This window comes from Phodopus roborovskii, unplaced genomic scaffold (assembly GCF_943737965.1).
Source record: "Phodopus roborovskii unplaced genomic scaffold, PHOROB, whole genome shotgun sequence".
Classification (NCBI taxonomy): domain Eukaryota; kingdom Metazoa; phylum Chordata; class Mammalia; order Rodentia; family Cricetidae; genus Phodopus; species Phodopus roborovskii.
Window position 1 is genome coordinate 509838 of NW_026125851.1, and position 144179 is coordinate 654016.

A 144179-nucleotide genomic window follows, 5' to 3' on the forward strand; every position below is an offset into this window, starting at 1 on the left:
CCACATACTAGGTGACATAACAAGCCTCAACAGATACAAGAGAATAGGAATAGTCTCCTGTATCTTATTGGACCACCATGCTTTAAAATTGGAATTCAACAACAACACAAATAGCAGAAAACCTGCAAACTCATGGAAACTGAACAATGTGCAATTGCACCACTCCTGGGTCAAAGAAGAAATAAAGAAAGAAATTAAGGACTTTATAATATTCAACGAGAATGAGGACACAACATAACCAAACTTATGGGACACCTTGAAAGCAGTGCTACGAGGGAAGTTCATTGCACTAAGTGTCCATATGAAGAAAACAGAGGATTGCTGGGTCCTGTGATAAACTAATTCTCATTTTCTTGAGGAACTGCCATACTGATCTCCAAAATGGCTGTATGAGTTTGCACTCCCACCAGCAGTGGAGGAGTGTTCTACTTTCTCCACATCCTCTCCAGCATAAGTTGTCATTGGTGTTTCTAATTTTAGCCATTCTGGCAGGAGTAAGATGGTATCTCAAAGTTGTTTTGATTTGCAGTTCTTTGGTAGCTAAGGATGTTGAACACTTTCTTAAGTGTCTTTTAGCCTTTTTGATTTCCTCTATTGAGAATTATTTCTTCAGTTCTGTAACCTCTAAGGAGTAGGGTTTTTCTGCCCGCCGCTAGTCTTGTCCCGCAGCCGCGCTAGCCCCAAATAATACACTGAGACTCTGTATTTGATATAATGCTGTTGGTCAGTTACTTGTTTCTTATCGGCTAGCTCTGTCTTAAGTATTAATCCATTTCTATTTATTTCCATGTGGTTTCACTTACCGGGGAGTGGGCAGGCACCTGGTCTCCCTGATCTCTCCATCTTGATTCCTCTTCCTACTTCCTCTCTCCTCCTTGTCTCCTAGTCCCTCCTATCTTCCTTTCCTATTGGCCAACAGTGCTTTATTCATTAACCAGTATGAGAAACATATATACAGAATGACATCTCCCATCATCTCCTCTTTTCTGTCTAAATAAAAAGAAGGGTTTTAACCTTAGCATAGCAAAATATATCACACAACAGTTATCAAATAAGAATCACAGTTAACAATATTTAGTCCATTAACATTTAGCAAGATTTAAGAAAATATTCCATCATCTATCCTATCTTTGTGTGTCTAAAGTCTATGTAACTTATCTTTAATCCTAACTAAGGAAAACTATACCATAACTATTTGTCTTCAACTCCCTCAAAGACCACAGAAGGATAATATATAAAGTCTAGAAATGACAGAGACATCTTGCCTTGTCAGTCACCTGAAGTTCTTCTGTAATCTTCCATCTTCAGCTCATAGGCCATAGTGTGTCTAGCAGGCTCTTCAGCAAAGTAGGAAACTTTAAACTGTTTTCTTGTATTGGCAGTTTGTCAGTCACTTTTCTCTGTGTCCTGCAGACTGTCTGGAAGACTCTTCCATGAAGCAGGAACTCTGTAGTAATGTCCATCTTGAATCAGCAGTCATTTTTCCGTGGGTCCTGTATGTCCAGTTTATATAGCACAAAGTCAAACAGTTCATACAAGAGCAGTATCTTGTCCAAATGGCTAGTCTTGTCATATTGGAAGTAAACTCCATAATGAGTTTCTTCAATGTTCATCTTCCTTTTTGATGCAGGTGGTGTTGCCAGGAGCATTGTCAAGAAAAACCCTAAACCATTTTAAATGCCATATTCTGTAGGTCTTTGAAAGGTTTGAAGAATGCCTATTCATCTTAAATACATCTCTGTATGTCTAGAAATCCTAAGTAACTTAACTAGAAGTTTTGACTATCATAGGTAACTATCTAAAATCTGTACTAAATAATATATTATATTTCGAAATGAGCTATATAAACAAAATACCTAAATGAGGAGAAATATACATATCACAAATTTGACCTTAATTTGTATCAATAAATGAAAATCCATTCCAAAACAAAGTATTCATATCTATATCATATTCCCCTTTTTACCTTTAAAAAGATATTGGTTGTGATCATTAACCATTTATAAACAGCCCCATTTAAATGAAAAAAACTTTTATAAACAATATATGCAAATTTGGGCGTCATTCTTTCCAAACTACTTCCTGCTGGTAAAAGGGCGCTGTCATGGGAGATCCTGAGAAGAAGCAGAAACCCTGGCTGTAGTCTGCAAGGCTGCCTTGTCCCAGCTGTTTTGAATGTAGGATCACCTGGTACTCTGTTTCAGAGGGTCTGGCTTGCTCAAACCACATTAGTTTGGAAGGAATCCACAGCTTTTCATTTTCCGTGGACACAAAAATAGAAATCCTTTTCCCCAGTAACTTGTCCTTAGACTTAAATTTTGAAGTCAAAGTATTTTTAAAATATATAAATTGAATTAATCCAGCAGTATTTCTTTTATCAGTTGTTTCCTCAGCAGTCAAACGATATAAAGACAATATAATGCCATACAGTATACAGATTCTCTCTGAGCTTTTCATTTTTTCGGGGCTTTATTATTACTCTCTTCTATTTTTTTTTTTTTTTTCATTTTTTGAGACAGGGTTTCACTGTGTAACTCTTATCTGTCCTGGAATTCACTCTGCCTACCAGGTTTACTTGGAATCACAGAGATCTGCTAGCCTCTGTCTCCCGAGTGCTGGGATTAAAGGCGTGTGCTGCCACACCAAGCTGTTCTCTGTCTTTTTAAAACCATGTGTGAATTATAGGCTGGTGATCCTTTGATCTAGGTCTAAAATCCATATATGAGTGAAGGAGACCGCTTCCTGAACATAACTCCAGGGGCACAGACACTGAGAGAAACAATTAATAAATGGGACCTCTTCAAACTTAGAAGCTTCTGTAAGGCAAAGGACACAGTAGACAAGACCAAACGGCAGCCCACAGACTGGGAAAAGATTTTCACCAATCCTATATCCGACAAAGGGCTGATGTCCAAAATATACAAAGAACTCAAGAAACTAGTCAACAAAACACCAAATAACCCTATTAAAAAATGGGGTACAGAACTGAAGAAAGAATTCTCAATAGAGGAAGTTATTGCGGTAAATAAGGATCAGGATAAACAAATAGGCCGAATAGATGTTTAATCAGGGAGAAATAACTTACAACCTAGACAGATGAACACCAGGAAATTCAACCCGATCCTCTCCTGTCTGAGTCATGCCAGAAAGAGAGAGCGCCTTCCTGGCCCCCTCCGACCTCCTTCCTCAGGTCCTCTCCGCCCATCGCTCCACCCCCAATGGGCGTCAAAAGGAAGTCAAAAAGGCTGAAAGACACTTAAAAAAATGTTCCATAACCTTAGCTATCAGGGAAATGCAAATCAAAACAACTTTGAGATACCATCTTACCCCTGCCAGAATGGCTAAAATTAGAAACACCAGTGATGACTTATGTTGGAGAGGATGCGGAGAAAGTGGAACACTCCTCCACCGCTGGTGGGAGTGCAAACTCATACAGCCATTTTGGAGATCAGTATGGCGGTTCCTCAGGAAAATGGGAATTAGTTTACCACAGGACATGGCAATCCCCCTCTTAGGCATATACCCAAAGGATTCACATCCATGCAACAAAGACATCTGTTCAACTATGTTCATAGCAGCACTATTTGTACTAGCAAGAACCTGGAAGCAACCTAGATGCCCCTCAATTGAAGAATGGTTAATGAAGACGTGGGACATCTACACAATGGAATACTATTCTGCAGAAAAAAATAATGGTATCTTGAAATTCGCAGGCAAGTGGATGGCACTTGAAGAAACCATCCTGAATGAGGTAAACCAGTCACAAAAAGTGGTTTTTCTTTTTCAGTTTGTTTATATGGTCGATCATGTTGATAAATTTTCGTATGTTAAACCAATCCTGCAATCCAGGGATGAAGCCTACTTCGTCATGGTAGATGATTTCTCTGATGTATTCTTGGATTCGGTTTGCCAGTATTTTATTGAGTATTTTTGCATCGATGTTCATCAGGGTTATTGGTCTGTAGTGTTGTGTCTTTGTGTGGCTTGGGTAACAAGGTTATTGTGGCCTCATAGAACGAGTTTTGTAATGAACCTTCTGTTTCTATTGTGTGGAACAATTTGAGGACTATTGGTATTAGCTCTTCCTTGAATGTCTGGTAGAATTCTGCACTGAAGCCATCTGGCCCTGGGATGTTTTGGTTGGAAGACTTTCGATGACTGCTTCTATTTCATTTTGGGTTATATATCTATTTAAGTTGTTTGTCTGTTCTTGATTTAATTTTGGTAAGTTGTAGTTATCCAAAAATTTGTTCATTTCTGTTGAATTTTCAATTTTTGTGGAGTACAGATTTTCAAAGTATGACCTGAAAATTGTCTGTATTTCCTCTGTGTCCGTTGTTATGTTCCCCTTTTTGTTTCTGATTTTGTTAATTTGCATGTTCTCTCTGTGCTTACAACATGTAAGTTTTAAGCAATTTTTAAAAATTTTGTAATTTCAGAATTTTATTTAATTATTACATTTTTTAAATATGAAACCATACATTTTTCTTTAAAAAAATAAACATATTAATATTTTAAAATCAATCACTTGAGGAAAAAGCCAGTCTTGGGAAAGCAGCTCTAAGTGGTCAACTGTTGATCATTATGATTAATAACCTTTACACTGCAATATGTGAAAAATTAATTTTTGGACTTTTTACTCTGTGTACATAAAAAAGCAACCACTTAAGGTGATTAATGTATTTGTTTCCTTGACTCTAGCAACTATTTCACTGTGTTTTTAAAAACATTACAGAATCTAGAGTACAATGGTGTTTACACTTCCAAGCATAACTTTAATGCTTCCCTTTTATTACTAAAAACCAAATGTTTTAGAAGGCGATATCTTATATATTTGTGTATATTTATGTTTATGTTTATGTGTATGAGTGTGTGTGTCCATTTGTATTTGTGGGTGTCAGCACACATGGAATTCAGGGGAAGACTCTGGGTCAAGGTCCTTACTATTCACCATTTCAGTCTCATGTTTGCCAATGCACTAGGCCATCTGCACTGTGAACTTCCATGTGTTCTCCTATCTTCACATCCCATCTTAACCACAGGAGCACTGATGTCACAGACACATGCTCTCACTTACTGTTTTTATGGGGTTACCAGGATGTACACATTTGCCCAGCAAGTACTTTACTCATTGAGCCTTCAAAGTAACACCAAACGCCAAAGCCTTTTATGTATATTTGGTGAAAGTCTCATCTTTGACAGTCTTTTGCCTTTCTGTACCACAGTAGTTGCTAAGTCTCATTCTGGGACTTCTGATCTCAAATTTGGTAACAATTCTCCACTGGGCTATTGTTTTACTGATAATTTCAACTTTTGTGTGGTTAATAATTTTATGTGTAATTTGGAATCTTCCAGCTTATCTAATTATTCTGTAAAATATGAGCTTTCTCAAAAATGTTTTCTCAGTTTATATATCTGGACATTTGGCTACAGATCCTCAAATTTATGACCTCTGCCTCTGTATATCACAGAAAAACTGTTTTAGGCTGATTACAGAGGTCCCTTAAATCTTAGACATCACTACAACTTTTCTCATCACTTATGGGTGATGCTTTACTCAGGTCAGAAAATCAGGCAAGTGCTCACCCTGAGTCTGTCTTCCCTCACTTCTCTCAATAAACTTATCTCAAAACTTCCTTACTGAGTAACAACTTCAGGTAGATATCTTACAGATGTAATAACATTCTGCTAATGTGTAGCAAAATCATCCAAATTATATATTATATGGGTTCCAGCCCAACCCAGTGTATTGTACTAGATTTGAAATCCAAGTATAATAGACAAGCTTAGAAATAGTCAACCATTTATTCATCCTACAACTATTTCATATCTACTAAACAGTCTATGAAATTAAACATGGTACTTGTATTTTTTATTACCAAGAAATTGCTTTCACCAGAAGCAACTTATAGGAAGAGAAGGTTTTGTTTTAGCTTATAGTACAAAATCATGGGTAGAATTATCTTTATTGTGAACCTTATTTTAATTCCTCTAGTTATAGTCTTGGGTATAAGATAGCTGGTTCATACAGTACAGCTATGTTCCTCTTTTTCTAAAACAAATTTAATAAGAACAAGAACAGCTCATATAGTGAAGAGTGTGAGAAAATGCTTGCTTGGCATTCATCTTATTGCTTAATACCGAGAGTACATAACTAAAACTAAAAAAAAAAAAAAAAAATCTTAGGTCTATCATATCGAGATAGATGAATGACCTGAGCACATCTTTATTAAGAGAAGTAATACAAATTTACTGTAAACACATGAAAATTAGTTCATAGAAACTCAAGTAAAAACTGCAATAAAATCCTACTCATTCCAGTCAGGATGGTAATTTATAAAAATAGAAAAATGCCAGTGAGAAGTGAAGAAAAAGAGATTCTTGTTTAGTTTCAGTGGGGGTGGGGTGGGTAACTATTGTGCCACTAAAAACAATGTGATGCTTCCTCTTTCTCGTAGTCTCTTTCCTCCTTTTAGTGAAGGGAATGTATGCTGGACTCTGCCACCCACTGGGCATGCATAGTATCTCCTTGCTTCTTACTCATCTAATTCTTTCCCCAGTGGCATCACATGTAAATCTTCAGCTTGTCATGGGCTTTTCATTGTACATCAAAAAATAATAACTAAAGAAAGGAAATCACAGCTTTTGTGACAGGTCCTTATAATTAAGGCCTGTCCTTTGATTTTGGTCATAGTGTGTTCTCTTCTCCCGTCATCATTTTCTGCATGATCAGCACAGATGTGGAATGAAAGGATATTTTTTTTCTAAACACAGAAAATCAATAGTAGTTTAGAAAACCTATGACAATGATGCACTGAGTTTTCTAAAATGAGACTAGGCATCCAGGTTTCTGCTTAATCAAACATTCATTATTTATTAGTAAGATAAAAGTCATACAAAAAGATAAGAATGTAAATCATTTTATATATCTAGTTTGCTGTGTTTAATTCCAGGCATTTCCATGACATCAGAAGGGAACTCCAGCCCTGTTGAGCAGTCATCCTTACTCTCTGGCTTTTCAACCCTGTAGTGAACATTGAACCCAGTTCTTGTTATGGGGGTTTCTTGATTTGGATAGTTATATCAATAGAATGACAAAATAAGCACAGTCCTCTTTGTCTGGATTATTTATGCATGGGGGAGGCGTATGTGTATTAGACATCCTTATTGATGCTTCAGTTGCCTTTTGAGAAAATGACTCTCATTGATCTAAAGTGTAGCAAGAAAGCTAAAATGGCTGGCCAAGAAATTCCTGTCTCTGTCTTCTTTGATCTAGGATTCAAGCATGTACCACCATGTCTGATGTTTGTTTGTTTGTCATGAGTCTGAAGCTGAAATGAAGCTCTCTTTACCTGCCAAGCAAGAGCTTACTGTGTGAGCTTCCTCTTCTCCCCAGTCCCTGCACTTAACTTCCTCCACTGAACATATGTTTCACCCACACTGGAGCACTCACCATGCCTTATTCTTTAATGGCCTCACAGTAGTCTGTGAATGGATGAACCAACTAATTGATGATTTATTCACTGTGTTTCAACATTGTGACTTTATGAGCTTTGTTTCTATGAATATTCCCATGTGTGATCCTGCCTGAACACATATTTACATTTTTTGGGGGGGGAATAATCAGGGCTGAAATAGTAACTTTTTGTCATTTTAAATTGTTTTCTCTGAATGACTTCCACCCATATGCGTAGTAAGAAATCGGTTGTCTGGATTATCTATCATGTTGTAGCAGGCTACTCCTGTAGATTTCCATCTTGAGTGTCTGCTGAACAATTTTTTCCATGCAGAAAGACATTTCTGCTTGAGGTCAGCAGAAGGTCAATTGTATTATTTCTGATATGGGATGCTATGTCAGTTGAACTCATGTCAACCTTGGGACATTTGATTTTGAAATCTATAGTAAGTAAGCATCACAGGCTTTTGAAATTTAGTTAAAGAAAGGAACACTACAGAAATACATTAAAAGTATATGTACTCATGTATAATAAATACATTCATATACACATGATATAATTTGGTCACATAAGACAAGTAAAAATAAATTAATGGTAGTAACCTTGATAATAGCTCCCATGGATCAGTAAAGGCTTCTGTTTTTTTTTTTTTTTTATTTATAAATCAGAGTCTTCAACTTCCCCAGAAAGCACTTCACTATGGTACTTCTCCAGGCTTAAACAGTCACATCTTTGCATGGCCTCAGAGATGGGCCTGACATGGGACAGAAAGGAAATGAAATGAGAAGGACTCACATACACAGCATAGGCTGGGGGGTTGGGGCAGTCTTGGTCCTCCAAAGTATCCCAGAAGCTCATTATGTTTATTGTGTACTGTTGAACAAGAAGACAAAGTTATTTCATTCAGGTGAAAAAAAAGTGGTTATTGTGCACATATAAACCAGGAGGCAGGGTTTATGTACAAACTTGGATCAAGGGGGCCCTTTTAGATTACCTTGGAAAAAGCAGTCTCTGTGAGGGAGGACTCCAGTCTGTCAACATCCAGAATGAGATAGCTATCTATGGTGGAAATTTTCTGCACACTATCAAAACCCACACATAGATTGGAGGAAGGCTTTCCCATCCATCTCTGAGCCTCATTCCAGTTCCTTTCCAACTCATCCATGGGGCTGAGGCCATGAAATCCCTGGCATGTTCATGCCCATGTCAATAGTACACATTCACTTCCTGGATAAAATTGTGGTGGGATAAAGCTTTGTGATTTTTCATGCTGTTATGCAAAGAAAAATTAATATAAGTTAACTTAGATGGAAGTTTCCTTTTGGATTACTGTCAGGTGTGTGGTGCTTTGTGGAGTGAACATCATGATGACAGGAGCCTGAGACTGTTAATCATTTTGAATCTGCAGTTGGGAAATATAGAACTATGGACTTGTCTGCTCAGCTGACTTTTTCCTTATTCAGTCCTGACCCCCTGTCCATAGAATTGTCCACCCACATTTAAGGTGAACGTTTCCACCTCCACTGTCTCAACCTAGAAATTTCCTCCACAGATATGGGCAGCATTTTGTTTTCATTGTAATTAGAAATCCCATCATGGACTAAAAACAAAAAATCATACGCACGTGCTGCATGTGCACTACGTGCGCGCACACACACACACACACACACACACACACACACACACACACACACACACACACACACACACATGCACGCACACACACCTGGGAAACCAGCATAGGATTGACCCAGATTCCCTAAATGTGGTGTTAGTTGGGAGGACTGGGCAGTCTATGGGTCCTCTGGTTGTTGATCAGTATTTATCCCTAGTATACAAATGGACTTAGGCAGCCCATTCCACATAGAGGGATACTCCCTCAACCTAGACACATGGGGAAGGACATGGGCCCTGCTCCAAATGATATGACAGACTTTGAAGACTCCCCATGGAAGGCCTCACTCTCCCTGGGGAGTGTAAAGGGGATGGGATTGGGATTGGTTGGGGGAACAGGGGAGAACAGGAGGGTTTTGGAATTATTATGTAAAACAAGTTTATTTCAAATTTAAATAAAAACTTATATAAAAAAGAAATCCCATCAAGGATTTGGATTAATCATTACAGACATGAATTGAAGAGAGAGTGGGCTGTGGCAGGACAGGCAAGCTCATTAGAGTAGCTTTGCTATAAAGAGGAGTAGTGATAACTGAGACCTCAGTGGTGGAGAACCTGGCTTCAACTCTTCTTGTGTTTTCCTACTGCATGCCCAAATCAGGGCCTAGGAAAACCTGCAGACATTACTAGCTTCTTAATATCTCAACTTAGAAGCATTCAGAGTCACTACTCTTATTTTCACTACTTGTAGAAGATCTATGAAGCTTAGGGCTGTAACATGAAAAATAAAAACCCAGAAGACAGATATTGGAGTTCAAGCTGAAGATCAGAAAAACAAAGCATCTGGCCACTAGCTCTTACTTCTACCTCAAACTTAAATGGGTTGTCTTGTCCTCATCATGGTTAAGACTAATCTTAAGCCTGACTTTGCTTCTTTTTATATTTCTCATGAGTCCTGGGATTAAAAGATCCCAAGTGCTGAGATCACCTTTGTGTGAGCTGTTCCTCTTTAGGACTGGATCAATTTCATTTAACTCAGTGTGGCCTTGAACTAACAGAGATCCACATATCTCTGTCTCCTGAGTCTTGGGATTAAAGATGTGTACCACCACCTCTGAGCTTCTGTAGATAACTAGTGTGGCTGGCTTTGCATCCTGAATCCTCAGGCATGCTTTATTGAATCATAAGTAATACATCGCCGCATAAGGCTGTAACATAGTAGGAAGAACATTTGTTTGATGCTCTGTGTTCTACTCACATCCCCCCCACACACATAGAAGGTTCAATGGTGCACATCCTTCATCCCAGCACCTGGGAAGTGGATAGCCCCACCCTCCCATATAGAAGATGCAATGGTGCACCTCCATACCTGGGAGGTGGAGGAAGGTAAAGTGAATGGACACTAGCCCATTGGAGAATGTGGTTCTGCCAGGCCTTACTCTTTTACTCAATTCCCTCGGTCCTACCAAAAGGCATTAGATTACATTCCTGAAGCTACCCACCAAGGTCTATTCTCTTATTTCGAAACTTCCTCCTCCAGATGCTGACTGCCAAGGTTCAGCTATCAAAGTATTGAAGTCCAACAATCAAAATCCCCCTTTGGCTCATGTAATTAACATGTGAAATTAAAATTAAACACCTTATCCTAAAACAGGGTTTCCCATTTTACCATCATAAACCACCACTTGGCTATAGGCCACATGTATAGACCTCTATCAGGAGGCTATCCTTAGTGACTGCTTCTCCCTGACTGTATAAATAACCCTTCTCCCTCTCTCTTGTTTCTGTCCTCTTCTTCTTCATCCTCTATCTGCTGCCTTTGTCTTTTATCCCCTGCTCTCTATCCCTCTGGCTCAAATAAATCTCCTCTGTTCTGAGAACTTGGGTCTTGGGGTGCTGATCTGATACTTTTCCTTTCACAGAGGAAGAGAACCAGAAGTTCAATGACATCTAGAGACACGTGTAAACTTTAAGGTCAGTTTGGAGTACATGAAACACTGCTTTAATAATCTAAAATATGAAGGATATTACAGACCCCATGTTCATGGTATGGAGATTTACTTGTAGGAGGAAGAATAACCAAAGGCATGTGACTGTGTTTTAATATACCCTTAGACACTAAGCACATCTTCCATAAGGCATTGGTTTTTTGTTTGTTTGTTTGTTTCCTTTTTTTCTTATTTTACATATGGATCCCAGTCCTCTCTTCCTCCCTCTCTCTCTCTTCTTCCCTCTCTCCCTCCCTCCCATGCCCTCCCCGCCACCCTCCCATCCCACACCCCCACCTCCACAGGGAGGGTGATGCATAAGGCATTGTTTTAAACACATTTGTATGAAGCACTAAAAAGGGCTAGCTTGCTTTCAGTGTAGGATACGGACAATGGATTGTTTGGGATTTTTTTTTTTCTTTTTCTTGTGGTATAGAACCCCAGAAGTGGATTTGAGAAAACCCATCTATTCAATAGCTCACTCTGAGCTGTGGTGTTTTGCTGAGGAGCAATTCCTTTAAAACAGAACCTTGCAAAGGAGGAAGTGGTGCTGTGTGTTGTGTTTTGCAACCACATGATGGTAGGGGGAGTCATTTCCTCCTCTTCTTGAAATGTGGTTTCCTCTTCTATAAAAGTTGATAAGAATATTTGAATTTCAGACTAGAAGAGTAAAATTACTTCATTTCTCTGACTGGGTTATAAATATTCATTTTGGTTTTAAAATTTATTTTTAAAATTATTCTTTGAGAACTTTATGTGTATGTAATGCATGTATGTATGATCATATTCATTCCCTCCTATTTACCCATCCAATATTCCAATATGGTGTGCATTTTGACACAATATAGTAAGAAATAGTTTGTCCTACTAAAAGCATTTCATGAGAAGTATTTAATGAAAGCAGTATGTATGGCTTTAGTTACATGTGGGTACAGAAAATTTGCCAAGGATATTAAAGAACTCTGGGTTTGGCTCTGTGTGAGAGGGGGAATAGAGTGGGTATGGGTAGGTGTTTCACTCTTGTTTTAATGGTGTTAAAGTAAGGGATAATTACTGAAATGTGGAAGGTGCATTAATTATGCCACATCATAATATATGAAATCTTCACAAGGAAGGAATGGACCTACCATTGGCTGAATAATGCTGCCAAACAATGTGCCCAAGGGACCAATGGTGCAGATCCCTCAGGAAAAACTACTTCCTAGAGCATAGAAGAGTGGAGAGGAGATTTTGTTTACAACAGCCTTAAGGGAGTCTTTGTTGCATTTGGTGATATGGCTTTACCAGAGCACATTTTTTTTAGGTTGGGTGTTCTTTAAGATTGGAAAATGGACTGGGATTTTGTTATATATAATATATATAATATAATATTGACAACCTGAACTTTTAAATGTGGTCCTCCAGGCCAAACAGTGGCTATCTCAATCAGATCTGCTGTGCCTGCTTGCAAGTGTCCATCATGAGCAAATTTGTTGACTCTTGACATTTCCCCAATAGAGAGTTGTGGGGAGAATCACTGGACCCTCATCTGAGATTCTCTCTACCCCTCTAGCCATTTATAAGCAGTTATGCACAAATTTCTCATGGCCTTGGGGTCTATGGAGACACTAGAATATATAGGCTGGGCAAAATTAACATAACAGCTCCCTCCATGCAGCTATGGGGAAGTCAGCTCCCATGAAAATGAAGATTTTACAGTGCAGTTACTCTAGAGCCAACCACACCCTTGCAGATAAGCCTCACCTGTGCTTTCTAAGCACAATAAGCTCATCAGATCCTCTGAGTGAACTTTGGTGGAAACATACTTTGGTTTGTTGTTGAGACTTTATGAGGAGTGGGAAGATTTTTTAAAATTTACTCTATAGATTGCACAGAAAAGTCATCTACAGTATATTCTTAGTGAGTTGTAATCATAGTCTGTGAGCCTTTCAGCAACCTTACATTCAAATTCAAAAAGATAGTCACAATTGAATTACCTTATTAGTTACCATACAGTGGCAACAGAAAAGTTGTCTGGAGTAGATGGCTCTACATCATTGCCTCTGGGGTTATTGGTTTCCATGTGGACCAAGGTATCACTTGTGTTCAGAAAGGAATCACAATAGGCAACAAAATTAGCTTCTATACACTCTAACAAATAAATGGATAATGTGTGGAAAAAGCTATATGTTGTGAAGAAGAATAAAAGGGTGACACTGGCAGGGAAATGGATGAACTATGATATCATTACACTGTTAAATAGTATCACACATTTTCTTTCAAATGTGTACTCTGTCTGTCTTCTACATCATCATTTATCCATCTATCTAGCCTCTATCAATTTTATGACATCCTACCTATATGGCATTAAAATAGAAGAAAGAACTGTTGAGAACAGGAAGAGTATTAACAAGACATGAGTGTTAAGTGAGAAGAAAGAGTAGAAAAGCATACATATGAGAAAAATAACTGAAGCACATATATGCAGTTGCCATCATGAAACCCATCATTGTGTACAACACAATGCAAAACTAAAATATTTCTTTTAAATCATAAAATTGTTTGTTGTCTAGATATTTACTATGATGAGACCAGGTTGTTTAATCTGGAGCAATCTCTTGAGTGTATTTATAGGTACATAGTGAGTAATTAAAATGATTATATATTTAACATGACTCCACTCACACCTCTGGTGGTTGGTAGCTTGGGAAGAAGAATGAAACATTTTTTTCTAGAAAGCCTTAATTTTTTTCCCATATAACCACAAGCATGATAGTATTTTGTGTACCATGTTAACTGTTGTTTTCCTTAGTGAAAGCCAACAAGCTGATAATGCTTCATGTCCACATCTGAAAAAACACAAAGACAGAGAACATGTATATACATTTCTGTAGAATTTCTCTTCATTTTGATTTCATTGTTGTATTCAGTTGTTATTTAAATAATGTTGACTATGACAGGAGCAAATTCCTCTATCTTTGGATTATTATGAGGAGTATTTGAGTACTACTGATGGACCAACTTATAAAACTGCCTGAAGGCAATTGTTTGAATCTGTCATTACACTGACTTACTCATTTACTAAAATGAGTGAGAAATAAGAAATGAAAGAGTTAATGTCAGTGCAAGTGAGGCTAATTTTTTATGACTGTCTGAGACTAGAGGTAAATTACTAAAAAGTGCTATTTCCTGGAACATGGTGAACTTTAACAAGAGTTTCCTAACATAAACAAGACAAGATGTCAGGGCACCATGCCAAAGGCCAGTCAAGAATCTTACTGGGAGAGTAGGTCAACATAATTCCATTGGCTGGAGCTGCTTTAAAGTTCAGGAATAATTAAAAATACATAAGCATTTTCAAAAAGTGGTGTATTTAGAAATCTTCCACAGGGGATGCAGTGAGACAAAGAAATGCCGATTCCTTCCCATTCTACTATTTTTAAATTTTGTTGAAAACTATTTAATTACACTCACCAACACATATTAAGTATAGAGATCAATGGCTTCTGTGGTGGTGTTTGCTCCTATATTCCTAGGTAATGGATTGATTATGCTTACAGTAGGATTTAAGTGGAAACTGTAGTTGTAGCTCAGATGTACATCACTCACTGAGCATATGTAACACACAGCAGTCAGTACTTAGCACTTCAAAAAAGTTTGGCGCATACAAGACCAAGATTTTGCCTAACGATGGCTCTTCAAAGTTGAACTTACAACGTGGGAATTGACACCATGCTGCCTGTAGAAAACAACCATTTATAAGTCATTTCCTTATGCACTTGAATATGACCCATCCTAGGCACTGGTGTAAAGAGAACTATTTAGAATATTTTAAGCAAACTTGTCAGTAAAAGTCCAGCCTTCTCATCTGACCACAAGATTCCTTGAGAAAGGGGAAAACATGATAAGTGACAGACTTCCTCTTTTGATAGTGCTGAGAATGTTCCAGACTGGGTGAGATTCATCATCTCTGGGGTGAGTAGTTTCTAGATTAACAACTGACCATAGAAAATAGGAAAAGTTCCACTTGTAATTTGGGGTCAGGAAAAACTGTTTTAAGTGTAAACTTCTGCAAGGAGACCCTCCTAATCATCTACTTTATTTCTTGAAGGGTGCTGTGTGGGCATTACCTCAAGTTCATTTTGCACTTTGCTTGGCCAATAAATTTGTGCATGTCTGTGGTAGGAACAGACCAACAGAGTTGATTAGCACACTTATGGTATGTGACTAATTGTATGTGAAGAAGTTTAAAACAGGCCATATGATAAATATTTTTCTCTTATTTTTAAAATTATAGTATAATTATATAATTTCTCCCTTCACTTTCCTCTTTCTGAACCCGATGACATACCCTTCCTTGCTCTATTTTCAATTCATGATTTCTCTATGAATTGTTGTTAAATGCATAAATATGTATATATATATATTTATGTGTGTCTATATATGTATGTATGTATGTATTGATATGTGCACATATATTCTTAAATGCAACTTTCTCAGCCTGTACAATGTTCTTGGGATGCATGTTTTCAGGCCTGATAATTTGATATCAAGTAATCAGTTGTTGTGCTTTTCCCTGTAGAAGACAATTTCTCCAACTCTCAGAATTTCTTAGACGCCAGTAGTACTTTATGTGTGGTTGAGGCCCCATGGTCTTTCTGCCAGACTTTAATATGTCTATTGTTGTATTATGTTTATACAATGATGTTGGTAAGACTTTATGGGTGTAGCTTCAGGCATTATTAGGAGAACCAGTCTCACAACACATTGACTGACCCTCTGGATCTTACAGTCTTTTTTCCCCCTCTTCCTCAATGATCTCTTAGCCTTAGGTGTGGGAGTGTTTTGTAGATGTATTATTATTATTATTATTATTATTATTATTATTATTATTATTGTTTTCTACCCACTAGATGCATAAGCACCACTCTAGGATGACGACCAATGGTGACTCTAAAAATTATCCTGCCAAACTAGGTCCCTTAAACGGGGGTGTCAATTAGGAGGTCTGGACAGTCTATGAGGCCTCTAGTAGTAGATCAGTAACTATCTCTGGTGTATTCCACATAGAGGGATACTCTCTCAGCCTAGATACATGAGGGAGGGCCTAGACCTTGCCCCAAATGATATGACAGACTTTGATAATCTCCCACAGAAGCATGAAGGGGATGGGATGGGAGTGTTGGTAAGGGGGATGGGAGGATGGGAGGGAGAGGGAACTGGGATTGATATGTAAAATAAGATTGTTTCTAATCTAAATAAAAAATAAAAAATTAAAGAAAAAATACATCATTCCTGGCATGCAGGAAGAGTAAGTAGCTCCACACCTCATTCCTTTGAAGAGGTGAGCTGTGTGTTAACTTTTCTGGCTTCTCCAGTGCTCATCTATGTGCATAAGTCTTTCCTGTCTACTGGTGTTTAGGATATCCTGGATTGCCTCTAGTTCTTGAATCACAATTAGCACAGATGGAAAATTTTCATTTAAACTATATATGTATAATTATACACAAAATTACATGTTTAGTGAGGAATTTTTAGGTAAGAATTTAACAGTATGATTCCGTATGAAAATTTCAGACATCTCTACTGTTATTTTACCCTTGTCCCTCCTGTATTTATAATTATCCCCCCCAATTAGAAACCAACCCCCATTTTGCCACTTTTCTAAGAAGGTGATTTATGTTCTGCTGTTCCATTCTCCATCTTTCTTTAGCAATGGTTGCTTTAGATTTTTTGATTTCTGCAGTTACTCCAGGATGTGCACTCTGAATATTTGAACATGGTAGGTTTCTCTTTTTAGGTGTGGATAATTTCACTCATTGTGATTATTTTCTAGTTCCATTCATTTACATTTAAACTCCATTATTTCATTGCTCTTTATATCTTAATAGTATTCATTATATTATGCACCGCATTTTTATTATCAATTTGCTAGTTGAAAGACATTTAGCCTATTCTTATTTTTTTTAGTTATTGTGAATAAAGAAGTAATGAACAGAGCTGATCTTTATAGTCTGATGTCAAATCTTTTGGGGAAAATGTAGTATAGCTGGGTTGTATAGTAGAGTTATTTTTTGGCCTTTTGAGAGTTCTTGATACTGATTTACTTAATGTTTGTACCAGTTTAGAATAGGCACTGGCTGGTTTTGTGTGTCAACTTGACACAAGCTAGAATCATCATAGAGAAAGAGGTCTCAGGTGAGAATATGCCTCCTTGAAATCCAGCTATAAGGCATTTTCTCAATTAGTGATCAATGGAGGAGAGTCCAGTCCATGGTAGATGGTGCCATCCCTGGGATGGTGGTCCTGGGTTGTGTAAGAAGGTGGGCTGAGCAAGCCATGGGGAGCAAGCCAGTAAGTAGCACCATCTCCCCTCTTCCCCAATGGCCTCTGCAACAGCTCCTGCCTCTGGGATCCCACCCTCTTTGAGTTCCTGTTTTGACTTCCTTTTGTAATGAATAGCAATGCTGAGGTATAAGCCTAACAAACCCTTTCCTCCCCAATATGCAATATGGTCATGGTGCTTTGTCACAGCAAGAGACAGAATCCCACCAATAGTGAACGAGGGTTCCATTTTCCACAAGTCCCCTTCTTTGTTGATAATTGGCATTCTGACTGCAGTAACAGGAAACATCACAGCTGCTTAGATTTGCTATTCATCTAGTAGAAGATTAATATCCAGAATATGTAAAGAACTCGGCATACAAGAAGAAAACCAACAAAAATAAATGACCCACTCAAAAATTGGACCAGGAACCTGAACAAAGTTCTTAAAAGTGGGTGGGGGGTGGCTAGGAAATGGCTCTTTAAAATATTCATTGTCCTCAACAATCAGAAAGATGCAAAAGCCTGAATCCATATACACATACTCTTTAGGACATTTATACAGAAGGATTATTTACTTTTTTCAAATATCTTTTTCTAGATCTTTTGAGATAATTATATGATTTTTGTCTTTAATTTCATTTGTGTGGTTTAATATGCATATTGACTGCATGAATTTACAGATCCCTTCATGTCAGGATGTAGTCAATTTTAGAATGATGGATAATCTTTCACTTGCAAGCCTTTTAATGTATACTTTGAGTTCATGTTCACCAACAATATTGATCTGTAGTTTTTCTTTTTTGTTGTGTCTTTACCTGGTTAGTATTAACACTGGGGTGAAACTGGATCCCTGTATTGAGTTTTGGGAATGCACCTTCTGTTCCATAAAAAGAGCCTGAAGCTCTTTTATGAAAGTGTGGTAGAATTATGCTGCTAACACATCTTTCTATGAACTCTTTATTTTTAAAGATGGAAGGGTATTGTTACTCTTTTGCTTTCCTCATTTGTCCTTGTTATATATAAGTTTTTCACTTCTTCTTGGTTTAATTTTGGTGGGTTGGCAAAGTCCAAAATGCATCCATTTCTCTGGGGTTCTCCAATTTAATGGAATCCAGTATTTTAAAGTATTCCCTTATAACATTCAGAATTTTATGGTCATCTCCTGTAATGTTTCCCTGCTTAGTTCTGATTCTGTTAATTTGGGTCATATATATTGGTTAATTAAATACAGAGACTTTCAATCTTATTCATCTTCTAAAAGACCAACTCTGGGATACTTCGATTCTTTTCTTCTGCTTCATTCATTTCTGTTCTGGTTATATTATTTCTTGTTTCGATTGGATTTTTTAATTCTTTTGTACTTGATTTTACAAGTTTCAAGTTGCAACAGGAAGTTATAATTTTGAATTTCTGGTTGTTTGTTTTTTTAAATTTTATTTTATACTGTTTTCTTATTTTACATATCTATCCCAGTTCCCTCTCCCTCCCAGCCTCCCATACCGCTTCCACACCCCTTTGCATGTCATTTCCCATACACTTCCCAGGGAGAGTGAAGTCTTCCAGGAGGGATCATCAAAATCTGTCAAGTCATTTGAGGCAGGGCCTAGGCCCTCCCGAAGTCCTTTGGTATATCAGGGATACATCCTGGTTTTACTGTCAGAGGTTCCAAAGACTGTCCAGGCCTCCTAACTGAGACTCTTGTTCAGGGGATCTGGCTCAGTCCTATACTGGTTTCCCAGCTAACAGCCTGGAGGTTCATGAGCTTCCCCTTGTTCAGGTCATCTGTGGGTTTCTGCAGCCTCATCTTGACCCATTTGCTCATCAAGTCTCCCTCTTTGCAACTGGGTTCCAGGAGTTCGGCTCAGTGTTAAGCGGTGGGTATGTGTTCTGTTTCCATCAGCTACTGGATGAAGGCTCTAGGATGGCATATGAGGTAGTCATCAATCTCATTATACGGAGAAGGCATTTAAGGTAGCCTCTCCACTATCGCTCAGATTGTTAGTTGGGGTCATCCTTGTAGGTCCCTGGACATTTCCCTAGTGCCAGATTTCTCTTCAAACCTATAATGGCTCCCTCAATTTTATGATATCTCTCTCCTTTTTTTTTAAAATCTCCTCTATTCTTCCCCTGAGTCAATCTTCCTGCTCCCTTATGCTTTCCTCTTCCCTTCTCTTCTCCCCTTCTCTTTTTCCTAACTTCCCCTCCACTCACTGACCTCCCTGTCACCCCGCTCCCAATATGCTCGGAAGATTTTGTCCCTTTCCCATTCTTTGGGGACCATGTAAGTTCTCTTAGGATCCTCCTTATTTCCTAGCTTTTATGGTGGTGTGAATTGTAGGCTGGTGATACTTTGCTCTATGTCTAAAGCCCATGTATGAGTGAGTACAAAGCATGTTTGTCTGTTTGTGACTGTGAAACCTCACTCAGGATGGCTTTCTACAGTTCCATCCATTTGCCTACAAATTTCAATATTCCATTGGTTTTTTTTTTTTTATTTCCACTGAGTAGTACTCCATTATGTAAATGTACCGCATTTTCTGTATCCAGTTTTCAGTTGAGGGACATCTAGGTTGTTTCCAGGTTCTTGCTATTACAAATAATGCTGCTATGAACATAGTTGAACAAATGTCTTTGTTGCATGGATGTGCATTTTTTTGGGTATATACCTAAGAGTGAAATTGCTGAATCTTGTGGTAGACTGATTCCCATTTTCCTGAGGAACCACACCACTGATCTCCAAAATGACTGTACAAGTTTGCACTCCCACCAGCAGTGGAGGAGTGTTCCCCTTTCTCCATATCCTTTCCAGCATAAACTATCTTTGGTGTTTTTGATTTTAGCCATTCTGACAGGTGAAGGTGCTATCTCAGAGTAACCTTGATTTGCCTCTCCCTGATAGCTAAGAATATTGAGCAATTTCTTAAGTGTCTTTCAGCCATTTTGGATTCCTCTTCTGGGAATTCTCTATTCAGTTCTGTACTCCATTTTTTAATTGGGTTGTTTGGTGTTTTGGAGACTAGCTTCTTGAGTTCTTTGTATATATTAGAGATTAGGACTCTGTCAGATGTGAAGTTGGTGAAGTTCTTTTCCTACTCTGTGGGCTGCTATTTTGTCTTGCTGACTGTCTTTTGCCTTAGAGAAGCTTCTCCATTTCAGGAAGTCCCATTTGTTAATTGTTGATCTCAGTGTGTGTGCTACTGATGTTATGTTCACAAAGCAGTCTCCTGTATCAATTCGTTCAAGGGTGCCTCCCACTTTCTCTTCTAAGAGGTTCAGTGTGGCTGGATTTATGTTGATGTCTTTGATCCATTTGAACTGAAGTTTTGTGCATGGTGATAGACATGGTTCTATCGGCAGTCTTCTACACACCAGCATCCAGTTATGCCAGCACCATTTGTTGAAGATGCTTTCCTCTTTCCACTGTAGAATTTTAGCTGTTTTGTCAAAAGCCAGGTATTCGTAGGTGTGTGGGTTAATATCAGGATTTTCTATTTAATTCCATTGGTCTATCTGTCTATTTTTGTGCCAATACCAAGCTGTTTTCAGGACTATAGCTCTATAGTAGAGCTTGAAGTCAGGGATGGTGATGCCTCCTGAAGTTCCTTTAGTGTACAGGGTTGTTTTGGCTATCCTGGGTCTTTTGTTTTTCCATATAAAGTTGAGTATTGTCCTTTCAAGATCTGTGAGAATTGTGCTGGGATTTTGAAGGGTATTGCATTGAATCTGTAGATTGCTTTTGGCAAGATTGCCATTTTTACTATGTTGATCCTACCTACCCAAGATCATGGGAGATCTTTCCATTTTCTAGTATCCTCTTTAATTTCTTTCTTTAAAGATGCAAAGCTCTTGCTATACAGGTCTTTTGACTTGTTTGGTTAGCATTACCTATTGTAAAGGGTGATGTTTCTCTGATTTCTTTCTCACCCCTTTGTCGTTGTATAGTAGGGCCACTGATTCTTTTTAGTTAATCTTGTATCCTGCTAATTTGCTGAATGTGTTTATCAGCTGTAGGAGTTCCCTGGTAGAGTTTTTTGGGTCACTTATGTAAACTATCATATCATCTGCAAATAGTGCAATTTGACTTCTTCCTTTCCAATTTGTATCCCCTTGATCTCCTTTTGTTGTCTTATTGCTTTAGCTGGAACTTCAAGTACACTATTGAAGATATATTGAGAGAGTGGACAGCCTTGTCATATTTCTGACTTTTGAGGAATTGCTTTAAGCTTCTCTCCGTTTAGTTTGATGTTGGCTGTTGGTTTACTGTGTATTGCTTTTATTATGTTTAAGTATGTTCCTATCATCCCTGATTTCTCCAAGAGCTTAATCATGAAGGGGTGCTGGATTTTGCCAAAGGCTTTTTCAACATCTAATGAGATAATCATATGGTTTTTCTTTTTCAGTTAATTTATATGATGGATTGCATTGATAGATTTTTTTTTGGATGTTGAACCATCCTTTTATCCCTAGGATAAAGTCTACTTGGTCATGGTGGATGATTTATCTGATGTTTTCTTGGATTTGATTTGCCAATATTTTATTGAGTATTTTCCCATCAATGTTCATGAGGGATATTGGTCTGTAGTTTTCTTTCTTAGTTGTGCCTTTGTGTGGCTTGGCTACCAAGGTAATTGTAGCTTTGTAAAAAGTGTTTGATAATGATCCTTCTGTTTCTATTGTGTGGAACAATTTGAGGAGTATTAGTATTAGCTCTTCTTTGAATTTCTGGTAGAATTCTGCACTGAAGCCATCTGGCCCTGGGCTTTTTTGGGGGGATGGGGAGGGGTGAGACTTTTGATGACTGCTTCTATTTCATTAGGGGTTATAGGTCTATTTAAGTTGCTTATCTGTTCTTGATTTAATTTTTGAAATAATATCTATCCAGAAAATTGTTCATTTCCTTTGAATTTTATAATTTTGTGGAGTACAGGCTTTCATAGCATGACCTGAAGATTCTCTGGATTTCTTCAGTGTCTGTTGTTATGTCCCCCTTTTTATTTCTGATTTTGTTAACTTGCATGTTCTCTTTTTGCTTCTTTTGTTAGTTTGGATAAAGGTTTGTCTATCTTGTTGATTTTCTGGAACAACCAAGTCTTTGTTACAGTGATTCTTTATTGTTTTCTTTGTTTCTACTTCATTGACTTTTTTGTTTGTTTGTGTTTTGTTCTAGAGCTTTCAGTTGTGCTGTTAATTCTCTAATGTGACTATCCTCCAGCTTCTTCATGTGGGCACTTAGTGCTATGAACTTTCCTCTTAGTACTTCTTTCAAAGTGTCTCATAAGTTTGGGTATGGTGTGTCTTCATTCTCATTGAATTCTAGGAAGTCTTTAATTTCTTTCTTTATTTCTTCCTTGACCCAGGAATGGTGCAATTGTGCATTATTCATTTTCCATGAGTTTGTAGGATTTCTACAATTTGTGTTGTTGAATTCTAACTTTAAAGCATGGTGGTCTGATAAAAATATCTGTTGAGATTTGCTGTGTTGCCAAGTATATAGTTGATTTTAGAGAAGATTCTATGTGGAGCTGAGAAGAAGGTATATTCTTTAGTATTTGGATGGAAAATCTTCTATTGATATCTGTTAAACCTAATTGGGACATAACTTCTATTATTTTTGTTTTGTTTTGTTTCTTTGTTTAGTTTCTTTCTGGTGGTCCTGTCTAGTGGTGATAGTGGGGTGTTGAAGTCTCCCACTATAAGTGTGTGAGGTTATATATGAGATTTGAATTTCAGTAATGTTTCTTTTACCAACATGGGTGCCTGTGTATTTGGGGCATAGATGTTCAGAACTGAGACTTCATCCTGATGGGTTTTTCCTGTGAGGAATATTAAATGACCTTCTTAATCTCTTTTGATTGATTTTTGTTTGAAGTCTAATTTGTTAGATATTAAGATAGCTACATCATCTTGTTTGTTGGGTTCATTTGGATGACCAGAGTACCGAGCTTGGCGGAGGGTGTCAGGATTAAAACACTTAACATACCACCCACCACAAGATGTTAAGAAGAACCTGCTGCCGTTTATTACAGAGAGTAATGGGCTTATATACCCAAACCAGGGGATGGGCTAAGCACAGGAGGAAGTCAGGCACCACCCATACCTGGGGTCAAGGTATAGGCACTGCACACTGGAAAGTTCTGAAAATAACCTTGTTTGCTCAACCTTGTTTGCACGGAAGTTCTACAGCTGGGTGGGGAGGAAGAGAGCTGTAAGGGACAAGTACTTCAATTTACCAACAGTTCTTCCCTTTTTACTTTTTAAATGTAGCAATCCCTGTCTTAGGTCACCTGGGGAACAATACCTTATCCATCATGGGGAAATGCTCTCATCATTCCCTGTCTTAGGTGGAATTTATTCTGCTAGGAGTTTCCCGTCATTGGTTATCACTTCTCAAGCATCTGCAGCCATACTTGAGCTGATTCAGGCCATGAGTGCCTGATATCCTCTTTGTGGGCCTCTAGCCTCTTCATGAAGTTGTTTTTTAAGGTCATTCTCTTCTGCTTCATCTGAGTTGGGATGTCCAAGTCTTGCTGGTGTAGAATCCTTAGACTCTGGTGGTGTCATATATGTTTTGCTGTTGTTGGATGTGTTCTTATACTGTGACCTTCCCATATCTTCCTCCAGTAGGTACAGGTGGAGTCTCTCCCTCTCCTCTTTCTAGCAGAGGGTGGAGGGGCAGGGCTGAAATGACACCTGTGTGGGTCCTTTGTTCTGCCTCCAGGTTCCTCTGGGGGATTTGGTGGCAGGAAGGGTCTCGATTTTGTTTAATTTTTGAGGCAGGATTTCTGTGTGTAACAGCTCTCACTCCTAGAACTCTCTGTAGAGAAATCTGACTTTGAAATTACAGATATTCACCTGCCTCTGCCTTCTGATTGCTGGAATTAAAAGTGCCACCACCACCTGTCTCTTTCTGATTTTGTAATTCAAGCCCTTAGAGCTATAAGTTTCCCTTGTGGGGTACCATTCAGTGCCCCAGAGGTTTTATTGCATTGTGTTTTCATTTTCTTATAGGAAATTTTTATTTGTATTGATTTTTTCTTTAACCCATTCATTATTCAGTAATGAGTTGCTTGATCTCATGTAGTTTGTGCATTTACAAGAGATTTATTTGCTATCAATTTATATATATATTTGTTATTATTTCTTATTTTACATATTGATCCCAGTTCCCTCTCCTTTCCTCCCTCCCTCCCAGGTCCCTGACCCCCCTCCCATCCTATACCCACCACTCCACAGGGAGGGTGATGCCTTCCAGGAGGGATCATCAAAATCTGTCAAGTCATTTGGGGTAGGGACCAATTTTAAGGTTTATTGCATTATGGTTTGATAAGTTACATGAAATTATTTCAATCTTCTTGACTCCACAAAGTTTTTTTTGTGCTCTAGTGTGTGGTCTATATTTGACCACATGTTTTACTGTGTTTACTTTTTGTTCAGATGGCCTGTGTATTGAAGAAAGTGTGGTAGTGTAACAGCCTACTATTGGTGTATTGATGCTAGCAGGTATCTTTAAATTTAGTGGTAGATTTGTCACGAAATCGGGCACTGCAATATTTGGTACATAATATATTTAGGATAGTGATATATTTTCTGTTTACTGCTTTCTTCATTAGAAGGAAATGTCCTTCTTTGTCTCTTCTAATTAGTTTTACTTTAAACTTTATTTATCATGTATTAGGGCCTGCATGCTTACTGATATCACTTGATTGGAGAACTTTTGTTCCTCTCTTTAATCTTTAAAGCGAAGATGTGTTTCCTGTAGACAGCAGATAGGTTTTTTTTAAATTGATCCATTCAGTCACCCTGTGCCTTTTGATCAAAGAATTATGGCCACTGATATTTAAAGACTTGTTGCAATGTATAAGTCAATTGTGGTCATTGTATTGTTAATTTTTGGTAGTGTTACTTGCGTTCTTGGTGGAATTTTATATTTTAATAATATGGTTTTGTATTTCTTTCCTACAGTCTTTCTGCTAGCTGCATAGCTGCATCCTCTCTCTAGTCCAAAATGATATTTATTTCTTACTTTTATTTTTTTTACATTTGCTTGGTTGGATGTAAATCTTTTAGGCTGTTTAATTTATGAAAAATTTTCTTTTTCCTTCAAATTACATTAAACAATTTTACTTGGTATAATATCTAGGTGGCAATCATAGTTTTTAAAATTATTATTGAATATATTCTTGTTAAATTATTGTTAAATTTATTCTTCTCTCATACAGTAATCCTGACTGTAGCCTCCCCTTGCTCCTCTACTCCCAGTCATAGCCTATTCCCTCTCTTCTCCAGATTTACTGCTCCTCCATTTCCCTCCAGGAAAGAGCAGACCGCCCAGTGATTTTAACTGAACATAGCATAACAAGTTGCAAAAAGACCAGACATAAACTCTCATATCAACTCTAGATGAAGCAACCCTGTGGGAGGAAAAACATCCCATGAGCCAGCGAAAACAAAAAAGTTAATGAAATGAATCCTAATTATGTTCTGCTGTACTCATGGGATCAGTGCCTATCCCAGTTGTTATCTGAGAGACTCCCTCCAGCTTCTGATAGGTGCAAATACAAAGTCTCATAGCCAATCATTAGGCAGAGCTCAGGTAACAGTCAGAAGAAGAGAAGGCAGGGTTGTAGGAGTCACAGGTGTCGAGAACACCAAGAGAACAGGACCCACAGACTCAAATAGACAGGCTCATAGGGTTTCAAAGGGAAGTTTTGTTATTTCACAGATTTGCAAAGAACAATGTTTTTAATGATACTATGCATTTGCTATTCTATCTTAGATACCAGACACCCACTGTCATTTCCTTCAGGAGATTCTCTTCTCAGTTTTGAGTGATGTTCTAATAATGCAAACCATTGCTGCAATGACTCATTTACAATGACATTAAGTACTTCCTATATTTTCTCCTTCAGAAATGGATTTTTTTTTTTTACATAAGGAACCTCTATTTGGTTCAAAATGTAAAATAGCTGGTGTGGTGAGAGTTTCAGTTACATCAGATTCCCAGCCACATATTTTCAAAAGCAGATGATACTGTAAGTTTTGTAGGTGATTTCCAAAGATTTTTATGAAAATACAGATTCACAATGTGTTTCCTGACATCTGACCTAGGAGAGACTGTTTCATGGATGACATCATGCTATTCATGATATTCTAGAGTCTTTTGCTCCATCCACATAGAAATCACAAGTAGACAAAAGAAAACTCTTCCAGTGTTGGTAGTCTAGAGCTGTGGAACACTTCAGGCCTATCTGCTGGACTGGGAAAGATGAAGGCTTACAGCATCAGGGCCTGTGAGCTATTACTACATTGCTCTAGGGTTGAGAATGCAGTGGAGTATGGAGCTATGCACTCAGATGGTAGATTACTGTTCTGAACTTTAACTCCCACCAGTGGCTTGAACACAACATCACTAATAGCCAGTCCTCTGCTTCCAACACCTATGAACTATAGCAGCAGACAGAAGCAGACAACATCTGTGTGTCACACAACATCAGCTGGTGTTTAGGCGTTATAGGGCAGACTTTCTGATAAGGTTAACAGGAGTTAGTGTTATAGCCCTCCAGGCTAGGATCTCTGGACACACCAGAGTTTGGCAAGTCTCTGAAGCTCATATAGTGACTAGGAACTGCAGCCACTTATCTTTATCTCTTCACAGTGTTCATCATCATTGTTGCCTCTGCTTTCTGCCTCTAAGTCTCTTCAGTTGTCCTTTCATTACTTCTGTTGCTGCCTCTATCCTCTCGTTCATCGGCACCTCTCCAATTTTAACAGTGATAAAGAGCAAAAGTAGACAACCAGGGAAAATGCGTTTAATTGCACACACATGTACACCTATATGGCACATAAATCCATCTACTGACAATCTATCAGTGGCAACATTCCTGAAGCAAAGTGACTCTCCTTCACCCAGCAGTGACGAACTGCAAACAGCCCCCCAAGTATCGAAAAGAATGCACTACTGTGGGGACTTAGGGGACCCTGTTGCTTATTATTTGCTTTTTGATTCCTTCCAGCATGTGTGTGTGTACATATGCGTGTGTTACATTCTTTTGAGTGCACAAATGTGTGTACTTATGCATGCCCACACAGAAAGCAGAAGAGGTTGTCAGCTGACTTCTCTCATTCTCTGCTTTGTTCCTTTGTGACAGGGTAACTGGCAAAACTGGAAAACTTCCATTTTGTCTAGGGTGACTGGCCAGAAAGATCCAACTTCCTCCACCCTCCACTCCTGGGGTTACAGGCATGTGGAGCTGTTTCCATATTTTTTACATATATGTTAATAATTCCAACTCAGCTCCTTATGCTTGCATAGAAAGCACTCTTACACAGAGTGCCATGTCTTCAGGTCCAGACTGTACAGTTTTTGAAATAAAGAAAATATGAAATTTATAATTAAAAATAGGTTGACTATGAAGGCTGAGGTGGTGCAAATCCAGAAATGAGATGATATTTAAAAATTTTGGATTTCAGACATTAAAAATGAAGTTTTAGGATTTTATAGAATGCTATGGTAACTACAGTTAGTTATAATATAGCATAGTCCCTGCTATAAAAATAGGCCTTAAGTGAAATCATAGAAAATGATGCACCCGTGAAGCAATAAAGGCTCTTTGTTTCAAATTATTTCACCATGCAATGTCATATGTAAATGTAGTATTGCCCATCACAAATTAATGTAACTGTTAGTGAAAACTTGAAAAGAAATAGCAACCATGAATATAAGAAAAACATTACTATGAACCCATCAATGTGTTACCTAGGTCTTAAATTCCAGCAGAACTGAGGTGCATTGAATGCTGATGCTTGGCTATTGATTGAGGAGTAAGCATGCCTGCTCCAGTCAATGATACTCTGGTCACCTTTGACATGTATTTTCCTCAAGATGGGTTGTCAGATGTAAGTCCTGATAGAAAGAGGTGAAAGTCAATGGGTTTGATATGAATTGTTTATCTGTCTTCTAACTTTTCCGACCACCAAGATATGATTGTTCATCGATTCATTCCAGGAACTCTCACCTAGTCTTGTTGGATAGATTCTGAGATCTTTGGTGGTGGCAACTGGAGATATGGAAATCAGGTGCTTGCCGCACACCACAGGTAAGTGGAAAAGGCTTCTGTCATCTCCTTGTGGTTTTGCTATTGTAGCAATTCTTACTTACCCTTCATTGTTAGTTTCTCCAGCAACAGTATCACGTGATTGTGCTATTAAATATCTGTGCTGCATTTATTTTGAGATCCCTCATGCAGTGACTATAAGCACCAAAGAAAATGAAAACACATGCTGAATAAAACCAAACCAAACGTCTATTAAAAGCTGACATTTTCAACAGAAAAGCAAACTATCAGATAAACTTGCAGATTTAAGTGAAAATATACATCCATAAAATTTTCAACATTATCATGATGAACCTGCAGTGGCCAAAACTATGTAAAATGTTCTTGGACCTGATATAAAAATGAGATTAAAAGTGATTAATTGTGCATTACAGTTTAAGAAATAGTTTTGCATTTTGTTTGTATCTCTCTTGCCCTACTTTTGATTTTTCTGTCTTATAGGAAGGGTCATAAAAATTTAGGAAGGTGAGTATGAATATTAAAATCAGCATTAAGTGCCCTATGATGATGAAGTCAAACTACCTAGAGATGAATGTGTATCTCTTACTTACCATGCAGTGTAAATTAGCAGTCAAAGCATGCATGACATTCGTGTCCTCAGGTCAATGTAATAGAAGCAATTCTTCAACTAAGGTTCTCTTTCTCCATTTGATAACCAGGAGCAGCCATCATATCATCCATTGGGCTTTGCTTAATCAGCTATCTTTCAATATTGTCATGGCTCTTCAATTAAATTATTCACCAACTAATCTGCTCTCTCTTTATTTTCACACTTGGGTGATTGTCTTGTAGTTGCTATGAACTATTGTCTTGACAGAACATGAGCTGCTACCTCTCATCAGAGCTGCCAACAGTAGTTATGGGTTCTCTTTTTTACCCAAGGTTTAGCTCCTTCTCTGCAAGGTTAGCAGGAGTGGTCTTCTTAGAATAGCTAGAGACATTTTAGAAACTGTCCTTATCCAGAATTTAGATGAAAGCATAGATTAGAGTGCCACAGTGCCTTGCATATATTCCTCAGAAAGGGTGGTGAGGCAGGCGGATGCCACCAAAGTCAGTTGGATCCTTATCTGGTTAGCTTGAATATCTCTTACTTAGCTGTAATCCCTCTTATGTATCGTCTTCAGAGTTTCCAACAACACTGTTTTAACCCTAACTTTCTTTTTAACTCTAACATTTGCTTTCCTTGAACACTACAAACATCTGTTTTAAAACATGTCAGCAGAATCAGATATCTATAAAACCAATATGCCACTCTCCTTGGATTTTATACCACTCTCCTTGGATTTTCTGGGTAGGATTTGGGGAAGGAGGGAAAGTGGGGCTTGAGAGAGACAGAAAAATCAACTTTCAGGCTAAGGGTTTGTTAGGAATCCTGATAAATGATAACATGAAACAGGGGTTTTACCCACTTCAAAGAGCACAGAATTAATTATTTTAAGCTACCCTATGTGAGAGCAGGGGGAAGAAAACTGTTGTGCCCAGGGAATTAGGCCCAGGGACAGCACACTTCAGTTAGATTTAGAGGCGTAGCTTTATCTTGTATTTTTGCTTGTGCAGGTGAAGGGAAGGTCCTGAGGATACTCCTGGATAAAGGGCACATGGAACTAAGCTTGGGCTTAGTTAGTGCATAATGGAATGTTTCTGGCTTTAGCCATTCTCCATTTAGGGGGTGTGTTATCTGTAAATGCCTGGTTCAAGCAAGGAGGAGAATTAGCTCTCATGACATCTGTGAAATGGAAGGCTTTTTGTATCAACTCTAAGAGGATTATGAGGTCAAATACACAGTCTGTGCTTTTCTACTTTTCACTCATCTTCTTGAGAACATGAATATCACTATAGCTTAAATGTCCCTTACAAACACTATTCCCATCAGCCATGTGATTCAATTGAGCATAAGAAATATGTTCAATGTGAGGAAAGTTGTACCACATTTCTGAAACATACACTACATCAGAGACACAATACATACAAAATGAACAGCATTTTAAATAATCTGTATACTAATATGTATTTTTTCTACTTACACATGATTACATGATAAAGGGCTAATCTCTTAACCCTTTTAGATGATCTAAAAATATAGGATTGAAATCAATTTCAGCTTCTTATGGTACTATGCACTCTTTTCATGACATACACATGTGGAACATTTGAATCAAAGCACACGTGGATTCTCACAGAATACTTTCATAACATTAGATTCACTGAAATTCTTTTTGGAGATGGGCATATTTGTTGCCTGTTTCTCAAAATCCAAATAAGCATTAATGGTTGCTATGTTTGGAAAGAAACTCTTTGGCAGCACACTTGTCCCTCAGTTGACTATATTATTGGAAGTAAGACTTCACACGTGCTCCTGGAAGTAACTTCAGTTAAACTAATTGGATCACCAAGGTAGACATAGGTAGTCTTTCCTTTGGATTACTATTAGGTTCTTGTCCAAGTTTGCTTTCTGATGCTGTGGTTAAAATAAATAACTAAGGGAGGAAAAGGTTTATGTTAGCTTACAATTATAATTCTTATAAATAGAATTCAAGATAAGAACACAGATAATTAAATGATGAAGAGACCAAAGAGGGATGCTGCCTATTGACTTGCTTACCATGACTTGGTCAGCCAGCTTTTTTATACAACCTGGACCACCTGCTCAGGGCTGGCACAGCCTCCAGTGCCTTGGGCCTTCCCACATAATTACTAATTAAGAAAACAGCCACAGATGAAAAATTACTTTAATAAAGATTCCCTCTTCTAAGATATGCCACGTTTGTGTTGAGATGACAAAAATCAAGCAGTGTAATAAAAACAGACTCATCCAGAAAAGTCACCTAACATATGAATTCTTTTTTCAGTGTTTTTTTTTCATATGCTGATTATCTTTAGATTCATATACAGTGTGGGTTTAGAGGCCTGCACTGGAAAGAGGGGCCCCTAAATATAGAACAAAGACTGTGGATATGGCATCTGTGTGCTAGTCTTGAAGAAACATCTGAGTTCACTGGTGAGTTCACAGCTATGATAGGATGTACTTCTCTCTGTTCAGTGTTTTCATTCTTATCATAACTCATTATAACCACTGTAGTGAGCTAATGTGCATGAATATAAGCGTCTTCTCTATAGGGCAGACAGAGGCTATAACACTCCCAAGCAGAGCTAGAGCCCCAAAGCAATCCAATTAGAATGTTCCCTCCTCTTTCTATTTCAGCTCTTGGTGTCTTGCTGGTCTGGTCCGTGGTCCAACTGCAGAATGTTTCAGGTGAGTCTATTCATGGATAAAGCCTGGGGAAAAGATAGTGGAGTATAGGATTCTATTATCTAGAAGTGAAGTGATCATTGTTAAGTGTGGAACTCTTTATTGTCATGCCTCTAACATCTTCATCTTCACAAGCATTCTTTCCATCACTTAGCTGAGCAATTACACATGTAATTTCATTTGATGTTCATGATGTCACTATGATAAGATACCATAGTTATAAAGAAAACAAAATTCACATGTGGTAATTGGTTTTCTAGATGAGGAGCTGGCTCCAAGTCACAGAACTGAAAGAAGCTAGCCTATGTTCTTGACCTAAACTTGTGTCATTGCTAGCACTGTGATGTATGATTTGAACTCCAGTTATCATACTTACACTTAAAGCATATTTAAATTAGCAACTAAGGCATCTCCACAGTTCTTGAAGCTGGGTCTTTTGTAGACCCATTCCTGTCAGTCATTGTTGTATGGAACCCCTCTTTCCTGTTGGGAAGATGTTACTAACTTGTCCTCTGATCAGCAGTGAGGATTCAATGACTAATGAAAGTTCTCAGGAAAGAAAACATAAGGTCCCCTAATTGAAACTTGACAGTTTGGAAAGTAGTTGCATATGTAAGAATATGGATATGGGAAGGCATTGTGAGCATCTACATGAAGAAGTTGGATAAATAGAAAAGAGATCTCTGAAAGAACATGAGAAAATACATAAATGTTCTCTCTGTGTTCTCTGCAGCTTCCTGCCCTCAGTGCAATGAAAATGCTACCTGCTACAACAGCACCCACTGTATTTGTGAAAATGGATACAGGACAAAACCTGATAATAGAAAAATTATTGAGCCACATGAGAAATGTGAAGGTAAAGAAGTCTGTCTTCATTTGCTTTCTCTTGTGATTCACACTCTAGGCAACCTGAGGAGGAAATGGTTCCTTTCCATTACAGAGGGAATTCAGGACAGGAACTCAGGGCAAGGAATTGGAGAAAGAACCTGAAGCAGAAACCATGGAGGAGTACTGTTTACTGGATTTTTCTTCATGGCTTACTCAATATGGTGATTTGAATGGTTTCTATGGGCTCCTATAGTTAACTGCTTGGTTCCCAGTTGGTGTAACTGTTTGAGAAGGATTAGAGGGTGCGGCTTGTTGAAGGAGGTGTGTCACTGTGGGTAGGCTTTGAAGTTTTAAAAGCTCATGACACTACCAGTTAGCTCCCTCCTGCCTGTGGATCAAACGAGATGCAATTGCCCAGCTACTGTTCCAGAACCATGTGTGTTTATCTGCTGCCGTGCTTCATGTCATGATAAGTCCCCAATCAAATACTTTCTTTTACAGATTGCTTTTGTCATAATGCCACTTCACAACAAAAGAACAATCTGTGGGAGCCCTTTTTTCAATTGAGGTCCAACTATCAAAAAAGCCCTTTGTTGTGCCATGTTAACAAAAATACTAAAGAGTACAATGTGCCAGGTTACTTGTTATTAAAAATTCTTATGCTCCTTGATCAAACATTGATAGGTCATGCAGATTTCGGAGATCTTTAGAAGAATCATTGACAAAGTAAAGGTATTAACCACGTGTATTCATATTATATTCTTTGGACAGACAGGGGCCATGTGGCTCTTTGGCTCAAGGAATCTTTGATCTCTAGACATCTTTATTGGTTTCATTTCTCTTGTGACTAAGTACCCTGAAATAAGCAACTGTGAGGAACAAAAGTTTCCCTTAGCTCACTGTATCAGATTACCGTCTATCACTTTAGAAAAATCAAGGTGGGAGGGATGTTGAACAGGAACAGAATGAATGAGGCAGCTATTCCCTTTTCACTCAATCGTGGGCCCCGTTTAAGAAGTGGTTCTGCCAGGATGTGTCTCTGGTGCAGCAAAGGACTTTGGGAGCACATTCCCCACAGAGGGATACTCCCCTTAGCCTAGAGGCAGGAGGGAGGGCCTAGGCCCTACTACAAATGACTTGACAGATTCTGATGATGCCTCCTGGAAGGCATCACCCTCCCTATGGAGTGGGGGAAGGGAATGGGACTGAACGGGGTCTCGGGGGGCATGGGAGGGATGAAGGGAGAGGGAACTAGGATCGATATGTAAAATAAGTATATACATACATACATACATACATACATACATACATATATATATTTCTGTTCACATTCAGGGTGGCAGATCTTCTTACCTTAATTAAGACAATGAAAGGGATCCTTCACAGGCATGTCCCCATGCCAACAGAACCAACAATATTTCTCTTATTGAGACTCTTTTCCAGGCCATTCTACCTTCTGTCATGTTCACAATTAAAACTGATAATCACAACTCTAGTTGTAAATTGCATCAGTTTCACAATTAAAACTAATCATTGTATACTCCCCTCACTTAAACTTCATCTATGGTCTGACAGCAGTGAAAATGGATGTTCAGAAGGACTGGTTGTATTATTATGGGAAGAAATCAGAATCCTGGGAGAACCTGCTATGATTTCTAAGTTCTTGTGTCCTGGAACAGTGAATTGAACCAGCTACATATGGATACTGGGAGCAAGAAAGTTAGTTTATAAAGAGAAAAGCCAATAGTACTCCTCAAGATAGAAGGAGATGGGTAAGCTTAGAAAAGACAGAAATTCATACTTTATAAATATCAGTTCTGGTCTTTTACATAACATGTATTTCCTCTGTGAATTTCTTAAGATTTTTTTTGGTCCCTACATTATTTTATTAAATGCATCCCCCCTAGAGAGAGAATTCCAGTCTTTAAGCCAAATGTAATCTTTAATATACAAATATTGATGTCTTTCCTCCCACCTATCTCTTGAGACAGATGAGCATTATGTTAGGAACACTTTAAACAGTATTCTCTTTCAACCTCATTTTTAACCATTTCTAATAATGACCTCATTTATCCTAACTATAATTCTTCTATTAGATACATTTTGTTAATGTGATAAACACCATGACCAAAAGTAACTTACAGAAGAAACAGTTTGCTTTGGTTTATGGTTTCAGGAAAGGAGTCTACAATGATGGGGATAGGCATAGAATCAGGCATCTGTATAAACAGACAACATGACTGCTTCATTGTATGGCTGAGGGGAAAGCTTTGTTGTAGATATGAGATGATAATAGCCAGAAACAACAGGAAGACATCTGGACAATGGTCCAGAGCAGAAAGAGAAAGTAGATAAGTAGATTTAATGTCACCAGAAGACTGGACATGGACAGGGCTGGAGAGAGGAGAATAGCAGGGGATAGAGAATAAAGAAAACATAGTGAGAGAAATAGGAGCAAAACATAGTGAGAGAAGTAGGAACAAAAGAGAGTGGCAGGGCTCTAAGGAATATGTAGCTGGGAAGGGGGAGTGTGAATAGCCTAAAAGCTGGACAGAGTTAGGATAGGGGAGGAGGTGAGAAGGGCTAGGATGCTAGGATGAACTTTGAAACATGCAACAGGTATTGTGATACTGAGGGGATCTAGAAGATAGCATGAGTTTTGATATGCTAGAAGGTACCATAGGTAGCCAGCCATATTCCCCTTTTGCCAGGGGTAAGGTAAATAACTCATTTCCGTAAAGGGCAACCAGTTTCGAAATTTCCTGAAGAATGTTAGTTTTTATGTAACTTCCAGAAATCCTCCTATAGTCTAGGTTGAGATCACTAGACTTCCTTTTGGAGTTTGGGAACTTGGAGTTTCCTTTGGACCTAACAGTATCTAGAACCCGAGAATTCACATTTCATTCACAAATAGGAAACTGAGCCAATGAACAAGAAGTGGGCCAAGGCTATAAACCCTCAGAGTCCTCACTCAGTAGTGTACTTCTTTCAGCAAAGCTACACATTATATATTTGCTGTAACCCATAGAATCAATGCTACAAAGAGGAGATCAATTTTTCTTTAGCCTATGGTGGGCAGTATTTTATTTAAACTGTTATACTTGATATCTTGACTACCATAGGTTCATGGCCATCTCATGTGACAAAATGCATTTACACCAACTTTAAATATCCTAGTCTTTCACAGTCTTGACAATGTTCAAAATCCAAAATTAAAATACTACTCTGAGACTCAAAGCTCTGTATGCCTTGTAAAACCAAAATATAAACTGTATGCTTCATACATGTGATGATGCAGAGTATACATTATCTTTCCAAAGGGGAATAATGGGGGCATAGTGATGAAAGCTCGCACCAAAGGAAATGAAACACAACAGGGTAAACCTCAAATGCTATAGCTCCATGTCTGGTATCTGGGCCATTAGTTATATGGACTTAGATGGTTCTGCTCCTCCAGGTTTATCCCCCCTCCCCTCTTTTCAGCTGGTACCACTCCTTCAGTTAAGCTCTTCTTGGCAGGTATTTAATAGCTCTGGTAACTCCAACACCTTGAGACCTCCACAATACAGGTTTCACGTTTACAAATCCACATAGTAGGCTCTCATTGCCTCTCATGAACGAAAGCCCTGGCACACTTTGCCTGCCCACAAGAGTTCCCTGAAACCACAGAAGAAAAGTTCAAAACATCCTCATTCTTGCACTATTCATGCCTCCACTGCTGATCCCTTGGTAACAACAGTACCAAGTTTGGATGCCAGCTTAGGATGGATCCCTGACTCCTTGGATCACATCTGCAACAGAGTTGGTATATATTCTGAGAGCAGAAGCTCCCTGGGCCATCTTTTTACTCATTTCAATGGCTGATTGTCCTCTTGTCCTCAGGGCTCCCTCCCATTGTTCCAGTGCAGAAGAAGAGGTCTAACCTTGATGGCTCTAATCTCCAGTATTCACAGTCTCTTTTCTGGTGTACATTTAGGGCATCCACAAGCTTTTTGGGGTTACTTTCTCTCTATAGTATACATTTTAAGTTTCTTTCTTCCCTGCTTTCTTGTTATCCTTCTAGAAGTGAGTGAGATAATCAGTGATAACCATGCATGAACTCAGAACTGTGCTGCCTTGAAAAGTCCTCCGATGAATAAATTAGTCAATTATTTTTAAGTTTAGCTGTGTGCCAATTATTAGGACAAAGGCAGAAAACATCCAGATTCTTCAATGAAGCATACACAAGTGGACTTTAACTCAGAGTTAATGGAGGACTTATTTACCTCGGAGGTCTCTTGTGCCCCAGACCTCTAATGTCCTCATTACTCTCTGCACCATTGTGGTTTGAGATCCTTCAATAATAGCTAATTAAACTCTGCTTATAGAGTCATTCAGGTTTCTAATCCAGACTTCTGAAGTCTTCCACCTTCCTCAAAAGGACATAATGGTGGGGTCAATCATAATAACTCCACTTCCTAGTACCAGCATCATTTCCTATTTTTCTATTACGTATATGGGTGTTTGTCTGCATGTATTTGTACCATATTCATGTAGTTCTTATGGAGGCTGGATGACTGTCATTACAGATGGTTGTAAGCTACCATTTGGATTCTGGGAATTATACCTCTGTCTTCTGCAAGAGGAGACAGTGTTCCTAAACACTGATTTGCTTCTTCAAACTCTCAACTTCTGCATTAGTTATACTTTTGTTGCTTTTATAAATAACATAACCAAAAGCAACACAAGGAAGAAAGTGTTTTGGTTTGTGGTTTCAGGGACTAAGTCCATAACTTAGAAAGTCATAGTATGAGGCAGTCAGAGGTGATATATCACATCTCAAGTACATATAGGAATAACAAGAAGGAAGTGGGTCAAGGCTATAAACACCCAAAAGCCAACCCCAGTGATATTCTTCCTCCAACATGCCTTATAAACAGTGATATGAACAGAAAGCAATTATTCAAATACTTGAGCCTGTAGGAAACATTTATTATTTAAACCACTACCATTCCCTTGTTGCTGAGTATATGCTATAAGTCAGTTTAGCAAACTACATGAACCAGAATAAAATAAGCTACTCAACCCTTACTTTGGAAGTGTGATACAGTATTTGAGAAATCACTGCCACCATCACCATGCTCTAGAATCTATTTCTCAGCTTTTAATCTACTCCACTATTCTATTTCCTCTATTCATTTACTAGTACCTCATTATTATTCTGAGTATTATATAGGATGCCTCGGTGTCTAGAGATTGCTGCTGCCCACCTCACAGTCCTTTTGGATATTGCTTGGGGGTGTTACTCTACAAAGCACATGTATGTATTTTATTGGTATTTGTGATAATTAATCTTCATTGTCATCTTGACTGTATTTGGAATAATACCTGTGGGCATGTCTGTGAAGATCATTCCAGGGAGTCTTAAATGAGGAAGGATGATGTACCCTGAATGTGAATGACAAGACTCCATAGACTTGAATTCCAGACTAAACAAAAAGGCAACAAAGGGAAAAAAACAGCTTACTACCAGTATTGATTTCCATCTGCAGCCTGGTTGCTTATGCAATGTAACCAACTACCTCATATACCTATGTCTTGCTGTTATCAAGGACTGTTTCCCACACTTACACACAAGTCAAAATAAACCACTCCTTCCTTAAATTGCTTTTGTTATATGTTCGGAGACATAATAAAAAACAGTTTCTGAAGGAGAATTGTATTAAGTTTAAAACTTTATTCAAGGAAAACAGTCATCTTTCTCTTACTAATTTATCCAAACAGAGAACAAAGTATATTGTTTGGTAAATTTATAAGTAAAATCTAGCAGTAGAGATGCTGTAGGCAAGATAAAGAGATACAGCCCTATGAAAATAAAAGTGAGTGATTTTTTTTTTATTTGCAGATATTAACGAGTGTGAATTGGAGCTACCAGTGTGTCAGGATGTGTCATATTGTAAAAATAAAATCGGGGGCTTCATATGCAGCTGTGTAGTAAAATATCGAATCTTCAACTGGGTAGCTGGCATTGTTGATATTGATAATCCTGAGTGCTATGGTAAGTCTATATATACTTTTTTTTCCCATTATGCAAAGGGGTGGGTGGGCAGAGCTTGTGACAACTATGCCACCATTGACTGGAACACTAGAGTTATTTTTGTATTTTCATCCCTCAACCTTTTGCTCTATTTGATCTTTAGCAATACAATGCCAGTTGGATCAAATAACCGTTTCCAAATAGGAACCTTCCAAATTTGTCTACAATAGAGGTCTTTTCCCTTGTTCTACAAACAGACAGCTCTGATTTTCTGCAGAACTTCACAGCTTCTTTATCTTGCACTAATACCAGATTCAGTTCACATGCAAATCTGTATTCACAGTAAACCCTTTGAGTTCATGCTAATACTCCCAAGCCTTCCTTCATGAGCAACCTCCTTTCTACAGCAATAACAAATCGGCTTCTCAAGATTTACAATATATTTTACTACTCAGGTCACATAGAATATCATGCTTTAAATGATGCTGCATGAGGAGGTAGTACTTCCATTAACAAACTGAATTTAGTATACAATGTAAAAATTTTATTACATGTTTTTCACACAATAAATTTTGATGTTTTCCCTCCCCCAACTCCTCTCACACACTCTTCTCTTTCCTACTCCTCTCAGGTTCTCCTCTCTTTCCTACTTATCTAACTTCAGGTCTCCTTACCCCCACCACAATTTTTCTATTCAAAACCAATAACAAAAGAAAAAAACCAAGACAAAAATACCAACCACTACATAAACAACATAAAATGAAATCTCTATCTCCTCCCTCCTTTCCTCTTTTTCTCCCTCCTTCCCCCCTCCCTTTCTCCCTTCTTCCCTCCTTCCCTTCCACCTCTCTCTCACACACACATGTGCACACACAAATCATGTAGTCTGTTCTGTGTTGTCCAACTGTGTCCAGATATGGGTCTTGCATTAGAATATGGCTGATATATTCATTGATGCTCAATTGGAAAAAACAGAAAACTGATATGCCCTTTGTTGATAGCTATCAGTTGCATATAGCTTCTTGGTTAGGGTTGAGACATTATGTGTACTTCCCCTTCTTAAGACTAGTATCTTCTCATTAGCAATTAAATTTAGGTCAGAGTAAAAACTGAGTCATCTATAAATAGGAATAACAATAGAGTCAACTATGCTACTTAAACATTCGAAATAACAAATTGTCTAAGAATTCAATAGAATAAAACAAGAAATAATCCTACTTTTGAACACTTTCTATGATTAGAGGTCTAGGCATGGGTTAGCTGAGCTATCTACATTTGTCTCTTGGAGTCAATCAAGATTCTCAAACGTATAGGTTTATCTGGACCCTGAATTGAGGCAGTGCCTACTATTATGCTTACTCACATGGGTGCTGACAAGATAGTTTCATGTTTGCTTTGTGTGTAATGTCTTTGTGTTTAGGCAAGCTATTGATAGGTAACTCAGTATTCCCTAGAACTTATGACTCTCCTCAATCACCACCCTGGTATTGAAATTTAAGCATGCTTCAACATGCCAGCAGTTTTAAATTATTTTCAGAAGGCCTTCCTTCCAGGCTGGAAATATAGTAGAACCAGCGTGCTTGGTTTTTCACTAGTATCTACCCAGGTCTCTTTATGCTCTGCTTAGTTTTGAACAGTTACTCAAAGGATACTTTTGACTGAATTGTTGAACTGACAGATTCTCTACAGTGCAACTTTTACTGTGGAAATGAGCAAACATCTGTTTGCCTGAGATAGGGTACCTGTAGCAGGTGAGAGAAATCACATCATCCATGTAGCTTGGTGAATGGATATGTTTACTGAAGTTATCCTCTGGGCAAGGGATCATAAAAAGTCAGTGATGGCACTAAAAATCCCACTCCAGCATGGATGACAACTCACAAAAGCTTGTTCCTAGAAAGATCTTTCCTGAGGTTTAAGCACTAGGATGACTGGAGAGTTTCCTGTCTCTAGAAGTTACTACTGCCTATGTAGCCCATGTCAGGGGCCTTGTGAATCTAAATTTCGTGTGCTTCCTGAGACTGGAATTGTTTACTCATGAGTTTAGCAAGCTCTCTTCCAAGATGTAACACTTCTGTTCTAAGGAAATAGCCATAAAAGCCCAATCCTCCTTTTCTCCAGCTCTAATACTATTTCTCCCTGCTCTTCCACAATGTTCTCTAAGCCTAGGCTGTGGACACATTGATATTGACTATCTTTGTTCCTTTCTCCATGTCTGAGAATCAGATAACTGCCATAGTAAGAAGACTTATTCTGTGGGTGTGGCACAGTTACAAGTCTCTGCACTATATTTCTACCTACAATAAAGAGGTTTTTCTCAACAACTAATGTTTGGGAGGCAATTTGCCAAAATTATACATTTAGTAACAGAACAAGCACTGTGCTCTCTTTGGGGCCTGATTTCTATCAGTGGCTTACAGTACCAGATGTGAGTTCCACCTTGTGAAGGAGACCTTAATTCCAACTAGAAAACAGTCAGTTATACTCATAACTCCCATGCCATGATTGCATGAGTGGGCATATCTTGTCCAGCATGTAGTTGCATAGCATACAGGATTTCTTGTAAAATAAAACTGTTGGTGACATTTCCACAGTCCACATAACACTTTCCACTACTTTGAAAGCCAGTCTACATGGGGGTGCGGCAACCAATATGCCACAAACATAATCTGTGTCCTTCAACCAACAATTTTGGGTTTTTTTTAGGAATAGGGTTTGCCATCAAGTTCTGCCATACAACACACAGGTATTGGTAATAGTCTTTATTATTTGTGGGGCTTTGTACACATTTATAGCCAATAATTCACAGGGAGTCAGGCCATCTCTGACACAAAGATTTTCACTTAACGCTATGTCCTCTGGAGCCACATTTCCTACTCATAACAGCTCTGTTTGTTCTTCCAGATGCTTTACAAACTTGTAAGACACTCAAGGGTTAGTGTTACATAATGAAACTTTTTAATGATGGTGCACAGGACCTTAGATGTCCATCACCATTAATTCCAAGTAAGTACCACCTGTTTATGAAACAGGAACTACTAACAAGAACCAGCACAATATGAGGTGCTTTCAGTAACATCAGTGCAGCAGCATGGAGGAACACATAGCTCTCTGTTGTCCTCCATTACTCACAGACATCTTCTATGAGTCCCTGGTCCTCATCAGTCAACAGCTGCACTGCTGTATATCTTGGCTCAGCTGCCTTGTGGTGCTCAGTTCCATTCAGCCAGCTGTGTCTGGTGCTGGTGATAGCAATCATGCTATGAACCAGAACTATGGTCTTACCTGTCCATGAGCTGCACCTGACTTGTCAAACAGCCCCAGGTTGGATAAACATTTTTCCACTCATTGTACATTTTATAATATACACAATGGAGAAGAACCTGCCCCAAATCAAGCTTAATCTTTCCTTCCTTGAACTGCCACGTGGGTTTCTAAGGCATCTAGAAGCTCACTAGCACAACAGTTAGCTTTCTGGTAATTTCCTCCCCAGGAATTCCAGCTTAGCACCATACCCGCCACATTTGTCATCCAGTGGCCTTAACACATATCTCTGACTTCTTTTCTATTTTCTCTTCCACTATTGGTTACTTTAACAACTTCAGAACCAGTTTATAAATTCCAGTAACCAGGAGGCCTGCTCTTTTCTGAAGGGAAATGGCGAGCAAGGAGGTACAGGGGGACTGAGTAGAGGACAGGGGCAGGAAACCGTGGTCAGGATGTAATATGTGAGAGAAGAATAAATAAAAAATCACATTCTCTAAGACCTCTCTACCTCATATATGATTCGGCTGACAGGAATCAGCAAAGCCATTAAAGGCCCATGTCTATCCCAAGCCACCTGCTAGATCAACATCCATCTGCAATCCGTGAACACAGTCCTATAAGAGCCAATTAACTGGTCATCAAATGGCACTTCTCTATTGCCCAGTTTCCTCAGCAATGACTTCCCTTCTTCTAGTAAGTTTCTATCAGTAGTGTTAAGGAGATCTTATCTGCTGATGAACAGATGTCACCAACAGATTTTATATGACAGCCCATTAGACATGTTTTTGGGCTTTCAGGTTATACATTCTTTGTCTCAAGGATTGATATGAAATAATAATACATTTTTAATTTTCACAGCACTCAGATTGATCATATCCACCAGTCTGTCTCACAACCTCATTAGCAAGGTTATAAAAATGTCTACGTGTTTGTTTGTTTGTTTAAAAGTCTTCCATAATCCATGTCAGATGATTACCATTATTTTCCATACCCAGCTATTAATAAAAGTTTTGTCTGACTGTGAATTGTGTATTTCTCTTCCTTTATATTGTAAGTATGACCTGGTACTGTAGTCTGTCATTTTATCTTGCTGTCTTCTACTCATTATTTTTTTCTATGAGTCCAAAGTTTTTGGATCCAAGGAAGGGTTTTTTTTTTTTTTAACCACAGATTTAATTTATATTCTCTTACTTTTAAATCCAGCCAGGTCTAGGAAATAACCAGCAAACACCTGCATCTTACATTCTCCATTTTCTTCTTTCCCTGTCAAATCAAAAGACTAATGTATCTTTCTCAGTGTGATTCCTCTCCTATCTTCCAAGCTCTTTCTGGGAAGAAACCTGAACTCAGTTGCATGCTTTTTATGCACACAACAATGGCCAAGCAATGGATGCCATAGCTTGCTTATGGCTCCTCTCACATATGCTAATTTCAAGAATTATAATATATGTTTTACTCCATCAGCAGATTGGTGGTTATTCCTACAACTGTTTAAAGGACTTCACTCATCAATGATGCATGCTACCACATACCAAGTAGAAGATGGCCACATTGTGATTCCTTCCACGGACACTCCACTCTCAGACAGCTTACCCTCAGTTGCTTATCCTATCTTCCATCGCAGGGAGCATGCTACCACCACTTCAGGAAGAAGGCACAGCATGTCTTATTATATGAGGAAAGGTAGCCATATTGGGATTGCCTCTGCAGACACCTATCATCACAAATAACCAGACACTGTTACACCAACACAGGTGCCACACAGATGTTGCTTTCCAAATAGTTTCTGGGTTTGTTGGTACCGTATGACTTTTCTTGGATGATATGAACAAGTTAGCTATTCACCACATATTGAACACCATTGATAAATAAGTAATGATTCTACTCACATCTAACTTACTGAGCCAGTGAGTTTACTAGAGTTACTTACAAGAGTGTTATTGAGAGGTTATGAATGGGAGCTATATCAACAAGCCCACACAACAGGGACTGAAGCTCACTACAGACATGGGGATCCCTTAACACATTTTTTTTTTAAAAGTAGTTCATCAGATTTAACGGGAGAATCTTCTCTCCTCAGCAATTATTACTCCTTAAATAACCAGTGGATGGGGGGAAGGGAGCTTGTGAATTTTCTAAGTTTCCTAAACTTCCTTGAGGCTTTTAAACTTTGTTTACTTATGAAGTTTTATGTTTCAATTGAGAGGAGATAGCTAAACATCGGAGGTACTGTTTCCCTTCTAAAATCCTAATACAGTAAAAGCATATCTGAGGCCAAACAAGAATATATCACAATTGTAGCAAGGGCTTGGGAACAATAAAGGATTTGGTGAGAGGTAGGAAACAATATGAAAGGAAAACAGCATGGAATATGAACAAAGACAATTTACATATACATTATTAAAGAAGAAATAACTTAAAATTCATCTTTAGAATACATTTACAACTTTTTAGAATGTTTTCATTTATTTTTGAGAATTTATTTTGGAAATACATTTTTTGAGAATTATTTTGAAAATACATCTTTATTATGTTGTTTCCCTTCTTACAACTTCTCTTAAATCTTTTCCTCTCCTTACCCATTCAAGTATATGTTCTTTCTCTCTTAAAAAAATACCAAAGCCAACCAAATAAATAGCAACAAAAACAATAACAACATAGGGGCAGTGGAACAACCAGGAAAAGTCCAACTTGAGGGTGATTGGAAAATGAATGTGAACAAGATGTGGTGTTTCCCACATTTGTTTAAATGTGAATTTTTTTGGGTCAAGACCAGGCTGCAGAACTCCACAGAGACAGCTGACCTGAACAAGGGGGAGCTCATGGGCCCCCAGACTGATAGCTGGGAAACCAGCATTGGACCGACTCAGACCCCCTGAACATGGGTCAGTTAGAAGGCCTGGACATTGTAAGGGACCTCTGACAGTGGAACCAGGATGTATCCCTGGTGCAGGAAAGGACTTTGGGAGCACATTCCCCATGGAGGGATACTCCCTTAGCCTAGAAGAAGGAGGGAGGGCCAAGTCCCTACTCCAAATGACTTGACAGGTTTTGATGATCCCTCCTGGAAGGCTTCATCCTCCCTGTGGAGTAGGTGGGGAGTGGGATGGAGGGGGGATCGGGAGACATGGGAGGGAAGGAGAGGGAGCTGGGATCAATAAGTAAAGTAAGAAAAATTATATATATATATATATACATATAAAAATGTGAATTTTTTTCAGTGAATAAAGGGAAGAAAATAGGAACACAAGCAGATATTTGGGTGAGTGGAACGACGTCTGGGTATGGAAATCATCTACTCTGTTTTGCTGTGTCATTCTCTTGCTTAAGCACTATACTCACTCATTCTGGTTAATAATATAGACTACTTCTCATCCACAATCTATATTGTCTTCTGTCCCAGGTAAAGCCGGAAATATCTACATAGTAAATTTTGTTGTCATGATCTGGGGGAGGTTTTTTCTTCTTCTTCTTTTTTCATATTAATTTATTTTTTTATTTTTATTTTACATATCAATCCCAATTCCCTCTCCCCCTCCCTCTTTCCCTCTCTCCCACCCTCTCATGCCCCTTGACCACCCTCCCCTCCCACCACCCCCCACTCCACATGTAGGGTGATGCCTTCCAGGAGGGTCATCCAAATCCATCAAGTCATTTGGATTAGGGACTAGGATTTCTCCCCTGTCCCTAGGTTAAGGGAGTATCCCTCCATGGGGGATGTGCCCCCAAAATCCTTTTGTGCACCAGGAATACATCCTGGTTCTACTGTCTGAGGTTCCTTAGACTGCTCAGTCCTTCTGGCTGAGACCCATATTCAGGGGATCTGAGTCAGTCCCATGCTGGATTCCCAGCTATCAGTCTGGGGGCCCATTAGCTCCTCCTTGTTCAGGTCAGCTGTCTCTATGTGTTACTGCAGCCTGGTCTTGTCCTCCCTCTTTGCATCTGGATTTCAGTTTGGCTCAGTGTTTAGTGTTGGGTGTTTACTTGTTTCCATCAGCTACTACAGCTACTAGATGAGGGCTCTATGATGGTGGATAAGTTAGTAATCGATCTCATTATCAGGGAAGGGTATTTATGGTAGCCTTTCCACTGTTGCTCAAATTGTTAGTTGGCATCAGTCTTGTAGGTCTCTGGATATTTCTCTAGGTTCAGTTTTCTCCCTCTTTTATGGTCTCTCTCTCTCTCTCTCTCTCTCTCTCTCTGTCTCTGTCTCCTCTCATCTGTCTATTCCTCCCTCGGGGAGGTTTTATACCTAAAACTAATTCATAAAAGATGTATGACTGTGACATGCCTCACTCTTCTAATATGTCCATGATGACCTTCTACCACTGCGAATTAACTGCAATGGGATGTACATGGAAAATGAGACTCTTTGGGGTGGATTTATAGTCCTTCAGCTTTTAGTCAAAGACTTACATCAATTGTCAAAAATGTATCACTCATCCCATAGCACAATGGTTAATGTTGTTGGCTTCTGGAACCAGCCAGCAAAACTTAGTCACATTCTTTCTTCCTTAAATTTTGATAAGAATCCATATAATTGGCTGTATTTTTTGAAAGGGAGAATTGAATAGACATGAATCAAAAAAGAACTTTGCAAAAACAGCTACCAAAGTATTTCACCAAGTGGAACTCCATGTATTGAATGAAAACTCAGCTGTGCCAACAAAGGGTGAAAATTCTTCATTGGGAATAGGTAAGAAATACCAAGTTGACTTATTACAGCACAATAAAGAGAATTGAGTCCTGCCTGGTATACTCATGGCCTATGAAGAATAGAATCTGTTATTACCTGGAATTGAAGGCTTAATTTATGAAACTACCACATGAGTAGCACTCTCCACACACACTGGAGAATTAAGGATGAGTTAGTCACATTTCATAACCATGACAGAGTACCTAAGCAAATCCACATCAGGCATGAAAGGTTTACCTGACTGGCTTGGATGTGGTTGGGTCACAGATTTTCATTCACTCTGTTGCCAAAGCCAACATGACATTTGTCCATGTGCAGTGAGACAGAAATCATTTAACTACCGAATGCTGAGCAGAAGGCAGAAAGAACAATGGACAAACTGTGCATTTCAGATGCAAACTTACAGTGACTTCTCTCTTCCAATTGACCCACTAGTATCTAGAATCTTACAAAAATGCCATTTATCTGTATAGATAAATAAGCTGGTGATGCTACAGGCCTCAAAATGAACCCCAAAGCCCTAGGTAATGAGGCCCATGATATATTGTAGAGTGTTTATACAACCCTACTGGTCCCAGGTATGTATATTCTTTTTTTTAAAATGCTCAGAAGGGGAAGGGTGTTCAATCCTCTTTGCATTCCAGCTTCTTATATATGCTAATATTTATGTAGCTCTCTCTAGCCCCTATTCTTCTGTCACATAAAGGATCTGATTAAGTTAAATCTCAATATCCAATCAATCACCTCTCAATAGCCACCAACTGAGGGCAAAGCCTTCAGCCATGAGGGCTTTATCAGGAGACATTTTACAATCAAAGAATTAATGACTAGTGGATAATCATCCTCTTAGTGTTCCAACTTTCCCAGATTGGCAAAAAGCATATAAAAATCAGACTTCCAAATATAGGAATTTCCTAGAAAACATCATCATCACCATTAGTAATATTGCTATACGTGTGGAAGAACTTACTTTGTCATTACTTTCAGTATATGAAACCAAGAGGTGCAATAGTATGATTCTTCTGGAAGCTGGAAATAACACGATGGAGATTGACTGTGCCGATGCTCTCAAAGGAACCAAGAGTGGAGGTGATATGTTTAAGATTAGCATTTTTTTTTCCTTCCAAGTGACTGGGTCAAGGACCATACACTCAGTTTCCAAGGCAGAGGTACTCTGACAGTAGGTAGAAAAGATCTTCCTTGACTACTGATTAGATACATCCAGAGACAAAGTTAAGGAATTCTTACAAGAACAGCATATTTTGCAGCAGACACTAATGTAAGAGCAGAGTTGTACTGCTGTGCTTTCTGACAAGGGATAGGCTTGTCACATTTTAGTATGATAGTCTATCATCCTTAAATTTCAATGGTGCCAGGCAATCATTATCTTGACCACTATTGCTTCTGAAATTTGTTTCATAAACACTTTATTTTTGGCAAACTCATTTTTTTAAAAGACCATATGGAAAACACTGTAGAACTTTTTTTGTCATAACTATTCAAATTTCCTATTTTTTTTTAAATGAAGGCATAGTGGTATGCTGATCAAGGGTCATGGTAGCATCAGTCAAACTTCCTACGCAAAGACAGAGAACAGGCTTCAATAAATATTTGATGAAAAATGGGAGAAATATAGTGGGGAAGGAAGGAAGAAAAGAGGGAAAATACATAAAAAACAGTTTCAAATAGAAAGATCTGGTTATCTTGAGAGGTATTCTTGCTGTATTTACTTGACAAATTCCTAATATTCTCGTATCATCACTATTAACTGAAATCTTTCAATCCAAGGAGGGTAAAGTTCTAATAATGAGCTGATTTCCAAATATTTTGTGTTATGAGTGCTCTGTCTGTCTGTCTGTCTATCGTTGTGCCAGAAGAGGCTATCAGATAACATAGATGGTTGTGAGCTACCATGTGGTTTCTGGGACTTGAACCCAGGACCTATAGTAGAGCAACTGGTGCTCTTAACTGCTGAGTTATCTCTCCAGTTGCCGATGAGTTGACTTTTTAAAATGTAGTAAATGATAGCGGAGGTGGTGACAGACTTTAGTTTTAAACAGGAAGTAGGTCAGAGTCTCCCCCAAAAGCATCATTCTGTGCTTTGGCATGACTGGGATGGGGGTCCTGCTGCTTTGCATTTTTACATTTGGAAAAACATTCTCTAACCATTCTAACTTCCCTGCATTGTGATTCATATCCTAATAGGAGTGTACCACATACAGGCTCGTCTATCTCAGTGATGGGAATGCTGTTCTGAGTTGAACCTCCCAACATCATTCAATAAATAGATTCCATCTTTTCTTTTCTACTGGAATCTCTACACCACTAGGGGAGTTACTGTTTGACTAGACAAGTGGTTCTGGGTACTTTTTTTTTGCCATAAATATATGAGCATCAAGAAAAACTAGTTTAATATTTACAGTGTTAATCAGTTTTATTCTGGGGTTATAAAACAATTCACTATCTAAAATGTCATTAAATAAACATGCATAACTTTAATTTTACATGGGATCAAAAATATGATTTCTATAATATAGTAAAACCTGCACACTGTAAGATAACAACAACACATGAATAATTGCAATTCATGTATTTAACTTTTAAAATTATCTTCTAATTCCATGAAAATGGGAAGAAGAGAGAGAGGAAAATAGGAGGGTCAAGAAAGGAGGGATAAAAGAGAGAAAAGGTTAGGAAAGAAGGGAGATAAATATAAAGAGGAAAGGAATGTATGTATATATTGATAGAGAAGAGTGGAGAGGGCATGAGAATGAATAATTAGATAATCTTGAGGGAACTTGAGGTATAAGGTGGTAATGCATTTTTTCTTACTCTGTTTATGCTTTGAAGCACAGGTAATTGCTAACCGTGTTTTACACACACACACACACACACACACACACACACACACACTCATATACACTAATGTGCGTATATAATATACAGTGATTTTATATACACATATGTGGTCTTAATTAGGTCTCCAATGCTGTGATGAACACTATAACCAAAGGAAACTTGGGGAGGAAAGGAATTATTTCACTTACATTTCAGGTAACAGAAGTCCGAGAAGGAAGTCAAACACGGAAGGACCATGAATGGAAGGCAGGAGCTGATGCAGAGGCTAAGAAGGATGCTGCTTATTGGTTTCCTCCCTACAGCTTGCTCAGCTTGCCTTCTTATATAGGCCCAAGGATGCTACCATCCATCATAGGCTGGGCCCTCCCACATCAATCATTAATTAAGAAAATGCCCAACAGTCTCACCTACAGCCCATCTTATGGAGGCATTTTCTCCTTTTCAATTACTATAGCTTGTGTCAAGTTGATATAATACTAGCCAGCACATAGTGTCCTCTCCCTCTCTCCCTCTCTCTCTGTCTTTTTGTATATGTCTACATACATGTACAAATATACATTTGTGTGTGTGTGTGTGTGTGTGAGAAATTCCGTGCCTAACACTACATATAAATGTATTATATGTGCAATTTAATGGGTGCCCATGGGTAATTTTACTAAAAACACTATGTTTACTTCATGGTCCACATGTAAGACATTTGTGTGTCAAATCTCTAGTATTATTTCTTTTTTCTTTTTCCTCAGATGAGACTGCAGTTGCTCTTATTGCATATCAGTCCCTTGGGAAGTATCTAAATGGATCATTTTTTAACAACGAAGGGATTAAGGAAGTAAAATTGAACTCTCTTATTGTGAGTGGCGCCATTCATTCAGAAGTCAAACCTGTCCTGTCTGAACCTGTTCTCCTAACTTTACAAAACACTCAGGTGAGCTTACTCTCTAAATGTTCTTTAAAAACAATTTTAAAGTTTAGATTTATTTCATGAACGTGAGTGTTCTGCCTGCATGGACATCTGTGCACATGAGCAAATAGTGCCCACAGAAGACAGAAAGAGTATCAGCTCTCTTATATCTAGACTTCCAGACAGTTATGTGACACAATGTGGATGCTGGGTATGGGACTTGGTTCCTCTCTAAGAGCAGTTAATTATCTTAAGTTCTGAGATATCCTCCCTTCTGTGAAATGTTTGAAGAGGCAGGTGGTCTAGTCAAATTTCTAGAAGGAGTGATCATTGAAAAGTAAGAGAAATTACAAAATGCTGAGAAACTTCAATTCTGTGTAACTTCATTACTGCTATTATCTGAATTTTCATATCAACGGTCAATCATCCATGGTTCAGAAAGCAGGCCACAGGCCACCATCTTCAACAAAGGAAGGATTCAATCAAGGAAGACAATGTTTTCACTTGCCCCTAGGTTCAAATGAGCACTTCAACCCTTTGGTTACACAGATGGTCCTATTTAAATTCAGTGGCAACTGAAACAAAACAAAAGACATTAATGTTGGAAGAGGAATTTTAGAAAGCTAGAGTTAGTGAGGCTTTGAGTGAGATTAAAGAGGGTGAGGGGACAACTAATTTGAATATGGAACTGTGAATGGAACTGTGAAGAGGACATTCAATAGAAATTATGTAATTTTTAATATTTTAAGTGGGTGTATTGATAGGAATGTAGAAAATAGGAAATCATTGCACAATGTAGTTGGGAATATATAGCCACTAAGAAAACAATATAGAACCTATGAAAAATGAGAAAAGAAACTGCAATGGAATTCATCAATCATCCTATTGCATACATCCAAAGAAAGAAACCAAGGTTTTAGAAAGAGCCTGTATTTGCCTAATTCCAGTAACATTAGTCACTGTAGCTAGGACTTGGGTGGGGTGGGTGCTTACATTCATTCATGGCAGGGTGTATAAATAACATATGAAAACTATAATAAAATATCATGTTGCTTTAGGTTATATAATGTCAAATGGTTAGGTCTGAAAATAATCATACAAGCAACATTATATAGACTTAGGAGGTTGCACTTAGGAAAAGTCTGTGTATGTGAGAGAGAGAGAGACAGAGACAGAGAGAGAGAGATGTAACAATAATTAATGAAAAAAGGAGGTCAGAAATTTGAAAGAGAGCAAGCAAGCATACCTGGGAATGTTTGGAGGGAGGAAAGGGAAAGAGGAAATATTAGTCAGACTTCTTTAAAAGTACAGAAATAATAGAATGACAGAAAGGCTAAGGATCCAGGTCAATTAGTTGTTCATTTAAGACCAGATATCTGAGCAATCCTGGTTTGGTGATGAAGTCCAAGATGCTGGTCTTCGGTCTATGTTGGGGGCCTGAAGAAGATATATATATATATTATTTTACATGTCTATCCCATTTTGCTCTCCCTCCCTCCCTCCATCTTATCCTCTATTCCCCCCTCACATGCACCATGACCACCCTCCCCTCCCATACCCCCACCCTCATTCCACATGTAGGGTTATGCCATCCAGGTGGCATACAAATCTGTCAAGTCATTTGAAGTAGGGACTAGGACTTCTCTCCTGTCCCTAGGTTAAGGGAGTGTCCTTCCATGGGGAATGTGTCCGCAAGGTCCTTTTGTGCACCAGGAATACATCCTGGTTTCACTGTCTGAGGTCCCTTAGACTGCTCAGACCTTCTAGCTGAGGCCATATTTAGGGGGTCTGAGTCAGTCCCATGTTGGATTCCCAGCTATCATTCTGGGGTCCCATTAGCTCTTCCTTGTTCAGGTCAGCTGCCTGTATGTGTTTCTGCAACCTGGTCTTGACCTCTCTCTCTGCATCTGGATTCTATTTTGACTCAGTGTTTAGGTATCAGTGTTTGCTTCTGTTTCCAACAGGTAATAGATGAGGGTTCCATGATGGTGGATAAATGAGTTTTTGATCTCACTTCAGAGAAGGGCATTTATGGTAGCCTTTCCACTGTTGCTCAAATTGTTAGTTGGAGTCAGCCTTGTAGGTCTCTAGACATTTCTTTAGGTTCAATTTTTTCTTCACACCAATAATGGCTGGCTCCCTCTTTTATGTTCTCTCTCTCTCTCTCTCTCTCTCTCTCTCTCTCTCTCTCTCTCTCTCTCTCTCTCTCTCTCTGCTGTCCTCTATTCCTAACCTGATTCAATCTTCCCAGTCGCATGCTATCCTCTCCTCTCCTTCTCTTTCTCATGATTCTCTCTCCATTCACTGCCTCCCCCACTTCTTATGTGCTGTGGGGGACTTGTCCCTTCCCACTTTGGTGAGGGACCTTATCTGAATCTCTCAGAATACACCTTGTATCCTAGTTCCTATGGTGATGTGAATTATAGGCTGGTGATCCTTTGCTCTAGGTCTAAAATCCATATATGAGTGAGTACATACCATGTCCCTCTTTTTGTGACTGCATTACCTCATTTAGGATGGTTTCTTCAAGTGCCATCCACTTGCCTGCAAATTTCAAGATACCATTATTTTATTCTGCAGAGTACTATTCCATTGTGTAGATGTGCCCCATCTTCTTTATCCATTCTTCAGTTGAGGGGCATCTAGGTTGCTTCCAGGTTCTTGCTATTACAAATAATGCTGCTATGAACATAATTGAGCACATGTCTTTGTTTTATGGATGTGGATCATTTGGGTATATGCCTAAGAGGGGGATTGCTGGGTCCTGTAGTAAACTAATTCCCATTTTCCTGAGGAACCGCCATACTGATCTCCAAAATGGCTGTATGAGTTTGCACTCCCACTAGCAGTGGAGAAGTGCTTCCCTTTCTCCACATCCTCTCCAGCATGAGTTGTCATTGGTGTTTCTAATTTTAGCTATTCTGGCAGGAGTATGATGGTATCTCAAAGTTGTTTTAATTTGAATTTCCCTGATAGCTAAGGATATTGAACACTTTCTTAAGTGTCTTTTTGATTTCCTCTATTCTTTCTTAAGTTCTGTACCCCATTTTTAAATAGGGTTATTTGGTGTTTTGTTGACTAGTTTCTTGGGTTCTTTGTATATTTTGCAGATCAGCCCTTTGTCAGATATAGGATTGATGAAAATCTTTTCCCAGTCTGTGAGCTGCCGTTTGGTCTTGTCCACTGTGTCCTTTGCCTTACAGAAGCTTCTAAGTTTGAAGAAGTCCCATTTATTAATTGTTGCTCTCAGTGTCTGTGCCCCTGGAGTTATGGTCAGGAAGCAATCTCCTATGCCAATTTGTTCAAGGGTACCTCCTACTTTCTCTTCTAAGAGGTTCAGTGTGGCTGGATTGATGTTGAGGTCTTTGATTCATTCGGACTTGAGTTTTGTGCATGGCAATAGACATGGGTCTATCTGCAGTCTTATACACACCATCATCCAATTGTGCCAGCACCATTTGTTGAAGATGCTTTCCTCCCCCCATTGTATTCTTTTAGCTGTTTTATCAACTTCATATGGAAATCATATAAACTTCAAGTACAATATTGAAGAGATATGGAGAGAGAGGGTAGCCTTTTCTTGTTCCTGATTTTAGAGGAATCATCTTAAGCTTCTCTCCATTCAGTTTGATGTTGGTTGTTGGTTTATTTTATATTGCTCTTATTATGTTTAGTATGTTCCTGTTATCCCTGATCTCTCCAAGACCTTTACATGAAAGGGTGTTGAATTTTGTCAAAGGCTTTTTCTGCATCTAGGGAGATGATAATATGTTTTTTTTTTCTTTTTCAGTTTGTTTATATGGTGGGCCACGTTGATAGACTGTCATATGTTAAACCATCCCTGCAATCCAGGGACTAAGCCTACTTTGTCATGGTTGATGATTTCTCCGATGTATTTTTTGGATTCAGTTTGCCAGTATTTTGTTGAGTATTTTTGCATCGATGTTCATCAGGGATATTGGTCTGTAGTTTTCTTTCTAGTTGTGTCTTTGTGAATTTGGGTACCATGTGATTTTGGCCTGGTAGAAAGAGTTTGGTAATGAACCTTCTTTTTCTATTGTGTGGAACAATTTGAGGAGTATTGGTATTAACTCTTCCTTGAATTTATAGTAGAATTCTGCACTGAAGCCATCTGGCCCTGGGCCATTTGTTTGTCTGTTCTTGATTTAATTTTGGTAAGTGATAGTTATCCAGAAATTTGTTTATTTCCTTTGAATTTTAAAATTTTGTGTAGTACAGTTTTTCAAAGTATGACCTGAAAATTGTCTGGATTTCCTCTGTGTCCATTGTTATGTCCCCCTTTTTGTTTCTGATTTTGTTAATTTGCGTGTTCTGTCTCTGCTTTTCAGTTAGTTTGGGTAAAAGTTTGTCTATCTTGTTGATTTTCTCAAAAATCCAACTCTTTGTTGCATTGATTTTTTTGTATTGTTTTCCTGGTTTCTAGTTTATTGATTTCAGCCCTCAAATTGATTACTTTCTGGTTTCTACTCCTCCGGGGTGAGTTTGCTTCTTTTTGTTCTAAGGCTTTCAGTTGTGCTGGTAATTCTCTAGTGTGACTATCCTCTGTTTTCTTCATATGGGCACTTAGTGAAATGAACTTTCCTTGTAACACTGCTTTCAAGGAGTCCCATAAGTTTGGGTATGTTGTATCCTCATTCTCGTTGAATTTTAGGAAGCCCATAATTTCTTTCTTTATTTCTTCTTTGACCCAGGTGTGGTGCAATTGCACATTGTTCAGTTTCCATGAGTTTTAGGGTTTCTGCGATTTGTGTTGTTGTTGAATTCCAATTTTAAAGCATGGTGGTCCGATAAGATACAGGGGACTATTCCTATTCTCTTGTATCTGTTGAAGTTTGTTATACCATCTAGTATGTGGTCAATTTTAGAGAACATCCCATGTGGAACAGAGAAGAAGGTATATTCTTTTGTGTTTGGATGGAATGTTCTATAGATGTCTGTTAAACCCAGTTGAGACATAACTTCTGTTAGTTCTTTTGTTTCTTTGTTGAGTTTCTAATTGGTGGTCCTGTCTACTGGTGAGAGTGGTGTGTTGAAGTCTCCCACTATAAGTGTGTGAGGTTTTATGTGAGGTTTGAGTTTTAGTAGTGTTTCTTTTACAAATGTGGGTGCCTTTGTATTAGGGGGCATAGATGTTCAGAATTGAGACTTTGTGTTGATGGATTTCTCCTGTGATGAATACAAAATGACTGTCTTCATTTCTTTGGATTAATTTTGGTTTGAAGTCTAACTTGTTAGATATTAGGATAGCCATACCTCTTTGCTTTTTGTGTCCATTTGATTGGAAGATCTTTCCCAGCCTTTTACCCTGAGGTAATATCTATCTTTGAAGCTTAGATATGTTTCTTGTATGCAGCAGAAGGATGTATCCATTCTGTTAGCCTGTGTCTTTTTTTTCTGGATTAAATTTTTATTTTTATTTTTTTAAATTTTTTAAATTTATTTTATATAACAAAGTCCATTTAAATGAAAACAAACATTTATAGACAATATTTGGGAATTTGGGTGTTGTTCTTTCCAAACTACTTCCTGCTGGTAAGGGGCGCTGTCATGGGGGGATTCGAAGAAGATTCAGAAATCCTGGCTGTAGTCTGTAATAGCCTGTGTCTTTTTAAAGGTGAGTTAAGACCATTAATGTTTAGGGAGAGTAAGGACCATTGATTGTTAATGATTGTTTGTTTTAGATATGTTGGTCTCAGTTGTATTGTTAATATACTTTTCCAGCTTTACCCTTGGTTTCTGGTATAGTGAGATTATCTATTTCCTACATCTTTGTGAGTGAGCGTAGTGAACTTCCTTGGGTTGGAGTTTTCCTTCCAAAACTTTCTGTAGGGCTGGTTTTGTAGATATGTATTGGGAACATGTGGCTTTGTCATTACATATCTTGTTTTCTCCATCTATACTGATTGAGAGTTTTGCTGGGTATAGTAGCCTGGGCTGGCATCTGTGGACCCTTAGTCCTTTCAGAACATATGCAGGACCTTCTGGTCTTGAGGGTTTCCATGGAGAAATCAGGTGTAATTTTAGTAGGTCTGTCTTTATATGTTACCTGTCCTTTTTCCTTCTCTGCTCTTAATATTCTTTCTTTATTCTATACGTTAGGTGTTTTAATTATTATATGTTGAGGGGTCTTTTTTCTTTGGTTCAGTCTATTTGGTGTTCGGTATGCTTCTTGTACTTTCATAGTCATGCCCTTCTTCAGATTGTGAAAGTTTTCCTCAATGGTTTTGTTGAATATGTTTTCGGCACATTTGATCTAGGCTTCCTCACCTTCCTCTACGCCTATTATTCTTATGTTTTGCTTTCACTGTGTCCCACATTTCCTGGATGTTTTGTGTTAGGATTTATGATTTTCTTTGGTTGATGGATCTATTTCCTCTAGTTTATCTTCTGTGCCTGAGATTCTCTCTTCCATCTCTTGTATTCTGTTGGTTATGCTTGCATTGTAGCTCCTGATCCTTTGCCCAGTTTTTCTATTTCCAGCATTCCTTCAGTTTGTGTTTTCTTATTGTCTCTATTTCAGTTTTCAGGTCTTGAACTGTTTCCTTCACCTGTTTAATTGTTTTTTTCTTGGCTTTCTGTACTTTCTTTAAGAGATTTGTTCATTTCTTCCAATTTTTTGTTTGTTTTTTCCTCCATTTCTTTAATGGATTTTCTCACATCTTCTTTGAGGGCCTCTATCATTTTAATGACGATAATTTTTAAGTCCTTATCTTCTGCTTAATCTGCTTTGTTGTGTTCCGGCCTAGTTGGAGTAGATACCCTAGATTCTGGTGGTGTTATGCTTGTCTTTCTGTTTTTAGTTGTTTTCTTGTATTTCTGTCTTCCCATAGCTTCTTCCAGTAGGTGTTGGTGATGTCTCTCCCTCTCTCTATGGTATTTTCCTGGTGGGCTTAGGTGAGACAGAGATTCCATGTCTGTAGGTCTGGGTGGTCCAAGCTCTCTAGGAGGTCTCTCCACAGGCTGTAGGTTTGGGTGGTCCAAGCTCTCTAGGAGGTCTCTCCACAGGCAGGGGCCTGGCGATGGGGATCAAAGATTAGGCTCAAGCAGACTGGGGATGGGAGCCAAAGATCTCGAAGGCTTGTACTCAGAATGTTCCTTAAGCTGATAGGCAGATCTAGGTTGGGCCTGGCACTCTCCAGCTGAGGCCTCTTTGACAGTGGCTCTGTGATGGAGCTGCTCAAGGATCCAGCCTGCAGGTACTCAGAGATGCCCTGAGGAGATAGGCAGATCTCTGGGAGGGGCTTGGAACTCCAGTAGAGGGATAGAGGAGGCAGGGGTCAGAGACCAGGCAGGTGGAAATGTGGGTGTTCCCACTTGGATAGGCAGGTCTATTGTGCTCAGAGCAGCTGCAGGTAGTTCCCTGAAGGTGCCTGGATTGTTGGCTCCACCCTCTGTCCCAGTGCTCCAAGAAGTTATATTCTAATACCAGCGAAGGAATGCTTCATCATTAGGATAGGCGAACTTGCCAGAGAAAGTGAGAGTAAACAGGCAAAAAATAGTACCTTCTTCTTCCACCTCCTTTTTATGTGGGCTCCAATAAGAAGGTGTGGCTGAGATTTATGAGGGTGTCTTCTGACCTCAAATGAACTGGATTTAGGGTGAATCCTCAGACCTTAAATAATGCAACCAAGAGAAACCCCTAATATGTATGATCCAAAAGTCTTGGGTTTTAGTAAATTACAGATGTAGTCAACACAGGAGAAAATGATGTGATTATAATATAGTTCCAAAAGCAAAAATAGTAATAAAAAACAGAAAAGAAAATATCTTGCCATTATGATCTCACTCACACTGGAACTCTAAACAGTAGCATTCATAGTTTCTGTGCAATAGAGCCTACTTGGAGATCAGTTTTGTGGAAAATGGGAAATCAAACTTTAAGTTATAACATTTTGGAGCCTTAATGTGTAATAGCAATAAAAAAGGAGTGAATATTGTGATGATTAAAAGTTTTGTTAATAGAAATTAACTATACATGACAATAGGTTAAATAATGACATATTATACATTTGTATAATGTATTGAGATTACATTCTTGCTGCCCCCCATCATGTTAATGTATTTTTGTTCTGTTGTGGGACACATTTCCTGGAGAGATGAGTATAAATATCTGTTCAGCCCAGATACAGAACCCATAACAGCAAAGTAACCATGCCACCAAATTCCAATTTAGTGAAGCAATGAAATTGTTAGCTAAGAGTGAGCGGCTACTCTCAGGAACACAGATATCTGAAAGACAGCTTCCTCACCAAAAGGACCATCCCAGTATGGCTGAGAACTCATGAAACCTGGAAGCCATGAGATCTCTACATACCTTATAGGCAACTCTAAAGGGTTAAAGAATTTCCTTTCTTCAGCTGTTCTCACATTCTTCCTTAAGGAAGAATGGGACTTTGTAAATTACGAATTGCTGGAGAGTCCTTAATTGCACACTTAGCGGGCATTAGTGGTATAGTGGTGAGCATATCTGAATTGAGCACTTCTTGAATTTCAAGGATGGAATGCTTCAACCTAGAAGAAGTTAGTGTGACAACATTCTGTCATTTTTTCAATTAAAATAGAATTACCTCATTTCCCTCCTTCTCTTTACTCCCTTCCACACCCCCTCATATACGCCACCTTTTTTCTCTTTCTCTTTCTCCTGGTCTCTTTTTCTTTAATTGCCACAAGTAGAGTAGATCTCCAATACCATCACTAAAGCTAAATTGGGAGGTGGTGGATATGCTTGTTAGCTTGGTTCTTATCTTGGGGTTTCAATTGGCTGTGGCAAAATTTGGCTTACACTTACACAGCACTATTCATCATTGAAGGAAGTCAGGATAGGAACTCAAACAGGACAAGATCCTGGATGCAAGAGCTGATGGAGAGGTCATGGATGAGTGAGACTTACTGGTTTGCTTCCATATGGCTTGTTTAGACTGCTTTCTTACAGAACCCAGGACTACCAACCCAGGGATGGCACTATCTACCCATTATGGGCTGGATCTCTAATTGAGAAAATGCATTACAGCTGGATCTCATGGAGGCATTTCCTCAATTGAAGATCCTTCCTCTCTGATGACTTCAGCTGTGTCAAGTTGTCATGCAAAACCAGCCAGTACATTAGTATTCCTTTTATACTGCATACATCTCTGGGTACATCCTGCAACTTAAACATATACAATTTTCTGTTTGAATGGCACCTCCAGAAGGCTGGGAACGAAGTGCTAAATCACCTGTGTACTTACACAAAGAGAGACGATTATCATGCTGAATCTGAAGTAGGCATTTGGGCAATGGGCATTGTTGAGCATACTGAGAGTCAGAGGTAGGAAAGAGGGACTGGGCTTTTCCAGCGGGAGCCTGGAGCAGAAAGGCAGGTGAAAAAACACTTGACGTCTCTCTTTAAGCACTGACCTCTCACAACTGCCCATCATTCATTTCATCAGTGACAAGAAACTGGTAAGTCAGTTCTAAGTCAATGCACAGGGCACTGAGATATGCACAGAGACAGAATAAATGACTAAACAAAATCTATGAGAGATGAGAGGATGTGAAATGTTCCCACATGTGTTTTCTCAGTCCAGTGTGTGTCATATTAATCTAAGTGGAGATACAATGTGGAAGTGCAGCAAAGCCAGGAGGACCAGGAAAGGTAAGGGCTGAGAAGGGTTAGAGGGGAACATTAGAAGGGAAATTATTAAATCACATATGCAAGCCAATGTCAATAGCCTAATTAAAGATAAATAGAAGTTGGAATTATGAAAAAAATCATGTTCTTTCATACTGTTTTCTTTGCAGCCCATTGACCCAAGAGCAAACCATCTCTGTGTCCACTGGGAACAATCAGAGGAAGGGGGCAGCTGGTCCACTAAGGGCTGTTCTCACGTGCGCACAAACGACTCCTATACCATCTGCAAGTGTTTCCACCTGTCCAGCTTTGCTGTGCTCATGGCTTTACCCTTCGAGGTATCAAGTTTTGCAGGTCTTGACCATGAAAATGATGTTCACTTTAATATATGTCTATAAAAGTTAATTGGCTGTAGGTTTGATGAGAGATGATTCCAAGAAACACCCATAAGAACAAAATGAGTGTGATTTTGTTGCCACCTCTGTTATCTCACTGATGTCCTGTTGAGATACTGATTGCCAGGGATCGACTGGCTAGGAATGTGTCCTCCTCGCTCCTCCAGACTGTCTCTCCCATGTGCATCCTCCTGAAGCTACATGGCTGGTCTAAGATGGTGACCATCCATGAAAGAGGAGAGCCATACTTTTCTCAAATGTTTTGTTAGTTACTTTACTGTTACTGGAACAAAATACTGTGAATGAAGTCATCTAAAGAAGGTTCATTTTGCTGTATGGTTCCCAGGGATGGCATCCATTATGGCACAGAAAGTGTGGCATCATAGCAGAAGCAGGAAGACGAGAAATCATGTTTTGTCCACAGACAGGAGCAGAGAACAAAAAAGAGGAGGGAGAATGGAGAATAGTTATAAACCCTCAATACCTTCCTAGAGAGACATACACCTTCTGGAGAGATTGTACCTCCTAGAGGCTCTGTAACTTCCCCCAAGTACACCCACCAACTGGAGAACAAATGTTGACATTTTACACAAGCCAATGGGGACATTTTACTTCTGAACCCCTGCAAAGGTACATGGGTAGCTTCATTCCCCTGATAAAATTGTTGAACAAACTCTCAAGAAATAACAGTAGTGGACTGTAGAGACAAAATGGGAAAAGTATGAGTGGCAATGCATACAGTATTTATGAGTTAATTACCACTTGGGTATATGGGGCCTATAGCATCCCTGAAAAATGCTTGGAATCAGTGCAGAACACACAGTTCAAGGTTACTGTAACTAAAGAATGGTGGAACTTTGGTATGGCACATGACCTTTCTTCAGTAATTTTATTTCTGCTCGGCTTAGTGGTAGCATTTCATGAAGACTTTATAGTAACAGAAAAACAAAATCATGACTCAAGTCATTTAAAAACAAAACACAACACAACACAACACAATGGTGTAAACATCTGGTAGATGGGTTAAGCAAAACAGAGGAAATTCTGAGTCTTCCATAAGTGTACCTGGAGTAAGCATGACAATCAAGGAAAACCCTCAAATGTTTCGAAGTGAGGTTATCAGACTCCAAAGAGGTAGGGCCAAGGGGATCTGGAATTGGACACATTGCTACACTTTCAAGATAGTTATACCCAAATTTTCTCTAAACTAAGTCAACTGGCTATCATCAAAGATACAGCATGGCTCCCTAGAATTTCAAGAGGTGAGCTAGGTCTCAGGTTATTTAAGTTGAAGGAACTCACCTAATGGCGTCCTAACCACATCAAATAACAAAATCACCAAAGCTCCCATTTCATAGGAAATAAAATTAATTGTTCAAGGGCCAAATATCACTGACAATGACCCAGGGAAACAGGTCCTGATTACTCTACATACCATGTTTTTATAGTAAGAGAACAAAGAAAATTATGGATAAAGTCAATTCAAACACAATTGTGGAACATCAGATAGGGGGATCACAGGAAGCTGGGAAATCTGGTACAGCCTCAATGCTGATGACATTTTGAGCCTTTGGGTGGAAGTTAGGGGTCTCCTTGTGTATTTCAAAAGGATTTACAGAATATGCATAAGGATACTAAGTAACAAACAGGGCTAAAGACAACTATAATAATGTTACTGATATTCTGCAATGCTCCAACTCTGCAGTCACAGGTTTCAGTCAGTAAGTTAGTCTTGTAGAATATTTAACACATATGGCTTTTTGTCTGTAATTTAAATTTGCATTCCCCCATTTCACATTAGCTCCTGTTTATTAATATTTTACTATTCGATGTCCATCACGCTATGGACTTCCATATGCATGTTTAATTTAGCTAATATTTATTAAGTGAATAGCATGTGCTAAGCACTAATCTCAACATTGATAGTACAACAGATAACAAGACTTGGCAAGCTCCCAGGATTCCTAGTTTTGATGTTCATGGTAACTGTTATATAGATATGGAGACTCTGAAGTATTCCTTTGTGGTTTGTAGGAGGACTCTGTGCTTTCTGCACTCTCTGTGATCACCTATGTGGGACTGAGTCTTTCTCTCTTGTGCCTATTCCTGGCGGCTGTCACCTTTCTCCTGTGCCGGCCCATCCAGAACACCAGCACCACACTCCACCTGCAGCTCTCCATTTGCCTCTTCCTGGCTGATCTCCTCTTCCTCACAGGCATCAACAGAACTGAGCCTAAGGTTGGTGACCACATCAAGTTACTCCATTGTCATAATCAGTCATAGCCATCTTGTCCTGAGCAAATATGAAGAGAGGGGTTCATCTATAGAGATGCTAGGAGGAAATGCAGAATGAAAATTTCAGCTCATTTTCTGTGTAGAATTGAAGGAGTTTGCATATTTGGCCATTTTGGAACTGAGAGCATTCCTAACAGTCATGTTATCTGACAATGCTCTTGGTGTTATTTGGTGTTTGTGTGTAGTGCATAGACATGATGGTACCAGTGTGAGCAGTTATGTGTATGAACGTAGTAGCCAGAGAAAGGTTTCAGGTATCTGTTGTGTCCTCTTTATTGCATTGAGACATTCTCTCACTGAATTGAGAGCTTGCTATTTTGGCTAGTGTGGATGACAAGAGAGCTTTTCAGATGTACCAGCCTCCCCAACTCCATAGTGCTGGGGTTGTAGGCACTAGGCACTTACAGGCATGTCCAACTTCTATGTGGTTGTTGCAGATTTGAACTCATGTCCTCATGTTTGCAAAGCAAGTGCTCTTATTCACTGAGTCATCCCCCAAGCCACAGCTAAGTTTCATAACATCTGTTAATAGAGGTAAACAAAAAGATTTGAGATATGCCCATTCTTCACCTATGTGCTAAAGGCACCTCTGTTATCATCTACACACAGCTTCAAAGTCATCCCTCGGGGCTAATGGAAAATGATTCAAATACAATATACTATAAGAGGGGAAGTTTATATGAATCAAACCAGGAGTGCATATAACTTCCTTTAATACTCCACTTGTTAGAGTCCTGCCACTTGGCCCCATTAAACTACATGGCATGCTGTGTAATGTAGCCCTTGGCTGGGAAGTTCTTTCACTACTTACCAGGCTCCAGAATCAGAGGTATGATTAGAGTCTTGAAGTGATTGAGAGTCAATTTGCCACAATGATTTACAGGTGATTTTTTTTTTTTTGCATTTAAAAATACTTCATTTTTTGATTGTTAAATTAGCTTACAAGGTAATGAATTTTCACATGGTACTTTCATACATAATTTCATTTTTGATGATTCTGTCCACTCCTACCTCCTGTCTTCCTCATCCCTTCCTCTTCCTGCCATAGCTGTTGGTCCCCACCTTCCACATTGTTCCATTGTGGGTATGGAAGACCCCTCTCTTTAAAACTTTTCTTTTTCCAGTTACAGGGTCTCCTTTTTGGTTGTCTATTCTTTACTTATGTCCACACCCACTTGGATCCACATATTTAACAATTAGAGGCTAGGACTGAATATCAGAGAGAACATGGAGCCGAGCAGCAGTGTCATATGATTTTTAATTTTTCAACTTTGTTGCTGTTTGGACTTGTTGAAATGACTTCTCACATTAATAATGCAGAAAAATAGTATTGAGTCATTTTCAAGGACAGATTTGTTCATATTGATTGTGTATACAATATGTTTTTAAAGAACAATTTGTAACATAAAATATATACTTTATGGTATTTATGTTATGGATCATGGGTTTGAAGGTGCACCACAAAACCGACTTGATGACTTAATCTCAAATATAATAATGGTAAGATGGGTCCCAATAATATAGCAGGACACTGGAAATAAGTAAGTGAATACTTCAAATTAGCCAGCAACAATGCATTTTAATATTTCTAGCACCAGCACAAAATGGTATATGTCTGGATGATAAATATGTCAATGACACTGACTTGATCATCCCATGCTGTATACACATATTGAAATGCTATAACATACCAGAGGACTATGTCAATTAATAGACACTCATTAAAATAATAATGCAAGGGCTTGTCCTTGTTGTCAGCCACTTGGGAAGCTATAGAAGGATTGTGAGTAAGAGGCCAGCTTTGGCAACACAGTGAGTCTCTAGGTCACAATAAACAAATAAAAATACAGAAAAGTGGTGGGCTTATTAGGAAGGGATTGCTCAGGACTAGGCTCAGGATTCATCAATAGTTCATTGTTGATATTGTGAGTGATTTCTGTAAAGAAGGACAAGGGTTTCCTTCTCACTGTCTCTGCTCTTCTGTCATAGGCTGATGCAACAAAGGAAGTCTTCCTAGAAGTGGTCCTATGAGTTTTGAGTTCCTAGCTGCTAGAGGAAGCTAGGAATATTTATCTATTAGGAAAAAATTTGGTCTTTGGTAAGGTGCTTGGCATCACCAAATGAAGAGAGGCAAGATCAACCTCATTAGCATATGCATTCTATCTAAAGATTATCATCTTGAAATCTACCCTTAGCAGTTTCTGAATGCTGGGTATGATGCGAATTGCTAGAGAAGTTACCTCACATGTTTAAGACTCTGCAAAAACAACCAAACCCCAAAGTAAGCATACACAAACAATAGGAAAACTCAGAAAGCAAAATATAAGACAAAATAAAACAAAATAAGTAAAAATTCTCTCTCTACTTGCATGGTAATGATAAAATGCCCTTGTTAAACAAATGCTTTGTTTCTTATATATTATTCATTTTAATTTACTATCCTTATATATTTTTGTTAATTTTTTCCATAAAGAGAAGAATATTTTCATGTTTCCTTTTGTAAATGATATTAGCCAATTTTTGATATTAGGATTTAACTTCATAGAGTGATCAAGGAAGTAATGTTACAATACCAGCTGCAAAGTATTTGTGATGCTTAGGACCACAAGCAGACATATATTTTAAAACTCAATATCCTAATATTTATTTCTGTTATCATCTTATTTTGATGTGTAAGTTTGGGTGTCTACTGAAAGTGATGAAATCTCATCTTGAGGGAACATTTATCATATTATGTAGTACTAATAATCAGTGAATATTGTTCTCTGAGTGCTCATTATTATTTTCTCTAAACAGAGATCCTACAATAAATAGTTAATGAACACATTTTATTGTAAAGAGTAAGGTTTTTCCTCCTGCCGCCAGTCTTGTCCCGAGTCTGCGCCTGCCCCACTTAACACACAGACACTGTATTTGATGTAATGTTGTTGGCCAGGTACTAGTTTCTTATTGGCTAGCTCTGTCTTAATTATTAACCCATTTCTATGTATTTCCACGTGGTCTTTTCTTACCGGAGAGCGGGGGCCAGTGGTTCTGTTCTCGCCCATCTCTCCATCTTGACTCCTCCCTACTCTTTCCTCTTTCATCCTTGTCTCCTAGTCCCTCCTATCTTCCTTTCCTATTGGTCAACAGTGCTTTATTCATTAACCAGTATGAGAAACATATATACAGAATGACATCTCCCATCATCTCTAAATCATGTCTAAATAAAAGGAAGTGTTTTAACCTTAACATAGCAAAATATATAACACAACAGTTATTAAGTAAGAATCACAGTTAACAATATTTAGCAAGCAACATTAACATTTAGCAAGATTTAAGAAAATATTCCATCATCTATTCTATCTTTGTGTGTCTAAAGTCTATGTAACTTATCTTTAATCCTAACTAAGGAAAACTATAACTATAACTATCTGTCTTCAACTCCTTCAAAGACCACAGAAGGAGAATATATAAACTCTAGAAATGACAGAGACAACTCATTGCCTGATCAGTCACCTGAAGTTCTTCTGTAATCTTCCATCTTCAGCCCATAGGCCATAGTGTGTCAGGCAGACTCTTTAGCAAAGCAGGAAACTTTAAACTGTCTTCTTGTGTTGGCAATTTGTCAGCCACTTTTCTTTGTGTCCTGCAGACTGTCTGGCAGACTCTTCCATGAAGCAGGAACTCTGTAGCAATGTCTATCTTGAATCAGCAGGCACTTTCCTGTGGGTCCTGCATGTCCAGTTTATACAGCACAAAGTCAAACAGTCCAGACAAGAGCAGTATCTTGTCCAAATGGCTAGTCTTGCCATATTGGGAGCAAACTTCATAACTCCTTTCTTCAAGGTCCATCTTCCTTTCTGACACAGGTGGTATTGCCAGGAGCAGTTATGCCTCACTGACAAGAAAAACCCTAAAACATTTTAAATGCCATATTTTGTAGGTCTTTGGAAGGTTTGAAGAATTCCTATCCATCTCAAATACATCTCTATATATCTAGAAAACCTAACACTATAAATTTTTACTATTATAGGTAACTAGCTAAAATCTGTACTAAATTATACATTACATTTCTAAATGAGCTATATAAACACAATACCTAAACAAGAGGAGAAATATACATATCACAAAATTGACCTTAAAATGTATCAATGAAAATCCATTTCAAAACAAAGTATTCATATCTATACCATAATCCCCTTTTTACCTTTAAAAAGATATTAGTTGTGATCATTAACCATTTATAACCAACCCCATTTAAATGAAAACAAACTTTTATAAACAATATTTGGGAATTTGGGTGTCGTTCTTTCCAAACTACTTCAGATAGGAAGAAAAATAGAACCAAGGTGGAAGGAAAGTCAATGAATGGCTGGTTTCAAGAAATTTCCAAGCATAAACAATTGCAGGTAGATTCCCCTGAACACCTCCAGGAGGCATCACAGAACACATGTCATAGTGCTATTTTTGGAGTTCAAGAGCAATAGAATATGGATCTATAAACCCTTGAGCATTACCAAATTGACAGTATCTACTCTTTGGCATTTTCTGACCTGATTATTGATTAATGTGGAAAGTAAAATTCAATGACAAGAAAAGGTTCCCTCAATGTCCATTCTCTCCAAGAAAGTTGTTACAGAATTCTGTTGAAATCCTAGGCCAACATACAATGAATAGTAGGTACTGAGAACTGGATCAGGTATACCCTGCATCTACCTCACCACACTCTCTTTGTTCCTTCCTAGGTGCTATGCTCCCTCATTGCAGGAATGCTGCACTACCTCTACTTGGCTTCTTTCATGTGGATGTTTCTGGAAGGACTACATCTTTTTCTCACTGTGAGGAATCTCAAAGTGGCCAACTACAGCAGCTCAGGACGATTCAAGAAGAGGTTCATGTATCCTGTAGGCTATGGAATCCCTGCTTTTATTGTCGCTGTGTCTGCAATAGCCAGCCATGAAAATTATGGAACAGATACCCAGTAAGCATAGTGTGTGTGTGCAAGGTGGAAATGTATGAATGTAACTTCAACATCAAACTTTTCATTGGACAACTAACCTTGTATTTTTTATATTGTCCTTCAAACCAGCCTGTCTACATGTTACTGTCTTTTTCAAATCCCAACAGTGTTGGCTCTCAGTTTTTTGTTTTGATGTTGTTGGTTAACATTTATTTTAGTTATAACATGAGATGTTGTTCATTCACAGCTACTGAGTTTTAAATTTCCCATGGCTTCACCAGTCATTTAATCTTCCCCAATATTTGATCATTTCCTACTTCATACTTGGGAAAGCTGATGCTCAGTGCACCCACCTTGTGTCAGATAAGAACTCCATCTGAAATCCAGCTTAGAAATAATGGTTCTGCACAGTGTCAGGTCATATATTGGGAGCCTGTGTTCAACTCCTGTAGTGAGAGAGACAGCTAATTCTTATCTCCTATCCACAGCTGCTGGCTCAGCCTTAATAGAGCATTCATCTGGAGCTTCTTGGGGCCAGTGGCAGCCATTATCTTGGTAGGTGACTATTATTGGTGGATGTACCTACACTCAGTTGGCCAAAAATAGAATGCACTTGTTTTCCGTTAAAGTGCAACTAAGGTGAAGATATGGAACCAGAGCTCAGTCTGAAAGTTACTTGTTCCTGAACATATTGTCATCATTCATCCACCCCTCACTTGCTCATCTCCCTTTAGCTGATTTTTCAGTTATTTTTGAGAATTTTACTGAAGAATACAAGGAACTATGGTTCTGTTTACCCCCTATTTCTTTACTAAAATTCTCCTCCCAATTGCACATCCTCTTCTTCTTCTTTTTTTTTTAACATATCCAACTAAGTCAAACTGATATAGCCTGTATGTGCATGGGTGTGGAGCCTACTATATCAATGGCTATATACAAAAAGAAATATTGAGTCTCTTTCCTATGCTAGCTATCAAGACCATTCATTCCTTAGTTGGGGTGAAACCTCAAGAGTTCCTTCTTCTCCCATACTGGTATTTTCACTGACTTGGTCTTGTGTGGGTCTTATGTAGATAACCACAATGGCTGTGAGTTTATGAGTATACTAAGCACACCATACACAGAAAACAGCATTCCCCAGCACCTCCCCCCATCCTTCATCTCTTATATTATTTCTGCTTACTCTGTTACAACTTTAAATTTATAACATAGCAGTCTGCCTTGGATTGTTTTTAAAGTTATAGACTCATTATCTGATTTGTACTTAGAGAAAATATTGAGGGGATATTCATCTACTCTGTACAAGATGTTTTTCTATATCCGAGAGACTTAATAATTAATACTTTTTGCCTAGGTCAGAAACAGCTTTCTACTTTCAAAATGTATGATTCTGAATAAAAATTATACAGGAAAGAAAACAAGAAATTAGAGCAACAGGACATATATTATTTGCTGTACACAATAAAGCAGAGAATGCCCATGGAATCCTTATGGAGCCTGAGTTGTTTGGAGAATGAATCTCATATCAAACCAAAATTGTATTATATGAAGAGAGGATCCTAAAGGAAATTCCAATGCATTTTCTCTTGCCATTTCCGCAGATAAACCTGGTGTTCTATTTTCAAACTATATGGATTTTGAGAAGCAAACTTTCTTCCCTCAATAAAGAAGTTTCTACTCTTCAGGATACCAAGTATGAATGTACCAGAATCAACTCTTCCCATTGCAACATTTTCTAGGGGAGAAAACCTTGATGGAAAATATGGTAATGGGTCTGGCTCTGGTTCATAGATAGAATTCCTGGTTAGTATGTATGAAGCCATGGCTCCCATACCCAGACTAATAAGAAAAGACACAAAAACATACATATGCAGAAAAAATTCTCCATGTCCACTCTCTGGTCATAATCATGGACATTGAACTGAAGAAGTAAGACAATTCTTTGTTTCAGACAAACTAGTGCACTACCCCAATTGTGTACTAAGACATTTTTATTTTAAATTTTTGTCAAAACGTATTAAAGGAGAACGCATATATTTTGCCTCACAGTCTTGAACTGAGTGTAGTCCACAATCATAGGAAGGTCAAGACAAGTAGATCTTGAAGTACCTGGTACTACTCCATCCACAAATGGAAAGAAGATGGTGGTGATTGCATTCACATATACAGATTCCTTTCTACATTTTGTATAATATACCATTGCAGCACAGTGAAATAATACTGCCCACATTGGGTGGGAATTCCTTCCTCAATTACTGTAGTCAAGATATTCCCAGAGGTCAACCTTGATTGAAATACTCCTCCACTGGTATGTTTAGAAGCAGGCCATTTAGGTGACTTTAGTTCCTACTAAGTAGACTATTGATGCATCACAGTTTACCCCTTAGTAACTTGGTACCCGGACACCTGACTTTTAAACCATCACATTCTACTCCTTGTCCTCACAGGCTCACAACCATCTCACAATGGAAAATCCATGCAGTATAATTCAAAAGCCCCCATATACATCAACAGTTTCAACATCTTAAAAAATACCAAATTCCTCAAGTGTGAGCTGCTATAATTTTTTCTTTTATTCTTTCATATATTGCATCCTGACTGAAGTTTTCCCTCCTGCCACCCCTCCCAGTCCCTCCCTACCTCCCTTCTTCCCCAGATCTATTCCTTTTACATTTCTCATCAAAAAAAAAAAAAAAAAAAAGAAAGAAAGAAAGAAAAGAAAGGAAGGAAGGAAAGAAAGAAAGAAAGATGGAAGGAAGGACTATTACATTTTTAATAAGCAAAATATTTCCAAAATACAGTAACATAATACATAAAAATGTGGTTTCCACCAATGCTAGCTTAACGTATAGTGAAAGCCTAATGAACAGTATTTAACTTTGTTGTCGTTGTTTTCTTCCAGGATCATGACATTTAAAGCCATTGTTCAGCTATTTGTATTGGGATGTTCTTGGGGCATTGGCTTATTCATGGTCTTTGAATTCGGGAAGACAGTCAGACTGATCATTGCCTATCTATTTACCATCATCAATGTCCTGCAGGGGGTTTTGATATTTGTGGTACACTGTCTGCTTAGTCGCCAGGTAAGGCTGTCTCATTTCTTACTAACCTAGCAGCAAAATTCTATCAGACCAGTTGCTCACATATTTGGAGTTTCACATTTCAATTTTGAAATTTTCATTTATTTACTATAATTTTTAAGTTTGCCTAGATATGTCAAACATTGTATTTTGTAACTAGTCAGCATCTAAGCATATGTCTTAAGGGCATGTCAAGGTGAGATGCCCTGCATTGACAAATAGCACTTTTTACCAAATTTTCAATGTTGGTGGCTTAAAGATTTCTTTCTTGTACATGGTGTATAATAGTCACTTGGTTGAATTAGTGTTTGTAAAATGGAAAAGTCTTCACAGTGATTTAGCCTGGTATTATGGGTACAATGTAAGTTATTATTTGTCCGGTATCAAATGGGAAGGGGATTATATGTAAATCACACACACCTTAGATCTTAAAGCTTATATGTAGCTATTAAAGATGTCATCATTTCTGTACTTTTTTGATTATTCAAAACAAACTTCATGATCAAATTTGAATTCACCAGGGAGGTGATGGGTGGTTTCCCTGATGTGATTAGTATTGTACAAAATGATACTAGGATATTTGGGGCAATCTACCTCACTCTCCGTTCTTCCATTCAGTAGTTTGTTTTGTGACCTCAAAGAGGATACCTATTCTCTCTGAGTCAACTTTATCATCTGGAAGTATTACACTGTCTTATTTTGAAGGGTTAGAATTCTATAATACAGTGCAATATAATCCATTGGCACACATTTTTTTTATTGTGTTACTATGAATATACTTTAATTTTTATTTACAACAATCGGTGAATTTTTGTTTGTTGAAATATGCTTTAATTTTTATTTACAACAATTTTTTGGTGAACTTTTTGTTTGTTGGTTTGTTTGTGTTAGATACCAACAGTTAAAGGGCTAATACAAATGGACCATCATTATAACAGTTCATTAATTCTTCTTCCATAATTTTGTGTCTCCTCTATTTTTGGTGCTCCTCCCTCACAGTGAAGTGCCTTAGGAAAACTTAGGTTACTTTGAACACAGACCTCTTCCCCTCTGGAGTCTTGTTCTTAAACAGTTTCTCCCTTCTGATAAAAGATTCTTATAAGGTGTTTTACAGATCAAATGGTTCCTTATTCCTTGCTGGGAGAGGATCATGGGTAAATACAAGTTTTCTCTGGAGATCTGATACTTATGTGATGTTTTACAGAACAAGGGGTTCTTCTTTCTTTTCTGTTGTAAAATATCCCCTTGGCCTGCAATTGATGTGATATAATTACAGGCTTTTAACTTTGAAAATCCTTAGTTCTCTTCCAAGAGTTTTTTGTTTTGTTTTGTTTTTGTGAAGGGCTAGTCTGCTCTTGGTAAGCTTGCTAATTATAAAGAATCCACTATATTTTTAATGGGTCTAGTATGCATGGTAATCTGTAACTTTTTTGAATTAAGTATTTCAACAGAAGTAAAATGTGACATGGGTGTCTTTATAAAATCATGTTCCCCCTCCCTCTTCCCCTCCTCCTTCCCCATCCTCCTCTCCTCTCCCATCTGATCCTCAGAGAGGGTAAGGCCTCCCCTAGGAAGTGTACTAAGCCTGTCCCATTATCTCATTGAGGCAGGACCAAGGCATCTCTCCACCCCCGCACACCCCTGTGTCTAGTCTGAGCAAGGTATCTCCCCATATAGAATGGGTTCCACTAAGTCAGTTCATGCATTAGAGTTAGATCTTGGACCCACTGCCAGTAGCCTCATATATTGTCCCAGCCATACCATTGTCACGTATTAAGGGAGTCTAGTTTGGTCTTATACAGGTTCTCAAATTATATTTTTAATACAACTGTTAAATATTACTTTCATAGGATTTAGATTCTATCACCTAAATTAGAGATTAAAAATGTATTTTTTCTTATTGAGTTCATATGAAAGTTAATTGTTATGTTGCTTATTAATTGCCTCACATATATCTATTCAGTAAATTTTGACCACCATCATCACACTTTCATCTTCCTCTGCCTTTTCATCTTCACCACCACCATCATCATATCATTGTCCTGCTCATTATCATCACCATCACATTCATCATCATAGTCATCAACATCATTATAATTATCATATCTATCTTCTTCATTATTATTATAACTCTTAACACCATCACTACTATCATTATCACTACTATCAACATTACCACTCATGTCACTGCCATCACTAATACACACTTCATCATACTTATCACCACCATAGTTAACATAATCATATGTATCATGCCATTTTCACAACCATTGTCACCAATCACCATACTTTTCAGAATTAACACCACTATAATTATGATGATCACTATTATATTTATTACCATCATCAATATCACTATCATCATCATCATTATCATCATCATCATCACTACCACTTTGATCATTGTGACTATATCACATAATCGACATATTAATCTATCAGTCATAATGGGACTACTCTGACCATTATCTTTATTTTCACCAATATTATAATGATTATCATTATGAACATAATGACTATTCTTATTTTCATTATCACCAGCACTACCATCACATTCAGTAGTATCATGATCATTCAATTATACTAATCACCACCATTTTCATTATAATCATCAACATCACTATCACCACTAGCAACATCATCAAGTCATTTGGGTATTCATCATAGATTCCTTTTTATAATGGAAAAACTGAATTTAAATAAAATTTGTAAGCTCAGATCTGGTCAAGTGTGTCTGTGTGTGTGCGTGTGTGTGTGTGTGTGTGTGTGTGTGTGTGTGTGTGTGTGTGTGTGTAGTGTAGTGTATAAAGACAGTAACAGTGATAGTAGGATTTAGTATTTGTGTCTTTTGTATCCCATATTAGATAGATTCCACTTTCTTGAACCAAGTTCTGGGTGTGAGCCAAGCTTCTAATTACTCTTTCAAACTTCCAGGTGCGAATGGAATATAAGAAGTGGTTTCATAAGATGCAGAAAGGTGTTGAAACTGAAAGCACTGAGATGTCTTATTCCACTACCCACACCAAAATGGTAAGCTCAACTCCCATGAAAGGCTTTACCTGACCTGATATGATTTCTCATGCAAATAAGTTTCCTCTCTGTTCCTCGAAAACAGAAATTTAAAATATGGCCTACAGTAAACAGCCACAGTTTCTAGATTTGGCATCTAAATTCTTTCCTTCATTCTCTAATTTCTTCTTGCCTTCCTCCTTCATTACTTCTTTTCTTGATCCTGCCTTCTCTCTCTATCCTACACATATCTCTTTAACCTTCAATATCCCTTGCTCTGTTCCTCATCCCTCTCTCCATCTCTTCTTTTTTTTCTGTTCACTATCATGAATGGATATATATTCACCTAAGAAGACACAAGTCAGTACTCATTAGCTTGCCTTATGTTTGTACACTTGACCAGATCTGAGCTTACAAATTTTATTTAAATTCAGTTTTTCCATTATAAAAAAGGAATCTAGTTCACATATATATATATATATATATATATATATATATATATATATGGACTTCAAGGTGCTTCATGACAAAAGAATCCATTGGCATTTTGTATATTCAGAGACTTTATTAGATTGAGAAATTTATTGGGAAACTACAGACTCTTGAGTGCTGAGAGTCTTGATGCTGATCTCTGTCATTATGGCCATGGTGGGATTCTGTGTCCAAGGATCTGTTAATATTGATAATAATCTATTTGAAGAGAGAGTACTGGATCTGTTAGTACCGATAATGATCTATTTGAGGGGAGAGGGCTGGGAGATTGCTTAGTGAGTAAATAAAGCACTTGTTTTGCACAAATGAGAGCTTGTGCTCACATCTCAAGAGTCCATGTAAAGCTGATGTTGTAACTCAATCTTTAATCCCAGTGCTAATGCCTCAAGATGGGAGATAGAGACAAGAGTATATCCAGGGGTACTATTTGATAAACACAGCAGCACATAAGAGACCCTGTTTCAAACAAGGTAGGAGGCCACAAGTGACACCTGAAGCTATTCACTGACCTCCATGTGGAAGACAGGGATGTGTTCAGTTGTACTCATACACATGAACACACACACACACACACACACACACACACACACACACACACACTGCTCCATTCAGCATGCACAAAAGTATGTAAAATTGTTTTCTTGAAGGGGAAGGAAAATGTGCAGCATTAGTAAATGACAACTACTGCAGTTTACCCTGTTCAAACACCTTTTGGGGAAGGAGGTGAGAAGACACAGCACCAATGACTCAGGCAATGGTCAGGTGTCTCTCTGTCAGCATCTCTGGGCATAGAGGCAGGCTTGGCTCAGGGAAGAAGTGTCTGCCATTCATGCTCATACAGGCTGGCCTGGACATGGTGACTGTGGGCAGGGTGACTGTGGCTTGGATAGGCTGGCCAAAGTTTCTCCTACAGACAATAAAAGCAAATGAGAGTGCTTTTATTCCTATGTGAAAGAAGGTCTGTAAAGGGTGCCAAATTTGATTTCAAAGGCTAGTGAGATCCATAAGGACAGACGGGTCAGAGAACCATGCACTGTTCCTCAAGGAGACTGTACTTTCCCTCCCCTCCTTTCCCCCTCCTTTCTTTTCCCTCCCCTCCTTTTCCTTGCCTTCCCCACCCTTCTTTCTCTTCTTACCTCTCTATGCCTTTATTTTCTTTCCTGTTTTTCTGGTTAATAATCATTGACAACTTATCTATATTTAAGATCACCATATGATTTACATCTGATTACTCTGTGTGTGTGAGTTTCTAAAGAGATATAATTGGGTAGGAAAAACCCATGGCACATAGGTGACACCCTCTGATGGGATGGGATGTTAGACTGAATTAAAATTGGAAAAGGGGAATATGAGAGTGAACAACCTCTTTCTCTAGTTCCTGATCTTCCCAGATGTGAGAATCAGCTTCACACCTGCCATACGTGGAACTGTTCCTACCACCATTCCTTTCATCCTATAATACACTATGCCTTGAACCATGGTTCCTCTCTCTACCTACTTCTCAGTTACTTTCCCAACTTCCACTTTGAATAGATCAATTGTTAATAAAGATGATGTTCACTGTGACCACAGAGGTAATATTTTAAGAAAATACTACATTTATTTAATAGTGTGTCTCTTGCCCCAGCTGTTTCTATTCTATATTAATTGTTAACTGGCATTCCACATTCAAATACACATTTTTCTTTATCTTATGATAATCTCTATGTATATAACACATTTCACTGAAATTAATGTCCTCCATCTCCATCCATTTGTTTTAACTAAACAAATCATTTATAACCAGTCAGTGGTAGTGCATGCCTTTAATCCCAGGGGTTGGGAGGCAGAGGCAGGTGGATCGCTGTGAGTTCAAGGCCAGTTTGTTCTACAGAGTAAGTTATAGAACATCCAAGACTTAACACAGAGAAACTCTGTCTCAAAAATTTTTAAAAAATTAATTAATTTTTCTTTTATATATATTTATTATTTTTCTTATTTTACATATTGATCCCAGTTCCCCCTCCCTCCCATGTCCTCCCATCACTCTCCTATCCCATTCCTCCCACCCCCACTCCACAGGGTGGGTGATGCCTTCCAGGAGGGATCAACAAAATCTGTCAAGTCATTTGGAGTAGGGACTGCTAGGCCCTCCCTCCTGCCTCTAAGTTAAGGGAGTATCCCTCCATGGGGAATGTGCTCCCAAAGTCCTTTCCTGCACCAGGGATACATCCTGGTTCCACTGTCAGAGGTCCCTTAGATTGCCCAGGCCTTCTGAGACCCACATTCACAGGGTCTGAGTTGGTCCAATGCTGGTTTCCCAGCTATCAGTCTGGGGGTCCATGAGCTCCCCCTTGTTCAGATCAGCTGTCTCTGTGGGTTTCTGTAGCCTGGTCTTGACCCCTTTCTTACCACTCCTCCCTCTCTGTAACTGGATTCTAGGAGTTTGGTTCAGTGTTTAGCGGTGTGTGTCTACTTCTGTTTCCATCAGCTACTAGATGAGGGCTCTATGATGGCATATAAGTTAGTTATCAATCTCCTTATCAGGGAAGGGCATTTATTATTACTCAGATAGTTAGTTGAGGTCATCCTTGTAGGTCTCTGGACATTTCTCTAGAGTCAGTTTTCTCTTCAAACCTATAATGGTTCCCTCTATTATGGTATCTTTTTTTTTCTCCCTCCAGCTTAATCTTTCTGGTCCCACATGTTCTCCTCTCCTCCCCTTCTCTTTCTCCTAACTCCCTCTCCACTCATTGCCCCCCACACTCCCAATATGCTCAGGAGATCTTGTTCCTTTCCCCTTCTGTGAGGGACCTTGTTTGAATCTCTTAGGTTCCTTCTTATATACTAGTTTCTCTGGCAGTGGGAATTATAGGCTGGTGATCCTTTGCTCTATGTCTAAAATCCATATATGTGTGAGTATTTGCCATATCTTCTTTATCCATTCTTCAGTTGAGGGGCATCTGTGCTTCTTCCAGGTTCTTGCTATTACAAATAATGCTGCTATGAACATAGTTGAACACATGTCTTTGTTGCATGGATGTGAATCCTTTGGGTATATGCCTAAGAGTAAAATTGCTGGATCCTGTGGTAGACTGATTTTCATTTTCCTGAGGAACCACCATATTGATCTCCAAAATGGCTGTACAAGTTTGCACTGCCACCAGCAGTGGAAGAGTGTTCCCCTTTCTCCACATCCTCTCCAGCATAAGCTATCATTGGTGTTTCTAATTTTAGCCATTCTGGCAGGAGTAAGATGGTATCTCAGAGTTGTTTTGATTTGCATTTCTCTGATGGCTAAGGATGTCGAGCACTTTCTTAAGTGTCTTTTGGCCATTTTAAAGTCCTCTATTGAGAATTCTGTACTCAGTTCTGCACCCCACTTTTTAATAAGGTTATTTGGTGTTTTGTTGACTATTTTCTTGAGTTCTTTGTATAGTTTGGAGATCAGGCCTCTGTCAGATGTGGAGTTGGTGAAGATTTTTTCCCAGTCTGTGGGCTGCCATTTGGCCTTGCTGACTGTAACTTACAGAAGCTTTTTGTCTATGTACCGGGTGTCCACAAAGGTCAGAAGAGGGCATCATATACATTGGAACTGTAGTCTGCAGAACCATCTCTCCAGCCTCTCCACTTTTTTCTAAATACGAGAGTTTTTTTTATGACTCTATAATACTTCATGTGTATGTAAACCATATTTTTATTATTTATCTGACAGTATTTCTGTAGATTCTGTATCTCAGTAATAGTGAATATGGAACACTGAGCATGCTCAGACAGGTCTATCTGTGATATTTCAATGATGAATATGCTGAGATAACATTTGTGGTCTTGTGGTTTTAGGTGTCCTAGTTAGTTTTCTATTGTTGTGATAACATATTATGATCAAGGCAACTAATAGAAGAAAGAGTTTATTGGAAGCTTGCTGTTTCAGAAGGGGAGTCCATGCTCATCATGGAACTGAGACATGGTCATAGGTAGGGAGGCAGGCATTGCACTGGAGTAGTAGATGAGAAATTGTATGGGTAGCAAGAGTGAGAATGCCATGCAGGGGCTTTCGAAACCTCATAGCCCTTCCTCCAGTGACAAACCTCCTTTAATGAGTCCATACTTCCTATTCATTCCCAAATATTTCTACCAACTTGGGCCCAAGAACTCAAATATATGACTGCATGGGGGCCATTCTTATTCAGACCACCACACTGGTTAGTCTGTCTGAACTTTGATCAATTCATCATAAAAATGTAATTGAATAGGAATCAGAATGATATCCATGAGAACATTGTGCTCTTTGTAATCTACTATCACTGCTACATATTTTAATATCAATTTTCATAAACCAACTACATAAAAATGATTCAGACACTAGTCAGAAATCCATGTTTAGATGTCATGTTTTAGTATAAAAGGTCCATATAGCCCTTATAATGGTAATAGATTTTCTGTGACATCTAAATGGCCCACCATTGTTATATTTAAATGGAGTCAAAACACATAAGTTCAAATACCCACTTCTAGGGTATGTGGTCTGGACAAGGTATCTAATGTCTCTTTGCTTCAGAGCCCTGTATGTAAAAGAAAGATAGTATCAATCTCATAACAAAGATTAAATGGTAATATGTGACATGTGTGACAATACCTAGGAAGATGTGGGTGACCACAGTAAACCTACTGTCATGTGAAAAGATAAAGTAAAGTAAATATTGCAGATGTGGAAGTTATGAGGGATTCTACAGTCAGGCACTAGGATGTTTTTTCTAAGCTTTAGCTTTTACTAGAAGTCTTAGCTTGTCACCCTGACATGACTTAGAATTTTTAGTTTCTGAGGTATGAATTTCTGTTTATCTCTAAATATGTACTTATTGTAGGAAGAAGTTGGAAATCGGCAGAACTGACTCACTGGGAGCATTCACAACTTGAGTTCCTGCTTCATAACCAAGGACCGTTGTCATCCCCATGTGGCCACACATGGACTAGGTTTATGTCATCATTCTTCAGTGTGAACTGACCTTTTGAAAATAATTTTGCTATGCTTGCTAATGCACAGCCATTGTATATGTAAATGCCTTTCACTAGGAAATTTTCATGCATTTATATATACCTACATACATACAGCTTTGACCATGTCCACATACCTTCTCTTATCCTCACCTGACCCACTGTACTTAATCACTTTGCTCCTACATAATAATTCCCCTTCCTTGTAATTTTCAATGCAATGGAAAATTTTAATATTTCTCTTGCTACATCTCATTTAATTATCATAACATATTTTCTTCGAATTTCATCTATGTTCCTGCAAACAATAGGCTTTTATGCTACTTCAAAATAGAAAAAAATGCCATGGGTTATATAAACCACATTTTCTTTATTCCTTGAGAGACTCTGAGGCTGTCTCCACAACTTGGCTGTAGTGAATAGTACCTCAATAAATATAACTATGCTGTTGTAGGACACAGTCCTCCGAGAAAAATAACTGTCATATTCATAAGATCAGCCATGACTGCTTACAAGCTTGTCGATTCTCCCAGAGGAGGGATGGGGCATGTCATTGGACATTTGTTTGCAGTTATGCCCTAATACTCTGACCTTGGTGTCCCCAGAGGTGATATAGTATACAGTCTTCATGAAGGTTAATTGACAGAGACTCACCAATGCAAGCATGGGGAAGTAAACCCCCATCTTGTGTGAAGTCTCTTTGGTACTGCTGTTCTGAGGTCACCTACCTGTTTGTAAACCTTCACCCAATAAACTCATTGGCTCCCATGGTGAACTTGTGTGAAGTCTTTGCTTTGGTATTGCTTTCTTGTGAAGAGGGGGTAGACTGTTCTGCCTCTCAAGGGAAGGAAATCACTTGTTCTGTATTAAAGTAATTACACTCTCAGCTTATGGAGACTCTGAACTTCTCAGTAACTATATGAATATATATCCTGGCTAACACTGCTAATTATGAATTCCCCTATCTTTGTCAGCATTTTGTGTTAGCTGTTCTTACAGGGTCATCTCTGATGAGGGTTAAGAACTACACTAATCTTTGGGTATAAAGATAACAAGAACATTATTACTATGTCCATGTAACAAAATGATGCTATTGCATTCTCCCCTAGGACCTAGAACCTAGCCAGCTACATGTTTTTGGGACATTTAATGATACCAGACATAATTTACCTTTTGGAGAGTGGGTTTTACATGAAATAAGAAAGTGATTTGATACACCTATAGAATTTGGATAGCAGTGAGCATATCTTCCCAGGACAGTCATTATTTTAGCTCAAAGTATTCAAAGATAGGTAAGTGTATGTGACCTTGATCCTAAGAACAGGACAGAATGAGGCCAAGATAGATAGCAGGGAATAAAATGGATGGTCAACAACCAAGTTTTTTTCCCTTTTTAAAATTTAAATTAGAAACAATCTTATTTTATATATCAATCCCAGGTTCCTCTCCCTCTGATCCTCCCATGGCCCCCACCAACCCCCATCCAATCCCTTTTCTGCTCCATATAAAGGGTGAGGCCTTCCATGGGGGATAATCAAAGTCTGTCACATCATTTGGGGCAGGGCCTAGGCTCTCCCCTGTGTGTCTAGGCTGAGAGATTATCCCTCTATGGGGAATGGGATGGATAAATGCTGAACAACCAAATTTCTTTCTTTTTTTTTTAATGGTGAAAAAGTGTGTATTTGGAATTAGCCAGCTGGACTCAGTTTAAATGATCCAAATTTTGTTGGCAACATCCAGAGCATCATAAACAAGAGCCAACCGAACATATGCCTTCTTCTCTCTGTCAGGCCTTATGAGGGTGTTGACTTTGGCCACATCAATGTCATAGAGTTTCTTCACAGCCTGTTTGATCTTGTGCTTGTTGGCCTTGACATCCACAATGAACCCAAGTGTGTTGTTGTCGTCTATCTTCTTCATGGCTGACTCAGTGGTCAGAGGGAATTTGATGATGGCATAGTGATCAAGCTTGTTTCTCCAAGGAGCACTCTTCTGAGGGTATTTGGGCTGCCTCCGGAGCCGCTGGACCGCCGGAAGGTGGGTGATGTGGGGATCTTCTTTTTGTGGCTGTGGACGCCTTTCAGCACTGCCTTCTTGGCTTTCAAGCCTTCGCTTTGGCTTCGGCTTTGGGAGGGGCAGGAGCTTCCTTCTTTGCTTTCAGCGCCATCTTGGCGAAAAACACAACCAAGTTTCTTTTCTTTTTTTTTTTTTTTTTTTCAGTTTGTTATATTTTCTTTCTTTTTTATTAATTTATTTTATTTTATATAACAAAGTCCAATTAAATGAAAACAAACATTTATACACAATATTTGGGAATTTGGGCGTCGTTCTTTCCAAACTACTTCCTGCTGGTAAGGGGCGCTGTCTTGGGGGATTCGAAGAAGATTCAGATATCCTGTAGGGCTGTTTTGTCCAGCTGTTTGGAATGTAGGATCAGCTTGTACTCTGTTTCAGGCGGTCTAGCGTGATCAAACCACATTAGTCTGGAAGGAATCCACATCTTTTTATTTTCTGTGGAAACAAAAATAGAAATCCTTTTCCCCAGTAACTTGTTCTTCAAGTTAAATTTTGGAATCAAAGCATTTTTTTTTAATTTATTATTTTACATGTCGATCCCAGTTCCCTCTCCCTCCCTCCCTCCCTCCCCTCCAGCCCTCCCTCCCTTCCAGCCCTCCCTCCCTTCTCCCCTCCTTTTTACCCTCTCTGCCCTCTCACATGCACTCTAAACACCCTCCCCTCCCATCCCCCGACCCCAATTCCATATGTAGGGGAATGCCATCCAGTTGGGGTCATGTAGATGTGACAGGTCCTGTGAAGTAGGGACTAGGGCTTCTCTCCTGTCTCTAGGTTAAGGCAGTTATCCCTCCATGGAGGATATGTTTGCAAAGTCCTTTTGTGCACCAGGGACACATCCTGGCTCCACTGTCTGAGGTCTCTTAGACTGCTCAGACCTTCTGGCTGTGACCCATATTCAGGGGGGCCAGAGTCAGTACCCTGATGGCTTCCCAGCTATCAGTCTAGTGGCCCTTAGCTCCTCCTTGTTCAGGTAAGCTGTCTCTATGTGCTTCTACCGCATGGTCTTGTCCTCTCCATCTGCATCTGGGTTCTAGTTCGACTCAGTGTTTATGTATGGGTGTTTGCTCCTGTTTTCAATTAGTTGAGGGCTCCATGGAGAAGTTAGTTGTTGATCTCACTCTCCGGGAAGGGAATTTATGACAGCCTTTCCACAGAAGCTCAAATTGTTAGTTGGCAGCAGTCTTGTAGTTCTCTAGACCTTTCTTTGTGTTCAATTTTATCTTCAAACCAATATTGGCTCCCTCTTTTATGTTCTCTCTCTCTGTTTCTGTCTCTCTCTTTCTCTTTCCTATCTTCTATTCCTAACCAGGCTCAATCTTCCTGGTCGCACATGTTTTCCTTTCCTCCCCCTCGTTTTCTCCTACTTCTCTCTCCATTCGCTGCCCCTCCACTTCACCTGAGCTCTGGGGGACTTGTCCCTTCCCAGTTCTGTGAGGGACTTTATATGAATCTCTTAGAATACACCTTGTATCCTACTTCCTCTGGTGGTGTGAATTATAGACTGGTGATCCTTTGCTCTAGGTCTAAAATCCATATATGAGTGAGTACATACTGTGTTCCTCTTTTTTGTGACTGGGTTACCTCATTCAGGATGGTTTCTTCAAGTGCCATCCACTTGCCTGCGAATTTCAAGATACCATTATTTTTTTTTTCTGCAGAGTACTATTCCATTGTGTAGATGTGCCACATCTTCATTAACCATTCTTCAATTGAGGGGCATCTAGGTTGCTTCCAGGTTCTTGCTATTACAAATAGTGCTGCTATGAACATAGTTGAACAGATGTCTTTGCTGCATGGATGTGAATCCTTTGGGTATATGCCTAAGAGGGGGATTGCCATGTCCTGTGGTAAACTAATTCCCATTTTCCTGAGGAACCACTATACTGATCTCCAAAATGGCTGTATGAGTTTGCACTCCCACCAGCAGTGGAGGAGTGTTCCACTTTCTCCACATCCTCTCCAACATCCTCTCCACTGGTGTTTCTAATTTTAGCCATTCTGGCAGGGGTAAGATGGTATCTCAAAGTTGTTTTGATTTGCATTTCCCTGATAGCTAAGGATATGGAACATTTTCTTAAGTGTCTTTCAGCATTTTTGACTTCCTCTATTGAGAATTCTTTCTTCTGTTCTGTACCCATTTTTTAATAGGGTTATTTTGTGTTTTGTTGACTAGTTTCTTGAGTTCTTTGTATATTTTGGACATCAGCCCTTTGTCGGATATAGGATTGGTGAAAATCTTTTCCCAGTCTGTGGGCTGCCCTTTGGTCTTGTCCACTGTGTCCTTTTCCTTACAGAAGCTTCTAAGCACAACCAAGTTTCTTAAAGAGCCCTTTCTGAAAGCTCATGACAGTGGCATCTACTATTTGCATTGGTTTTAGAATTATCATATGTCAAACTCTACCCAAATGGCTATATAATCTCTGCTGATCACATTCCATGCCTGCTGTACCTTGAAGCCTTCAACATTTCTTTCAGAAACTAGCCTACAGCCTAATAGACACTTGTCCAGGGTTATCATCACTAAGTCCTCATTACTCACAGCCAGTGTTCTCTATGAAGTTCTGCTCTGTTTGCTGTGATGATTTACTTGACATAAGCAAGTTCAAGAGTAAGATTTGGTATTGAATAACCAACTGATGTGCTGTTTCCTGAAGAAGAATATTTATCCCACTCTTAGCATTCTTCAGTTTCCTATAGTTACTTGTATAGGGTTGAAACCTTCTGGACTTTAGCTCATCCACTTTGAAATGTCTACTGTTGTTGTTCTTGTTCAGCTCTTGTTTAGGATATAATATTGGTAAAAATTTGACTAGTTTTTTAAAAGACTTTACTAGGAGATCATCTTACCACAAAATTCCCTGTTCTCTGGATCTTTCTACATATTCCCCAACACTTATGTGCAGTAATTGTTTGTCAGAGATCCACAATTCTGCATTATGATTGGTTGTGGTTTTTATGTAGTGGTAATATGCATAAAAGTAACATCATATAGACGTTAGGTATTTAGAGACATAAATTTATACACACACACACACACACACACACACTACATCATGAAATGATAAAAGGCCAACGATATGAAATATAACACAGATCTGAAATAAAGTATTATACTATAATCTCAAAAAATAAAAGACATTATTTAGAGAAGAGATTTACTTTATATCATGAGAAAGGTAGTTTATCACAGTGGGGAAGTCATTATATCACAGGTGTGATCAGCTGGTTGGTCATATTGCATCTAAGGAAACAGAGATTCCTGAATTTTGGAGAATATAAATTTCTATTTATATTCTCTGCAGAACCCCTGTCCATGGGATGTAATTCCCAGGTTTAAGATGAATTCTTCCCATTTTAGTTAATCTTGTCCGCCAATACTATCAAACCCACCAGAGTTGTGAATTCATGATGATGTTAGGTTCCTGTCAAATTAACAATCTGAGGTAGCTATCACCTGTGATATCAGTTCCTTCATAGTATCAGAATGGAAAACCAATCAGCTTTCCCTTAGTTTTTGATGTAACAAAGATCTTTTACTTTAAAGTTTGTTGTGAGAAGAGTTTATACTAGGACCAAATATGGGTGTCCATGGACTGAGATTATAGGTTATTGAAAATACTAAGTTCCAATATAATGATAATTTCATGTAGTTTTTAATAGTAATGAACAAATTAATTCATAAATCAAGACATTTAAAAATACATTTCCAAATAAAACATGTGGTGAAGTTATAGTGAAACTGGGAATTCCAGAAGTGTCTGATATAATCCTATACTATCCTTCACCTTTGGTGTGATGGAAGCTAACATCATCTTGTACATTGTCCACAAGTCACATAAAAAGACACAAGTTATAGCTGAATGATTAGAAGGCTAAACAGCCCAAAATAATTTAGCTCTTGACATATTTCCAATGTTTCACAAACACAGAATATAATCTTTAAAGGATGTATACTGTAGGTGCTGGACTTTAACCTGTGAACTTCTGTTAACATCACTCAAAAATTTAAAAATGTAAAATGAGTTATTCTAAAGACTGATCATCTCCATTGAACTCTGTCTCCTGTGGCTTTCAATGAGATCTTAACAGGTCTCATGAGTATAACGTAGCACTTGGGGAAAAAAATACAGCCTAGGAGCCCTATGCTGGATGCCAAGATGGAGAAGACCTCCACAGCCACCATGACTTTCCCCTTGGTGCTGTGGTAAACAGGAAGGAAGGTGACCCAGACACTGCAGAACACCAGCATGCTGAATGTCAGCAACTTGGCTTCATTGAAGGTATCAGGCAGCTGCCTGGCCAAAAAAGCTACTGTGAAGCTCCCTATGGACAGGGCCCCCAGGTATCCCAGAACACAGTAGAATGCTATGACCGAACCCTTATTGCACACAATGATAATCTGAGAATGTTCAGAATGTGTGTCTATTTCCACAAAGGGAGGGGATGTACCAAGCCACATTCCACAGATGATAATTTGTATAATTGTACAGATGGGAATGATGAATCTGGGGGCCCCTGATACAAGCAACCCCCTCATCCTTCTTCCTGGAGTAGTGATCTGGAAGGCCAGGACCACAGTGATGGTTTTGGCCAAGACAGTAGACACAGCCACTGTGAACACAACTCCAAATGTGATCTGTTGTAGGACGCAGGTGACTGTGTTGGGCTGACCAATGAAGAGTAAGGAGCAGAGAAAACAGAAGGTGAGGGAGATGAGCAGAATGTAGCTGAGAGTTCTGTTATTAGCCTTCACAACAGGAGTATTTTGGTGCTTTACAAAAACTCCAAGGACAAATGCTGAGAGTGTCGAGAAGCACAGGGCCATGCCAGCCAGTGTCATCCCCAAGGGGTTTTCATAAGCCAGAAATGTCACAGCTTTTTGGATGCACTGGGTTCGCTCTGTGTTGGCATACTGATCATATGGACACTTCACACACTGATCAATATCTGTAAAGAAAAGTAATGTGTCATCAATACAACTTCAGTGAGTCCCTCACAGTTGAACCCCCCCCCCCACACACACAAATACACACTTTAAAGTAGTACATTCTGAAGATGGGCCTATTATTCTTCTGGCCACTGAAGCAAAGGAACAATAGACTACTGCTTTGAAGAATCTTCCTAGTTAATATGTATCTTCTTTACTATCAAGTAAATAATGAATATTTTTCATGTGTCTTGTGTATTCATAAAACTTTTTTTCTTATCTCCAAATTAAGATAAAATAACTATTTTCATTATACATTTGGTATGTTATGGTAATTTAGGCTTGCAATTTCACAAAAGCAAACATTTATTTCCCTTGTGTCCCTAGAACATTGGATGTTCATGGTCTCCAAGAACTTGAAGTTTGGGTGTCTGATGGACACTGTTACTTTCTGTTCCATGGCAGAGAAAACTTAAAGCCCTCAAAACATGCTGAGAATTATATAAATATCCCACTGATGTATGTGAATACATCATTAATTAACAACTGTTAAAGTTTATGCTTTAAAAACATCATGTCTTATGTTGTGCTTTTTTTATTAATTAATTTATTTTTTATTTTACATGTCGGTCCTAGTTCCCTTTCCCTCTCTCTCTCCCACCCTCCCCCCACCCTCCCTCCCTTTTGCCCTCTCCGCCCCCTCACATGCACCCTGACCACCCTCCTCTCCCATCCCCCCACCCCAATTCCACATGTAGGGCAATGCCATCCAGGTGGGGTCATGTAGATCTGTCAAGTCATTTGAAGTAGGGACTAGGACTTCTCTCCTGTCTCTAGGTTAAGGCAGTATCCCTCCATGGGGAATGTGTCCGCAAGGTCCTTTTGTGCACCAGGGATACATTCTGCTTCCACTGTCTGAGGTCCCTTAGACTGCTCAGTCCTTCTGACTGAGACCCATATTCAGGGGTGCCTGAGTAGGTCCCATGCTGGATTCTCAGCTATCAATCTGGGAGCCCATTAGCTCCTCCTTGTTGAGGTCAGCTGTCTCTCTGTGTTTCTGCCGCCTGGTCTTGTCCTCTCCCTCTGCATCTGGAGTCTAGTTCGACTCAGTGTTTAGTTATGGGTATTTGCTTCTGTTTCCATCAGGTATTAGGTGAGGGCTCCATGATGGTGGATAAGTTAGTTGTTGATCTCACTATCAGGGTAGGGCATTTATGGTAGCCTTTCCACGGTTGCTCAAATTGTTAGTTGGCAGCAGTCTTGTAGGTCTCTAGACCTTTCTTTAAGTTCAGTTTTTTGAGCTTTTTTTTAATTTAACAAAAACTTAGGTAATTTTTGAAGATGGAATGCCAAATGACTAGTGAAAAAATTTATGGGGCATTTTCTTAAATTAATAATTGTTGTAGGAAGATCTAACCTGAGAAATTGATCCTAGCTTGTATTAACAAAGTAAGCTATATGAGCCATGGGGAGAAAGATTCTAAGCAACTCCATGCTCTCTGCTTTAGTCCCTGAATCCAGGTTTCCTTCCATGATTTCTGTTCATGATATTCTGTAAGCTGCAGAGTAAAGCTAACTCTTTCCTTCTGAGGAAAGAGCTTTTAGTCAAGGCTTCTACAAAAAAAAAAAGAAAAAAAAAAAAGAAAAAAAAAAGAAAAGAAAAGAAAAGAAAGAAAGAAAAGGAAATCTAACAATTCCATCACCTTTGGTTTATTAAAAAAAAAAAAGTAACATCAAATTTGGGGGACTACAAAGCATATTTATATTGCACCAAATTGGTCCTCTGTAAATTATACCCTGAATTCACTGAAGTAGTATGTAGTCATCAAAAGTAACCAAAACTAGGTAATGAGTGAACTACCAAGGATATACAGAACAGATATACTACCTATACTTGGGGAAACATGACCTCCCTATGTGCAAGTTTTAATTTGCACAATAGAAATTTAATTTTTTATTTTGTTGCACAGAAACAATAGATAACTCTTGCTCAGCTTTCCAGTTTTCCCAGTCTCAGGTATTCACAGTTGCCAACAGTTCTTTCTGCAAGGCTGAGGCCTCGTGGTCTGTCTCTCATCCAATTCAGTATATCTTTTGGTGTCATAATGTTTGTACCAGAATGACTTCATCATCAGTGGAAAAGTGTTACCCACTGCTCACTCACACCGGAATTTGCTGTCACTTGTATGTCACTTGTATTTTTTTTTTCTTTTCTTTTTTTCTTTTTTCTTTTTTTCTTTTTGGCCATTGTTGTTTTATCTTGGTTATTATGGCCTGGTGTGATAAATTTGCAAAGTAATTTAAGTAATGAATTTTTGTGATATCTAAAGTAATTAGAACATATTTTTAAATGCTTCCCAAGTATCTGTGTTTCATCTTTTGAGAAATGCGTGTGAATCTCCTTGCTCTAATTTTTAATGGGGACGTTTGATTTCTTTTTTTTAATCCCCCTCTTAGGCAAATACTCAAATGATCCACATCCATGCAACAAAGACATCTGTTCAACTATGTTCATAGCAGCACTATTTGTAATAGCAAGAACCTGAGAGCAACCTAGATGCCCCTCAGTTGAAGATGGATAATGAAGATGTGGGACATCTACACAATGGAATACTACTCTGCAGAAAAAAAAAAATGGTATCTTGAAATTCGCAGGCAAGTGGATGGCACTTGAAGAAACCATCCTGAATGAGGTAACCCAGTCACAAAAAGAGGAACATAGTATGTACTCACTCATATAGGGATTTTAGACCTAGAGCAAAGGATCACCAGTCTATAATTCACATCACCAGAGGAACTAGGATACAAGGTGTATTCTAAGAGATTCATATAAAGTCCCTCACAGAAGAGGGAAGGGACAAGTCCCCCAGAGCACATGGGAAGTGGGGTGGGAGCGAATGGAGATAGAAGTAGGAGAAAGAGAGAGGGAGGAGAGGAAAACACGTGAGACTAGGAAGATTGAGTCTGGGTAGGAATAGAAGACATGGGGGAGAGAGAGAGAGAGAGAGAGAGAGAGAGAGAGAGAGAGAGAGAGAGAGAGAACATAAAAGAGGGAGTCAATATTGGTTTGGAGAGAAAATTGAACCCAAAGAAAGGTCTAGAGACCTACAAGACTGCCGCCAGCTAACAATTTGAGCATCCGTGGAAAGGCTACCATAAATGCCCTTCCCGGAGATCAACAACTAACTTATCCATGGAGCCCTCATCTAATACCTGTTGGAAACAGAAGCAAATGCCCATAACATAAACACTGAGTTGAACCCAGATGCAGATGGAGAGGACAAGGCCAGGTTGCAGAAACACATAGAGACAGCTTACCTGAACAAGGAGGAGCTAATGCGACACCAGACTGATAGCTGGGAAGCCAGCATGGAACTGACTCGGGTCCCCCTGAATATGGGTCTCAGCCAGAAGGACTGAGCAGTCTAAGTAAGGGACCTCAGACAGGGGAACCAGGATGTATCCCTGGTGCACAAAAGGTCCTTGCGAACACATCCCCCATGGAGGGATAACTGCCTCCTAGTCCTAGTCCCTACTTCACATGACCTGTCAGATCTACATGATCCCAACTGGATGGCATTGCCCTACATATGGAATTGGGGTGGGGGGATGGGATGGGAGGGTGGTTAGGGTGCATGTGAGAGGGCAGAGAGGGTAAAAGGGAGGGAGGGAGGGAGAGAGAGGGAAATGGGATCGACATGTAAAATAATAAATTAAAAAGTAAAAAAAAATTATTTTTATTTTACATATCGATCCCAGTTCCCTCTCCCTCCCTCTCTCCCTCCCTTCCTCTTTCCCTCTCTCACACCTTCTCATGTTCCCTGACCACCCTCGCCTCCCATCCCCCCCCACTCCACATGTAAGGTGATGCCTTCCAGGAGGGGTCATCTAAATCTGTCAAGTCATTTGGAGTAGGGACTAGGCCTTCCCTCCTGCCGACGTTTGATTTCTTGATGTTTACTTTTGATTGGTCTTTGTATATTCTGCATACTAACTGGTTTCCTGATGTATCATCATAAAGTTTATTTTTACCATTCTGTGGGCTGTTCCTTCATGAAAAGAATGGTTTTGTTTACTGCTCATAAATTAGTACTGTCTTCTGTTCGTGAATTAGTGTGCTCTTCTGTTAACATTAAGTAAACATTCCCTTTTGTGCAAATTCCACACCATGATTTGTTGTTATTCATTATTAAATGAGTGCTATTTTAACTGCTATAAAATGGAATCTGAATAAAGCTGTTATCTCCAGTTATCTGATACATAGTGAGGCTGAATATTTTTTCATTGTTCATCAGCCATTTCTATTCCATCTCTTGAGAAATGATTACACCTTAAATTAAACTATCTCAATTACAGAGGAAAAAAGTATTGAAAACACTTCAGGTTATTATCTTTGTTGGTTAGGGCCAACTTGACATAAGCCTGGGCCATTTGGGGAAAAGGTCTCTCAATTGAGACAATGTTCCCATGACATTTGCCTATAGATACACCTTTAATGCATTTTCTTGACTAATGCCTTTTGTGGTATGCCTAGCCCACTGGGATGGTTAGCACTCTTGGGCAGGTGGTCCTTAGTGATATATCCAAGCAGTTCAAGCATGGTATAAGAAGCAAGCCAGTAAGCAGAGATCTTTCATTGCTTCTGTATCCATTCATGAGTTCTCAACTTAGCTTCCTGTCATGAGGGACTGCAAATGTAAACCAAATACTGATTTCCAAAGAGGCTGTATGAGTTTGCACTCCCAACAGCAGTGGAGTTCTTTCTCCACATCATCTCCAGCATAAACTGTCATTGGTGTTTTTGCTTTTCACCATTCTGACAGGAGTGAAATGATATCTCAGAGTCGTGTTGATTTGCATTTCCCTGATGGCTAAGGATGTTGAACACTTTCTTAAGTGTCTTTCAGCCATTTTATATCCCTCTATTGAGAATTCTCTATTTAGTTATGTACTCCACTTTTTAATTGGATTGTTTAGTGGTTTGGTGGCTATTTTCTTGAGATCTTTGTATATTTTGGAAATTTGTCCTCTGACAGATGTAGAGTTGGTGAAGATCTTTTCCTACTCTGTGGGCTGCCCTTTGTCTTATTGTCTGTGTTCTTTGCCTTACAGAAGCTTTTCAATTTCAGCAAGTCCCTTTATTAATTGCTGATCTCAGTATCTATGCTACTGGTGTTTTGTTCAGGAAGCGGTCTCCTGTACCAATTCATTCAAGCGTACCTCCCACTTTTTCTTCTGAGGGGTTCAGTGTGGCTGGATTTATGGTGATGTCTTTGATCCATTTGGACTTAAGTTTTGTGCATAGTGATAGATATGGATCTATCTGCAGTCTTCTATGGGTCAGCATCCAGTTATGCCAGTACCATTTGTTTAAGATGCTTCCTTTTTATATAATTTTAACTTCTTTGACAAAAATCAGGTGTTCATAGGTGTGTGAGTTAATATCAGGGGTTTCGATTGGGTTCCATTGGTCTACCTGTCTATTTTGTGCCAATACCAGGCTCTATAGTAGAGCTTCAAGTCAGGGATGGTGATGCCTCTGGAAGTTCCTTTGTTGTTTTGGCTATCCTGGGTCTTTTGTTTTTTCATATAAAGTTGAGTATTGTTCTTTCAAGGTCTGTGAAGAATTGTACTGGGATTTTAATGGTGATTACATTGAATCTGTAGATTGTTTTTTCAAGATTGCCATTTTTACTATGTTGATCCTGCCTATCCATGAGCATGGGAGATCTTTCCATTTTCTGGTATCTTATTTAATTTCTTTGTTGAAAGAGTCAAAGTTCATGCTAAATAGGACTTTCACTTGTTTGGTTAGCATTATCCCAAAATATTTTGTGCTGTTCATGGTTATTGTAAAGGGTGATGTTTCTCTGATTTCTTTCTCAGCCTCTTTATCATCTACTAGGGCTACTAATATTTTTGAGTTAATCTTGTATCCTGACACTTTGCTGAAGGTGTTTACCATCTGTAGGAGTTCCCTGGTAGAGTTTTTCAGGTCACTTATGTAAACTAGTATGATTTACTCTTAAAATGTATATAGTATTACTTAATTTATTCTGCAGGACTTTTGCATAAAAATATTTAGCTTTATGACTAAACCCTAAATGTACATCTTCATAGATTTTCTTTCCTGTTCACATGTGAATTACAGAGAGCATAAAACATAATTTTCCCATTGGGATCAATCTATGCCACTTATTTTTATGTGAGTCATATGCATTACTTACTATGTGTGTTTAGCTTGAGTATTTTGCCTGAATTTTTTGTCTGTGCACCACAAGTGTATATTGCCCACTTCATTGCTAAGTCTCTGCTATAATATCTGAATTTTTTTAAGACAAATCTACTGTTTATTAATATTTGATATGTTTCAAGAACAGTTTTGGGCACTGGGAGAGTTAGCCTGTGCCAGAGTAATGGTATTAATGTCAAGTTAATACAGTTACAAAAAGATTGGACATAGATACATGTATATAGATTCCACATGTAAATTTACCTGGGAGAAGAGAATCATAGACTCCTTTGGAGTTATCAAAAAGTAGTAACTTAATAAAACATGGCCATTAATCATGCAAAGCCACCAAATATGGGCTATTGCAAGGGGGTATGTTGTTGATGGTTATGATTATTCATTACCAACCCAAAATCTTAAGAATTCAGTCTATGTGACTATCTTGTGCATGATTTCTACTTCAAACCATGGGTTAAAAATAAAGGTGGGTACCTCATTCTTAATGCACACACTTGCCTGTACCATTGGAAATTTCATTTTCTGGGCAGAGGCTGCAGTCAAAACAGCAGACAGCCTTGCCTTCCTGAAGAGATCTCCTGAATCCAGGACCACAATTTTCACTGCAAACTGAGATGGGAGTCTGAGGAAATCAGAGATGTGAGGACACATAAGAACTGGTCTGGTAACTGAATTTTATGAGTGTACTTGATTGAATTTAATTTTATAAATCTAAATTCAGTTAATTAATGAATGTATGCATGCACCCTATAATAGGATATATGTATAATACACATATAAATATAATGTAAACAAACATATATATAATATTTATAAACATTTCTATACATGGGAAGAATGTGACAATACTTGAAATATTTGAACATAAAAAGTGAGTTTTTAAATACACCAGTGCTGTCACCCTTATTTTATATGAAGATATGAGATTCACCAAAGCATTTTCCCCACTTTTTTATACTTTTCTGTCTTGTGTAAAGCATGTTGTAAGATCCCACCCACCTCTGTAACTCCTGTGCTCCACTCTATCTTGTCCTCGTAGAGTGACAATTGTTGACCAGGTGGCAAATATGGGGAAAATGTTCCTATTTTTACTTTATATCCAAGACCTTGTGGAAAATTCCAGAAGTTCAGGATGTCATAATCTATATGAATGTCTTTTGAAGGATTCAAAGTTACTGAGTCTCCACTGGGATTCTTGAATTGAATGTTCTTCAGGACGCGGTTCAGCTAAGGTATATTCATGATTTAGAAAAGGGATGTTCATTGTTAATATAAAAACCTGAATTATGTCATGTTCACATTTTAATTACCCAGTCCTTCAAAATGAAGCATCATTACAAGTACATAATTGAAAAAAAAATAATTACAGTGAATTAACAAAATTATCCTATAACTATGTGGACAGAATATTTGGATAAACTCAGGTTTGCTATGAAATACAGTGGTTTACAACACTAATCATTAAAGTTTGTGATGGTTAGTTCTAACTATGAACCTGACACAATATAGAACCACCTGAGAGTTAGGACTCAGTGAAGAATTTTCTAGATTAATTTGGCTTCTGAGTATGAGAGATTTTGTAACTTGGGTTATTAAGACTCACCTTGAGTTTAAGCAGGAACATTTCATGAGTTGAGCCTGAACTGAATACACTGATGTGAGTGATTTGAGCAATAACATTCATGCTATAACTAACTGCTCTCTGCTCTTGATTGTTGATGTTGATGTACCAAGCTGCTTTAAATTCTTGCTACCTTGACTTCTTTGGGATCATGGACTGTAAATTGGATTTATGAGTCAAATAAGGCCTTTCTCTTTTAAGTGGCTTTTGTCCACATAGTTTATCACAACCAAAGGAATCACACCTAAGACAGTCTCTATAACAGACATAGTCTGAGGAGATGTTTTAGATCACTTTGTTAGTTGGCACTGTACACTATTTAGGAACCTGAAATGTCAGGTCATTTCTTATTTATATTCAAGACTATAATGGGAAGACATTATGGCTTTTCTGTTGAGAACCTTAGAAGCCCAAGATACTGTTAACCCTTCATCTTTAACATAAACTTTGGCCTTCAAAACTTCAATATTTCCTTATATGATATTGGCATTTTGATTATGAATCCTGCCCAAATACACATTTTCCTTTTAAACGGGAAAAACAGTCTATAAGATTTCTTTTTGGAAAAAAAAAAATCCCAAGTACTTGTTTGGAGCACCTGTGGGGCCATTTAACTAAGTTCCTGTGGTGACATTCTGCACCATCGAAATGAAAAGCCATTACCTTCCAGGGAGGAAATCTCATTTTTCCTCCATTTTTCACTGCTTGCTTGTCTATTTGTTGCATAAGCATCTTGTGGAGTGTGTGTGCTACAGCATATACAGCATTGTATACATGATAACTGCCATCACTCATGGCAGTGTCAAAGTGGTACCAAGGTAACCATTCCAAGGAACCTCTAGATGAACAATTTTCTAATGCTTTGCAGGAAGTATTAGAGATTGCGCAATTAAAATAAATCTCCCACAGTCTTGCAAGGAAAATGTCTTCTGGGTATTTGGAAGGGGTTACTGTCTTTACAAAGTCCTTAAAAGTAGAAATCTCACCATGGTGTTGTGAAAAGATGAGAGTCCCATGGAATGAGTCAAGAATAAAATGTCTCATAGCAGTAGAGATATCCCATTGTGAAGTGGTGACCCAGATTCTCCATGGAAATACATATTCCCATCTTCTAAAGAACACGCCAAAAGAAGAGTCAGTGTCACCATAAATGATAATGACTTTTGCTGAGTTCATCACAATCGGACTATTGTAGACATCAGTGAATATCATAGAGAACATATGGGTGATTGGGATCATTTCTTTGAAGGCAACACAGACTCTGTTTCTTTCCATCTCTGGTATTAATTCTGAGACAAAGTGAACACCCTTTTCTTCATCTGAGATCACCAGCCCCACCCAGTTCCATCTGAAGTAGACCATCAATGAGACCATGCCTAAGGCTAGAGAAGTGTCCTTGGTGGCCATCTGATACAGAGAAGGAAACTTTACTGGGTCATTCATATTTGGTTCAAAAGATCCAAAGGAAAGCTAAAGAAAAGAACAGGGAGTGGCATGAAGGAGAAGTATCCAGAAATCATGAACTCAATGAGTATGAAACACTAGCTTAAAGTTGTAAAAAGTTAAATTTATATTTAAATCAACTAACATATGGAGAGCATTCTATAACATGTGTGTATCTCGTGCCCTTCAGGTATATTTCAAACAAAATAAATGTCAATATATCAACAAATCTCAAGTGTACAGTCTTAAAGAATTCTTGTATTTCAAAACATACATTAGTTGGTTAGGATTGTGTGTGTGTGTGTGTGTGAGAGAGAGAGAGAGAGAGAGAGAGAGAGAGAGAGAGAGATGTGTAAGTACATATACATATGAAGGCTAGAAGAGGGCCTTGAGTGCCCTATACTTTCTCCCACATAATGTTCTTGAGGCATTGCCTCTCTACACTGAGATTCATGTTTTTATTGCCTTCCTAGAATCCACAGGGACTATCTTGTCTCTGCTGTGCTATCATGAGGACATTGGTGGTGCTGGCATCCAAATTCTTGTCCTTAAGATTGCACAGACAACATCTTGATTCCTGGCATATCGTTTATCCCAAGACTTTGTTGAATCACACACAAATGAAAAATTCTTTGTCTCTGTCTCTGCCTCTCTCTTAGTCTACCCCTCCCCATGGGTTTTCTTTTTCTAACCTTGGCTGCTCTGAAGCTAGCTCTGTAAACCAGGCTGTCCTGGAACTTACAAAGATCTACCTGCCTCTGCCTCCTGAGTGCTGGGATTAAAGGAATGTACCGCCATCACCTGTTAATATATCTTCCTTCCTATTCCTTAAATAGGAAGTCTTTCCTATTTATGTTTTTCTTTGGTATCCAATGTGGACATCAAAGGAGAATGCTTTCTTCCCATTTATGTAATCTTACCTGTGGAAAATTATAAAGTCCCAGAAATGTGCCAATTAAGGAAGAAATTTCCCATGTTGTTCCTGTGATTGCAGCGATAGAGTTTTCCTCTGTTCTGCAAGTGTAGTTTGGGATGAATGTGGTCTTACCCGTGAGCCAAATGAAGAAACTCAGCACCGTCACTTCTTGAGTTGGCCCAGCAATGTAGATACTATAACCCAGAGATGTGTTAGGCAAAAGAAGGGGGTTTCTGTTGATCTCTTCTACAGCAAAAGTCAAGGCCATTGCAAATTGGTAGTTGGTGGGATGGATACTGTGTAGAGGACATTACAGAACAATCTTCCATCACTATTTTCTTCAGAATGAATACAGTAACTGTCATTCACTAAAGAAAAGCTTTCCCTCACAACTTTAATGTTGAAAATACCTTGTTATTTGATGATAACATAAGATCATTCAGAAATCAGTAGGACCTGTGGTTGTGTTTAACAGTTTATATAAGGAGCTGTTCAATGATATTTATGTGACTTTTAAAATATTAGACCATTTCCTTTATCTATTTTAAGTATGAAGATAGAACAAGAAAACTATCTGCCATTCATGAAGCAGGAAGTCACTACATGATCATCACATGCCTTTATCTTAGAATGCCTATCCTTCATAAAAGTGAAAAACAGACTCTGTGTAGTGGGAGTATGTATGTTGTGGTGAGCCAGACTGAACAAAGACTTTCTAAGAGGGCCTGATGATAAAACAAAGGGAAATTTGGTTCTACATCCTTGTCTTAGTTTGTCATTAGCATAGCATATCTGGGGCTGGAACCAGTGAAATACAGGAGCCGGACTCGAGGTTTCTGACATGATCCTTCTACCTGGGCTGTGGTTATCAGTCCTAACGCAGGTGGTTCTAAGATATCTTGTAGTCTATTTGATAATATTGTCTGACTTAGCTGTCAGCTGCCCTTTGTCATTTTCCCATGGCAGTGAGTATATAGGATACTGCACTTCTTCACATACTTGCTTGGCATAAGTCATCACTTTATTAACCTGAGTGTGTATCCTCCCCAGGACATGGTAACAAATGTTTCTTATCTTATGGAATGATAAATGAGAAGTATAGTAGGATTCCATAAGGCTAGAGCCTGTCAACTTGGTGTGTGCAACAGTGAATAACAAGGATGCTCTCTCTTAAACAAGGTGGGAGGTAAACAGCACCCAAGATTGTCCTCTCAACTCCAAACATATACTTTCATATTCAGAACCACACACTCACACTCAAATTCACACATATTCACATGTGCAAGCACACACATGCATATGCATTCTCAAATACACACTGGCACACACACACACATACACATGCTAACCTCACACATGGGGTTGAGAGAGAAGTGACTTTGGAAGATGAAGGAGATGGGAGTGGGTTGGTGATGTGATGGGAATGAATCTGAAAGATGAGGGTGTGGTTGTAGGATGGAAGACAGATGTGTCATGGGGTGACTATGATCACCGGACATTGGAGCAAAAGTTATACTGTCCAAATAAAGTTAATTAATAAAGGAAACAAAACATAAAGAAGAAATATGTATTATTTACCAAGCTCATACAAGTTTGTGACCAATATTCAAAAAAAGTTTAGCTCGGACATAGCTTAGTAGATAAACTTCTTGCCTAGGAAAGCAGTAAAAATGTAGATACAAACTCAAGGCACAGTGCCTGCATGGTTACTAATGGTGGCACTAAGGATATGTCATGAGATCAGAGAGAGTATGATTGATGTAATTTGCAAGAGTAGACTTTGCAAAAGGTTTATTACTAAAGATGATGAATTCAGGCAGTTTAACATAATCACAGAGAATATCAGTTAATTGTACATTAAAATAAATACATATAAAATATAAATATTGGGTCATGCACAAAATTAGACAACATGTTGATAATTTTTACAACAAGTTTTCTTGCATCTCATCTTCGGTACTCTGAAGCTAGTAGGTTTGATGTTTGCCTCCCACATTGGAAAGTTATATTAGTATTGTTACATTAATATTATCACTAATGGCTGTTGTATTTAGATACCAAACAGATCCAGATCATAAACTCCCAAAATCTCTCTAAAATTTCTAGTGAGTTGCATCTCTTTAAGGAGTTGCAAAGAGTGGGATCTGTGGGAGTCAGAGCCATGGGGTACCACAGTGACAACAACATGCACATGTGACTGGCAGAGTTACTAAAAGTGAAAGGAGGCAATCAGGACAACATGATAGAGAATGCAAAGACAGCGTCCAACAGTTAGATGTGGGGAGAGATGAGATTGCTTTTAAGCAGAAACAAGTTATATGCTTTTCCTTCCTGCCATCTGTCTTCCTAAGTGTTGCACAACAGCCACAGGCAACACCTGTCACATCAGTTTCTGACAGGAGGGGCAAGATTTTGTGTCATTGGCATCTTCTCTGCTTACAGGAACAGAAGGCTCCTGTTCAGATTCTGTACAAGTCTATGTCAACCTTTGTTAAGCAGTTCTTTGATTGTAGTGATGACATTGTTAATAGTTAAAAGGATATTCCTGCACCAGCATTGGTCAGGAACTGGAGAGAATGTAAGCATCACAGCTGCCTGATTATAGTTAGTCCCTGGCCTGGCTTGCAACACCAAGGTTCAGGGGTACATCTGGAAGCAAATAATGATCTCCAAAGAGTTTTAAATATCTAAATACCAGTAGACTCCTCCAGGAAAATGGAACACACAGTAGCAACCTTTTGGTACAGACTTTAGGAAATGCTGCAACAAACCCTCTTTTGTAGAATTGACATTGTGTTGTCAACTATTAGTACTGAACTGCACACATTCCTTAAGTTGTGATTCTCAGTTATATAATTTGGTCCCTGCACAACAGCTGTCAACAAAATAGATGTGTTGAAACTGGCCGGGGCAGGTTTGTGCACTCAGATTTCAGTTATAAAAATAGAAGACAATAGACTACAATTAAAAACTCTTACCACTTTGGAATGGGAGTAATGTTGAGAAGACAAAGATGAAATGGACTAAGGATGTATCCTGAAGAATGGAGCTAGGAAGAGCAGGCAAGAGACACTTACCGTAGATAAATGTCTGTGCTTTCTGGCCCTTCAGTGTATGGAGAGGTTTGATAGGTATAAAGGGGTAAGAATGCACTGATCACCATGTCTCCATCCTGGTATACATTGTCTTCCAAAGAGACAAAACAGTTTGCCAAATTGCACAGACCCACAGGAAACTTCAGGGTCAAGAAGAAAGAAATCAAAGTGAGCATTGTCAGTGTTTTCCTGATCACAAATGGAACCTTCAGTGATGCTATGTGCATAGTTGCAACAGGTGAATGTGTATCCCTCTCTGTGAGTTTATAAGTTTTATAGACAGAAGAGGCCACTCAACCATCTATTTGTTCCAGATCAGCTTGCTACAATGCCCTAGAGAAATCTTCAACACTTTTTACCTTCAGGCTTCACATCTGAGATCTTCTGTCCAAGTGACAAACACAAGTTGGAAAAACAGGTCTAAGGATCATCCTCTCAAGTCCCTGGTATCATTATGCCATCAAAGTCTAAGAATAGCAAAGCCAGAGGGACCAACCCAAATGGGGAAGCTTGGCTGCCAAACTTGCATCCAAAAGCATTGTTTAAAAAGCCATTTGACATGATGTAAGCAGTTTGTCCCTGATGATTTAAAGTTAGATGCATGAAGAAAGAAGCAACACTGGAAGGTATCCTTTACATAAATAAAGCACAATCCTTGGCACTTTCCAAGATAGCGAGGGTCAGCTTATATATACAGAATCCTGTGTAGTCTTGCAGCACACACCGTGATGTCCAGTATGTGCACATACCTCACAGGTGCAGATTCCCATTGCCTTATGACAAAAAAGAAGAATATGTAATAGTGTCAAGACTTTTGTGAGCATAATTAACCTCTTTTCAATGAATTTAATCCCAGCCTACAGTAATGAGGTTCTGTCAGTAACTGTGTTACATGTCAAATTCTTATGGTTAATGGATTCCATTTGATGAATAGACATGAGGCTGCATGATTTTATGTCAACTTGAAACAAGCTGAAGTCATTTGAGTGGATAGAATCTCAATTATGGAAGCACCTTTACATAACTGGGTTGTAGGCAGGCCAGTAAGGCATTTTCTTAGTTAGTGATTGATGGAGGAAGGACCAGCTCACCGTGGGTGGTGCCATCCCTGAATTGCTGGTCCTGGGCTATATAAGAAAGCAGGATGAGTACCACATGGGGAGAAAGCCAATAAGAAGCACCCATCCAAGGCCTCTGCATCAGCTCCTGCCTCTAGATCCTGCCTTGGTTGTGTTTCTGTCCTGATATCCTTCAATGATGAACAGTGATATTGAAGTGTAAGCCAAATAAACCCTTTCCTCCCTAACTTGATTGTTGGTCATGGTGTTTTATCACAGCAGTTGAAACCCTAAGTACAGTGGGGTATTGAAAGACATGACAAGTTGATTTGAAAAGGACTATGGAAGGACTTTGGAACTTTGTGATAGAAACATAATTGAATGTTGGGAGCTCTGTAAGCTCTTCTACAGGAGCATGGAAAATAAAAAGAAATGTTGAGAGCAATATAAATAATGTAGGTCTGACCTGTGAAGTTGCAAAGGGAAGCAAAGGCTACTGGGCTTTTTGTTTGAAAAAATTTGTAGGTTTGTTTATCTGGAGCTGATTAAACAACTATGATTAACAAGGTGCCAGAACTTTTAATATAAAAACTGTGCTTTGCTGGGATATTGATGCTTGTCAGTTGGAGCTGAGAAATTAGTAGTGATTAAGAAGAGACCTGCCAAGACAGCCATTTTTACTACGTTGATCCTACCTATCCAAGATCATGAGAGATCTTTCCATTTCCTGGTATCTTCTTTAAAGACTCAAAGTTCTTGCTATACAGGTCTTTCACTTGTTTTGGTTAGTGTTACCCCAAAATATTTTATGTTGTTTGTGGCTATTGTAAAGGGTGATGCTTCTCTGATCAACCCAGATCCCCTGAACATTGGTGTCAGTTAGAGGACTGGGCAGTCTATGGGGCCTCTAGTAGTAGATCAGTATTTATTCCTAGTGTACAAATTACAAATGGAATTTGGAAGCCCATTCCACATAGAGGAATACTCTCTCAACCTAGGAACATGGGGGATGGCCTAGGTCCTTGCCCAAATGATGTAATAGACTTTGAAGATCCCCCATAGAAGGTTTCACCCTCCCTGGGGAGCAGAAAGGGGATAGGATAGGGGGTCAGTGGCTGGCAGGGGAGGAGGGGAAGGAGGGAGAGGGAACTGGTATTGACATGTAAAACAAGAGTATTTCTAATTTAAATAAAAATAATAACAATGATAAAAAGAAGAGACCTATCTTGATTATGTCAATTTGAAAGAGCTAAGGTTTTTATTCTTAGTGTCAGCCATTGGCTATCTCACAAATTGGGACTTTCTTAAAGTTTTTCTTTTCCCTAAAATCACAACTTATAGAAAATCCTGCAAAGGGGGGGGGTGTATGTATTTATGCTGAGAAGCAGCAGCTTTGGGGTAGAATATACCCAAATGATTTAAATTTTTCAAAACTAAAAAAAAAATTATGTATTAAAAATTATCCTGGACCCCCATTGCTAGGACTCTGCTAGAGGCCTCAACTGGAGTGCCAGGTCCTGGCTAGATCCACCTATCTGCCCAGGAACATCCTGACTCCCTACCTGCCAGATCTTTGACCCCCATTGCCAGGCCTCTGATAGAGGTGAGTCTGGGACCAATTTGAGTTGAATCCCCCCCATACCCTTCCCTAGGAACTCCCTGGATTGGCCCCGAATCTAACTCCCTCCCACTACACCCTCCATCCTCTTGTCCTGTCCTCAGTGAGAGCACTCCTATTGCTCTGATACAGACCCACCAACCTCCACGAAGAGTCTGCCCTCCACCTACCCTGTGCTCTACCCTGCACACTGTCCCACCACTCTGATTGAGCACTGAGACAGAGGGCAGATCCAAAAATTCTGCCACCTTCAGGGAAATTCCTGGAGCTGCTCTGAGCACAATAGACCTGCCTATCCACACAGGACCACCCAGAATCCCCACCTGCCTGATCTCTGACACCCACCACAGGTCATCTGCCAGAGTTCCAGCCCCTCCCAGAGATCAACCTATCCCCTCTGGAGTATCCTGAGTCCCTTCCTGCTGGATCTTTGACACCTATCACCAGTCCTCTAAAGAAGCCTAATCTTTGACCCCCATTGCCAGGTCCCTGCCTGTGGAGAGACCTCCTAGAGAGCTTGGACCACCCAGAGCTACAGACATAGAAATTCTGACCCACCTAAGCCCAACAGGGGAGAACCATAGAGAGAGAGAGACCCCACCTGCACCCACTGGAAGAAGCAATGGGGAGAAGGCAATAAAAGAAAACGCCTAACAATAGAAATACAAGCACGACACCACCAGAATTTAGGGACTCAACACCAACTAGACCTGAACACTCCAAAGCAGATGAAACAGAAAAAAAACGACTTGAAAAATATCTTCATAAAAATGATAGAGGCCCTCAAAAATGATGTGAGAAAAACTCTTAAAGAAATGGAAGTAAAAAATGAACAAAAAAGTGGAAGAAATGAACAAATCTCTTAAAGAAAGTACGGAAAGCCAAGAAAAACCAATTAAACAGGTGAAGGAAATGGTTCAAGACCTCAAAACTGAATAGAGACAATAAAGATAACACATACCGAAGGAATGCTGGAAATAGAAAAACTGGGCAAAGAATCAGGAACTACAAACACAAGCATAACCAACAGAATTCAAGAGATGGAAGACAGAATCTGAGGCACAGAAGAAAAACTAGAGGAAATAGATTCATCGACCAAAGAAAATAGTAAATCCAACAAATCCTTAACACAAAACATCCAGGAAATGTGGGACACCATAAAAAAAAGGTCAAACCTAAGGATAATAGGCATAGAGGAAGACGAAGAAGCCCAACTCAAAGGTGCAGAAAACATATTCAACAAAATCATTGAGGAAAACTTTACCAATCTGAAGAAGGATATGCCCATGAAAGTACAGGAAGAAATACTGAACACCAAATAGCCTGGACCAAAGAAAAAAGACCCCTCGACACACAGTAAACAAAACACCTAACATACAGAATAAAGAAAGAATATTAAGAGCAGCAAAGGAAAAAGGCTAGGTAACATAAAAAGAAAGACCTATCAAAATTACACCTGACTTCCCCATGCAAACTCTCAAGGCCAGAAGGTCTTGGATAGATGTTCTACAAGTCCTAAGAGTCCAAGGATGCCAGCCCAAGCTACTATACCCAGTAAAACTCTTAATCACTATAGACGGAGAAAATAAGATATCTAATGACAAAGCCAGACTTTCACAGTACATATCTACAAATCCAGCCCTACAGAGAGATCTGGAAGGAAAACTCATACCCAAGGAAATTAACTATGCTCATAAAGATATAGGCAATAGACAATCCCACTTCACCAGAAGCCAAGGGTAAAGCAGGACAAATATATTCACAATACCATCACCAACAACAAATCTAAAACAAACAAGCATTAACAATCGATGGTCCTTACTTTCCCTCAACATTAATGGTCTTAACTCACCTATAAACAGACACAGGCTAACAGAATGGATACGAAGACAGAATCCATGCTACTGCTGCATACAAGAAACACATCTAAGCTTCAAAGACAGACATTACCTCAAGTTAAAGGGCTAGGAAAAGATCTTCCAATCAAATGGACCCAAGAAACAGGCAGGTGTGGCTATCCTAATATCTAACAAGTTAGACTTCAAACCAAAATTAATCAAAAGAGACGAAGACGGTAATTTTGTATTCATCACAGGAGAAATCATCAGCACAAAATTCAATTCTGAACATCTATGCCCCAAATACAAAGGCACCCACATTCATAAAAGAAATGCTACTGAAACTCAAAGGTCACATAAAATCTCACACACTTATAGTGGGAGACTTCAACACCCCAATCTCACCGCTAGACAGGACCACATATCAGAAACTCAACAAAGAAACAAAAGAACTAACAGAAGTTATGTCTCAATTGTGTTTAACAGACATCTATAGAACATTCCATCCAAACACAAAAGAATCTACCTTCTTTTCTGCTCCACGTGGAATCTTCTCTAATATTGACCACATACTAGGTGACATAACAAACCTCAACAGATACAAAAAAACTGGAATATTCTCCTGTATCTTATCAGAACACCATGCTTTAAAGTTGGAATTGAACAACAACACAAATCACAGAAACCCTACAAACTCATGGAAACTAACAATGTGCAATTGTACCATACCCTGGGCCAAAGAAGAAATAAAGAAACAAATTAAGGACTTCCTAAAATTCAACAAGAATGAGGATACAACATACCTGAACTTATGGACACCTTGATTGCAGAGCTACGAGGGAAGTTCATTGCACTAAGTGCAGATATGAAGAAAACAGAAGATAGTCACATTAGAGAAATAACAGCACAACTGAAAGCCTTAGGACAAAAAGAAGCAAACTCACCCCAGAGGAGTAGACACCAGGAAATAATCAGTTTGAAGACTGAAATCAATAAAGTAGAAACCTGGAAAACAATACAAAAAATTCAATGCAACAAAGAGTTGGTTTTTTGAGAAAATCAACAAGATAGACAAACCTTTACCCAAACTAACCAAAAAGCATACAGAGAACATGCAAATTAACAAAATCAGAAAGAAAAGGGGGGACATAACAATGGACACTGAGGAAACCCAGACAATTTCAGGTCATACTTTGAAAACCAGTACTCCACAAAATTAAACAATTCAAAGGAAATAAACAAATTTTTGTATAACTATCACTTACCAAAATTAAATCAACAACAAACACCTTAAATAGACCTATAACACCTAATGAAATAGAAGCCGTCATCAAAAGCCTTCCAACCAAAAAGAGCCCAGGGCCAGATGGCTTCAGTGAAGAATTCTACCAAAAATTCAAGGAAGAGTTAATACCAATACTTCTCAAATCGTTCCACACAATAGAAACAGAAGGTTCATTACCAAACTCTTTTTACAAGGCCACAATCACCTTGGTACCCAAGACACACAAAGATACAACTAAGAAAGAAGACTATAGACCAATATCCCTCATGAACATTGATGCAAAAATACTCAATAAAATACTGGCAAACCAAATCCAAATATACATCAGAGAAATCATCCACCATGACCAAGTCGGCTTCATTCCTGGATTGCAGGGATGGTTTAACATACGAATATCTATCAATGTGATCCACCATATAAACAAACTGAAAAAGAAAGACCACATCATTATCTCCCTAGATGCTGAAAAAGCCTTTGACAAAATTCAACACTCTTTCATGATAAAGGTCTTGGAGAGATCAGGGATAACAGAAACATACCTAAACATAATAAAAGCAATATACAGTAAAACAACAGACAACATCAAACTGAATGAGAGACACTTAAGATGATTCCTCTACAATGAGGAACAAGACAAAGTTGCCCTCTCTCTCCATATCTCTTCAATATCGTACTTGAAGTTCTAGCTAAAGCAATAAGACAACAAAAGGAGATCAAGGGGATACAAATTGGAAAGGAAGACATCAAACTTTCACTATTTGCAGATGATATGATAGTTTACATAAGCAACCCAAAAAACTCTACCAGGGAACTCCTACAGCTGATAAACACCTTCAGCAAACTAGCAGGATAGGATGGGAGGGGAGGGTGGTTAGAGTGCATGTGAGAGGGCAGAGAGGGTAAAAGGGAGGGAAAGAGGGAAGGAGGGAGGGAGGGACGGAGGGAGGGAGAGGGAATTGGGATCGACATGTAAAATAATAAATTAAATTAAAAAAATGCTTTGACTCCAAAATTTAAGTTCAAGGACAAGTTACTGGGGAAAAAGGATTTCTATTTTTGTTTCCACAGAAAATGAAAAGATGTGGATTCCTTCCAGACTAATGTGGTTTGATCAAGCCAGACCGCCTGAAACAGAGTACCTGGTGATCCTACATTCAAAACAGCTGGACAAAGCAGCCTTACAGATTACAGCTAGGATTTCTGAATCTTCTTAGAATCCCCCATGACAGTGCCCCTTACCAGCAGGAAGTAGTTTTGAAAGAATGACGCCCAAATTCCCAAATATTGTCTATAAATGTTTGTTTTCATTTAAATGGACTTGGTTATATAAAATAAATAAATAAATATATATATATATATATATATATATATATATATAAAAGATAAACTTAAAAAAGTCAGTAGCCCTACTTTATTCAGATGACAAAGAGGCTGTGAAAGAAATCAGAGAAACATCACCCTTTACAATAGTCACAAACAACATAAAGTATCTTGGGGTAACACTTACCAAACAAGTAAAAGACCTATATAATTAGAACTTTGGGTCTTAAAGAAAGAAATTAAAGAAGATACCAGAAAATGGAAAGATCTTCAATGTTCTTGGATAGGTAGGATAAACATAGTAAAAATAGCAATCTTGTCAAAAGCAATCTACAGATTCAATGCAATCCCCATTAATATCCCACCACAATTCTTCACTTAACTTGAAAGGATAATAATCAATCTTATATGGAAAAACAAAACACCCAGAATAGCCAAAACAGCCCCATATAATAAAGGAACTTGAGGAGGCATCACCATCCCCAACTTTAACCTGTACTACAGAGATATAATTCTGAAAACAGCCTGGTATTAGCACAAAAATAGACAGATAAACCAATAGAATCCAATCAAAAATCCGGATATTAACCCACGCACCTATGGACACATGATTTTTGACAAAACAGGTAAAAGAATTCAATAGGAGGAGGTAAGCATCTTCAACAAATGGTGCTGGCACAACTGAATGATGGTGTGTAGAAGACTGTAGATAGATTCATGTCTATCACCATGCACAAAACTCAAGTCCAATGGAACAAAGACTTAACATCAATCCAGCCACACTGAACCTCTTAGAAGACAAAGTAGGAGGTACCCTTGAACAAATTGGTATAAGAGACTACTTCCTGAACATAACTCCAGTAGCACAGACACTGGGATCAACAATTAATAAATGGGACCTCTTTAAACTTAGAAGCTTCTGTACGGCAAAGGACACAGTAGACAAGACCAAACAGCATCCCACAGACTATGAAAAGATTTTCACAAATCCTACATCTGACAGAGTGATGATCTCCAAAATATACAAAGAACTCAAGAAACTAGTCAACAAAACACCAAATAACCCTATTTAAAAATGGGGTACAGAACTGAATAGAGAACTCTCAATTATGGAAATCAAGAAGGCTGAAAGACACTTAAGAAAGTGCTCAACATCCTTAGCTATCAGGGAAATGCAAATCAAAACAATGCTGAGATACCATCTTACTCCTGCCAGAATGGCTAAAATTAGAAACACCAATGACAACTTATGCTGGAGAGGATGTGGAGATAGGGGAACACTCCTCCGCTGCTGGTGGGAGTACAAACTTGTACAGCCATTTTGGAGATCAGTATAGTGGTTCCTCAGGAAAATGGAAATCAGTCTACCACATGACCCGGCAATCCCTGTTTTAGGCATGTACCCAAATGATCCACATTCATGCAACAAAGACACATGCTCAACCATGTTTATAGCAGCATTATTTGTAATAGCAAGAATCTGGAGGCAACCTAGATGTCCCTCAACTGAAGAATGGATAAAGAAGCTGTGGCACATTTACACATTGGAATACCACTCTGCGGAAAAAAAAAAAAAAAAACAATGGAATCTTGAAATTCTCAGGCAAGTGGATGGAACGTGAAGAAACCATCCTGAATGAAGTAACCCAGTCACAAAAAGAGGAACATGGCATGCACTTGCTCATATATAGATTTTAGACATAGAGCAAAGGATTACTAGCCTATAATTCACACCACCAGATAAACTAGGATACAAGGAGGATTCTACGAGATTCATGTAAGGTCCGCACAGAAGGGGAAAGGGACAAGATCTCCAGAGCACATGGGGAGTGGGGGAGGGCAGTGAGTGGAGAGGGAACTTGGAGAAAGAGAAGGGGAGGAGAGGAAAACACATGGGTCTAGGAAGATTGAGTTAGGGGAGGAATAGACAAGAGGAGAGAGAGAGAGAGAGAATAAAAGAGGGAGTCATTATAGGTTTGAAGAGATAACTGAACCTAGATAAATGTCTGGAGACCTGCAAGGCTGACCCCAACTAACAATTTTAACAATTTTAGCAACAGTGGAAAGGCTACCATAAATGCCCTTGCCTGATAATGAGGTCGACGACTAACTTATCCTATCCACCACCATGGAGCCCTCATCTAGGGGCTGATGGAAACAGAAGCAAACACCCATACCTAAATACTGAGCTAAAATGGAATCCAGATGCAGAGAGGGAGGACAAGGCCAGGCTGCAGAAACACATAGAGACAATTGACCTGAACAAGGAGGAGCTAATGGCCCCCAGACTGATAGCTGGGAATTTAGCATGGGACTGACTCAGACCCCCTTGAACATGAGCCTCAGCTAGAAGGCCTGAGCAGTCTAAGTGACCTCAGACAGTGGAAAGCAGGATGTATTCCTGGTACACAAAATGACTTCTGGGCCACATCCCCCATGGAGGGGTACTGCCTTAACCTAGAGACAGGAGAGAAGTCCTAGTCCCTATTCCAAATGACTTGAAAGATGTAGATGAGCCCTCCTGGAAGGCATCACCCTACATGTGGAGTGGGAGGGGATGGGAGGGGAAGGTGGTCGGGGCATGAGAAGGTTGGAGAGAGGGAAAGAGGAAGTGCAGGAGGAAGGGAGAGGGAACTGGGATAGATATGTAAAATAAAAATTTAAAAAAATAATATTAAAAATTATCCTAATGTACTCTGAGTATAATACATGTATACATGTGAAGATGAGATCATTTATGATGTTACTGGTCTTATATGTTCTGTTTCATAGCCTGAAGAAGTGTTTCAAATGAATTGAATGTATAAACCAAGTCAATGTCTTACATGGTGTGATGCTACATATATATGCAACTGTGTATATTAAGTTATATTAAGTTATGTCTGTCTATTCAGCTTGGGATTCTTTGGTCTTTTTGGTAACCCAGTATCTCCCATGTGGTTCTGAGGATAATTCTCAGTAGACTCTTGAAAATGAAGAAAGAAAGAGAGAGAGAGAGAGAGAGAGAGAGAGAAAATTAAGGAAGAAGGAAAGAAAGAAGGAGACTAGCATCTTTGAGGTTAAATATTCTGGAAATTGTTTGCTGGGTGTAAGCACACAAACTTGTGTTTTAGACATGACTAAGGTTGTACCTGGGATTGCAGCTGAACTTCACAATGTAAGAGTCGCCTAGGTGGTATTAGTTTTAGGGGCCATGGAGAGTGGCTGGGGCTTGGAACTGTGTGGCAGTGCTTGAGTCTCTGAAGCTCACCCCCAGGAGAGACTGCTGGTGAACAATAGTCCAAATGCAGCAGGGGTTATGGTGATACTAGTACCATAAGACAACCAACCAGAATAGTAGCAACAGTAGAGAGGAGCCAGCTGGAGCCTAGAAGACAAATTATGTGTGCTGCAGAAGGCAGAGCTGGAGAAGTGAGCCAAATACCTTGGAGAAGTCCAGAATTTCTTCAATAGTCCAGACACTTGTACATAGTTATTTACATTGTGAGAGCTTGAGTTTCCTCTGTTCATATTGTTACTGTGTCCTAGTTCTTCCCTCTTGAAGTAGGAAAGCAGTTAATTTAATTTTTACTTTCCAGGAGGCCACACTTTAGAGACTTTGATTTTTCAGAGACTTTTGTTTTCAAAAGATATTGGCTATTTTAAAGAGCCTGAACTATTTATGTGGCTGAATTTGTAAAGTCTAGAAGTTTTAAAGTTCTCTATATTTTTAGTGTGAAATTGAAGGGAAGAATAGGAAGGAAAGGTTGTAGCTTAACAGTAATGTGCTTGTGTGTCAAATTGATATGGCATTGCTTGTGCTGGCTAGTTTCCTGTCACCAAAAGTCAGCTGAGAGGAGAGAGCCTTGATTAAGAAACTTACTCCATAAGATGAGTTATTAGACAGAGTCCAGTCTTCTTCAGAGACTGGGAATGGGATGCAGAGTTGGTGAGAAAAAGCACACTGACTTATTTTATGAGGGATATAAGCCTCTTCTTTTTTCTTTATATTTCAGACACCCTTTTTATACTTCCCATACCAAGTTTACTAAAAGAAGAGGGAGGGTTTTTCTCATAATCGAAAGTTACACAGTTACTATAAGATCATCATAAAAACATTTTTTGGAACAGGTCAACACCATTATATTACTTATTTATTTGTTTGTTTGTTTGTTTAATTTAGAAACAATCTTATTTTACATATCAATCCTAGTTCCTTCTCCCTTCCATCCTCCTATGTTCCCCACTGATCCCCTCACCCCACCTCCCCCAATCCACTCCCCAGAGAGGGTGAGGCCTTCCATGGGGGAATCATCAAAGACCGTGTTATCATTTAGGAGAAGGCCTAGGCACTCCTTCATGTATCTGAGCTGAGAGAGTATTCCTCCATGGGGAATAGGCTCCCAAAGTCCATTTGTGCACTAGGGATAAATACTGGTTCTACTGTCAGAGGTTCCATAGACTGCACAGGCCTCCTAACTGACACCCACGTTCAGCAGGCTTTGTTTAGTTCAATGCTGGTTCCCCAGCTTTACGACTGTGGTCCTTGTGTTCTCATTAGGTCAGGTCAGCTGTTTCTATAGGTTTCTCCAGCATAGTCTTGACCCCTTTGCTCATCACTCCTCCTTCTCTACAACTGGATTGCAGGAGTATGGCTCAGTGCTTAGCTGTGGGTCTCTGCTTCTGTTTCTATCAGCTACTAGATGAGGGCTCTAGGATGGCATTTAAGGTAGTCATTATAGGGGAAGGGCATTTAAGGTAGCCTCTCCACTATTGTTTAGATTCTTAGTTGGAGTCATTCTTGTGGATTCCTGGAAATATCTCTAGTGCCAGATTTCTCTTTTAACCTATAATGGCTCCCTCCATTAAAGCATCTCTTTCTTTTGGATCTCCTCTGTTTTTCCCCTGACTTAGTCTTCCTGATCCCTCATGTTCTCCTCCCACAACAAATGTTGCTGGCATAACTGGATGCGGTCATGTAGAAAATTGCAGCTAGATCCTTATCTATCACCATGCACAAAACTTAAGTCCATATGGAGCAAAGACCTCATAAATCTAGCCACAATGAACCTCTTAGAAGAGAAAGTGGGAGATACTTTGAATGAATTGGTACAGGAGACCACTTCCTGAACATGACTCCAGTAACACAGACACTGAGATCTACGATTAATAAATGGGACCCATTAATCACATCCTTGAAGATTTTCTCAGAACCCCACACACAGTTAAACATTCTTCTTGTAGGCGTCTTCCAGGAATATTCAGTCATAACTTTCTACAGAAGCAGTAAGTTTCATAATTTCCAGAGAAACGGGTTACTTATTTTACTTTTCATATTTTGGAGACCTGTCCAATTGTCTTAACTAACCATGCATTTCTTTGTTTTCTTATTACATGAAATCATTATATTTGTTTTAGCCTATGAACAACCTATGTTCAAACCTATGACCACATTTCCCAAAATTCAGATGAAAAAGAATTTGAACTATCTTGACTCCAGAGACTTAACTGTTTTCTTCATCATTAACCTAAGCCACAATCTGTATGAGTCCTCAAGTTCTAGATGTGTGACACTTCCTTGTGTCTATTTCCATAGCCCCTGATTTACCAAGGGTAGGGGCAATGTTATATCTTACCGTTATGTATATTCATTTCCTCACTAAACTAACCTTTGCCATAATCCCTTACTACATTTGTTAAAAATTCTTTTACTATTATTATTTATTTATTACTTGTTTTATTATTTTACATGTTGATCCCAGTTCCCTTTTCCTCCCTCCCTCCCACCCTTTTACCCTCTCTGCCACCTCACATGCACCCTGACCACCCTCCCCTCCCATCCGCCCACCCCAATTCCACATGTAGAGCAATGCCATCCAGGTGGGGTCATGTAGATCTGTCAAGTCATCTGAAGTAGACTAGGACTTCTCTCCTGTCTCTAGGTTAAGGCAGTATACCTCCATGGGGGATGTGTCCACAAGGTCCTTTTGTGCACCAGGAATACATCCTGGTTCCACAGTCTGAGGTCCCTTAGGCTGCTCATTCCTTCTGGCTGAGATCCATATTCAGGGGGCCTGAGTCAGTCCCATGCTGGCTTCCCAGCTATCAGTCTGGGGGCTCATTAGCTCCTCCTTGTTCAGGTCAGTTGTCTCTATGTGTTTCTACAACCTGGTCTTGTCTTCTCCCTCTGCATCTGGATTCTAGTTTGACTCAGTGTTTAGGTATGGGTGTTTGCTTGTGTTTCCAACAGGTACTAGATGAGGGCTCCATGATGATAGATAAGTTAGTTGTTGATCTCACTATCTGGGAAGGGCATTTATGTTAGCCTTTCCACGCTTGCTCAAATTGTTAGTTGGAGTCAGTCTTGTAGGTCTCTAGACCTTTCTTTAGGTTCAGTTTTCTCTTCAAACCAATAATGACTCCCTCTTTTATGTTTTTTTTCTCTCTCTCTCTCTCTTTCTCTCTCTCTCTCTTCTGTCTTCTATTCCTACCCTGACACAATCTTCCTACTTGCACGTGGTTTCCTTTCCTCCCCTTCTCTTTCTCCTACTTCTCTCTCCATTCTCTGCCCCCCGCACTTCCCATGTGCTCTGGGGGACTTGTCCCTTCCCCCTTCTGTGAGGGACTTTATATGAATCTCTTAGAATACACCTTCTATCCTAGTTCTTCTGGTGGTGTGAATTATAGGCTGGTAATCCTTTGATCTAGGTCTAAAATCCATATATGAGTGAGTACATACTATGTTCCTCTTTTTGTGACTGGGTTATCTCATTCAGCATGGTTTCTTCAAGTGCCATCCATTTGCCTGCAAATTTCAAGATTCCATTATTTTTTTATGTAGAGTAGTATTCCATTGTTTAGATGTGCCACATCTTCTTTATCCATTCTTCAGTTGAGGGGCATCTAGGTTGCTTCCAAGTTCTTGCTATTACAAATAATGCTGCTATGAACATAGTTGAGCAGATGTCTTTGTTGCATGGATGTGGATCATTTGGGTATATGCCTAAGAGGGAAATTGCCTGGTCCTGTGGTAATTCTTAATCATTAAAAACCTATTTAAACTAACACTATTATTGTATAAAATCATTGCTTCAATTAAACAGTACAGCTTAAGTGGAAATCGTCTCTCTAATAATCCACAGATAAAAATGCCCAGTAGGATGGGATATTTCATGAGATAATCAAACTGCGTTAAAGGCAATGTGAGTCCCCCCCATAACCATTCACATTATGTCAGATACCAGATAAAATTGGCAATGTCAAAAGTGAAAAGTCATAGCAGTAACAAGAGGTATTCTGGATCTGAAGCCCTTGGGGCATTGCTTATCCAAGATTCACCTGTCAGATTTATGCTTCCTAGTGTTCCCAATTCCTTAAGCTCAGTTGTCACCTTATACTCCTCTGAAATAGCCACCAGCAGGTTATAGCCTAGCATGTCCAGAATTTTCCTAATTAGTGATTTGATTGGGAAGGCTAATCCCATTGAACAGGTGACATCCCTGGGCTGGATGATCATGGGTGCTAAAAGAAAGCAGAATAAAAAAATAATGAGTAACAAGACAGAAAGCAGTAAACATCAGCTCCTGTCCTGTTACTGCTCTGTTAGAGATACTGTCCTACCTTTGTTAGATGATGAAGAGTGATATAGAAGTATACCACAAATAAACCCTTTCCTCCCCAACTTGCTCTTTGTCATGGTGCTTCATTGCAGCAATAGCAACCCCAACTAAGCAGATATGTCATTAAAAGTTAAATATCTAACTGTGTACCTATGTAGTAGTGTGATTTCTACCAAGGTCACAGAAACCTCTTTCATCCATGGGAACCAGTCAAACAGAGACACATATTTGGCCAAAGTAGTGATAATAACTGTCAAGAGCTCAGTCCCAACAAGATGTCTAAAAAGCCCCTAGAACCTAAGACCCATAATAAAAATAGGATGTGGAAGAGTACTGCCTCAAGAAAAAAGAAAACTGTATTAAACTTTGGGTATTGATTTCTTTGTCTGATATTATTTGACTCTGGTTGTTATTTTAATTCTAGTACTTTTCTTTCTATATGCCTTATGAAACTTTTTTTTTAATCTACAAAATCTATTCTATTTTTATTTTCATTCTTTTTTGGAATATTTTCATATTAACAGTGTATGGTTTTATGAAATACAAGTAACAATTATAGTGTTAGAATGAAATTTTATGCACCTAGTCAATAAAGAAGACTGACCCTCACCCAAACTTCTGTAGTCATCTTCATCCTAAAAACTGCATCTACTATTAGGAAATGTGAGAAATTATTATCTGGGGAGAGTAGTTCCCTGTTGGAATAGATAAGAAATGTGTTACATGAGAGTGAGATCAACAACTAACTTCTCCATGGAGTCCTCAACTAATGCCTGTTGAAAACAGGAGCAAACACCCATACATAAACACTGAGTCGAACTAGAACCCAGAAGCAGATGGAGAGGACAAGACCATGCGGTAGAAGTACATAGAGACAGCTTACCTGAACAAGGAGGAGCTAAGGGCCACTAGACTGATAGCTGGGAAGCCAACAGGGGACTGACTCTGACCCCCCTGAATATGGGTCTCAGCCAGAAGGTCTGAGCAGTCTAAGAGACCTCAGACAGTGGAGCCAGGATGTATCCCTGGTGCACAAAAGGACTTTGCAAACATATCCCCCATGGAGGGATAACTGCCTTATTCTAGAAATAGGAGAGAAGCCCTAGTCCCTACTTCATAGGACCTGTCAGATCTACATGACCCCAACTGGATGGCATTCCCCTACATATGGTATTGTGGTGGGGGGTTGGGAGGGGAGGGTGTTTAGAGTGCATGGGAGAGGGCAGAGAGGGCAAAAGGGAGGGAAGGAGGGAGGGAGGGCTGGAGGGGAGGGAGGGAGGGAGGAAGGGAGAGGGAACTGGGATCGACATGTAAAATAATAAATTAAAAAAAAAAAAAAAAAAAAAAAAACGCTTTGACTCCAAAATTTAAGTTGAAGAACAAGTTACTGGGGAAAAGTATTTCTATTTTTGTTTCCACAGAAAATGAAAGGATGTGGATTCCTTCCAGACTAATGTGGTTTGATCACACCAGACCGCCTGAAACAGAGTACAAGCTGATCCTACATTCCAAACAGCTGGACAAAACAGCCCTACAGACTACAGCTAGGATATCTGAATCTTCTTCGAATCCCCCAAGACAGCGCCCCTTACCAGCAGGAAGTAGTTTGGAAAGAACGACGCCCAAATTCCCAAATATTGTGTATAAATGTTTGTTTTCATTTAATTGGACTTTGTTATATAAAATTAAATAAAAATAAATAAATAAATAAATAAAAGAACTAAAAAAAAAAAAAGAAATGTGTTACACACAACAGTCCTGTAGTTGTGACTGTATTTGTGTAAGTATTTAATTTGAAAATTAGAGTTTTTATTTAGGATAATGATGCTGAAAAAAGTTATGTATTTATTTTGAGGCGGGGAAATTGTGCATGGATTTGTACTAACAACATGCCATGACTTTCACTATTAAGCTAATACCTCAACTCACATACCTCTCCCAAGATGCATATAAACAAAATACATTTTTGAATTAGCTTTCTGTACAACCTAATATTTTGTTATAGTCCATCACTTTTTTTATTGTGGTTTATTATCTTTAACATTTATATTATATTGTCCCCTAGCTTTTCTGACTCAACTTCTTTCTTATCTTTGCCTTGCATACCAACACATACCCCCATTAATCCATTTCAAATTCATGTCCTCCTTTTCTACAGATGTTACCAATACTTACATATACACAGCTATATAACTACAGTCTCTGAGTCTATTTAATATTGCACATGTTTATATGGATTTGTGGCTGTCCAATTAGAATTGGGAAATCAATAACAGGGATCACATACACCCCCCCCAAAAAAAAATCCATGATTTTCCTCTCAGCAGTAATTAGTTGACTATAGCTCTAATTCTACCAATGTGGTCACATGAACTTTTCCTTCCAGAGATGCATGTCTTTATGAGTTTTCCTATTTTAGGTCTTTCTTCAGGCCGCCATATTGTTGGTATATCACAGGTTAAGCTGCTCTGTCATTTCTAGGAGATAAATTTCCTGGTCTTCTGTCTCTTGTTATCATTTTACATGTCACTTCTACAAAGTTTCCCAGCCATAACCTTATTGGAAAAATACACCTGAAGATCATCCTCTCAGGTCTCTGGTACCATGACATCATCAATTACAAGACCAAAAAGCTATAGGGATCAACCCAAATGGGGAAGGTTGATGGTCAAATTTTTCTCCATTTGATATGATGCAATTTAATTATGTCTGAAGACTCAAACTTAGATATGAGTAGAAAGGATCCATCATGACATGTTTCTTCTACATACATACAGCACAATGCCTCTCAGTGTCCAAGATAAAGAGCATTAGCTCATATATCCAGGGTACACTGGAGCCACAATGCATTCACTCTGATGCCCACTAATAACTACAGACAACTCACATGTCCAGAATCCCCATTGCATAGTGACCAAAACAACAAAACAAAACCCAAGTATAAATAAATGAATGTAATGGTGCCAGGACTCTTCTGGATATAATCAACCAGTTTTTAATTAAATCCAGTGCACATCTACATCATGAAGTATATGCCTGGTAGTGAAATTCTGGTAAAAGCATTTTGGCTAGGGAGGTTACAGGCCTATGTGTGGGATATATTACTGAGTTTTGGTAAATGGATATGTAATTAAAATGTAAACATTTATATTTATAATTATAAGACTAGTGTAGTTTCTGTAATAATCAGGGAAACTTCTTTCAAACATATGTACCTGTCTGAAGAGAGACTCATACTTGGTAAAGTGATAAGAATAAATGACTGTCAATTGCTTAGTTCCAATGCAATATCTAAATATTCCCTTCTAGACACTGGAGGCATGGTGAAAACTGGAAAGTTAAGCATCTAATAGACAGAGGATGAGAAGGACAATAGAATGTTATCTTTTGGATATGACTTATCTATTGCAATCATGCATTATTAACAACTTCACCCACCTGCACAGACCTGAACACAGAGACACACAGACACACACTCACATACAGACAAGCAGAAAGACAGAAACACCCCCCAGCACACACACAGACACATACACCCATACACACAGATACAAGTAAATCCATACAAATATATGCACATATGTACAAAAATATGCACACACATGCCCCACAGACATGCACACACACAGGAACTACACACTACACATGGGATACCATGAAAAAGACACAGTACAGAATATGATCAACAGTACATACAAATATGAAAAATTTTAAAAACACTAAATCAAAATTCCAAGTTAATCCTTCATTTCAGTGTAGGAAATGAAATGCATATCTGAGCTAAAGAGTATGAACTGACTCTCTGCTTCTGTGTTCCCACAAATTAAGGTCTGGTTAGGACTCACTTCTCCAAGTAAAACACAGGATTCCATCAATCTCTCCAAGACTCAAGGAACGCCCAGAATGAGGGGAAGAAAAGTTATGAACACCAAAAAAGATGGAGGACCATGAGATGCTGTCTTGTGTGCATGGAATGTAACTTCCATGAGCTCAGAGCTCATAAGCTCAGCTCATTAACATCCAAACATAAATGAGAGAGGGGTGAATATGTTGTACCTCACCCAGTGGAGCTAAAGGCAGCGAAGAGTTGGGAGAAGAATGGAAGTTATCATCTGAAGAGATGTCTCCACTGATGAGATATTAATGGTCCTAGAAACAGATTCACATCTGTGTTTCTGGCCCCAATTAAACCCAGTGACTAAAAAAGCAAAACGAAAATATGAGCTGGGGACTTGGTGGGAAGAGAGGGGTGTTTGAAATTCGAGTGAGGAAAGAGATGGAGTTTGATCTTGACCAAATTAGATTATAAGGTGTGTGGAGTTTTTAATTGTAAGTTAAATTAAAATACTGTATTGAGCAATCATATAGTACTGAGTTCAGGGTTGGTAATTCTTTGGAGATTGATAAGACTGATAGGCTATTAGATAAGAAAAGTCATCCTTAGGGAAAAGAATATTCTTCACTCAAGACTACAAAACCCAACATACACACCTGAGGGTGTAGCCTTTGGTAGTATTTTTGTTTTCTCATTACTTGTTTTTTACCTTTATCATTTTCATTGAAGTATTATTAATTTACATATCTCTAAGAGATAAAATGGCCATTCAGTATATGTGATTTATAACATATATATCATGCTACCAGCACCAATGGGTTCTCTGCTGCTTTAATCATTTTTCATCATTTATATTGTGAATCTTTACAAGGTTTTTGTTCTTCTTGTCTGCACTCTCTCCATCTTATTCTCCCCAAACTGACTTTAATGTATTTCTACTGCAACAGAAGCTTTACTATTCATAAAATGAAGCCATTAAGAACCATCCTCAAATAATTAATTAGAAATTTTAAATTATAAAACATTTGCATATATACATATGTATATAATACATATAATGCATAAATACATATTATTTATTATTTATTAAACCTTGCCTGAGGTTCCAAAAAACAAAGTCAGTCACAAGCCATAGAAGTCAGGCACACACCTTAAATCACAGCAGACAGAAGTTAGAAAGTGGTAGTGCACACCTTTAATTCTAGGACTCTGGATTAAGAGGTAGATGGATCTCTGTGAGTTCAATGCCAACCAGATCTACACAAGATTGAATCAGTCTAAAAGAGAATTATAGCTCACACCTTTAATCTCAACATTAGGGAAGTATATAAGACAGAAGCAAGGGCTCAGTAGGAAACATTCATTCTCCAACCACACTGAGGAGAGGCAGCAGTTTGAGACTTGGTGAAAAGCTTGGCCGTGGATCAGCATTTTTATCCTGAGCTAGAGGTGAGAGCTAGTGGCTGGCTCTTTGCTTTACTGCCCTTCAGTTTGAAGCTTGGATCAATAGCCTTGACATCCCAGGATGGGAGGGGTCATGCAAAAATTTGAGACAGCACCATGCAAAGTGCCCAGAGGATACTGATGAAAGTGTAGCCAAATAATGTATAAGTTTCTAAGTTCTGATTTTGAAAAAATAATGGGTTATTCATAGTTAAGGCCTGCCAACATGGTAGGTGTGGAGAGAACACTGATGGAGGTAAAGACCTGAATGCAATAAAAGTGATAGTATTGAAGGAGTCATGGGGAGACTTTGAGGCTTTGGATGATGTGGTAGGTTCACAATCCTTCAGGAGAACCCAGGAGATGGGGTAGATGAAGGAACATATCATTTATAGAAGCTCCATTATTTTGAAGATCATAGTTTGTGTCAAGCATGAATAGGAGCATTGTGGAATGGAAAACCTGAGCCTAGGAAATAAACTATGTGTGCAGTATATGATAAGAGTTAGAAATGTTGGAATGTCAAAAGTGGATTCCTTCACTGTGTGACATGATTCAGCTCCCTCAGTTAACCTGCCTGTTTTATTAATTCAGTGTTCTTTAGAGTCAAATAGTTTTATTTATCTATGGAGTATTATATCTTTTGACTTGGGAATATGTCAGGGAGCTGTATAAATGGTTAACAGGGTAGCTTTACTTTTTAAATTCTCAATGCTAATCTCCAGGGAGGATTCTCCATGCTGCATGTTCACTAACAGTAAATGAAACAAGAATCCCCCTATCCTTATGTAATCAGAATTGGATTTGTATTCTTGATTTTATTTATTTTAACTGAAGATAAAAATCACCATGTTGTTTAAATTTTAATTTGTATAATTACTAAAGATAAGCAGTTTGTAATTTTTCATAAATTATTTTCTCTTATTGGGAACTCATTATGTCCTAGGCACCTTTGTTTTCAAGTCAGTCATTTGTTTCCTTGAATATTTGGTTTTTGACCTCACTATATATTTGGATATTAATCTTTTTTCACATGCATATCTGGTAACATTTGCTTACATTCTTTGAGCTTGCTCATAACTGAATTGACAGCTTCCTTACCCCTACAGATGTGTTTTGAGTTTGACTTCACAATGGACAATTGTTGTCCTCATTCTCTGGGCAGGCACAGTCTTGCTCAGAAGGTCTACTTTATGTCAACATCTTAAAGGGTACTGCCAATGCTATCTTCTAGCAATTTTAGTTTTTAAGGTTTTAAATTGAGTGCCTGTGCCACTTGGATCTAATTTTGTGATGGCTGATATTCTTCTGATTTCATCATGCAGATAGCAAGGTTTATTCTAGTATTATTTGTTAATGATACGTTCTTTACATTTTTTTGCCATCTTTCTCAATATTATATAGTTTAATTTGCATATTCCTCTGCTTGTTTGTTTAATTTTATTCCATTGGTCCATTCATCTATTTTTTAAACCCACCCTTCTGTTCCCAAAAGATAGTGTTGAATATATGTACATATAACATCCCAAGCTTATTCAAACTTAAGAAAATTAAACTGTGTACAAGTAATTCCCTGTACCTTCCATAGAAGCACTAAAAATTACAAGTCCAGATGCAGTGCAGCCTGAATGAATTTACAGATAATTTATTCTCAACTTCATATGCAGAGTTAGATATGTTGAAAGTTACAAATAAAATAAAATAGGGAATAAAAATGTCTGTTGTTTATAAAGTCTACCAATGTTTTCTATCAATATCTAAAGTAAAATTTGAAAAACAGTTCTAAATAGGTTATAATATTAGATACCTTTCTAAATGTCTCTCATTTGTTTTGTAATAATGTCTTTTACATATATAAAAGACAATATAAAGTTAAGGGTTCATTCAGAATTGACACAAAATTCGAAATATACTTCCTAGAGCTGGGTGGTAGTGGCAGTGCAAGCCTTTAATCCCAGCACTCGGGAGGCAGAGGCAGGTGGATCTCTGTGAGTTGAATGCTAGTCTGGACAGGCTCCAAAATTACACAGAAAAATCCTGTCTCAAAAAAAAAAAAAAAAAAAAAAAAAAAAAAAAAAAAAAAAAGAAAAGAAAAGAAAAGAAAAAAGAAAAAGGAAAAAAAGAAAAAGAGGAAGGAAGGAAGAAATGAAGGAAGGAAGGAAGGAATAATCCCTGGGAGCTAGAGAGGTGGCTCAGCATTTAAGAACACTGCCTGTTCAGTCCTGAGTTCAAGCTCCAGCAACCACATGGTGGCACACAGCTATCTGTAATGAGATCCTATGCCCTCTTCTGGCCTGCAGGCACACATGCCGGCAGAATACTGTATATAAAATAAATAAATCTTTAAACAATTTGTTTTTAGCAATTAATCCATATATATGAGTACACAACATGGAGTAATTATAGAAACCAGGACTGTTAAGGAGACCCTAGATGTGTCTGTTGGGGGTAAATAATAGAATAAAGTTGATAGGAAATAGGAACAAGAAATAGTGGGTGGACTCGAAGTTGTGAACAAAGAGATAAAGAAGTAGGATGAATGGGAGATTAATATCACCAAAGTTTAATACAGAATCAAATATTCATATTTTATAATTACCTAGTTATACAATACATATAAAGTTACACATGCAAGCACACACACACACACACACACACACACACACACACACAGACACACATACACCAAGTTAAATCATTTGGACTAAATGATTATCAGAAGAACCACATACTAACAAACAACCTAGTACAGGATATGAGAACCTTCCTGTCAAATGTCAGTGTAGCCCATGTGACTCTGAAAACAATACAGATTATAGGTGTAGGTTTAATTACCTCTTGTGGTTTAAAGGGGTGACCCTACCGAGGAAGACATCATACTTGTAAGCTAGGATTCAGGAATTCAGATCCTTTGAGTAGGGTCATACCTAAAGTCTCCCTCCAGAATTCTTGCTACCATGCTTCCAGAAAATGTTTCGCTGCTAAAGGAAAGATGCTCTAACAAGTCATGCCCAGTTGCAATAAATAAAAGAGGACTGCCGCAGACCTCTCAGTGGGCAACGGGTCTGCGGGGAGACCAAGACTCAGATGAACAGGTCAGGAGTGGCTTCGGCTTGACAGACAGACACAAACACACTCAGGTTTGCAACTGCTGCAATTTTTACTTCAGAGCATCGGGATTTTATGCAGAAAGTTCAAAGAACAGATCTTTGGCCACAGTTTAAAGATATACACACATACTATAAAAAATGTCAGCAATTACTTTGAAGCATGAGATCGTAAATACATCTAAGCAAGTGTGTAGCCGGGAACCTTTGTTTATTTTGGCCTGATTGTGGTCAGTGTATCAGAGATTTGATTCACTGAGTTTAGGGAGTAGTCATGGCCTCTGATTAGTATACTTTTAACAGCATTGATAAGAACTCTTGTACTGTTATTAATTTAGGGGTCCTAAGATCTCAAGTTAGATCTTGTAGTAAATCCCACAGCAGCTTTGCTGCAGGTGGGCTAATTACAGGCAGGGTCATATCGTGGGATGATTCCTACAGCTTTAACCTTAATTGTTTATTTGGCCTTGGGCTAACACCTGGAGTCACAGTTGGTGCCTTGGGATTTGTAATTGAGGGCACAGAGGGCAACATCCATCTGTTGATTGGTGGTCTGTATCTCTTTCAGTTCCTGAGTGTTTTCTGGGCTTCTCTGAATTAACAGTGGAGCTACAGGCCAAAAAACCCATGATCAAAAGCATTATTGTTATCATAGCACAAAATACACCCAGCACCTGTTCCAAACATCCAGCTAAGCAAGCACCTGCAGGGATCTGGATCACTTTTCCCAGGAGGCGTAACCATGTGTGGTGCGAACCTCTGGACAGGTAGCCATTGAGATTTCTCTCAGCCATTGCTACACTGGGGCTGATGTGGCAGAGGACAATTACCAGCATTGCAAGGTATGTATAAAAGTCAATTGAGTGGCACTTGCACATCAGAGGCAACAAACAGATGTCCAATTATCCTTAAACCAACAAGGAAATCTTGCTTTGAACTGGAATTGTAGCCAATTTCTCAGGGTTAGTGAAGTCATGAACCTTAAGATAGAATCTCCTGTATCCACTTGAGTAGATAAGCCAAATTCCTAACTACATTCTGTATCTTATTATGATACACATGTAGAGGTATAGGTATCATCCCTTAATGATGAAGCCTCTCTTCATAGAAATATGAGACCACAGAAATCCACAACTGAGCACAGTACAGATCTGAAGAGAGGATAGATCGCCCCAGTCTCCAAATTTGTTATCTACATCACAGCTCCTGCACCAATAGCTCAAGGAAACTCACTGAAATTGGGGAGGCAGAGATAGTGCACCTGCAAAAATATGAGGAAGTCGGCGGTGAAACGGTATGTTCTAGAAAAATGATGCATATATGATGTTTATATTAATGTGAAATAACTTCGTGTGTTCCTGCCTGCAAAACAATGGACTACAGGCAACTACTTATTGTTAGACAGAAAATTAGCTGCTGTTGCCAGGCCTATGATCAGCAGTTCCAAAACTGAGTAGGTGACTGATAAAACACTTGACTTTTATATCTGAGAGATATAAAACTCTTTGGGGCCAGTGAAAAAGAAACACAAACAGACACATACACACATCAGGGTCTCTCTTTTCCTTATCTCTTTCTTGCCTGATGTTTACGTTTTAATCTCTTTTCTGATGTCTTCCTTTCAGTTCTTTCCTGGTGTGTTCCTTTTAACTTTCTCCAGGCATCTTTCTTCCCCTCCCCCCCCAACAGTTTTTTTGCCCCAGCAAAACTTTCCAAGCAATATAAAAATTATGTGGTTACATTCCATTTTTCAAGCGAATGTAAACTTCATTTTCAAGTGAAGTTAAAAAAAAAAATCATGATTCTTACTTCCCTGACATGATTAAATATTTTACATATTACAGGTGAAAATCAAATTATTTCCAAAAGTTCTAATACATTCATGTCTAAGAACTTTTTTGTTGTTGTTGTTGTTGTTTTGAGAAGTGTCTTTGTAGCTTTGGGGCCTGACCTGGATCTTGCTCTGCAGACAAAGTTGGCCTTGAATTCAGAGATCCACCTGTCTCTGCCTCCCAAGTACTGGGATTAAAGGTGTGTGCCTCTACCATCCAGTTTGTATCTAAGAAATTGTTTTATAGACTAAAAAAGCATAAGCAAGCAAGACACCTTTTTGCTGTCAATTCTTTTCAATGACAAATGGCATTTTTGTGTTTACAAAGAAAGGATCAATAATTTTATTTATCTCAAAATGTAACCTCATAAAAATATTTTTAAAAATCACAAATAGAGTTTTATATATGAAAAACAACCAGTCATTGCTATTTCAAATGTTAAGCAGACTTTATTGAATCATGTCAAGTAGTTGAGGGCACAATTGGATACAAAAAAATGAATCATTGCCTTTGACCACCAACCCATCTTTAGCAATAGAGACACATCAGCTACTAATAACTGGGATGCCTTTATTTTTGTTTCTTGACTTCAAAATGTCCCATACCACAGCACAGTTTTGGGCTTTTTGATTTTTCATTCTTATGCTATTGTTGAGTTTGAAAAAAGATGTTTATTGAAAATTTTCCTACATTATCACATTTTCAGAATTTTTCCTCCGTATAAACTCTATAAGATTTGCACATTACATAAAGGCTTCCACAAATTTCTCATGCTCTTAATGTTGATCTTGTATGGAGGTTCAGTGGTCTCTAGCAGAGCTTTTAATAAAGCATATGCTACAATATTGAGTATGGAAACCTTCTTCCCAGTATGACTTTTCTTAAGTATTCTTAGAAGTAAGAGAAGAGAGATACTTTGCCACATTTACTGCACTCACAATTTTCTCTCTTTTATGAATGATCTGATGTCGTTTAAGATGTGAAGCCTGTGTGTAGGATTTCTTACATTCATTACATTTGTAAGGTTTCTCTCCTGTATGAACGGTCTGATGTTGTCTCAGGTGTACAGCCTGTGTAAAGGATTTCTCACATTTACTACATCTGTAAGGTTTCTCTCCTGTATGACTTAGCTGATGCTTTTTAAGACTTGAGATGTATGAAAAGGATTTCTCACACTCACTACATTTGTATGGTTTTTCTCCTGTATGAATTCTCTGATGTTGTCCAAGAGTAGAAACATATGCAAAGGATTTTTCACAGTCACTAGATTTGATAAGTTTCTCTCCTGTATGAATTCTCTGATGTCCAAGAGTAGAGAAATAAACAATGGATTTCTCACAATTGCTAGATTTGATAAGTTTCTCTCCTGTATGAATTCTGTGATGTTCAAGAGTAGAGAAATAAACAATGGATTTCTCACAGTTGCTAGATTTGAAAACTTTCTCTACTGTATGAATTCTCTGATGTTGTCCAAGAGTAGAAATATATGCAAAGGATTTCTCACAATCGCTAGATTTGATAAGTTCCTCTCCTGTATGAATTCTCTGATGTTGTTCAAGAGTAGAAACATATGCAAAGGATTTCTCACAATTGTTAGATTTGTAAGGTTTCTCTCCTGTATGAACGGTCTGATGTTGTCTCAGGTGTACAGCCTGTGTAAAGGATTTCTCACATTTACTACATCTGTAAGGTTTCTCTCCTGTATGACTTCGCTGATGCTTTTTAAGACTCGAGATATAGGGAAAGGATTTCTCACATTCACCACATTTATATGGTTTCTCTCCTGTATGAATTCTCTGATGTTGTCCAAGAGTTGAGACATATGCAAGGGATTTCTCACAATCGCTAGATTTGATAAGTTCCTCTCCTGTATGAAGTCTCTGATGTTGTCCAAGAGTAGAAATATATGCAAAGGATTTCTCACAATCACTAGATTTGATAAGTTCCTCTCCTATATGAATGGTCTGATGTCGTTTCAGGTGTGAACCCTGTGTAAAGGATTTTCCACATTTACTACATTTGTAAGGTTTCTCTCCTGTATGACTTCGCTGATGCTTTCTAAGACTCGAGATATATGGAAAAGATTTCTCACATTCACCACATTTGTATGGTTTTTCTCCTGTATGAATTCTCTGATGTCCAAGAGTGGAGACATGTGCAATGGACTTCTCACAATCACTAGATTTGAAAGGTTTCTCTCCTGTATGGATTCTTGGATGTATGCTAAGATGGTCTTTCTGGATGAAACATTTTTCATATTCGCTGTATTTGTAAGGTCTCTCTCCATTATGGGTTTTACAAAGGTTTTTAACTTGATACAAGAAATAAAAGCACATCCCACATTCTTTACATTTGTAGGATTTCTCTGCAGAATGAATTCTCTGATGTCTACTGAGACTGGAGTAGGCTCTAAAGTACTTCCCACATTGGTGTATTTTCCCTACACTAGAGATCTGTTTCAGCATGAGTGTATGTTTAGAGTCAAATGATTCATCATAGTCTGTATTTTTCTGTAGTTCCTTTCTAGTGTGAATTCTTTGACAAATGATGGAACACAAGTTTAACCATTTCCCACAGTCTTTATATTTGTACGTTTCTTCTCCAGTGTTTCTACATTTATGATTCTTTAGGTTTGTTGATTCAATAGAGATACCCCTGTAGTTATCACATTCATATTTGTTGGCGTTCTCTGTAAGATCACTTGTATTATAAGCTGTACAATGGGAGAATTTATGGTCCTTTATGCAATTTTCATAAGACTTCTCTTGGATATTCACAGGGTAACAGACAATGTGCTTTGATCCTTGATCCAAATCTTTCATACTTTTCACATACATATGATATTTCTCTGGAAATGAGCACAAAAAGGGATTAAAAAGATAAATGCATGTTACAGATTCAAGAACTGATGTCTCCTTAAGTTCTATAAGATAAGTTATATAGCAGACTTGGAAACAGACTTCTCAGAAGAGGCAGGCCTTTTGTGTTCCATTATTGTGAAATGCATGCTCAAAAACTTATCTAATCCCAGGGCAGTGGTGGTGAACACCTTTAATCCCAGCATTTGGCAAGCAGACAAGAGTCATATCTCTGTGAGCTGGAGGCCAGCCTGGTCTACAGAGTGAGATCCAGGAAAGCCAGGACAGTTTCACAGAGAAACCCTGCCCCATCCAAAAACAAACAAACAAACAAACAAAAAAAAAAACCACAACAACAAAAACAAAATAATCTAATCTCCATCAAAATGTGAAGAATAATAGTCTTCTTATTATATAAACTGCAAACCCTGAAGAAGCTATGAGAAATACATGATTGAGCAGTAATAAATTTGAGAAAGGACCTTTTAGGAGGATCTTATATAGATGATTTCTCTATCTCCTTATTGTTTATATTTGAGAGGATCACAGTGTACATACCTGACCAGCATGAAACACACTATGTAACCCAGGCTGGCCAGGAATACACCACATCCTTTTACCTCAGCCTCTCTGTTGCTAGTATTAAAATCATGCTGCTTTGTGCTACCAGGAATAAATATAAATACAGCAACTAAAAAGTATATAAATGAAATGAACAAAAATAGCAAAATGCACATTAGAACTATTTTCCCTATTTTAAAATCTCTATTTTTGAAAATTCAGAAATGAGTGAAAGTTTAATCTGATATTAATATCAATACATTCCAAATACTAGTATACTATAATAAATTTATTTGCTCTGAATATTCAACTTTCTTTGAAGACTGATGTTTTCCTTAAATACCAGATAAAAGGGCTGTACAGATCACACTATTTAGTATTGGTTGCTTTTTCAGAGAACAAAGAATAGTGTAACAAAAAAGGAGAAAAAAGTTATGTTTATTAACCTAAGTTCTCTCATATATAGTAGTCTCTGGGTTGTTTGGAGAGTTTACAAAAATAAAAAGAAGACAAACACCAAGGTTGAGGCAGATATTCCTCATGAAGAGACTTCTTACCAACAAAAACTAGATTGCGGTAATTCTCCAACATCACATCAATGTACAAGGCCTTTGAAGCAGACTCCAGACATTCCCACTCCTCCTGGGAAAAGTCCACAGCCACATCCCCGAATGTCAACAGATCCTGTAATGGAAAATTATCCATTTACCATGTGCTGCTGAAGAAAATGTTTTCCTAGTAAAAAGAGGCCCAAGGAAACAGATTGTTTTCTGATATAAATGACCCATGACCATTAGTCCAAGATAAATGTTTTCTAGTGTTGGTGAAAAAATGGTTCATCAGATAAGAGTACTGGTTATTACCCTCAACAAAATATCTTTCTTTATGAAACTTCCTGTGCTCATGGTGTCTCTTGAATCCCTAAGTAAGACAGAATCCAAAGCTCTTCTGTGCTCTACAGGCAGAAGGAACACACAGTATTAATGCATACATTCAAATAGACACACATCCATAAAACAAAAATGAAAATTAATTATAAAAAGAAATAATCTAGAATACCTTTTATTGTATTTTCTATATCTCACCAACATTATTATTTTAGGAAATAAAAGAAATGCATTTGCAGAATAGACCCAGGAATTTATCACTATCAACAGTATGTTGATATATCAAATAAGGTGTCTCATCTCAGATGGGCAAGTTTCAAGAAACAAAATCATGCTTCCAAATATAACAACTCTCTTTTTTTGCTCAAATATGGACCCTGGATCATTCTTCTTGATATCTGGGTATCACCTAACTCTATTATAACATGCTTAGTTGGGATGCTGATGTGTTTGTTCAATGATATACCATTGTAAAACAAACAGGTAGAATGTGGATGGCACAACTTATTGATGAATTGAAAAGTCAGATAATTTTGGGTTTTTGTTTTAAACTATAAGGAGTGCAACAACACTTCTTACATCCAAAGTACTAAACAATGTAATCAAATATTCTTTGACATGTTTTGAGAATGAGATAAATATGAAAATCAATATTACATGTTAGAATTTTCAAACTTCTCTAAAAGTAAATATATGAGTACTGTGAGTACTGGTAAATAACAATACCTCAAATCCATGTGGTTTTATTATACAACCGATATAAAAATTTATGTAAAGAGCCTATTTGACAATACATTCAGATGAAGTAAAAAGATGATCTGTGCCCACAACAAATGTATTAAGTTTTTTTGAGAATAATATTAACTCTTTATTGATTTTGAATATATTATGCTCATGAGTATTACTTAGCTGAAAATTTGAATCTTGTAATTTCACTGTTCTTCAGTATCTGAGCTCAAACATCTAAGAGGATTTTACCCTGAATAGAGAAGTATCCCTTATGATTCCTTTGTTCTTCAGAAATTAAAAGAAGCAAGGTTGATAACTGGTTCCTCACAAAAACTTCAACATGAATGAAAACCTGGGGTCTGGGAAGATGGCTCAGTGGCAAAAAGCACATGGTTTTCTTGCAGAGAAAGCAAGTTTGACTCTCACTACACACAGGACAGGTGAATAATGTTCCTGACTCTACTACTGGATGATTGTGGACAAACTCAGAGCTTCATGGCCATTATGCAGACATGTGGCATACATAAACCATGCAGATAAACACTCATATACTTAAATAATATGGATATTTTTAAAGAAAGAAATGGAAATCTGTCCATATCAACTTTTCTTCAAAATCTCTATCTATACAATATAGTAGCTTCAGCGAAAGGAAAAACATAAGTTGGGGCAGCTACTTCTTCCAAAAGTAGAGAAGAGAACAAAGTCTTTAAGGAGAGAAACTCATACACACTTGAAAATTGAGGGCTTATGCAAAGCAACAAGTCAATACTCTCCAGAAAATTCTTTCTCATACAGTCTACATATGTAAGATAGTGGTCAGCCAGACAGTGCTTTCACAATGGTGTCCTGTTCAAAAAATGAACAAAATACAAGGGAAAGTACTTTCCTGCCTACTGAGAACTTACCACTCAACACTGGATTCAAAAGAAAGGTATCAGTAGGAACTAAACTGAGACAAACAGATTTCAGGAGTCAAAACAAAACAAAACCAGACAAACAAAAAACCAAAGGAATATCATCACTGTGTGACACCAAATGCCAAAGAGAGAAATCCGTATATTGTAATATGCATCTCCTCGCTGATATATCAGTTTCATGACAAGATCAAGCCACATACTCTGAGCTCTCTATCATGCTGAAATGATATTTAGGACAAGAGAGTGAGTCTCTTCTAATGCTTGTTTTCCATATTAGTGATACCCGGGGAAAAAAAATTACATAAATTTGGATGGTAACTTTCAAAGGCCTGTTTCTCAAATATGACCATCCCTGAAATATAACCCATACAGGGTATAAGGCCTTCTCTCTTCAGAAAAACACAAAACAAAACAAAAAGCCAAGTATATTCTTTGTAGGATCTAGGCATCAATATTATTTCTTGGATCATGATTTACAATGGGATCTCTTTCAGAATTGCAGGTTTTAAGTCCATGAAAATTACATCTTATTTATAAGGGAAGTAAAAGAAAGACAATAATAAGTACTTTAGATGACATTACCTGAGGCAGAGAATTAGCAGCTTGCATGGTTTCAATATAAAAGCAATTTTCAAAGTAATGTGGATAGGACACTGACCTGGGGCACATTCACTGGAGAAACAGCCATTCTCTCTGATAACTCTTCTTTAAGTTTCTGTTGCAGGAACAAAGACCAGAATTCTTGTTGACATTTCACATCAAGGTGTCAAAACACAAACCTAAAATTAACAGGACTCTGTTATGTGAAATGACAAACCACATAAAAAGTCCCAAACACCACAATGATATCAGACATATTAAGTGTGCTGAGAGAAAATAACAGTCAATCACTTCAGTTCACCAAGAAACACTGGTTCTAAAAATTCATGGAGAAGGAAGTACACTTGAAGAACATTATGAAATAACAGAGGTCATTCACTCAAGCAGTAGAGCAGAACATACTTAAGAAGCAAAGTATATGTAAAAATCTCAGAGAGAAATTATCCATGAGAATACGGGAAATAGGATATTTTACATGAAGAACTATTGAACAGAGGGGAGCTAGGGAGTAATGAATCATGTCTAACACATCAAACCAAAAGTCCACTATTTCCAACTATAGGGAAGAAAAATACTTCCAGCAATTCAACCAACCAGAATATATTTAAAAGTATATAACAAAGAAAAAATACACAAAGTTCATAGAGACAAATGATGATAAAAATCTTTGTAGAAATGGAAATTTCTACATATCATAAGGCACAGTTCAGCAATATTTTATGATAAACTCCTAAAGTATCTAGAAAGAAACGGAACACAGCTCAATATAATAAAGGGACCCCATGTCACACTAGTCCAACAGTACAGAATAGAGGAAAAAAAAAAAACATTAGAAAAAAACAGCAAGGGGACATTTGCACACAGGTCTTATTTCAGCCAGTGACAGGAGTGACCTAGAGAAATTTGAACAGGAAAAGAGATATTAAAGATATTGGTAGTACATGAAAGGCATCAAACACCTTTGTAATAATGATGTGATCACACAAAGAGCTTACAACAGTCATCAAAGAAAGCTCACCAAATTGACAAATGCTTTAAGTATTTTTGAAAACTAAAAACACAAGGCCCTAGTTGTCTGGGGTATGTTGCATGCCCTATCCCTGCCCACAGGAGCCTTAAGAGACCTGGAGGCAGTCTCTCCATACCCATCCCATCCCACTACTTCTGCCTTCATTGGAGCCTTGGCCACACCCCCACAGGGAGAGGTGAGTGCCAGGGTACCCCGATAGAGGCTCCTAACCTCTAGGTCCAAATTACCCTGGGCACATAGTGCTCCCAACCCCTGCCCACTGAAGCTCAAGAGATCTGGGGCAGCCTCCCCACAGCCCAAACAATCCAGCACTGCAAGTGCTGCTATCATATCCTTTGCCCTGCCTCTACAGAGAGAGGAAGGGCAAACACCCAAGCCACAAGGCCCACCTACACCAACTGGAATGAAGAGAGACCCCCTGAATCATAGGCCCCACCTGTAGTCACTGGAGGAAGAGATGGGTAGACAACAGCATAAGAATAAACTCAACAACATAAAGAGTAATTTAATACACCACTAGAGACTAGGTATTCTTCTACACCAAGACCTGAATATTCCAACTCAGATGAAGCAGAAGCAAATGACCTTAAAAATAACTTTATGAAAATGATAGAGGCCCTTAAAGAGTAAATAAGAAACTCCCTTAAAGAAACAGAGGAAAAGACAAACAAACAAAATAGAAGAAATGGAGCAAAAGGCAAATAAAAAAAAAAGTGGAAGAAATCAACAAATCCCTTAATGAAAGCCAGGAAAGTGAAGAAAAAACAACCAAACAGGTAAAGGAAACAAATCAACGAGTTCAAGATATGAAAACTGAAATAGAGGCAATAAAGAAAACACAAACTGAGGGAATGCTGGAAATAGAAAATCTGGCTAAACGATCAGGAACTACAGATGCAATCATAAGCAACAGAATACAAAATATGGAAGAGAGATTCTCAGGTGTTGAAGATACAATAGATGAAATAGATTCATTGACCAAAGAAAATGTTAAATCCAATAAATACTTAACAAAAATGCCCTGGAAATCTGGGACACAATGAAAAGTAACAGGGAGAGAAGAAAGTGAAGAAGTCCAGCTCAAATGTGCAAAAAACATATTCAACAAAATCAAAGAAAGCCTTCCCAACCTAAAGAAGGACATGCCAATGAAAGTTCAAGAAGCTTACAAAACAGCTAAACAAACATATTGCGGTAAATAAGGGTCAGGATAAACAAATAGGCCGAATAGATGTTTATTCAGGGAGAAATAACTTACAACCTAGACAGATGAACACCAGGAAATTCAACCCGATCCTCTCCTGTCCGAGTCACGCCAGAAAGAGAGCGCCTTCCTGGCCCCCTCCGACCCTCCTTCCTCAGGTCACCTCCGCCCATCGCTCCACCCCCCAATGGGCGTGGTCAGTGCTACAGAAGGACTACCTCACTACAATTCCCCTTTTAGTCTAAAGAAAAGATTTAGGCTTAATACAAAACTATATACAAAACAGTGAATAACAAGTGTGCTCTAAGAAAAGGAAAATCGAGAACAAAATGACCTACATATCTAGTCCTAGGGTGAGGGCATAATGGAGTTTACAATAGGAAATCAGGTAAAACAAAGCACGAGATGGATTGACTGTATAGGACCAGAAGGACAGAGAGGGAGGTTGAGACCATATGTGGCTGATGTAGTGATAAATTTATGGGGTCGTGATCTATTACAGCAATGGAATACACAGATTAACATTCCTCCTGTATTAGATAGGAACCATAGACGACCTCATGATTGTGGAAAGAATACTGTTAAGTACTATACAAGACAGAGACCAAATATCCAGGCAGTACAAAAACAAAATACAAATGCTGAACAAACAGAGGAACCAAAAGCCCTACCTTTAAAATGGCTAACAGAGGAACCTGTCTGGGTAGGACAATGGCCTATGACCTCTGAGAAGTTAGAAGCTTTAGAAAGCCTGGTTCAGGAACAGCTAAATGCTGGACATATTGAGGAATCAACCAGCCCTTGGAATTCTCCTGTATTTGTGATCAAAAAGAAATCTGGTAAATGGAGAATGCTTACAGACCTGAGAGCCATCAATAAAGTTATCCAGCCAATGGGCTCTCTACAGCCTGGAATGCCCTTGCCTTCTTTGATACCCAAAGAATGGCCTATTATAGTTATTGATTTAAAGGATTGCTTCTTCACTATACCTTTACAAGAACAAGACAAAGAGAAATTTGCCTTCACGGTACCTAATTATAACAATTCTCAACCGGTGAAGAGATATCAATGGAAGGTTTTGCCACAGGGAATGCTAAATAGCCCCACCCTGTGCCAATATTTCGTACAAAAGCCGTTAGAAATAATTCGTAAACAGTTTCCACAATCCATAATCTATCATTACATGGATGATATATTGTTAGCTGACTCTAAAGGAGAAATATTAGAAAAAATGTTTGAGAAAGTAAAGGAAGTTTTACCTCGCTGGGGATTACAAATTGCACCTGAAAAAATACAAAAAGGAGAGTCTATCAACTACTTAGGATATAAAATAGGTCTACAGAAAATTAGACCACAAAAAGTACAGATCAGAAGAGATCGCTACCAGACTCTTAATGATCTTCAAAAATTACTAGGAGAGATTTCTCAACTGCAAACCATAATTGGAGTAGAAGGGCATGATTTGAAAAACTTGAAAATGGCCCTAAAAGGAGATAAGGACTTGAATAGTCCACGAATACTATCAGCTGAAGCTGAGAAGGAATTAGAATGGGTAGAAAAGAGGATACTAGAAGCACATGTGGACCGTGTGGATCCAAACCTAGACTGTATTCTGGTTATATTACCATCTAGAGAATATCCTTCAGGGATTTTGATGCAGAGAGAAGATATCATATTAGAATGGATATTCCTACCACATAAACAGAATAAAAAACTGAAAACATATATAGAAAAGATCTCTGACTTGATTATAAAAGGTAAATTAAGACTTCGTCAGCTAATAGGAAGGGACCCAGCAGAAATTATAGTACCTTTAACTAATGAGGAAATTTCTTCCTTATGGAAAGATAACGAATATTGGCAGAGAGCTTGCAGTAACTTTTTGGGAACAATTAGCAACAACTATCCCAAAACTGAGAGAATCAAATTCATAAAGAAAACGATTTGGATTCTTCCACGCATTGTAAGAAAAACACCTATTTCTGGAGTTCATACATTCTACACTGATGCAAATAAATCAGGTAAGGCAGGATATAAATCAGGAAATATTAGTAAAGTGGTTCAAAGCCCTTACAATTCTGTACAAAAGGCAGAATTGTATGCCATTCTCATGGTACTTATGGATTTTAAAGAACCCCTCAATATAGTTACTGACTCTCAATACGCAGAGAGAGTCGTTTTACACATTGAGACTGCAGAATTTATTCCTGACAATACAGAATTAACTTCATTGTTTATACAGTTACAAGATACTATCAGAAAGAGGACTCATCCTATATATATAACACACATCAGATCCCACTTCTGACACCAGATATTGCGGTAAATAAGGGTCAGGATAAACAAATAGGCCGAATAGATGTTTATTCAGGGAGAAATAACTTACAACCTAGACAGATGAACACCAGGAAATTCAACCCGATCCTCTCCTGTCCGAGTCACGCCAGAAAGAGAGCGCCTTCCTGGCCCCCTCCGACCTCCTTCCTCAGGTCACCTCCGCCCATCGCTCCACCCCCCAATGGGCGTGGTCAGTGCTACAGAAGGACTACCTCACTACACAAACACAAATCAAACAGGATAAAGAATATTAAGAGCAGTGAACGAAAAAGGCCAAGTATCATATAAAGGCAGACCTATGAGGATTACACCTGATTTCTCAATGGAAAACCTGAAAGCCAGAGGATCCTGCATAGGTGTTCCATAGACACTAAGAGACCATGAATGCCAGCCCAGACTGCTGTACCTAGGAAAGCTTTCAATCACTATAGATGGAGAAAACAAGATATTCCTAACAAAACCAGATATAAACAATACATGTTCATAAGTCCAGCCATACAGAAAGTACTGGAATGAAAACTTCAATCCAAGAAAGTTACCTACACCCACAAAAGCATAGGTAATAGACAATCCAAAATTACCAACCCCCCCCAAAAAAAGGAAATACACAATACCACCATCAACAACAAATCCAAAAATAGCAGGAATTAACAATCAATCGTCATTAATCTCTTAATATCAAATGTCCCTATTCGCCTATAAAAAGACACAAGCTAACAGAATGGATATGAAGACAGACCTATTCTGCTGCATACAAGAAACACACCTCAACTTAAAGACAGATAAAGAGGTGGAAAAAGATTTTCCAATCAAATGGACCCAAGAAACATGCTGCTGTAGCCATCCTAATATCTCTCCTAATATCCTAATGTCTAATAACTCCTGGAATCCAGTTGTAGAGAAGGAGCGATGAGCAAAGGGGTCAAGACCGTGCTGGGGAAACCCACAGAAACAGCTGACCTGAACAAGTGGGAGCTCACGAACTTCAGACTGACAGCTGACAGCTGGAGAACCTGCATAAGACTGAACTAGGCTCCCTGAATGCAGGTTTCAGTTGGGAATTGGGGCAGTCTATGGGGCTTCTGGCAGTGGAACCAGTGTTTATCCCTAGTACACGAATGGGCTTTTTGGAGCCCATTCCCTATGGAGGGATGATGGAGATGTCATTCTGTATATGTTTCTCATACTGGTTAATAATAAAGCACTGTTGGCCAATAGGAAAGGAAGATAGGAGGGACTAGGAGCCAAGGAGGAAATAGGAAGTAGGAAGGAGGAGTCAAGATGGAGAGTCTGAAGAAAGCAGTATGCCGCCGGCTCCCTGGTAAGAGAAATACATATATCAGCAGAAATGGGTTAATAATTAAAGGCAGAGCTAGCCGATAAGAAACAAGTAACCGGGCCAACAGGATTATATCAAATACAGAGTCTCTGTGTATTATTTGGGGCTGGCGCTGCTGCCGGACAAGAGTGGTGGCGGGTGGAAAAACTGTACTCCTTACAGAGGGATACTCTCTCAGCCTAGATACAAGGGAGGAGGGCATCAATCCTGCCCCAAATGATGTGACACTTTGGTGATTCCCCATGGGAGGCCTCCCCTTCTCTGAGGAGAAGATGGGGGGGATGGGATAGGGAGATGGTGGGGGGAGTGGGAGGACAGGAGGGAGAGGGAACTAGAATTGCTCTGTAAAATGAAATTGTTTTTTAAAACAAAGAAGAAATGAAAAGAAAACTACAAAACACACAAAATTACTACTTTTTTCCTATAAATTAACAATGAGAATTTCAAAAATAAGTTAGATAGTAAACCCATTTGGATTGCTTCAAAAAGATGAATACGCTAAGTAATGAGGTAAATGCCTTCAACGAGGCCTCATCTAAGGCACACGGGAAAATAATAACATTGTACCAAAGTTCCACACACTCTGACTGAAAACAAAATGTTTAGTTTATGTTACTATTGTTATTAACAGCAGCTGACAGAATGGTCACAATTCCCATCAGCCAAAAATTACATTCATCATAAAAGTAAACATGGAAAGTGGAAAACCATAAATATTAAAATTAATCCTAAGAATGTGTATTCCTGTTGGCATCACAAGACCTGATTCAACTCATATACAGAGCCTCAGAGACAGACAACATGGTCTGTCCTATGCGTGAAGAAAGTTGTGGAAAGAACAGAACATTGAGCCCAACAACAAAAAATAAATTGAAGAGGCCCAATTTAGGGAAATGGCATAATCCAAAAATTACAGAGATTTCACTATACAAGAAGCACATAAACCAAAACACTGTGTGTGTGTGTGTGTGTGTGTGTGTGTGTGTGTAAATATTGTGACCTAGTGAGAGCAACGGACCCCAGTCGTAAAGCTGGGGAACCAGCGTTGTACTGAACCAAGCCCTCTGAATGTGGGTGCCAGTTGGGAGGCCTGGGCAGTTTATGGGACCTCTGACAGTGGAACCAGTATTTATCCCTCATGCACAAATGGACTTTAGGAGCCCATTTCCCATGGAGGGATACTCTCTCAGCCCAGATACACAGAGGAGGGCCTAGTCCCTGCCCCAAATGATGTGAGAGACTTTGAGCATTCCCCCATGGAAGGCCTACTATCTTTGGGGAGTAGGTGGAGTGTGGGTTGGGAGTTTGGTGGGGGACATGGGAGGATGGGAGAGAGAAAAAGAAGGGGTACTGATATGTAAAATAAAATTGTTTCTAAATAAAAATAATTTTAAAAAGAATTATTTTTATTTTTTCATGTATGTATATTTGGTCTTCATGTATGGATGTGACCACAGTGAATGGAAGGGAGAATCTGCTACCCTAAACAAGAGTTACAGACAACTGTGAGCTGTAATGTGGGAGTTGAGAAGCAATCTATGTCTTCAGGAAGAGCAAGCAGTGCTCCTGAAGACTGAGCCTTTTTTACAAGCACTAAAAACGTGCGTGTGAGTGTGTGTTTTAAAGTACTCATCATTCTTAGTCATGCAAATAGAAAGTTTAAAAAAAAAAGTTGTTTAGTGACTCTCAGCTTGATCCAGTCTGAATGGCTAATCTTAAGAAAAGTTAGTGTGGAGCTAGGATTGAAGGCATTCCCACACCCCCAGAGGCAGAAGGATATGAATTCCATTGATTCTTTGCCAGCCTGCTCTATCTAGTCAGTTGCAAGTTGGCTAGAGGCCCTGTCTCAAAAACACACTGGAAAATAAAATGAATGGTCTCACATGCAGGCAAGGGAATGGGAAATGGGATCCTTACTCACTCTTGGTGGGAATGTCAACTGGTACAAAAGAGTGAATTCATTTGAGAGGATTCAAACCACAATGCTACCCACCACAGTTAGACTGAGTTTTCACTCATAGCTCCTAAAGTTCCACAAGAGCAGTACTCACTGCTCATCACCGAGCCATGTCTCCAGGCCATGTGTACAATCCTTAGTGCGTGAGTGTGTGACTGCACACATATCTACACAGAACAAAAGATCTATCCCAGTATGTGGGACTTGGGATATGACTCCATTGTTAGGATCGGTTGCCAGCATACTTCATGAAATCATGACTGTGATTCCAGGCATCTCGTAAGTCAAGTATTATAGTTTAAAGCTGTAATCCCATCAATGGGTTTAAAGAGGAAGATCAGAAGTTCAAGGTCAATCTAGGCTACATAGTGAGTTTGAGGCCAGCCTGGGATACATGAGAATTTGTCTCAAAGAAAAAGAATTAAGTATCTCACAGGCATCATCACCGCACCCTTGGCTATCAGCACCCTGAAAGGTAACCAGTTCTATTTTCCCAGTCTCAAGGGTCCCTGAGGGGCTGAGGTATTTCCTGTTCCCTACACCCTGATAAGGATAGCTACTGGTTGCCAGGCTTGTGTTTATTCCCGTGCATTCCTATGCAATGTAGAAGAGTGACTATGTGCCTTTTGTTCTTTATGAATAACACCTGGTTAATCATCCTCCTGTTCCTCTCTGACTATTCCAACACCTTGCTAGCCTCTGTATATGCTCAGGACCCAAATGAGTAGGGCCATGAGGGACTTCGGTGACTTCAGGCAGGATTTAGTTAAAAGATGAAGGAATGTCCCTCAGTATATTGAAAGATAACAATATGAGAGCCCATAGTCTATAAGTTGCATGCTGCTGGTGGGGGCAGAATGCCTAAGATGGGAGGTTCAGGGGTGCGAGAGCAGTGGAAATAAGGGATTCCAAGTGAATTCATGTTGAGTTGTAGGAATGGACTGAGGTAGAGTGGATGATAGTCCCAAGAAACAATCCCTCAAGAAATGGGCTGGGGTTTGGAAATTACAATGATATGGGCAGGCAAGGCTAACCCTGACTTTCCTAATATCACCCTGCCTTCCTTCTTTTAGGAAAGTCAAAGCTGCTAAAGCAGAGACAGGGGGAATCATCATGACCTTTTTCTTTCTAGGTCTGGCTTTGGGAGCTGTATGGGAAGAAAAGGACTGTACTGCCTTCCTGGATCCTCAAATCTTTTGCTGACAGCAATGAGCAGGGGTCCAGAGGTTTGCTTTCTAGCTGATTTCTGCATTCGTCTGGGTTTTGCTGGACTCCCACATCCAGGATCCAGCAAAGAAGCCTCTAAAGCTGAACTTGGGATTGAGGGGATCAGAATGGCAAATTGGCATTCTCTTACTCACAGTGGGCAGTCTGAGTGTTCTTGCTTAAGCTCCTTGACTGAGAAACATCTGTCCATCTGCCTATTCCAAGGATGAAATGAAGGCTTCAGGCCTGACCGATGTCACCAAATGATCTATGATGTTCACTCTCTTTCTTCTATGCCTGTTGCCTATGTCTCCATTCCTTGTCATTTTACTGCCTTTTTTACGTTGATATATACCAGGTGGCTTCATAGGTTCTCTAATTAAATAAACTCTTTTCTTTCCACAGTTCCCTGTGTCTTCCTGTGGCCTAAACCTTTGGACAGGACAGAAAAATGGCTGCCTGGGGAGTGAGGGGACACTAGCCCACAGGAGCACGTGGCTCTGGCAGCCTTGCCCTTGCCCCCTTTCCTCTCTGCCTAGCTAAAACCATTAGATTACACTCCTGAAGCTGCCACCAAGGTCTATCCTCTTATTTGGCACTTCCTCCTCCTGAGGCTGAGTGCTGAGAGCCAGCTATCTAAATGTCCAGCAGTCAAAAGGCCTCTTTGGTTCACCTAATTAACATGTTCAATTCAAATGTACCATCATGTCCCAGCCCATTCTACACAGCCCTCCCAATTTTTAACTCTTAAAATCCCACCTGCAAGGACATTTGCTGGTTTTGTTTTGTTTTTCTGCCCGAGTCAGAAAGCCGCCACTTTTAAGTTTTCTTCCCTGCTTAATAAGGGATCTCTTTATGAAAACAAGTGTTTGGGGATGGTTTGTGCCTAACCAAGGGTCCAGGAAGAAGTCACCGCTGGGAGGGACATCTTCAGGAAGAATGAAGCGAATATAGCACTTCGTCTTGAGAGGGGCTGCAATACCCCCTTTTACGACTACAGAGAAGGGACAGGCCTGGAGTCAAGACATCCAGACTGTGGCCCAGATCCAGAAAATCTAGTTTTTTGTTTTGTTTTTAAGATAAGATGTACCTGAAGATGACCTTGAACTGCGTTCACCACTTAGTGCTGGCATGTACCACCATGCCCTAGATCCATTGATCAAATCCAGTGCTCCCTGCATGCTAGACAAGCACTCTACTAACGGAGCTGCATCTCAGTCTGTCTTCCTTATTCACAGCACTGGAAAAGGAGGCAGCTTTGGGTCTCCCCTTCGTCCTCCCTGTTACATTCCCCTCCCCCACTGACACTGTCTCAGCCTCTAGAATGAACTCAGCCAAAATGTCCAGCACCATCCCTAACTTCTGGGTGTACTCTCACATCCTAGGTCAGGAAAGGGCTAAGGCTGAGATTCTCCCTTACCTTGGCACCAAGCCCTGTCACGACAGTGTTTGAAGAAATCGCAGTAGCGCGATTACGGCTACTTCCTCCACGGACAGTCAAAACCTTGCAGCTCACAAACAGGTTTCCGTTGCTCTCCGCCCCTCCGCAACGTGCGGTCGGTACGTCCAGACGTCACGGGGGCGGGCAGCTGCAGTTGGCCTGCTTGATGCCATTCCTTTAAGGCAGGGCAATCGGAGGGAGGGACCGGAGCTGTGACTCCCAGTCAAAATGGAGGTCCTGGTGCACGTGGGAGCGATCCCTACGGTCACTCCCCACGCAGGTCAGTGTGTGTGAGTCTATCGCGGACATCCTGCTCTGTTCTGCTGTTAAGGTAAAGCCTCGTCGGCCTGCCCCTGACAGCTCCCCTTGATCCTATGTTGTCGCAAAGACTCCGGCTTTCCAGAGCTGGACTACTCACCTCCTCACAACAGGGAGCCAGTTTTGGTGACCCAGCCAGCAACTGCATATCACATATTCCAAGGGAGGGAAGAAAGAAAGAAATAGCATGGCATATTAAACTTCTGCTCTACCCAGGAGCCAAGAGGGACATTCCTCAGCCTGCACAGGCTTCATGGGTCCTGGTCAGAAAAGATTTGCTAGGTATGGCTCCAAGGGTTTGTACTGTGCAGAAATGTATTTAATGTGATGGGAAATGACAAGAGTTATAACTTAGGAGCAACATGGTTGTTGTGATGAGAAATTCCAGTCTTGATATTTTCCCACATCAGGTCATGCAAACAAAAGCCAGGGCTAAATGGACTAGACCTAGATAGCTTTGGAATAACTTGGCTAAAAGGGCTGTCTGGGCTAGGGAGGGGGCTAAGCATTTGCTGTAGACAGGGAGTAACTGGAGGGAGGGAGGAAGGAACCACTTGGCTCTCCCTTAAAACAAAGCCTGCCTTTTGGGTCCAGTTTCTGCAGCCATCTCCCTCTTTCCCTCAGTCCCCCTTCCTTCCACTTCCACATTTCACACAGTCCACCCAGCTCCACAGGAGGAAAGAGCTCTGCTGGGGATTCCTAACACTTCTCCACATATGCACAGAACCTGTCTCTGACCAGACCTGGTCAACTGAGCTCAGGCTAACAAAGGAGGGCAGTGAGAGATATTGTGCATGGAGCTCCCACAATTTCAAGAGTTGGTGCTAAGTGTTTGTGACCAAGGCATCAATTACAAAAGGATTACTGTGGACTCCTCTCTCCCATGCACAGGACCAAGTCTCTTTGTTGGTGACCACCAAATACCACTCATTTCCAAAAATCAGGTCAGGGCAGGTACCCCCTGCTTTCCAGCATCTCTCATCTGGAAGTCCAATGCCTCTATTTTGTCTACCATCTCCAGAGCCTAGTCACTCCCTCTACTAGCATGTTCTACCTAAGGTCAAGTCTCTACTGGCTATTCAATAGTACACAAGCAATTATCTCCTAGTCCAGCTGTTTCTGACTCCCACTGGGCCTATTGGAAGAAAGGGAAAATAAAGAGACAATACAGGACCTTGAGGAATACTTGGGGGAACTCAGGAGAGACAAGGCTTTGGGGAGGCCCAAACAGACATCACTCTTCATGGCAGAGGAGGATGAAAACTGGGGCAGGCTAATGCCTATCCTGTTTGCTGGGGCAAGAGTGTTCAGTCTAGCCAGCTTTCTTTCAGAGCCTATTATAAACAGGCACTCTAGCAGCACCCCTAAAACAAGCTTATCATTCCTGGTGATGTTCAACTAAGGATTCCTGTCAGTCAAGCCCGTCCACTTGAGTGTCTCCATTTTCGTAGAGGTTGAAGCTGCTGTAAGCTCACCACCTGCAGTTGGAAGCTGCTAGCCTGAGGACAGTTTCTCCATTTTGACTCTGCTCAGCTAGGGCAACGAGTTAGTAAGACAGGAAGCTGCATATTTAGTGTCCCCATGCAACCCTATTGCGTCTTCCTTAACCTCGAGATCCTTGTCAGTCCACAAAGGATGGATCCAGGGCTGTGGGTGGTCACAAGGAACCTCAGCTTGGTACCCCTGTAAGCACTTTCAGGGAGTTCAGTAACCCTACACTGGAGTCACACTGGCTGTTGTTAGCTTCTGAGATATGCTATATGTTTTTCTGGCCAATTCTTTATGAAAAGTACTGGCTGTATATAAAAGATGTAAGTTACCCAGGCATTGGTGGCACGTGCCTTTAATCCCAACACTCTGGAGGCAGAGGCAGGCAGATCTCTGAGTTCAAGGTCAGCCTGGTGTACAGTTCCAGGATAGGCTCCAAATCAATACAGAGAGACACTGTCTGGAAAAACAAAACAAAACAAAAACAGATGTAATGTATGTTACTGTATGGCATGGATTGCATTCAAAATCATGATGGGAGAACCCACAGAGACAGCTGACCAGCTTATGGGAGCTCATGGACTCTGAACTGATAGCCAGGGAGCCTGCATAGGACTGACCAGGGCCCTCTGCATGTAGGTGATGGTTGTATAGCTTGGTTTGCTTGTGGGGCCCCTAGCAACAGGATCAGGACCTGTCCCTGGCTCATTAGCTGCCTTTTGGAACCAATTCTTTATGCAGGAATGCAGCACCCAGCCTTGATGTGGGAGAGGGGGCTGGGGGAGTTTGTTCCTGCATGAACTTTATATACTGTGCTTTGTTGGCTCCCATGGGAGTCCTGTCCCTTTCTGAAAGGAGGAGGAATGGATGGAGGAGTGGATGGAAGGTGGGGATGGGAATGAGAAGAGAGGAGGGAGGGGGAACTGTG

General features: G+C 38.9%; 3 protein-coding genes and 1 pseudogene across 4 annotated transcripts; 1 reads left to right on the forward strand and 3 right to left on the reverse strand.

Moving 5' to 3' along the window:
• Positions 1–28389: 28389 nt before the first annotated feature.
• LOC127217801 (adhesion G protein-coupled receptor E4) lies at positions 28390–79884 on the forward strand. 2 transcript variants are annotated; one of them, XM_051178798.1, is made up of 16 exons: positions 28390–28461; positions 31682–31732; positions 32463–32585; positions 38442–38594; positions 45062–45102; positions 46401–46536; positions 47524–47625; positions 50139–50320; positions 60098–60265; positions 62357–62560; positions 67345–67580; positions 68048–68114; positions 69161–69252; positions 70462–70642; positions 73574–73669; positions 78985–79884. In XM_051178798.1, the coding sequence occupies exons 1-16, from the start codon at positions 28431–28433 to the stop codon at positions 79009–79011; spliced, it is 1890 nt and encodes a 629-aa protein (XP_051034755.1). In that variant the 5' UTR covers positions 28390–28430; the 3' UTR covers positions 79012–79884. The 2 variants fall into 2 exon arrangements, with proteins under 2 accessions (XP_051034755.1, XP_051034756.1); XM_051178799.1 differs by lacking the exons at positions 28390–28461; positions 31682–31732; positions 32463–32585; positions 38442–38594 and adding an exon at positions 43319–43523.
• Positions 79885–80785: 901 nt separating this feature from the next.
• LOC127217802 (60S ribosomal protein L23a-like) lies at positions 80786–81281 on the reverse strand (annotated as a pseudogene).
• A 3948-nt stretch (positions 81282–85229) lies between these two features.
• On the reverse strand, positions 85230–100061 carry LOC127217803 (vomeronasal type-2 receptor 116). The gene is made up of 7 exons (XM_051178800.1): positions 99425–100061; positions 96352–96643; positions 94652–95458; positions 93367–93594; positions 92862–92989; positions 86938–86944; positions 85230–86126 (listed from the first exon to the last, which is right to left on the reverse strand). Exons 1-7 carry the CDS (start codon positions 99667–99669, stop codon positions 85230–85232), a joined length of 2604 nt encoding a protein of 867 aa, XP_051034757.1. The 5' UTR covers positions 99670–100061.
• A 24744-nt stretch (positions 100062–124805) lies between these two features.
• LOC127217799 (zinc finger protein 420-like) lies at positions 124806–141473 on the reverse strand. Its single transcript, XM_051178796.1, has 4 exons — positions 141425–141473; positions 130990–131110; positions 128353–128479; positions 124806–127224 (listed from the first exon to the last, which is right to left on the reverse strand). The coding sequence occupies exons 2-4, from the start codon at positions 131017–131019 to the stop codon at positions 125258–125260; spliced, it is 2124 nt and encodes a 707-aa protein (XP_051034753.1). The 5' UTR covers positions 131020–131110; positions 141425–141473; the 3' UTR covers positions 124806–125257.
• Positions 141474–144179: the final 2706 nt, after the last annotated feature.

What these genes read in the sequence shown, in the direction of transcription:
- LOC127217801 (XM_051178798.1), top strand. Translation starts at nt 28,431, where the DNA reads ATGGAAATCAGGTGCTTGCCGCACACCACAG. An exon ending in GCCACATGAGAAATGTGAAG is followed by an intron (nt 32,586 to 38,441) that starts GTAAAGAAGTCT and finishes TTTTATTTGCAG; the next exon opens with ATATTAACGAGTGTGAATTG. An exon ending in AATTATGGAACAGATACCCA is followed by an intron (nt 67,581 to 68,047) that starts GTAAGCATAGTG and finishes TCCTATCCACAG; the next exon opens with CTGCTGGCTCAGCCTTAATA.
- LOC127217799 (XM_051178796.1), bottom strand. Translation starts at nt 131,019, where the DNA reads ATGGCTGTTTCTCCAGTGAATGTGCCCCAG. An exon ending in CTCCAGTGAATGTGCCCCAG is followed by an intron (nt 128,480 to 130,989) that starts GTCAGTGTCCTA and finishes TTTCCATTACAG; the next exon opens with GATCTGTTGACATTCGGGGA. An exon ending in CCGCAATCTAGTTTTTGTTG is followed by an intron (nt 127,225 to 128,352) that starts GTAAGAAGTCTC and finishes GCTCATTTCCAG; the next exon opens with AGAAATATCATATGTATGTG.
- LOC127217803 (XM_051178800.1), bottom strand. Translation starts at nt 99,669, where the DNA reads ATGCACATAGCATCACTGAAGGTTCCATTTGTGATCAGGAAAACACTG. An exon ending in AGCACAGACATTTATCTACG is followed by an intron (nt 96,644 to 99,424) that starts GTAAGTGTCTCT and finishes TCCTCTACACAG; the next exon opens with TATCCATCCCACCAACTACC. An exon ending in GGAGCACAGGAGTTACAGAG is followed by an intron (nt 92,990 to 93,366) that starts GTGGGTGGGATC and finishes TGATTTCCTCAG; the next exon opens with ACTCCCATCTCAGTTTGCAG.